The 107,011-nt window shown below is 43.7% G+C and overlaps 1 protein-coding gene and 1 non-coding gene across 3 annotated transcripts; both read right to left on the bottom strand.

Moving 5' to 3' along the window:
• Positions 1 to 23,883: 23,883 nt before the first annotated feature.
• Positions 23,884 to 77,247, bottom strand: PIGQ (phosphatidylinositol glycan anchor biosynthesis class Q). 2 transcript variants are annotated; one of them, XM_070954871.1, is made up of 11 exons: positions 77,163 to 77,247; positions 66,382 to 67,069; positions 54,554 to 54,685; positions 51,936 to 52,056; positions 45,901 to 46,027; positions 42,791 to 42,944; positions 36,254 to 36,365; positions 32,573 to 32,653; positions 30,010 to 30,124; positions 29,374 to 29,435; positions 23,884 to 25,995 (listed from the first exon to the last, which is right to left on the bottom strand). In XM_070954871.1, exons 2-11 carry the CDS (start codon positions 67,056 to 67,058, stop codon positions 25,843 to 25,845), a joined length of 1,734 nt encoding a protein of 577 aa, XP_070810972.1. In that variant the 5' UTR covers positions 67,059 to 67,069; positions 77,163 to 77,247; the 3' UTR covers positions 23,884 to 25,842. The 2 variants fall into 2 exon arrangements, with proteins under 2 accessions (XP_070810972.1, XP_070810973.1); XM_070954872.1 differs by lacking the exon at positions 77,163 to 77,247 and adding an exon at positions 74,858 to 74,933.
• LOC139325544 (U6 spliceosomal RNA) lies at positions 58,465 to 58,570 on the bottom strand. The gene has a single exon (XR_011601102.1). It is a non-coding gene; the product is annotated as a U6 spliceosomal RNA (small nuclear RNA).
• Positions 77,248 to 107,011: the final 29,764 nt, after the last annotated feature.

Genomic DNA, 107,011 nt, shown 5'->3' with positions numbered 1-107,011 from the left:
AAGAGAAGAGAAGAGAAGAGAATTCTTTATTGGCCAAGAGTGATTGGACACACAAGGAATTTGTCTTTGGTGCATACGCTCTCAGTGTACATAAAAAGACAAGATACAAGATAAAGTGAGATTTGATATTAACATACTGGATATAAATGTAAATAATGATCCTGCGAACAAAACAGTTAATTATGAATATTTAAAAATAAAGAGAATCAAATCATGTAAAATGAGGACCCAGATTGTTGGGGGCAAGAGGCTGACTCTGTAAACCGCTTAGAGAAGGCTGTAAAGCACTGTGAAGCGGTATATAAGTCTGAGTGCTATTGCTATTAGGACACCAGGGAAGATTGCCAGGCGTACGGGTGCCAGAGATGGTCCTGATGTCAAAAGAAAGTCAAAAGAATGAAGAAGCCATTTATTATGGCTTCTCCCAATTGAGGAGGATCTAAGGACAGGATCTGTGTTCCATGTGGTGTGAAGCTTGATTAAAGTTTTGTTTAGGTAGAAAATTTCTACCTAGGCTTACATACGGAGATTACATACTTTTCTCTACAGCAATTGGTTCTCAGTCTTGGCGATTTTTTAAGTTGTGCAGACTTCAGCATCCTCTGAATTCCCCAGCCCAGCCAACATTGGTGAAATTCAACTCCCAGAATTCCCTGCTTGCTGGGGAATTCTGGGAGTTAAGTCCACACATTGCTTAAAATTGCCAAAGGGGAGCATTGCTCAACACATGGATTCCTGCCCTAAACAAACATCCATACATCTACAGTACATAGATGGACAAAATATGTAAACATTTTATTTATTTATTTAATTTATATAGCCATCTCTCATCAAGTGACTCTTACAAGCAGTATACTAATTAAAACCATACCACAGTGGTGAAATCCAATTTTTTTTTACTACCGGTTCTGTGGGTGTGACTTGGTGGGCATGGCCAGGGAAGGATACTGCAAAATCTCCATTCCCACCCCACTCCAGGGGAAGGATACTGCAAAATCTCCATTCCCACCCCGCTCTGGGGCCAGCCAGAGGTGGTATTTGCTGGTTCTCTGAACTACTCAAAATTTCCGCTACCGGTTCTCCAGAACCTGCTGGATTTCATCAAATATAAATAACAACAAATACCAAATGTAAAAGAACATCAAGGTAGGAATACAACCATCACTTAATAGATTAGATTATATATCAAAGCATAATACATACATAAATAGAAGTATTTCATCTATCTATCTATCTATCTATCTATCTATCTATCTATCTATCTATCCAATACTGGCTATACATTTTTATAAATATCTACCATGCACCGATAGACAGAATATACAAAATATATTACATCTACCAAACATAAATAGAATTGTATACTGTAGATTAAAATTATATTAAGAGCATTAAGGGAATCGGAGAGATAATTTTCTTCTGTTTGTGCCAGCCTAGATCATTCATTTATGTGAGCCTATCCTGCCGCCCACTTACTCACCGAGTACACGATGTTACAATGAGGTTTGACTCTGCATCATTTGTGACTAGATAAATACAGGTTTTTGAAAAGAAAAAAAAAAGGAATACCTCTATTAACATCACCATCTGTGACCTGCTAGGCTACAAATCACTTTGGAAAATATATTCGATATAATACACATATTTGATATTAGATACAATATGTAAATATTAGATTATATGCGTTCTCAGAGCATTTTGCATATCGTGTGAACTGAGCCATCTCATTAAACTCTACTCTGATTCATTTCTTTGGAGGTGAGAGGCTGTACAAACGTAGCAGTTGTATTTTGCTTATGGGTTTGTGCTAAATCTGCACAAATATACCTAAAGGTCAGGGGGGAAATCCAGCAGGTTCTGACAGGTTCTGGAGAACCGGTAGCAGAAATTTTGAGTAGTTCGGAGAACCGGCAGATACCACTTCTGGCTGGCCCCAGAATGGGGTGGGCATGGGGATTTTGCAGTATCCTTCCCCTGGAGCAGGGTAAAAATGGAGATTTTGCAGTATCCTTCCCCTGCCACGCTCACCAAGCCACGCCCACCGAGCCACACCACGCTCACCGAGCCACGCCCACAGAACCGGTAGTAAAAAAAATAGCATTTCACCACTGCTAAAAGTATGCTAGGCTTTGCCATCATTCTTCGTCCATTAAAATCTAAATGGGAGCAGAGAAAAAAACCCCCAAATCAGGAGGAGTCGAGTAGCAAATTAGAAGTCTTTCCTGACTTAACTAATTTTAGGGAAAGGCTTTCATGAGTTGGAGCTGAAGTTATCAGATGTACTGAGTCAAGAATAGGCTAGAACCGTGATGGCGAACCTATGGCACGCGTGCCAGAAGTGGCACGCAGAGCCATCTCTCTGTGCATGTGAGCCATTGCCTGTTGCTCTTCCAGGTTCCGTTGCACTGGCCAGCTGGTCTTCATGTCCATGGGGCTCCCCTTGAGGTGCACTCGGAGGCTCCAACTGGTGCAGAGTGCGGCCGCGCGGGTGGTTATGGGAGCGACGTGGAGCTCCCATGTAACACGTCTCCTGCGTGAGCTGCACTGGCTCCCGGTGGTCTTCTGAGTGTGCTTCAAGGTTCTGGTTACCACCTTTAAAGCGCTCCATGGCTTAGGACCTGGTTACCTACGGGACCGCCTGCTACCACCAATAGCCTCCCACCGGCCAGTACGCTCCCATAGAGAGGGGCTCCTCCGGGTGCCGTCGGCCAAACAATGTCGACTGGCGGCCCCCAGGGGGAGAGCCTTCTCTGTGGGGGCACCTACGATCTGGAACGAGCTCCCCCCGGAGATACGGAGGATCCCGGATCTGCGCACCTTCCATCGCGCGCTTAAAACGTTTTTATTTCATCAAGCTGGCCTGGCCTAAATCTTCTCCCCTTTTTAAATATAAATTTTAAATATAAATTTTAAATACAAATTTTAATCCGTTTAAATTATGGGGTATTTTAAATTCAGCCAAATTATTTAATTTGTTTTTAATCTATTTTAAATTTTTGTATCTCTGTGTTTTATCTTCTGGCTGTTCACCGCCCTGAGTCCTTCGGGAGAAGGGCGGTATAGAAATTTAATAAAATAAAATAAAATAAATGTCCGTGGGAACGCCGGAAACTGGAAAAGAAGCCGCCCGGTGTGCATGTGCATGCCTGGCAGCTGCTCTTCCAATTTCCGGGGCACCGGCCACCTGTTCTTCCATTTTCTGGCATGCATGCATGCATGAAGACCAGCTAGCTGGTGCACATGTGCACGCTGGAAACCAGAAGATCATCTTCCAGGCGTGCGCATGCACACCAGGCGGCTGCTCTTCCGGTTCCTGGCATGCGCACCAGCCAGCTGGTCTTCGCACACGCATGTGCACCAGAAACCGGAAGACTAGGTGGCTGGTGTGCATGCATGCCAGAAACTGGAATATCATCTTCCAGGCACGCGCAGGCACACCAGGTGGCTGCTCTTCCAGTTCCTGGCATTGTTCTCTCACATTTGCAAACAGGTAGGGAAGGTAAGTGAATCCCATGTCTGATCCAGGTCATGGTTGTCCCAAAAGGCAACTGAACTTCCTTGTTTTTGTTTTTTTTCCTTGAAAAACGTTTCACTTCTCATCCAACCTGCTTCTTCAGTTCTTCAGTTCTGTTCAGTTCAGTTCAGAACTGAAGAAGCTTCTTGGATGAGAAGCAAAACGTTTCCAAGGAGAAAAAAAACCCCAAGAAAGTCCAGTTGCCTTTCTGGGGGGGAAAAAGCCAAAATTTTGATAATAGATAATATTTATCTCTAATATCCAAATATTATATGGGTGCCTGCAAGCAGAATAGTGACTCAAATCATCCAAGAGCCCCCAAAGTTTTACCCCAGAAGAAACCAAATAAAATTCAACACCCAAGCTGGTCTCTGAGATGGGATGACTTGGCTTGCTTGATGAATGGACTGCGATGAATGGTTTAAACCTCCATACCGGAGAAACGCCGGCCGGAGCAGACAAAACTTCCTGTTCCCAGCAGTGAAGCAGCTCAATTGCTTTCTGGGTCTTGGCCTTCATTTCCATCTCAATATCCAGGCAGTTGTTTCGCCATCCAAGAATCTCACAGGAAGGCTGTTGTTTCCGTGGCGGTGGGAAGGTCTCTCCATCTGTTGAATGCTGAGAAGGCCTGCATTGTCTCGGCTTGGCAAGGCCCGGCTAGAATTCAGGTCGTGATCGGCTGTAACCTGAAGCTGCCCAGAAATCCATGGAGGGTTGTCTGGATGTTTGGAGACGGGGACCACACAGCAGCTTACAGAGACCGTATCCCTCCGGATTGAGGTGATGAAACACCAAACAGTGCTCCTTGTTTTGGTTGTTGTTCAATGGAAGGTCCTTCCTCAGTGATGAAATCCTCCCCGGTTTGCCACCGCTTTGCTGCCCACGCATGTGCGGTGCGCACCAAATGCATGGTGCGCATCAAATGCACGCTGCGCATCAAATGCATGCTGTATGTGCACATATGCGCACTGTGCACCAAACACATGCTGCATGCGTATGTGCAGTATGCACCAAATGCACGCTGCATGCGCACATGCACAGTACACACCAAACATGTGCTTCGCGCAGAAAAAGGAGGCGTAGGAAGGTAAGTAGAACAGTAAGGGGGGGAACAGCTGTTTTGCGCGATTTAGATTCGCTAGAAAGCAGGATTTCCTGCTTTGTAGCGAATTTAAAATTGTGCGGCACAGCTGATCATCGGAAATACCAGTTCGGATGAACCGATAGCTTTTTTTATCACTACCGGTTCGCACGAACCCGTGTGAACTAGTAGCAGAGGTGGGTTTCAGCAGGTTCCGACCAGTTCTGCAGAACCGGTAGCGGAAATTTTGAGTAGTTCGGAGAACCGGTAGGAAAAATAGATGGGGACCCTACCCCCATCTATTCTCTGCCTGTCCAGTCCCAGCTGATCAGGAGGAAATGGGGATTTTGCAGTAACCTTCCCCTGGATTGGGGAGGGAATGGAGATTTTACAGTATTCTTCCGCTGCCACACCCACCAAACCATGCCACGCCCACCAAGACACGCCCACAGAACCGATAGTAAAAAAATTTGAAACCCACCACTGACCGGTAGCATTTCACCGCTGTCCTTCCACCTCATCACCATGCCTTTCAAGGCCTACTGCAGCTTTTCCCCCCAGCCTGACAATCTTCAGGGGGGCAAGATGACAAGCCCCATAACTCCCAGCCTGCATTGGTTATTGTCGTGGCCCAATAGGGACGGTGGTAGACCAGACTGAATAGACGTTTTCTTTGTCGTTTTGTTTTCAAAGCAAACGCCAGTGGCTTGGCATGGGAAGTTTCCAAAAAGAGCTGAAGATGTGCCAGGCGGAAATTTGGAACAACAGCTGTAAGTCAATGTTAACAATACGGAGTTTGTCTGGTGTGAGTTACAAGAAGCAGCCAGTTGGGTGGCACTTTTTCAGAGGGACACATTTTACTAAAGGCACAAGGTTTTGTGAGTTACTTTTGATTTGGGGCTGACATAGTTTAACCCACTTCTTCTCCTATGTATCTACTATCTCTCCTGCTCTCCCTTCCTCCCTCCCTCCCTCCCATTCCTATCCATCTTATCTATCTATCTATCTATCTATCTATCTATCTATCTATCTATCTATCTATCTATCTATCCCATGTATGTGTGTATAATACAAAGATGTCCTAGACATTGGTATTTGAACATAGATCTTTTTAAAATTTATATTTTATTATGTTCTACTAATCTAGATGAAATATTAGTATATATTGTTAGTCCATGTATGATATGCCATATGCTAAATAGATCTATCTACCTACTTACTTACCTACCTGTCACAAGGATAGTTGTCCTGAGGAGAACCTCAGGACAACTCACAAGATAAAGTGTTGCAATAAATTGAAATAGTCTTAAAAAGACATGACTTGTGATTTAGTACAAGCCAATCATATCATGGTTACTAGCTGGATACCCGTGCTCCGCTACAATACTATGTGATCCAGCTTGATAAATTGACACTTACAGTTTGAAAATTAATGAGTAGTTACAATCGGCCACTCCTCTCCCCACCTCTCCCTCAGTCTTGCCCCACAGAAACATCTCCTATCCTATTCCCTTCTGTTCCTCAGGCTTGCCCCACAGAAACATCTCCTATCCTCTCCCCTCCTCTCCCTCAGTCTTGCCCCACAGAAACATCTCCTATCCTAATCCGTTCTCTCCCTCAGCCTTGCCACATAGAAGCCTCCCCTATCCTCTCCCCTTCTCTCTTTCAGCCTTGCCCCACAGAAACGGGCCCAAAGAGCCACATGTGGCTCCGGAGCCGCAGGTTGCTGACCCCTGCCCTAACCCTAACCAGAGGAAATGGCGGGGACCGGCTGCGCATGCAGTTAAATATTTTCGGGGGAGGTCTTATTATCTGGGGAGGGTTTAATTTTGAGTAAACACAGTATTTCGGTCAACTTTTTGTGTAACCGAGGAACTGTTAGCTATCAAGGAAGGCTCGCAGGCATTCTCAAATTTGACGCAGGTGATTCGTTCAGAAATGCAGAGCGTTCGCGTCTAAAGCCTGTCTCCAAAATTGCTCTGATATGAAGTCAGTGTCCGTTTTTAAATATATTCTTCCCGCGTGGGATGCACGCAGAGAGGGTTGGCGAAAAAGCCAAGGTTCACCCCTGTTCCTCAGATGGTCCAAGAAGAGTGGCTGGGCTGGGATAATCAATTTAAAACTGGGTCAGAACCCAGCTGGGCTGTTTCCGCCCTCCTCCCAACACTGCAGCACTCCGTAATATGAAAAAATCTGCAGTCTGGTGTCTGGAGCCAAAATGCAAGGACGCCGTCAGTGCAAGACATCTGCATGGCACAATTTATTTTTCACTGCAGCAGGACACAAACTGGGCCCACCCTTCACACCAGTGTCCATAGCATCGCGGCTTACTGAAACAAAACACATACATATGGCAATGCTCCATCCTTCAGCCGGGATCGGGATAAAATTGAACTGAATACTTTATTTGGCCAAGTGTGATTAGACACGCAAGGAATTTGTCTCCGGTGCAGAAGTACTCGGTGTACATGCTGTTGGAAGAAATATCCATCTGGGTTCAGTTCCAGGAGGGGAGAATGACACTGGAAACATGGAGGCTGATTGGAAAGATGGTTTAATGGTGGACAGGATCACATGGTTTTGAGGTTTTGGGCAAAAAGGCACATGGGTGAGAGAGAGAGAGAGAGATTTATACCCTCTGTTGGGCTTTGAATTTGAGCTTGTGTTCTGATTGGTTGTCAGACTCCCATGGGGCCATGCAGGGGTAACTTTGTAGGTTGTCTTTTGAGTCCCAGGCTTGGTTGATTCTTGCTGGGTGATGATGTAATGAAAGGGCTTTGGGCAATTCCTACTATGGCTCTGCTTGAAGGAGGTAGATCTTTGTTATGTAGAATAAGCTGGCCCAGGCCTTAATGGCCCATTGACAAAGGTGGGGAGGGGGCTGAGCTTCTGCCTCCCTTTTAGGGGAAACATTCTTCCCTTTTAATATTTCCTAGAATATCTCATTTTCCTGTTTCTGGCCTTCCTGAACTTCTGGTAGGCCCGTTTTTCACCCTCCCCAAGCCTCCGTGCGCGCCCTGCATTTACCTGCATCCAAAACGGGCGGCGTGAGGACTCCTGGGAGGGGTGGGGTGGATGGGGCCAGCCAGGAGTGGGATTTGGAGGTTCTCCGAACTGTACAGAATCTTAGCTAGAGGTTCTCCCGAATTCTTAATTTAACACTCCCTCACTTTCAAGGGATGCCTGCTTCTTTGTTCTCATAGTCCTCCCAGTGACCCTCAAATTCTCCAAGGCAAGTGTGTCCCCACAACACACACACAAACAGAGAGAGAGAGAGACAGACATACAGAGAAAGATAGAGATAGAGAGGGAGGGAAAGGGGGGAGGGGGAGAGAGAGAGAGAGAGGGAGAGAGAGATTTCACATCCTTTGAGTTTGGCCTCCTTGAATAATTCAACCCCCTTGAGCTTTTCAGCTCTAAGGCTTTTGCTGGAAGATGGCAGCCCCCATTGGCGTTGAGAATGCCAAGGGAAATATGATCAAACGGGCACCGGGGGTTTCGGGGAAGAATTTCCTGTGTGGCGGAGAAGGGAGAGAAGCTAAATTGATCTTCCTGGGTTAGCAATTCTTGCCTTGAGGTCTCCATCGAAGATGGAAAGGTAGAGATCAGGGAAATGAGCAAAAAAATAGAGATCAGCTTTCCCTCAGCAAGAGAGGGTGATGCTAACTTTAATCTCTATGTTTTGGTCCCTCCTTTAGGAACTCTGGAGATCTGCTGTCCTACTTTTGCCTATGTCTGTCTGTCTCTTTAGTATCTATCCATCTATCTATCCATTATCTATCTATCTATCTATCTATCTATCTATCTATCTATCTATCTATCATCTATCCATCCATATCTGTCTGTCTCTCTCTTTCTCTGTCTCTATCGTATATCTGTCTGTCTGTCTGTCTCTCTTTCTACACTGTCTGTCTTTCTATCATCTGCCTGCCTGCCTGCCTGCCTCTCTCTATCTATCTATCTATCTATCTATCTATCTATCTATCTATATCTATCTATCTATATCTTCTATCTATCATTTATCTGTCATAGATGATACGTGACAGATAAAAGGCAGATAAATCTGTCTGTCAAATATCTATCTATTATCTATCTATCTATCTATCTATCTATCTATCTATCTATCTATCTATATCTATCTATCTATATCTTCTATCTATCATTTATCTGTCATAGACGATACGTGACAGATAAAAGGCAGATAAATCTGTCTGTCTAATATCTATCTATCTATCTATCTCTATCTATCTCTATCTTCTATCTATCATTTATTTGTCATAGATGATACGTGACAGATAAAAGGCCGATAAATCTGTCAAATCTCTCTCTCTCCCTCTCTCTCTCTCTCTCTCTCTATCTATCTCTATCTTCTATCTATCATTTATTTGTCATAGATGATTCGTGACAGATAAAAGGCCGATAAATCTGTCTATCAAATTATCTATCTATCTATCTATCTATCTATCTATCTATCTATCTATCTATCTATCTAGGGCACGATAAGGAAGGGGAAGGGAGGAAGAATATTGCCAATGTATGTAAAAAGAATAAAAGAGTAAAATAAAAAGGTTAACTAAATAAACACGCTATCTAAAGCATCATGGTGTTTACAGTGTCTGAACGTGCCATTACAGTAGTTACTTGTGATAGTAGAACAACTACAAATCACCACTGACTTTTAAACTAAGGATGCTTTAACACAGTATAAATCACAAACTCAAACTGCACGTGTATCTCTTATGCCCTTAGTTAAAACGGTGACACCCAACCCTATTCTGTCTAGCGGCTCTTTTACTCATTGGGGGGGGGGGGTGTTTCTAAAATCCTACCTTGATGGCATCATTGGCCCCAAAGGTTTCATGGGGGCAGCACATTGTGCTGAAATGAATGTTCTTCTGCCACAAGCTTCCTTTTATTTATATTTTTCTTTTTTAAAATCGCTGTGATAATTGTTTTAATTGCTGGTTGTATGCCGCCCAGGTCATGTTCGGAGAGATAGGTGGTCACATTACTTACAGAGAGGGAAATGATAGATAGATAGATAGATAGATAGATAGATAGATAGATAGGTAGATAGATGAGATGATAGAAAGACAGACAGACAAACAGACAGATGATAGATGATAGAAAGACAGACACACATAGAGTGTAAAGAGACAGACAGACAGAGGTATACAATAGAGACACACACACACACAGAGAATCGACAGAGATAGATAGATATAGAGATAGATGATAGAAAGACAGATGGACAGACATAGATAGAATGTAAAGAGATAGACAGATAGACAGACAGACAGATGATAGATGATAGAAAGACAGACAGACAGTGTAAAGAGACAGATAGACAGAGGTATATGATAGAGACACACAGAGAGAGAATAGACAGAGAGAGAGAGAGAGAGAGAGGGGGGGAGAGAGAGACAGGCAGACAGATAGATGGTAGATGGTAGAACGACAGGCAGGCATAGAGTGTAAAGAGATGGACAGACAGGGGTATATGACAGAGAGAGAGAATCAACAGAGATAGATAGATAGATAGATAGATAGATAGATAGATAGATAGAGATGATAGAAAGACAGATGGACAGACATAGATAGCGTGTAAAGAGACAGACAGACAGAGGTAAACAATAGAGACACACAGAGAGAGAATAGACAGAGAGAAAGAGGGGGAGAGGGAGACAGACAGACAAACAGACACAGACAGATAGACAGATGATAGATGATAGAAAGACAGATACACACACAGAGAAAATCGATAGACATACAGATAGATATTGGCAGATAGGTAATAGAAAGACAGACAGACAGATATAGATAGACAGAGTGTAGGAAGAGAGGATAGGTGATAGAGAGATAGACAGACTATATATATGTGTGTGTATTTATATGTGTGTGTGTGTGTTTGTGTGTCTATGTGTGTCTATGTGTATATATACACATATATACTCTCTTTATATATACATACACACATACACACACTATATAGATGACATCTGTGTGTGTGTGTGTGGGTGGAGAAAGAAATGATCGATAGAGATACCAATTGAGAAATTGTCACAATAATTTGAATATATTTCAGCACAAAGGGAAGACTGGTGACTCAAATGCCTTCTCCAGGCTGTCCACTCTTGATGGATGATTTCAAAGGGCTTCTTCTTAATTAAACAACAGCTGCCACCAGCCACATTAATTCACCTCTGACAGAACTTGTGGGAATTTAGATCTGCAGGGTTATTGTTTGTTGGCAGAGGAGGAAGAAATGTTCCAGCTTTCTTGAAGGAAGCACATCATTTTCTACACTCCGGCAACCAGGATGTGAGTAGAACTGTAATGACATCCTTTATTTGGCCAATTCCAGATTTCTAAAGCGAGACTTGTCCTAAAGAATTCGGGATAAGCAAGTGGGAGGGATGTCTGTGGAGATTCTCCATCATCCAGGTCACGGTTGTCCCAAAGATGCTTTTTTGAAAAGGCCCCTGGACTTTGTTTTTCCTTGAAGACATTTTGCTTCTCATCCAAGAAGCTTCTTCCGTTCCCAATGTCAGGGTGACAATTAATCCCATTCTGCTTTTGGGTAATCGCACCTTGATTTAGAGAATGAATCGAGGCTTTTCCTTGAAGTATACTTAAGAAAATAAACCCGAAGATATGTTTTCTAAGAAAAACTCATTTATTTGTTATAAAGAAAATAAAACATCTCACTAGTCTAATTAGTTACATCTTGGCATCTTCTGGCCGGACCTCTTGGCAGGAGAAGAAAGAAAAAAAAAGAAAAGGTGAAGGAATGTAGACATGCGCAGTTAGCTTACTGATAAGAACTTGGCAAGCTACCGTAAGTCTGAAAGTCCAAAAATAAGAGCTCATCTGGTAAATACAAAAATGCAGTGACACCCAAGTCAGAAGCTTCTTGGATGAGAAGCAGGGGTGAAATGCTCCTGATCTGGTAGCAATGGAGACGGGTGGTTCAGAGAACCAGTAGCAAAAATCCCTGCGCCCCCCCCCCCCATGCCCAGCTGAGCCGTGCACTCATCAGAGGCTGTTTTTTTTACTTTTAAAAGCATTTTTTCTACAACCTCTTCGGCCGAAAAAATGCTTTTAAAACTAAAAAAAAAAAAGCCTCTGATGATCGCGTGGTTTAGCTGGGATCGTCAGAGGCTTTTAAAAGCATTTTTTTCTGCAACCTCTTTGGCCGAAGAGGTTGTAGAAAAAATGCTTTTAAAAGTAAAAAAAAGAAAAAAAGTTGGCCACGCCCACCCAGTCACATTACCCCCCCTCCCACCAAGCCACGCCCACAGAACCGGTAGTAACAAATTTTAGATTTCACTCCTGATGAGAAGCGAAACGTCTTCAAAGAAAAACCAGGTCCAAGGGCCTTTGCAAGAAAGCACCTTTGGAACAAGCAGGAGGAATCCAAAAATTTCTTTTTTTTTTTTAAATGATCTTTATTAGTTATTTACAAATAAAAAAACATATACTAGAATGATCAAATCAATATAAGTTATATATATATAGACAACACAACACATAAAGACAACTACAAGGAAGGACTAACCGGGAATCGTAACGATCCCCCAGATATCTATTCTTAGTTACATCCCGGTAAATCTTTTTGTTCAGATAACATTGACTGTTTTAAATACCAAACGCTATCTAATTATAAACAAATATATATTTAATACTATATTATTTACTCTATATTTGTCCTTTTCTTTAGCCATATATACCAGCGTTCCCAGTTACTGTAGTATATGGATTTTTTTTTCTCTCTTAGGATATATGTTAGTTTGTCCAATTCGGCACAATTCAATATCTTATTTATTATAAGTTGATCTGATGGTGTATTTGCATTTTTCCATTGCTGGGCAAGTGCCATCCTTGCTGCTGTTGTAATATGGATGAATAAGTGCCAATCTTGTTTGTCCATGTCTAATTCCAGATTCTTACTTACTTGGAATTAAACTATAGGAATCCAAACATTTCTTGAGTGGAGGAATTGCTGAACGGAGAAGTGTCTTTTTACCTTTTATCGGTTTTATTTTGATTTGTTCGATTGTCGTGAGCCAGCCAGGGTCATTTCTTTCATCATTAGACGCAAAGAATTTATCTCATCCAAAGCTACTAAGTGGTGGCCGTTAGAAATCCAAATATTCTCTCTGTTCCTCCTTGCAAATTATGAAAGATGGTGAAACATTACTGACAGTAACAGTAACAGAGTTGGAAGGGACCTTGTAGGACATCTAGTCCAACCCCCTGCTCACGCAGGAGACCTATACTAGGGATTCGAACCGCCGAACTGCCAACCTTTCTGATCGACGAGCTCAACGTCTTAGCCACTGAGCCACCTACCCAGGCTAACCGTTCATCGTTTTCTTCCCTTTTCACCCTCTAAAATACAGGTAGTCCCGGGCTTACGACCACAATTGAGCCCAGAATTTTCTGTTGCTAAGCAAGACAGTTGGGTCCATTTCGCTCCTTTTTATCACCTTTCTTGCCATGGTTGTCAAGGGCAACAAGCTGCAGTCGTTAAGTTAGTCACACCATAGTTAAATGAATCTGGAATCCCCCCATTGACTTTTCCTTGTCAGACGTTCGCAAAAGGAGGTCATGTAAATATAAACCAGATTTTGGCCAACTTTTGATCACATGACCACGGGGAATGCCACAATGGTTGTAAGTGTGAAAAACTTACTGGAGACTAAAACATACGATGAACGGTTGCAGGAACTGGGCATGGCTAGACTAGTGAAGAGAAGGACAGGAGAGACATGATAACAGTCTTCCAATATTTGAGGGGCTGCCCCAGAGAGGAGGGGGTCAAGCTATTTTCCAAGGCATCCGAAGGCCAGATAAGGAAAACTGATCAAGGAGAGATTCAACCTGGAAATAAGGAGGAATTTTCTGACAGTGAGAGCAATCAACCCATGGAACAGAAGTTGCCTTTGGAAGTTGTGGGAGCTTCATCACTGGAGGCTTTGAAGAAGCGACTGGACTGCCATCTGTCAGAAATGGTGTAGGGTCTCCTGCTTGGGTGTGGGATTGGACTAGATCAGTGGTGGGATGCTCCCGCTTCGCACCGGTTCACAAGAACCGGTAGTAAAAATTTGTAGTAGTTCGGAGAACTGGTAATAACATTGGCTGGCCACGCCCCTGAACCGGTCTCTGGCCCGGTCGCTGCTCACTTACCCCGCCCATCTCATCAGAGGCTTTTTTTTTTTAACTTTTAAAAGCATTTTTTCTACAACCTCTTCAGCCGAAAAAATGCTTTTAAAAGTTAAAAAAAAACAACCTGTTGATCGCGCGGCTCAGCTGGGATTGTCACAGGCTTCTAAAAGCATTTTTTTTCTGCAACCTCTTCAGCCGAAGAGGTTGTAGAAAAAAAAAAAAGCCTTTAAAAGCCTCTGATGATCCCAGCTGAGTTGCCTGATCGTCAGAGGCTTCTAAAAGCATTTTTTTCTGCAACCTTTTAAGGTTGTAGAAAAAATGCTTTTAAAAGTATTTTTTTTAAAAAAAGTTGGCCACGTCCACCCAGTCACATTACCCCCCAGCCCCCACCAAGCCATGCCCATAAAATAAGCCATGCCCACAGAACCCGTAGTAAAAAAATTTAGAACCCACCCCTGGACTAGATGACCTGCAAGGTCCCTTCCAACTCTGTTAATCTAATCTAAATGGTGATAGGTCACTTTTATCAGTGTCATTGCAACTTCAAATGGTCACTAACTGAATGGCTGTAAGTCAAGGACTACCTGTGGCCAGTTAGCTAATGATCTTTCCCATCAATATATTTGTCTCTCCCTACCCCCTCCAGTGGTTGGGGGGGAGGGGAAATCCCCTAGAGAAATTGGCTGTAGTATTTATGAACATAGGCAATGAAATATTGATATTTGCTTTTAAGTTCTCTTTTAATTTGAATGTAAGAGACTGAAAGTCACTTGAACCCCACCTCATTTTGGTAGCTTGCTTCATTTTGGGAGGGGAAAAAAAGCAAAAACAATCAGGTTAAGTCCTCTTCTAGGTTTATTATGTACCGAAATGCTTCCTTTCTCTCCCCCCAAAGTGCCACCCTATCAAAGCATTGCCAAAATGTATAGCTTGATCACTCGGGCAGAAGTCAACTTATCAAAAGCTTCGCTCTCTGCAGATTCTGGAGATTAGGTTCTGCCATTCTCTGAACTGCAAAAAAACATCCACGAGGGAAGAAAAAGTACGACACGCATCCGGAAACTATTATATTGGTATGTTTATGGAGAACAAGGATTATCCATAGTTCTGTTTTGGGCTCAGATATGATAACATGTGAGGAATGCTCTGTGTTTGGGATGTTATATCCATTGTTGGTGGAAAGAATCCCACGAAGACATGCTAAGAATGCTGGAAGATGCTTCTGCCAAATTTATGCTGCTCCACATAAGCCAGGGGCCCAAATTATCTTGCCCTAAAACAACATCAGATCGTGGTGGTATTGACAAAAGAAAAATGAAAAGAGCAGCTGTCTGGCTGGGATCATCTTCTTTCACCATTTCCCTCTGCCCGGCCTTCTCCTTCTTGCCAAAAGCTTTTCTGAAGACAGCAATGGGATTGTAGAAGAAAAGGCTGCAACGGATAATGCTCTCAGTGATGTAAGGCAGAAGGGAGCAGGGGAGAGCAAGAAGCCCAAAGAATGCAGAAAAGAGAAAGGGTGGGGGAGAGAGAGACAGGCAGAGAGAGACAGAGAGAGACAGAGAGACAGAGAGAGAGTAGAGAGAAAGAAAGAAAAGAGAAAGAAGAGGGAGACGGAGACAGAGAGAGAAAGAAAGAAGAGAGACAGGAGAGAGAGAAAGAAAAGAGAAAGAAAGAACACACACACAGAGAGAGAAACAGAGACAGAGAAAGAGACAGACAGACAGAGAGAAGAAAGGGAGAGAAAGAAAGAAGAGAGAGAAAGAGAAAGAAAGAAAAGAGAAAGAAGGGAGACAGAGAGGAGAGAGAGACAGAAAGAAAAGAGAAAGAAAGAACACACACAGAGAGAAACAAAGACAGAGAAAGAGACAGACAGAGAGAAGAAAGGGAGAGAAAGAAATAATAGAGAGTGAGAGAGAAACAGAGACAGAGAGACAGAGAGAGAGAAGAAAGGGAGAGAAAGAAAGGAGAGAGAGAGAGAAAGAAAGAAAGAAAGAAAGAAAGAAAGAAAGAAAGAAAGAAAGAAAGGAGAGTGAGAGACAGAGAGACAGAAGGGAGAGAAAGAAAGAAAGAGAGAGAAAGAAGAGAGAGACAGACAGAGAGAGAAAGAAAAGAAAGGACAGAGAGAGAGTGTGTGAGACAGAGAGACACACACACACACACACACACAGAGACAGAAACAGAGAGAGAAGAGCTGAGAAAAGCAATGGAAAAAGAAGGGGGTTAAAAGGAGAGGCTTTAATTCATCCAGTTTAAAGCAGACCCCTTCCCATCCACCTCCCAATCTTACGATAGAGAGCTGACAGTAAAAGGGGAATGGGAAGACTTTGATCAGGCTTGTAAGATTTCATCTCTCTTAAGGGATATTGAGACATTCGGTGTGCAAAGAATGGGGATAGAATTTTTACGAGGACAAAGGGAACGTCTCCGTTTTCAGGCGAGTTGAAGTTGCAAATTTAATGTGTGCCGAAACAAGGTGTGGCTGTGTTCCTATCACATATGGACTGAATAATAAGCCATAATCGATTGAGTTCACACCACATGGGACACTGGTGGAAGAGGAGGAGGAGGAGGAGGAGTGAAATTCCTGACAGTGACGACGATTAATCGGTGGCACATCTTGCCTCCAGAAGTTGTGGGTGCTTCAACACTAGAGGTTTTTAAGAAGAGATTGGACAACCATTTGTCTGGAATTGTATAGGGCCTTCTGCTTGAGCAGTGAGTTGGATGAGAAGACCTCCAATGTCCTTTCCATCTCTGTTACTCTGTATTCTGATATCAAGACGAGCAGTGTCACATGTATTATGTCTTCACAGGAACTATCACAGGAACTGGGCACGGCTAGTCTAGTGAAGAGAAGGACCAGGGGAGACAGGATAGCAGTCTTCCAATATTTGAGGGGCTGCCACAGAGAGGAGGGGGTCAAGCTATTTTCCAAGACACCCGAAGGCCAGACAAGGAATAATGGATGGAAACTGATCAAGGAGAGATTCAACCTGGAAATAAGGAGAAATTTTCTGACAGTGAGAGCAACCAACCCATGGAACAGAAGTTGCCTTCGGAAGTTGTGGGAGCTCCATCACTTGAGACTTTCAAGAAGAGACTGGGCTGCTATCTGTCAGAAACGGTGTACATAAAGTGGCACGGAGGTTCTAACGCAAGGGGTCTCCAAATCTGGCAACTTGTAAGACTCGTGGACTTCAAACTGCCCAGCCTGAGTGTCTGGGGAATTCTGGGAGCTGAAATTCTCAAATCTTAAAAGTTGCCAAGTTTGGAGACCCTTGTTCAAACACAGGAGGTCACCATGGCTTCTGACACTCATCCCCTATAGCATGCCGTAGTCCATCCATTTGCTTTGTTTCTCTTCCTGTCCTGACTAGCCTGAAATCTTTGGAGAAGGGGATGTTTTCACATCCCCTGCCCAGGACAGCCTTTTCCCAGAAGAAGCCAAGGCTTGGTTGGGCCTGCATGCGAAGCACGTATCCTGCCCTTCTTTCTCTTCTTAGAGACCATTTCTGAGTAATGGAAGGGACAAACGGAAGACCAATGCCATTTCCCCCCCAAACAGTATTCAAAGTAGCCAAGGGATGGAGCAAACTCAACGGTGAAAAACTGGATCCATATTTGATCCAAGCAAGGAATTCTTTGCCAGAAATGCTCTTGGTAGCCCTAAACAACCCAAGGTGTCACTAGGTTGGAGAAATCGGAAAAACATTTAAAAATGCAGCTAGAACCAGGAGGGAAGGGAGAGGGAGGTGAATGGATGGGGAAGGGGAGGGAAGAAGAGGAAGAGGGAGAAGAAGGTGAATAGAGGGAAGGGGAGGAAAAGGGAGGGGAGGGGAGGAGGGAGAGGGAGGTGAATGGATGGAGAAGGGGACGGGAGGGAAGGTGGGTAAGGGAGAGGAGAGGTGGGGAGGGAGGGAGAGGGACATGAATGGATGGAGAAGGGGAGGGGAGGGAAGAGAAAAGAAGGTGAATAGAGGGAATGGAATGGAAGGGAAGGGAAGGGAAAGGAAGGGAAGGGAAGGGAAGGGAAGGGAAGGGAAGGGAAGGGAAGGGAAGGGAAGGGAAGGGAAGGGAAGGGAAGGGAAGGGAAGGGGGGCATCGTTTGTAAAAAAAAAATAATCCACCCCTTTACAAAAATAAAGACACTCATTGGGAAGATGCCGGATAGATGTTTTCCATGCCCAGCTGAGAAGTTCCAATCTCTCTAACTCTGGACAGTTCCAGCAGTTCCCCCCCACCCGCCCCCCTAGCTAGCTCCCATTGTTATCTTACGGGCAACGCTAATTTTCTCAGCCCTCTTCCTCTCTCTAGCTAGCAGTTGCTAGAAAAACATCAGGACAATGAACTCCAAATTTGTCAGTCAAGACGGAATAGCTCAGCGAACTGTGAAAAGCCAAGTAACAGTTTAAACCCGCCCTGCCTGCCTGGGAAGAAAGCCTCCTCTTCCTCTGGCACAGGAGTGACATTTTTTTAAAAAAAGAACACAAACTCCTTTTCACGCCTTTTCATGGAAGTCTTTAGCTTAAGCCCCGGCAGCTCAGCAGCCATTGAGTTGATCATCGGATGTCACGTTGACTGAAGAACGTCCAAAAAGGGCTCCATTGACAGGGTGGGGGTGGAGTGGGGAGACCTGCCCTTGAGAGACCCAAGGACCGCAGAAGAATGAAGGAAGGATGACGTTGCCATCTCTATTTTTTCTCTTAAATGGGGACAGTAGGACAGGGACGGAAGGCACGCTGGTGCTCTTATGCACGCCCCTTACAGGCCTCTTAGGAATGGGGGTGAGGTCAACAGTAGACAGTTTAAGGTTAAAGTTTTGGGGGTTTGGGGAAGAAACCACAGAGTCAGGTAGTGCATTCCAGGTATCGACCACTCTGTTGCTGAAGTCGTATTTTCTGCAATCGAGTTTGGAGCGGTTTACCTTGAGTTTGTATCTATTGTGTGCTCGTGTAATATTGCAGTTGAAGCTGAAGAAGTCATTGACATGGCTAAGGCAGAACTAGAATTCCCCATCTCCTGGTGATTGGTCCTAAGCTGGCTTTTATGGCCACAGGCAGAACTAGAATTCCGCATCTCCTGGTGATTGGTCCTAAGACACCCAGTTGGCTTTCATGGCCACAGGCAGAACTAGAATTCACCATCTCCTGGTGATTGGTCCTAAGACACCCAACTGGCTTTCATGGCTAAAGCAGAGCTAGAATTCCCCATCTCCTGGTGATTGGTCCTAAGACACCCAACTGACTTTCATGGCTAAGGCAGAACTAGAATTCCCCATCTCCTGGTGATTGGCCCAAAGGGCAGAAACTAGAATTCCCAATCTCCCTGTTTGTAGCCTGGTGGCTTAACCACTAGACGAAACTGGCAGATAACTAGATAACCAGATAACTCGAAGGTATCCAGCCTGCAAGAACTACTTTAGGTTTACTAGATACTCAAAGGGGACCAAATAAATGTGGTTTAACATGGCGGATGCCAGGGGAAAGAAGATGAAAAAAGCCGGTTAATGACTTGGAACCAATTACGGACTGCAAAACATTAAGTGGCAGCCTTTAATGGCCTCGATAGATCAGTTCCACAGATAATGGTGACGGGGAGGAACTCCACCACATGCCAAGCGCCAAGTGTGGTCAGCCAGTTTGTGACTCACAAGTCCTGTGTCGCCTCGCTGGATGAATTAAATTGGGTTAATTTAATAAAGCTCCATTCAGTTAATTACGCATCAGTGCATTAGGGTTTTAACAGATTAATAGAGTTGGAAGGGACCTTGTAGGTCATCTAGTCCAACCCCCCGCCCAAGCAGGAGACCCTACACCATTTCTGTCAGATGGCAGTCCAGTCTCTTCTTGAAAGCTTCCGGTGATGAAGCTCCCACAACTTCTGAAGGCAACTTCTGTTCCACTGGTTGATTGCTCTCACTGTCAGAAAATGTCTCTTTATTTCTAGGTTGAATCTCTCCTTGATCGGTTTCCATCCATTATTCCTTGTCTGGCCTTCGGGTGCTTTGGAGAAGAGGTTGACCACCTCCTCTCTGTGGCAGCCCCTCAAATATTGGAAGACTGCTATCCTGTCTCCCCTGGTCCATCTCTTCACTAGACTAGCCAGGCCCAGTTCCTGCAACCGTTCATTGTATGTTTTAGCCTCCAATTCCCTCATCATCCTGGTTGCTCTTCTCTGCACTCTTTCTAGAGTCTCAACATCTTTTTTATAGTGTGGTGACCAAAACTGGATGCAGTATTGCAGGTGTGGCTGGCATTACTCAACGACAAAGGTGCATGGAACACTGTTTACCTTCCCACCAAAGGTGGTCCCTATTTTTCTACTTGCATTTTTTACGTGCTTTCGAACTGCTAGGTTGGCAGAAGCTGGGACAAGTAACGGGAGCTCACCCCGTTATGCGGCACTAGGGATTCGAACCGCTAAACTGCCAACCTTTCAATCGACAAGCTCAGCGTCTTAGCCACTGAACCATCAGCGTCCCTCTGAGCTACAGATTATGTTCTCCATAAGAATGGGACTCGAGAGACAGACAGGACACTTGGGGTCAAGAAGATCTGAATGCCAAATTGATAAAAAAAAAAAGTTTGCAAACGGAGGATTCAGTAGAAGTGCTGCAAATCTTCTTGGGCAGCCCAACGTCTACACCCAAAAACAGCTGACATACATGCATTAAGCACATGGAAACCTCACGAGGTCAGGTGGTTGGTCCACCCAACTCAACAGTTGGCTGAAGTAGCCTGGATCCAATCCAGATTCAAAATAACTTTGGGAAAGGAAGGGAGAGGAAATATATTTTATTTTCCGGTTCTGCAGACTCTCTGGAATTATCTAATCCTGTTCCGCCCCACCCGGCCTGCAACAATAATAGAATAATAGATTAGAATTCTTTATTGGCCAAGTGTGATTGGACACACAAGGAATTTGTCTTTGGTGCATACGCTCTCGGTGTATAGCAAAAGACAAGATACATTCGTCAAGAATCATAGAATCATAAATTAGAATAGAATGAAATGAAATGGAATGGAATGGAATGGAATGGAATAGAATAGAATAGAATAGAATAGAATAGAATAGAATAGAATAGAATAGAATAGAATAGAATAGAATAGAATAGAATTCTTTATTGGCCAAATGTGATTGGACACACAAGGAATTTGTCTTTGGTGCATATGCTCTCAGTGTACATAAAAAGACAAGATACATTCATCAAGAATCATAGAATCATAAATTAGAATGGAATGGAATGGAATAAGAATAGAATAGAATAGAATAGAATAGAATAGAATAGAATAGAATAGAATTCTTTATTGGCCAAATGTGATTGGACACACAAGGAATTTGTCTTTGGTGCATAGGCTCTCAGTGTACATAAAAAGACAAGATACATTCATCAAGAATCATAGAATAGAATAGAATAGAATAGAATAGAATAGAATAGAATAGAATAGAATAGAATAGAATAGAATAGAATTCTTTATTGGCCAAGTGTGATTGGACACACAAGGAATTTGTCTTTGGTACATATGCTCTCAGTGTACATAAAAAGACAAGATACACTCGTCAAGAATCAAGTGTGATATTAACAAGAAAGATGTCGAAGTTCCCAGTTCATACCACTGTATAAAATTTGGGACACGTCCCAGGTCTCAGAAGAAAAGTTCTTGTAAATAAAGACGGAAGGAAAAGCAGCCTGGGGCTGGGATTTGCCCGAAGATGATTCCACAATGGGCAATCGGCAGGCAGAGTGGCCGAACGGCGAGTTTGCTGCCTCTTTCAATTCTGCAGAGCGAGCGCCTCGAAGGTGCTGTGCTCAGAATGAAAATTAAAGTTGGGAAAACAACGTTGGCAGGAGCAAAGCATCGGTCACGCCTCCAAACGCTTTGTCAGGGTGTGTGTGTGTGGCTCGCCCACAATACGACTTTGTGCACTGGAAAAGATGCTGCATTGTACCACCCTGGCCCTGACGGAGCCATTTCCTCCAGGCCCTTCCCCTTCCTCCCTTCCCCAGGAGAGAAACATGATGGCTCAAAGAAAGAGGATAATCGTCCAATTCACTGTCCAGAAGACTGAGGGTCTCCTCCATCCAGTATTACTGTATTTTTCGGAATATATGACGCTCCGGACTATAAGATGCACCTACCTTTTTTGGTGAGGAAAACATGAAAAAGAAATCTGCCTCTGCCTTTGCCTCCCAGCAATTTTGTCTCATTGCAGCAAACAGCCTGCTTTACTTTCATTTTCGTTTTCAGCATAGCTTGATTAGCATAAGAAAAAAAAAAATCTGCTCCCAACAATTTACCTCCTTGCAGCAAGCAGCAGAGGCCCGCGCAGCAATAGGCAATGGCAATCCCTGCAGCCTGAAACAGCTGAGTCGGGAGGACAGACAATAAACTTGTGCTAATTAGGCTGTGCTGAAGGTGAAATGGGCTGTTTCTTCTTGCTCTTGCTTGCAAGGAGATAAATTGCTGGGAGGCAGAAGCCAAAGGGTGGGGGCCAGTGGGTGGGCGGGGCTACATTCAACGTATAAGACGCACCCAAATTTTCACCCCTTTTAGGGGGGGAAAAGGTGCATCTTAAACTCCAAAAAATACGGAAGTGCTTTTAGGAAGGGAGTGTGCTGTTACAATTCACATGGAATCAACCCAATTACTTTCCACAGAGATTTTTCTAGAGTTTATTCTAAAGCAGATGTTCTTAACTCAGGAGCCTTGTGCATGCTAGAACTACGAATGTCTAGCTATTCTAACCACAGGGCATCAGATGCAGACTTCAGACCCTTAAAACTAGAAACCTTTTTTCCTCCATGCCCAGGTGCCCATTAGTGCAATGGTGTGATAAAACTAATTATGATTGCCACATTAAGCAAAGACACCAAATTCAGATCCGTCCTCTCCCCCCACCCCCCCAATCAGGAAGCTGCCAGGAGAGGTTCAAAGGAAATGTGCATCTTATCTATGGCATATAATTAACGGATGGGCTGGCTTAAAACCGGCTTTTAAATAAACACCCGATGCACAATTGGGCTGTGAATTCTAGTCTTCGTCAAGGAAAGTTTGAAGATGATAAATAGCTAAGAATCTTTTGGGAGTCTTACTCCTGGCCTGGACCACCGACATGGCTTTTACAAGCAGGGAATTCATATTTTCCAACCTGAAGGTCATCCTTCTTTGCTTAGGTTCAATACACTTGGAGGGCATCCAATTAGCCAAAATAAAGGTAAAGGTTCCTCTCGCACATGAGTGCTAGTTGTTCCCGACTCTAGGGGGCGGTGCTCATCTCCGTTTCAAAGCCGAAAAACCAGCGCTGTCCGAAGACGTCTCCGTGGTCATGTGGCCGGCATGACTCAATGCCAAAGGCGCACAGAACGCTGTTACCTTCCCACCAAAGGTGGTCCCTATTTTTCTACTTGCATTTTTTATTACCTGCTTTCGAACTGCTAGGTTGGCAGAAGCTGCGACAAGTCACGGGAGCTCACCCCATTATGCGGCACTAGGGATTCGAACTACTGAACTGCCGACCTTTCAATCGTCTTAGCCACTGAGTCACGGCGTCCCTTATATCATCATATATTATTACAAGAGCCTTGGTAGTACAGGGGTTTAAGGCACCCTGTTATTAAGCTGGTTATTAAAGACCAGCTGCCTGCAATTACTGCAGGGTTCGAATCTCGCCAAGGCTCAAGGTTGACTCAGCCTTCCATCCTTTCTAAGGTAGGTGAAATGAGGACACAGTTGTGGGGGCAATAAGCTGACTTTGTATAAATATACAAAAGGATGAAGGCTATTGCTGAGCACATTGTAAGCCGCCCTGAGTCTTTGGAGAAGGGCGGCATATAAATCAAATTAAAAAAAATAAAATAAAATAAAAAATAGTCCTTGCTTAAAAAAGAAAAAAGGACCTCAGTCATCACTCTGGAGTCCCTTGGTGCCCACAAGAGATCTAAGTCCAGCCCACCATGAATTCCGTTGACTCTTATCTACTGCCAGTTTACCTTGACTGTTAGTAGTTCATATTCTTGTAGACAGCACAAGCTTGCAATAAACCTTAATATTCATTTGAGCTGCCCAGACACTTGATTTCCTGTGCTTGACCATTATTCAGGGTGCCTTTATTTTTTTTAAAAAAATCTTCCTTCACCTATGATTTGCATTTTTGGGTTCTGACAATATTTATTAATATGGTTTTTATATTTGCATTTCTCTGTTTTTATTTATCGTTGTGGGCCACTTAGGGCTGCCTTCAGAGGGAGGGGCGGCTGTATACATTTGACTAATATGGTAAATAGAATAAACACGGGGAAGGAAGGAAGGAAGGAAGGAAGGAAGGAAGGAAGGAAGGAAGGAAGGAAGGAAGATGGGAATGAGAGAAGAAAGGAAGAAAAGAGGGAAGGACATGGGAATGAGAGAAGGAAGGAAGGAGAAGGAAGTAAAGAGATGGGAACAAGAAAAGGAAAGAAGGAAAGAGATGGGAATGAGAGAAGGAAGGAAGAAGGAAGGAAAGAAGGAAGGAAGGAGATGGAAATGAGAAAAGGAAGGAAGGAAGATGGGAATGAGAGAAGGAAGGAAGGGGAAGGAAGGAGATGGGAATGAGAAAAGGAAGGAGGGAAGAAATAGAATGAGAGACGGAAGGAAGGGGAAGGAAGGAAGGAAGGAGATGGGAATGAGGGAGGGAGGGAGGGAGGGAGGGAGGGAGGGCAGGCTTCCTCACACAGGCAAAAGTGCTGATGCAACTTATCTTGTTTCTGGCCCCTCCTGCTGGTTATTGCAATAGAAAAATCCTCTACAGTACGTAGGAGAAGCATGTCAGATTCTGGGTCTAGATTTCCCCAAGTTCTGCAAAAGTTCAGAGCCCAGCTGAAAAGATTGGTCTCCATCGTCCAGGATCCTGCTACCAATAATGGACAGGAGCTGCTTCCCCCTTCAGTCCTTTCCAATGGGGAATGCAGTCAAAGATGGGTGGGAAGCACTGGGTATCTGACTGAAGATCCTAGAATTCCAGCACTCTCTGGAACGGTGTTTCTCAAACCTTGGCAAGTTTAAGACGGATGGACTTCAACTCCCAGAATTCCCCAGCCAGCATGCTGTTTTTCGGACTTACCAGATGTCTCTATAAGTAATAAGCAATCAAGTGGAATACAGGAGATAGGCAAGACACCGAAAAATTTGAGAGTCCGTTTCTGAACCCTGCAGCCATTCAGTCTTGGGGGCTGCAAGGATGCAAAAGAATTGGCTATTTGTGACTTCCCCTAGAATAGGAGGGGGGGGCTTGGCGAATTGGCGGAGGGAGAAGGGATGGTTCTGTATGATTGGCATGTGGGCACGCGAGCGTGTACAGCTCCACGCGTGTGCCTCCTGCTCACACAAGTGGAACTACCCATTCCTTGTGAGGCCCTGTTTCGAATGGGCCGCAGATCAGTAGTGAGCCGTGGCCTGGGGGTTGGGGACCCCTGCCCTAGGACCTTGCCACAAGCAGTTTCTGTGTCAGTGATGGCAAACACCCAGTTTTTTTCTCCCAAGCGTTAACGTCCAAGCCTTGCACAGAGTGGCCCCCCAAAATGCCAATGTATTTTTTTTCTCAACCTGGCTGGCTGGGGAATTCTGGGCGTTGAAGTCCACCCGTCTTTCAACTCGCCGACATTGAGAAACACGGCTCTAGACGTGCAGCTACAACTTTACAGAAGGAGCTGCAGAAAACGACATGTCAGCGACAGGGCAGGTGGAGAAACGGAAACTGCGCGCTGGATACCACATGGGGTTAGGCGAGTAGGTGGGTGGGTGGGTATCTGCTTCGTGGAATCACCACAGGCCCCCCCCAAACTTCGAAAGGCACAGCCGGCGAGTTCCGTACCCCGATGTTTCCAGAGGAGCAATCCCAACGGCAGGTTACATCAGACGATCAGAAAAGGACAGCTGGTGGAGGCAGCCGAGCGAGGAATTCATTGACTCCGTAGGAACTTCTTGCCCTCAAGTTCTTGACGGTGGAAGTTGGAACAAGGTACGGTTCTGGCAAAAGACCTGCTCCCAACCCTGATAGGTTCTCCAAGATGTCTTTGGGAGTTCCTCCTGGGTTGTCCCCCCCATCAGTCTTGCTTCTCCTCCTTGTGCTTCCAAGGGTAAATGAGCTCTCCGACAAACAACTTCCTGCACAGAGAAGCCCAGGAGTCCTTGGGGTAACAGCTGTAGGTTGGAAGCCTATAGATCTGGACCACGCGGCCGTAAGGGAGAGGGTTGATCTGGCAGGTTGAGAAGACATTCAGAGTGAGTAAATCAGGAGCAGGCCAAAACGGTGTACAGGTAGTCCTCGACTTACAACAGTCCATTTAGCGAACTGTTCACTGTTGGGCCACAGTCCAACTTCAGTGTCATTGGAAGTTACAACGGCACTGAACGAAAGTGACTTGTGATCGTTTTTCACACTTAATGACGGTTTGCAGCATCCCCGTGGATCAGAATTCAGGCATTTGGGAACCGACTCGTATTTATGACGGTCGCCGTGTCCCGGGGTCATGCAATCCCCCTATTGCTATTTTCTGACCAGAAAAGTCAATGGGGAAGCCAGATTCATTTAACGACCGTGTCACTCGCTTAACAACTGCAGGGATTCACTTAAACCACCGAGGCAAGAAAAAGATCGCCAAATGGGGGCAAAATTCACCAAACCGATGTCTCACTTAGCAGCAGAAATTTTGGGCTGAACTGCGGTCGTAAGTCGAGGACTGCTGGTACAACAAAAATCACAATGCAGCTTGTGCAGCTCGATCAAGAGGCGTGGTTGTGGTTTTATATATATATATAAGAATATATATATATAGAAATATATATATATATATATACAAGAAATATATATATATATATACAATTCCTATATATATATTTTTTATATATTTCCAAGCCAGTTTTTAAATGAAGACGTTTCTTAACCGTTCGATGATTCATCTTCCCACTCTTAGAAACAAGAAGCCCAAATGAAGTCACAATACCAAACGCACAAATAAAAAATAGTAACCCAAGTAAATCTCGTATTAGAACTCCACAACAGAGGTGGATTTCAGCAGGTTCTGACCAGTTCTGGAGAACCGGTAGCGGAAATTTTGAGTAGTTCAGAGAACCGGTAGTAAAAATTCTGACTGGCCCCACCCCCATCTATTCTCTGGCTCCCAAGTCCCAGCTGATCGGGAGGAAATGGGAATTTTGCAGTATCCTTCCCCTGGAGTGGGGAGGGAATGGAGATTTTACAGTATCCTTCCCCTGCCACGCCCACCAATCCACACCCGCCAAGCCATTCCACACCCACCAACCCACACCCACAGAACCGGTAGTAAAAAAATTTGAAACCCATCACTGCTCCACAGGGAAGAAACTCTATGTGTGTCGGAGATAAGACCTTGGTTTTTAATAGACGGGGGAATTTACTAAAACCAGCTTGAAGAGTCTTTCTTTTTGAGGACATGGCACGGAGCAGGTTAATATTTCTACACAACCGAAATGTTTACTCCATATGTAGCTCCATCCCTCCCTCTTCCCCCCCCCCCCCCAAATATGGTATATTTTCTGGCCCCGATCCAGCAAACCACTTCCATATAAGCTTGGCTCAGCATTTAAGAGAATTGAACTGTACTCAAATTGAACGCAATCCAAAACTAAATGCAGCCAGACCTGTTTTTTCTTGCCTTTCCCAGCGCGTGTAAACCTAATAATTTGCCGGAGGAAGTGGCTTTCCACTGGCACTCTGGTCAAACGGCCCAGAAATCTTTGGAAATGGCTTCCGTGCGATTTCACAGAAGGCCACTGGATCCCCAATAAAATATCTCCTCTTTGTCTCTGAAATAATGAAACATTTGTGCACGCGTAGCTTCTTCTTCTTTTTTTTTTTAAAGACGTTAGGTTTGAAAACCAATGGAGGTTTTTTTTTTGTACGTTTATTTTCCGGCTGATTTCAGATCAGAAAACAAGGTGGGAATATTTTTCGAGGAAATATCTGTTCAACTTGATAGGGCTACCTACCGTGTAGACATCCTAATTAATGTGATACCCTCCGTGTAAAACAGGTAAGAGGAGAAATATCTGTATTGGCTTTAGTAACGTACACTACTTAATTAAATGTTTAATTAAACATTATACCATCTATTGATACAATGTCTTGAGATTAAGGCAATGCTTCTCATCCTTGGCAAATTTAAGTCATGGGGTGGACTTCAACTCCCAGAATTCTCCACAATTGCTGGCTCTTTGCTTCCACCTAAGGATCCAGCAAATTCTTACAGTCCAATTGTGATAGCTCTACTCAAGGGGTCAGCAACCTGCGGCTCTGGAGCCGCATGTGGCTCTTTCAACCCTCTGCTGTGGCTCCCTGTCATCCAAAATATGCATCACAACTGCCAATGTGTGACATCTGCTGGCACGTGATTTATTGAGCTTTTCAACCCCCGGTAGGCCAACCATGGATAAATCCAAGAAAAGAAAAGTTTCAGAAGAAAACATAACGTTTAATTCAACTACATATGCTAGTTTTGTGGCCGCTCAGGAAATAGTCAGGCCCGGGAAGGGTTTTGTGGCTCCCGGTGTTTTCTTTTCTGTGGGAAACGGGTCCAAATGGCTCTTTGAGTGTTTTAAGGTTGCAGACCCCTGCTCTACTCAATGGAAACAACACAACCGTCCTTCCATGATTATTCCATCGGACCTCAGAAGGATAGAAATAGCAGTAGCATTTAAGACATATATACCGCTTCACAGTGCTTTACAGCCCTGAGTGGTTTAAGAGTCAGCATAGGGCCCTCAAACCATCTGTGTCCTCATTTTACCAGCCTCGGAAGGATGGCAGGCTGAGTCAACTTTGAGCCGGTCAGAATCGAACTGCTGGCAGTCGGCAGAGTTAGCCTGCAATACTGCATTTTAATCACTGGGCCACCAGGGTGTTCTGACCTAGGCTTCCCAAGAGCATGAAGCAGATTCCTTGTCCTGACAAAACCCCCTTTTTATTAAGTTACTCTGAATTCCTCTCATTCGCATCCAGCAAAGTCTTTCAAGGGAGAATTTACAGTCGCAGAACTTATCTGGCTTGGAGAGCTGCCAGACCGATATCTTCAAAATTTGTCAAGGAGTCACGAACCAATTAAGCGAACTAATTGTCTCCCGCAAACTCCACTTCCCTTTCGCTCCTCTTTTATTCCCTAAGGGAGGGGCCATTCACCGTCCACCTGTGGCTTTACTCCTGAGTCGACCCTTGTTCTTTAGCTATTCCCTTCTCCTGGCAGCTCTGTGCATGCGCACACTGGGAACAGGCTCCAGATGTTCTTCTGCCTCACTGATGTCCGACTCTGAAGGCAGCTGACAACTGGCAGATGGCCATGGCCTCCTCTCTGCCTCCGACGCAGAGCACTCATCAGAGCCTTCCCCAGACTCCAGGACTGGTCCATGTTTCTCCCCAATCTCTTCACTGTCTGAATCTGCTGCCAGATCCGCTGGCAGGCCACAACACAGGGCTCATATTACTAGGATATTAGTAATAGTAAATGAAGCATGAGTATATGCCGATGGTAGAACAGAATTGCAAGGCCTTCTGAATATGAGCACATTCTCCAAAGAAATCAAGAAAAAGGACGAGGATTTACCTGCATCAGAAGTCGAAGAGGGATGCCAGTTTCCTGCTCTAGAACTCTGAATTTGACACCAGCTGAAAACACACAAAAATAAAAGCAGGTGTAGGAAGGAAAAAGGCTTAATTGACAAACCATGGCAATGAGCTGGAGGAATTTTGCAAAAGGCCAAATCTGGTTTTTAAAAACAGAGAATAACATGGAGATAAAAATCTTGCTTTACCTGCAGGAAGTTTAAACGCAACCAGGTTTGTTCCTAGAAGTTTATGTTCCAAATGTTGGTTATGTGCTACATTATTGTCGGTGAAACTCATTTTATAGGTAGCCCAATTACGACTAACAATGGAGTCTCAAATTTCCATGGCCAACTGTGGCAAGAAAGGTCGTAATAGAGGGAAAAACACAACTGTCTTGCTTAGCAACAGAAATGTCAGGCTCAATTGTGGCTGTAAGTCGAGGACTACCTGTAGTGAGTTGGAATTTACAGGACTTGACCTGTCAGCCGGTAGCAAGTTAATTCTCTGTCCAATGTAGTGTATATCTATTTGTGTGCCACCGATTCCTGATTTTAAGCGTGTATGACCAACATAAACGGGACTCTGGGCAAAATGTTCAACCCCCCAATTTACAATATGGATTTATAGAGCTTACAGGCGAGTCTGTAGCCTCGGCAGAGTCGAAGGACGATGGCATAAAGGGGTAGAGAGTTGATGAGGTCCACCAGCAGATGGATTAGGCCTTGCACAAGGACTACCAGGAGACGAAGCTAAAAGGAAAGATTTGTTTCTGTTAGTTTTTGGTGTTGACATTTACTGGCCCAACTCCTGGCAAGTTTCACAGCCAGGCAACAGTATAAAAGTTTCCATCTTAACTGCATCACTGTTTGGTTTGGTTTGGTGGCAGCAGTGCCTCAGATAGAAAGTCCCTACAGAGAGTGGTGAGGACAGCAGAGAAGACTATAGGAAGCTCACTTCCCTTTATTCAGGATACTGCTCATAAGCGCTATGTGCTTAGAGCTCAAAGCATTGTTAGAGACCCCACACACCCACTTCAGGGCCTGTTTTTGTTGCTCCCCTCTGGGAGGAGGTTTCAAAGTATTTCTAGCGGGACTTCAGGATTCTGTAACAACTTTGTTCCCTATGCCATCTGTCTGGTAAACTCGCAAGATTAGGTTTTTTCTTGCCATGCACATGTATACATCCGAACTAGACTGAGTTGTTTCTTTGTGTCATATAATATATGTGGGTATATACATAATTTTGTATTTATTTGTTTGTTTGTTTGTTTGTTTATCTTGTCATGTTTATATAGCGTGAAATTAGAGGTGGTGACCCTTTAAGAGCTACATGCAACTAAATTTCATTTTTACCGTATGCCAATTTGTGTACATTCAAAGTGACAATAAAAGTTTTCTATTCTATTCTATTCTATTCTTCTATTCAGCTGTTCTGTGCTTCTTCTTCTTCCGTGTCTAGATCAAACTTTCACGAAGCCACCTTCTTGGCTTTGCCGTTGGCCAAAAATAAGTCATTATCGGTACGTGTTTCTGGTAGTAGCCGACATAGCAGCAGACGAGCTGGGCTCTGTGTCTCTCCACATTCACACAGCGTGTTGCTATCCACTAAGAGCCTCCCCTTGAGCATTAAGATTAAGAGTTGGAAGGGACCTTGTATGTCATCTAGTCCAACTCCCCATCCAGCAGACCCTACACCATTTCTGACAGATGGCAGTCCAGTCTCTTCTTGAAAGCTTCCAGTGATGAAGCTCCCACAATTTCTGAAGGCAACTTCTGTTCCATGGGTTGATTGTTCTCACTGTCAGAAAGTTCCTCCTTATTTCTAGGTTTAATCTCTCCTTGGTCAATTTCCATCCATTATTCCTTATCTGCCCTTCAGGTGCTTTGGAAAATAGCTTGACCCCCTCCTCTCTGTGGCAGCCCCTCAAGTATTGGAAGACTGCTATCCTGTCTCCCCTGGTCCTTCTCTTCACTAGACTAGCCGTGCCCAGTTCCTGCAACCTTAGCATATTGGTGTAAATGTAAAGTAAATGTAAAATGTAAATGTAAAATGTAAATGTAAAATCAAGCATATTGGTTTTATATTTAGGCACTCCAACCCTCAACCTATTCAGAGTCCTCCAAGTAGTATACTTCTGTACTGCCAATCTAGGTCACTACCTATCAGCCAGAGCAATGGTGAAACCCAATTTTTTTTACTACTGTGGGCATAGCTTGGTGGGCGTGGTGTGGCTTGGTGGGCGTGGCAGGGGAAGGATAATGTAAAATCCCCATTCCCACTCCACTCCAGGGGAAGGATACTGCAAAATCCCCATTCCCACCCCACTCCTGGGGGAAGGATACTGCAAAACACCCATTCCCTCCCCACTCTGGGGCCAGCCAGAGGTGGTATTTGCCGGTTCTCTGAACTGCTCAAAATTTCCACTACCGGTTCTCAAGAACCTGTCAGAACCTGCTGGATTTCACCCCGAGCCAGAGTTTTCTCTTGCACCCTTAAATTTTGCCTCCTATCATCCAAACAGATGCTGTTGGTAAAAGCTGAGTGAGTTAGGGATTGGAATCTGTTTGCAGCTAAACATCACCTCAACACTACAGGACATACTAGATTTGAAGAAGAGGATGTCTAACAAGATTGTGTGACTATTTGGAAAAAACTTAAAAGGTCCTTTTGGTGGCACATGATGGACAGAAAGCACGGGTCTGCAAGTCTTTAAATCAAAGAAGCAACTTAGAATGGAGGAGAAATTTCCTGACAGTGAGAACAATTAACCAGTGGAACAACTTGCCTCCAGAAGTTGTGAATGCTCCAACACTGGAAGTTTTTAAGAAGATGTTGGATAACCATTTGTCTGAAGTGGTGGAGGGCTTCCTGCCTAAGCAGGGGGTTGGACTAGAAGACCTCCAAGGTCCCTTCCAACTCTGTTATTCTATTCTAAATCCATTTTTTCCTGGGGTGCGCAGGCCAGTCACGCAAGCCTAGAAAAAAAGGCCATTTCTAAAAGGAGACGCAGCCACACGGCAAACGAAGCATCCTTTTGGCTTTGAATTCAAGGCCTGCCCGCCTCTGTTAATCATCTGAACTGGCTATTTAATTCTCTTTGACGTTCTCTAGCGTTTTAACAGTCCTTCCAACTTTTCACATTGCTTTGAATGCAAACCCTCTCAATTGTGCATTAATTCCAGAAAAGGCAGACTCACCAAAGTAAACACCAAGTAATACAATGCAGTTGTGGGCAGCAGAAACAGCAAGATGGTAAACAGCAAAGTACCAATGAATAGCTGGAAAAAGAAAAGACAAGTAGAATTAGCAGAGATTATCAGTGGGTAAGACGCTGAGCATGTTGATCGAAAGGTCGGCAGTTCAGCAGTTCGAATCCCTAGCGCCGCGTAACAGGATGAGCTCCCGTTACTTGTCCCAGCTTCTGCCAACCTAGCAGTTCGAAAGCAGGTAAAAAATGCAAGTAGAAAAATAGGAACCACCTTTGGTGGGAAGGTAACAGCATTCCGTGCGCCTTTGGCGTTGAGTCATGCCGGCCACATGACCACGGAGACGTCTTCGGACAGCGCTGGCTCTTCGGCTTTGAAACGGAGATGAGCACCGCCCCCTAGAGTCGGGAACGACTAGCACATATGTGCAAGGGAAACCTTTACCTTTATGGGTAGGGAAAACCTGGAAGCTTTCAGATTCGGGTTTTCCCTGATGTGCCAATATGACATCTCTCATAAAATGGAACCTTGAGGAACTTCTAGCCTCGGAGTTTTCTTTCGTTGGGGGGTGTTACTTGGAACCCTGGCACCAGGTTCTTCAAGTAGCTTCAGGGAGATCAAAGCAAATGTTTGACAGCTGGAAAACATGTTCTGAAGTCTTTCTAGGAAGAATGAATGTAACTCTGGTGACACTGCTCCTGCCCCTTGGTCAGGGGAATATCTCTCAGAGAAGAGCAACCAAAACCCCTTGAAAGAGTTTGTAGCAACAGGGGAGAGAAGCAGGAGGAGCCCAGATTCCATCTGCCCCACCTGCTCTTCTTGTGATCTCTGTCTATAGGGTGACCAAAAGAACAGATCCCTTGGGCTTGGGGAGATTTTTTTTCAAGACTTTGCTCTCTCTCCTTTTCTTTCAAGAAACTTAACGGTGTCGGGAGCCCTGTGTTGCTGGTGGCAGACTCAAACAGTGAGGAGGTTGGGGAGGAACATGGGCCAGTCCTGGAGTCTGGGGAGGGCTCTGATGAGTGCTCTGCGTCGGAGGCAGAGATGGGGCCAGGGCCGTCTGACAGTTATCAGCTGCCTTCGTAGTCAGACATCAGTGAGGCAGACGAATAGCTGGATCTTGTTCCCAGTGTGCGCATGCGCAGAGCTGCCAGGAGAAGTGAACAGCTAAAGAACAAGGGTCGACTCAGGAGTAAGGCCACAGGTGGACAGTGAATGGCCTCTCCCATGAGGAATAAAAGAGGAGCGAAAGGGGAGTGGAGTTTGCAGAAGACAATTAGTTCGCTTAATTGGTTTGTGACTCTCTGAGACTCCTTGCCAAGTTTTGAAGATATCGGCCTGGCAGCTCTTCAAGCCAGATAAGGTCTGTGACTGTAAAGTCTCCCTTGAAAGACTTTGCCGGATGTGAATGAGAGGAATTCACAGTCATTTAATAAAAAGGGTTTTTTGTCGGGACAAGGAGTCTGCTTCATGCGCTTGGGAAGCCTAGATCAGAACTCCCTGCTGCTGATCAGGCTGTTGCCTTGACGTCTTAACATGTGGGTGGAAAAAAGCAAAGACTTTGTCGCAAATAAATTCCACCCTCCCTACCATCCTGTTGGAAATACGTGGGCCCAGCTCCCTTCCAAAAAGCCCGTGGAACGGGTGTTTTTTTTTAATAGAAACACAAATCGGCAGGTAACTATGGCAACGCTGTTGGCTACGGCTGTAATTATTTGGTGTCTTTGATTGAAATCGCTTCCTTCCCTACCGCCAACCCATTATCACACCCGGGCTGTGACTTATGTGGCACAGGGCACCTGCGGCAAAGGGTCTCTTAAGACTAAGCCCCCTTCTGCTATAATTGTCTGAAAATGGGCCAGGGGAGAACAGTGACGTTCAGGGCTTGGTAATAAACAGGCTGCATCAGGGTAAAGAGTGGGCCTGAATTGGCGCATTCGGCAGTTCGATTCTAACCGGCTCAAGGTTGACGCAGCCTTCCATCCTTCCGAGGTTGGTAAAATGAGGACACCAGATTGTCAGGGGAAAGAGGCTGATTCTGTAAACTGCTTAGAGAGGGCTGGAAAGCACCGTGATGGATATATATACGTACAGTACTTTTCAGACTCCCCCCCCCCCCAAAAAAAGAGGATGGAAATGTTGGTGCATCTTATAAACCAAATACAGCCATTTTTGGGCTCCCAAAACCCCCATGCATCGTGTTTTTGCCTTCCCCAGCCCCCAGGAGCACTCTGCAGGCCTCCCAAACTCTCTGCGGGCCCTGTTTTTGTGAAAATGGCTCCGTTTTTGGCCTCCCACACATCGTGGTTTTGCCCTCCCCAGCCTCCAGGAGCACTCTGCAGGCCTCCCAAACCCTCTACGCATCCCGTTTTTCGCAAAAACAGGATGCACAGAGGGTTTGGGAGGCCTGCAGAGTGCTCCTGGGGGCTGGGGAGGGCAAAAAAAAAATTTTTTTTCTTGTTTACCTCTTCAAAATCTTAGTGCGTCTTATACTCCGGTGCATCTTATAAGTCTGAAAAATATGGTATATAAGTCTATAAGGTATATACTGTAAATCTAAGTGCTATTGCTATTCCTGACATTCACAACGCCTAAGATGTTTGACGGTTTCCTATGACGCACGGAGATCGTACAGGTAGACCTTGACTTACAATCACAACGGAGCCCCAAATTTCCATTGCTAAGTGAGGCATCCGTTAACTGAGTTTCGCCCCATTGTACAACCTTTCTTGCCAAAGTTGTTGAAGTGAACCGCTGCAGTTGTAAAAGTAGTAACATGGTTGTTACATGAATCTGGCTGCCCCCTTGAATTTGCGGGTTGGAAGGTCATGAAAGAGGATCGCGTGACATCCCCCGCCCCCCACGAGATTGCAAATGTCATGAATGTGAACCAGTTGCCAAGAGTCTGAACTTGGATCCTGTGAATGTGGGGATGCTGCAACAGTCATAAGTGTGAAAAATGGTCATAAATCACTTTTGAAAAATCACTAAATGAACTTCTTATAAGTCAAGGACTACCTGTATAGAGACCGTAATTGTGGCTATTCCCCCCACCCCCGGAGACATCTACAGATTCTCAGATTCGGACAGTGAGGAGATTGGGGAGGAACATGGGTCAGTCCTGGAGTCTGGGGAAGGCTCTGATGAGGGCTCTGTGTCGGAGGCAGAGAGGGGGCCAGGGCTGTCTGACAGTTATCAGCTGCCTTCGGAGTCAAACATCAGTGAGGCAGATGAACAGCTGGAGCCTGTTCCCAGTGTGCGCATGTGCAGAGCTGCCAGGAGAAGGGAACAGCTAAAGAACAAGGGTCGGCTCAGGAGTAAGGCCACAGGTGGACGGTGAATGGCCCCTCCCATGAGGAATAAAAGAGGAGAGAAAAAGGAGGGGAGTTTGCAGGAGACAATTAGTTTGCTTAATTGGTTTGTGACTCTCCGAGACTCCTTGCCAAGTTTTGAAGATATCAGCCTGGCAGCTCCCCAAGCCAGATAAGGTCTGTGACTGTAAATTCTCCCTTGAAAGACTTTGCTGGATGTGAATAAAAAGGGTTTTTTTGTCGGGACAAGGAGTCTGCTTCATGCTCTTGGAAAGCCTAGGTCAGAACAAATGTACCCGGAAGTGTATTTGTGATCGCACCATGATTGTCCACCAACTGGTGCCCCCCTGAGAGCCCTTACCTGGTCTAAGTCATAGGAGCAGGAATCGACGCGTTGCCTCAAGACGTTCCATTTCTTCCCTCGGAACAAGCGCCACAGAGAGGACAAGCCGTAAATCTTGAAGCAATAAAGCCTAAGTCCAGAGGAGGAAAAGAGAAAGTTCAGGATGGCCCTGAAATAAAACCCCCAGACTTCTATCCAAGACTCGGTTCTAGTGGGGTCCATTCAAATAACAAAGGCTGTGTCGGGGACAAGCAAGTAGAACAGCTACCAGAAAGGGTCAAATAAGTTCCTTGATTGTTGATGACCAGTTTACAAGAATCTCACGGGTGTTTGGCTTTCTCTTGAGAAACAGCAGATGTATTAAAGTTATATATGCCTCCATCCATTAGTCCAGAATTTTAGCTTTAAGAAATAGTTCATTGAATACTTGCAGCATCACATTGCTTAGTACGTCTTGTAGAGTTTTATATACCTCTGCTGGTAATCCATCTGGACCTGGGGTCTTCCCATTTTTCTAAGATAATTAGAAAACCGGGGCTGCTCGAATACCACTTTAGATTGAACTGAAAAGGGAAACGACAGGAGAGAGGGTGTTGTGGCTCCGTTGCATGAGCCTGGGCTATCGACAGATGCAGACTCTGAGAGTGAGGGAGAGGAGTTGGCAAGGCCTCCCTCTCCAGGAGCCTCCTCTCTGGCAATGCCTCCGGAGGACACCGAAGGCCAAACGATAGGCTCAGAGCCAAGCACGTCCCCGCAGCCACAGGTGGACAGCGACGAAGAAGATAAGTGCTGGCTGGACCCGCAACAGAAGCGCAGGGAGAAGCGTGCACTGCAGAGGGGAAGGCGTGCCAGAGATTAGCTGAGTCACTGGACCACACCCCACAGGGTATAAATGTGGGTGTGGTGGCCGGTTCAGTTTGTGACGAGCAAAAACTGGAAATACTCCATGATCTCTGCGTTACTGGACTTTGCCTGCTTTATTGGACTGCATTTGGATTAATCCTTGTATTGTTGACACTCTGCCTGTTTTATCGGAATGCTTGCAGTCTAATCTTTGTTTTGTGTGAGTAAAATCTGAATTGGCAGCTAGCCACTGGGTTGCTGCCAGCTTTATCTTCAAAGAGTTTTGTCGTGTGGCTTATTAACTCCGGGCCGTCTGTGGGGGTGAGTGTGTGGTACAGGGACAGAACAGAGGGGAAGGAGTAGAGAGAGAGGAAGGGAGAAGAGAGGGGAGGAGAGAAGAGGAGAAAGAAGAAAGGAAAAAGGAGAGGAAGAAAAGGGAGGGGAAAGAGGAGTAGAGGAGAAGGTTAGAAGGGGGGAAGAAGAAAGGAGTGGGGGAAGAGAAGGGGAAATAGGAAAGAGAAGGAGAGAAAGAACGAAGGAAGTAGGAGAAGAGAGAGGAAGGAAGAGAAGGGGAGGAGAAGAAGAAAGGTTGGAGTAAAGGTAAAGGGTAAAAGAGCAGTCCCAAAAAAGTAAAAATTAAAAATGGAAGTTAAAAGAAAAGATGAATGAAAAATGATGGAAATGACTGTGCATGTAAATGTGTTTATGAGAAATAAAAATATTTTTTTTTAAAAAAAAAGAGAAACAGCAGATGTAGATCTAAAGATCAAAGGTTTCCTCCCCCAAGTGGGCTCCCAACAAAACACCCCCAATAAAAGAAGACTCCAAGGCTCAAAGTTCCCCAAAGTTCCATTTTATTAGAGATGTCATATTGGCACATCTGGGAAAACTCGAATCTGAAAGCTTCCAGGTTTTCCCCACCTATAAAGGTAAAGGTTCCTCTCGCACATATGTGCTAGTCATTCCCAACTTTAGGGGGTGGTGCTCATCTCCGTTTCAAAGCCAAAGAGCCAGCGCTGTCCGAAGACGTCTCCATGGTCATGTGACCGGCATGACTCAACGCCAAAGGTGCATGGAATGCTGTTACCTTCCCACCAAAGGTGGCCCTTATTTTTCTACTTGCATTTTTTACCTGCTTTCAAACTGCTAGGTTGGCAGAAGCTGGGACAAATAACGGGAGCTCACCCCGTTACGTGGCACTAGGGATTCGAACCGCTGAACTACCAACCTTTTGATCGACAAACTCAGAGTCTTAGCCACTGAGCCACCGCATCCCCACCCAGAAGAAAGTCCAAATCCCTGCCCAACACCCACATGTCCATCACAAGTTCCAATCAAAGCACTGTCCCAACTGGAGATGCCTCCCAGTCACCGGGCAAGATGTCCTTGACTCCCAGAGAAAGGAATGTTATTATGACTATATATCTCCCCTGCTCCATACAATCCCCACTCCCAGTTTCCCACAGCAATAAATGTGGCAGGCCTGAAGGCCCAAAGAAAAAGATGGCTTCCAGGCCTGGCAGGTTCCACTACAGGCTAAGAGCTTCTCCTTCACATTCCTGCAAAGCATTAAGTCCTTGAATTAAGACCACAATTGAACCCAAAATTTCTGTGGCTAACCGAAAAGAGTTGTTAAGTGAATTTTGCCTCATTTTACGACCTTTCCTGGCACAGTTTGTTAAGCGAATCACCGCAAGTTGTGAAGTTAGTTCACCCGGTTCGTAAGTGAATCTGGCTTTCCCCGTTGATTTGGCTTGTCAGACAATCGCAAAAGGGGATCGCATGACCCTGGGACAATGCAAGCGTCAGAAATACGAGCCAGTTGCCAATTTTAATCACGTGACCATGGGGATGCTACAACAGTTGTAACAGTGACAACTGTTTTTGCAACAGTGACCTTGTTGCAAAAAAAGGTCGTCACTTTTGTCAGTGCCACTGTAACTTTGAACAGTCGCCAAACGAAATGTTGTAACTTGAGGACTACCTGTATACAGTTGCAAGAAAAAGTATGTGAACCCCTTGGGATTACGTGGATTTTTGCATGAATTGGTCATAAAATGTGCTCTGAACTTCATCTAAGTCATAACAATAAAAAAACACAGTCTGCTTAAAATAATACTACACAAACATTAGATGTTGCCATGGTTTAATTGAACATAACATGTAAACATTCACAGTGCAGGGAGGAAAAAGTATGTGAACCTTTGGACTTAATAACTGGTTGACCCTCCTTTGGCAGCAATAACCTCAACCAAATGGCAACATCTAATGTTTGTGTTTCTTGGAACTGTATATGAGGCTGCTCTACGCTGAAATTTCAATTAGTGCAAGATATTGCAACAAGCTTAGAAAGGAACCTGGGTGATAAGAGCATCTGACATTAGCCTAATACAGGTAGTCCGACAACCTAATGGAACATGGAATTTCCATCGTAAGTCACAACGGACTTAAGTCGAGGCACCGACATGACCAACTGGATCTTACTAACTTTTTTTGCAGTGGTCATAAAACAAATGTGGCAGTCAGTCATAAAGCGAGTGAATGCATTCCTATGAGTGCTTTTTGTCAGAAATTGGCCAGAAGGGCGTGAAACTGGCAAAAAGTCATAAATACAACTATGTGTCTGCAGAAGTCAGAAATTGTGGGTGCTCCATCACTGGAGATTTTCAAGAAGGAGATTTTGGACAACCATTTGTCTGGAATGGTAGAGAGTTTCCTGGCTGAGCAGGGGGTTGGACTAGAAGACCTCCAAGGTCCCTTCTAACTCTGTTAATTCTGATCACTGCAAACACCATAAAGGCGAGGCAGTTGTCAAGTGTTCAAAATGCAGTCATGTGACCAGAGGGGGATACCACTATTGTAACTCCAGAATTGGGACATAAATATCTTTTGGGGGATGGAATCTGTTGTAACTTTGAATGGTTACCAAGCAAGGATTACTTGTACTCTGGTTTGGTCCCCAGATGTTGGCTGCGGAATTTAGGTTATGTTCTGGATGCTGCCACATGGGTGATCAGGTTTAGGATTGCTCACCTCTTGTAAGAGGTGCTTGGGTGGGACAGTACTTGTAAGAGGAATTTCAGCTGTGAGACCCAGCCACAATCTGAATTTTGTTGTTAATTGCAAAGTCGTGTCCGACCCATTGCGACTCCATGGACAACGTTCCTCCAGGCCTTCCTGTCCTCTACCATCCTCTGGAGTCCATTTAAGCTCACGCCGATTGCTTTGGTGACTCCATCCAGCCACCTCGTTCTCTGCCGTCCCCTTCTTCTTTTGCCCTCCATCGTTCCCAGCATTCGGCTCTTCTCCAGGGAGTCCTTCCTTCTCATTAGGTGGCCAAAGTATCTGAGTTTCCTCTTCAGGATCCGGCCTTCTAAAGTGCAGGATTGATCTCCTCTAGGATTGATCGGTTTGATCGCCTTGCAATCCAAGAGATTCACAGGAGTTTTCTCCAGCACCAGAGTTCAAAGGCCTCAATTCTTTGGCGCTCAGCCTTCCTTATGGTCCAACTTTCACAGCCAGACATTGCAACTGGGAAAATGATAGCCTTGTCTATACGCACTTTTGTTGGCAGGGTGATGTCTCTGCTTTTTAGTAAGCTGTCTAGATTTGTCATAGCTTTTCTCCGCAGGAGCAAGTGTCTTAGCAATAACCTTTCTTGCACTTATATATATGGAAAATGGAAAATTGTGTGGATTGGCTGCTGGGCTTTGCAAGGGTAATATGAGATCCTGAGGTCAGGGCAATGGGGAAAAAGACAGCCTGAGAACTGACTGCCATGCGAGAAAATTCCCACATGTAAAAGTGGCCTAACAATGTGATTCCCACGACTTCCTGCGCTTTCCCAAAGGGAGAGGGTTGGGGTTTTATTTTGGTTTTGACTACTTAAAAAGAAAAGCCTCTTCAAATGGAAATCAATCCATAAACACGGGCTTGCTTAATGAAGGGATCGGGAATGGAACGCACTGGCAACTTCTTAGCTTGTTTCTTTGCTGCTGACGCTAATATTGGCATTTTTGTATTTTGGGAAGCGTAAGCCAGCCGGAAGGCACTCAGTGTTTGGGACATTTTCAGTTCTGCTTGAAGGCATCTAGGAAATATAATATCCAGATCTGGTTTCGTTTGTCTGCTTTGGGTTTAGCCATAAGTTAAAGGTGCTATCTTTAGAATAGAATAGAATAACAGAGTTGGAAGGGACCTTGGAGGTCTTGTAGTCCAACCTCCTGTTTAGGCAGGAAATCCTACACCACTTCAGACAAATGGTTATCCAACATCTTCTTTAAAACTTCCAGTGTTGGAGCATCCACAACTTCTGGAGGCAAGTTGTTCCACTTATTAATTGTTCCAACTGTCGGGAAGTTTCTCCTTAGTTCTAAGTTGCTTCTCTCCTTGATTAGTTTCCACCCGTTGCTTCTTGTCCTGCCTTCAGGTGCTTTGGAGAATAGCTTGACCCCCTCTTCTTTGTGGCAGCCCCTGAGATATTAGAAGAGTGCTATCATGTCTCCCCTAGTCCTTTTTTTCACTAAACCCAGTTCCTGCAACCGTTCTTTATATATTTTAGCCTCCAGTCCCCTAATCCTCTTTGTTGCTCTTCTCTGCACTCTTTAATCTGTACTATCCTCTTCATTCATTATCTGTCTGCCCATCTCCCTTTTAATTTCTTTCTGACCTGCTTTCCAGAATAAGACATGGTTTTTCCAATCTCTGATGATTTATTTTGTGCAAGTTTGTTTTTTTAAAAAAGGAAACCAGGTTTTGGTTCCTTTCTCTCACATTTACGTTCGAAATACAATTTTCCGGATCAGAAGTCAAGTGGTTTAATCAAACTGAGACGATTAATAACACAATAACAGAATTGGAAGGGATCTTGGAGTCCAAACACCTGCGCAGGCAGCAAACCCTACACCATTTCAGACAAATGGCTGTCCAATCTCTTCTTAATTCTATTCTTAAGGTAAAGGTAAAGGTTCTCCTCTCACATATGTGCTAGTCGTTCCTGACTCTAGGGGGCGGTGCTCATCTCTGTTTGAAAGCCGAAGAGCCAGCGCTGTCCGAAGACGTCTCCGTGGTCATGTGGCCGGCATGACTCAACGCCAAAGGCGCACAGAACGCTGTTCCCTCCCACCAAAGGTGGTCCCTATTTTTCTACTTGCATTTTTTACCTGCTTTCGAACTGCTAGGTTGGCAGAAGCTGGTACAAGTCACGGGAGCTCACCCTGTTACGCAGCACTAGGGATTCGAACCGCTGAACTGCCAACCTTTCAATTGACAAGCTCAGCGTCTTAGCCCCTGAGTCCCTAATTCTATTCTTAATAGACTATTAATAGAATTCTTAATTCTATTGAATTAAGGCACAGGAGCAGAAGGAGCAGTAGTCCTCTCCTGGTCTGAGAACCTTTCATGGATGAGCCTGGGAGGATTTTTTAGGCACGCCAATGTCTTGTTTTTGTCCACTGTTACAAAACACAATTGCTCCCCATTTAATAGTAGATGAGCAGAAGGTGAGGAGAACTTCTTTAACAGAATAGCAGAGTTGGAAGGAACCTTGGAAGTCTTGTACTCCAAGCAGGAGACCCTATACAATTCCAGACAAATGGTTGTCTAATCCCTTCTTAAAAATCTCCAGTGATGGAGCACCCACAGCTTCTGGAGGAAAGTCGTTCCACTAATGAATTGCTTGCCTGGTAACCCCCGTGAACCTAGCACACCTACCTGGCTCCATAGACATAAAAACAGTAGATGTGGAACGTCAGGAGGGCAATGATGTCGGAGAGGATGGAAAGGGCCACCGTCAAGCCAAGGCAAGCGGACAAGCCAACGTACCACAAGATCTTCTCAATGAATGGAGACATCAGATGGATGTAGCCTGAACATGGAAACAGCAGCGCTTAAAAAAGAGCAACTATCTCTCTTCGATGAGAGTTATCACCAATAACAGAACAGAATAACAGAATTGGAAGGGACTTTGGAGGTCTTCTAGTCCAACCCCCTGCTCAAGTAGAAGACCTATACCAGGGGTCAGCAACCCGCGGCTCTGGAGCCGCATGTGGCTCTTTCATCCCTCTGCTGCGGCTCCTTGTCGCCAGTCGGCTCCACAATTGATAGGGCTTTCGGTTAGGACAGGTAGAGGAAAAAGGACGCCACGCTAGGAGGAGACACTATGGTGGGGGAACTGGACTTCTGGTTGGCTCCAGAATTGAACGGGGGGCTTTCTGTTAGGACTTTTGTGGCTCTTTGAGTGTTTAAGGTTGCCGACCCCTGACTTATACCATTCCAGACATGTGGCTGTCCAGTCTATTCTAAAAAAGCCTCCAGAATGGAGCACCCACAACTTCTGAAGGCAAGGCTGGTTAATTGTTCTCACCGTCAGGAGATTTCTCCTTAGTTCTAGGTTGCTTCTCTCCTTGGTTAGTTTCCACCCATGGCTTCTTGTCCTGCCTTCAGGTGCTTTGGAGAATAGCCTTGACTCCCTCTTCTTTGGGGCAGCCCCTCAAATACTATCATGTCACCCCTAGTTCTTTTCACTAGACTAGACAAACCTGCAACCATTTCTGCAAATAGCCCTTTTAAAACATTCTATCTCCATCAAGATAGCCCTAGTTACCTCCCGTATGGACTACTGTAATGCTCTCTACATGGGGCTCCCCTTGAAAAGCACCCAGAGGCTCCAACTGGTCCAGAACGTAGCCGCGCGGGTGATTATGGGCGCAGCTCGTTACGCCCATGTAACACCTCTCCTACGCGAGCTGCACTGGCTCCTGGTGGACTTCCGGGTGCGATTCAAGGTGTTAGTTATCACCTTTAAAGCGCTCCATGGCTTAGGACCTGGGTACCTACGAGACCGTCTTTTGCCACCAATAGCCTCCCACCGACCAGTTCGTTCTCATAGGGAGGGACTACTCAGGGTACCGTCAGTCAAATTATGCCAACTGGCGACTCCCAGAGAAGGGGGAGGGCCTTCTCTGTGGGGGCTCCAACCCTTTGGAATGAACTGCCCCTGGAGATACGGAATATCCCTGATCTCCGTGCTTTCCGCCGTGCCCTCAAGACCCTGATGTTCCAACAGGCGGGGCTAAACATACGAACATGTGAATGATTTTTTAAATGTTATCTAATTCTGGGTTTTATTTAATTGACCAAACTAAGTAATAATTTTAATTAGCAATTTTATGATGTTTGTGTGTCTATATTTTTCTTGACTGTACACCGCCTTGAGTCCTACGGGAGAAAGGCGGTATAGAAATATAATAAATAAATAAATAAATAAGATAAAGGTCAAATCTCTTACAAAACAATAGTGGAAAGGATAACCATAAAGATTATAGCTTGTTGAGAAACAAATGAAATCTGATATCTGAATTCTAGTGTTCAGGTGTTGTAACACCAGGATGCTTACTGCAAGTCCTAAACGTGAAGCTAAAACTTAGCAGTTTTAGGTGCATCAAACCAAGGAAAGTGTCAATGGAGAAGATTCCCAATGCTTAGAAACAACAAACGGAAAAAAGAGACTGAAAGAAAAGATGGTTAGATACCACCACTGTTGACCCAAGTCTGAGCCTATAACACTCTAAAGGAACAGTCAATGCAATCCTGATGAAACAATGGCCATCAGGTCATCAAGGGTTTGGAATTACTGAACAATGACAACAACAAATAAAACAGAGCCTAAAATGACAACAGCTTTGTATCTCACCAACAGTCCAAAGAACAAACAAGCATGACCTTTGTAAGAAAACAGAGCAGAGTAGAGTAGAGTAGAAGTAGAGCAGGAATAGAGTAGAGTAGCAGTAGAGTAGCAATAGAGTAGCAATAGAGTCGGAATAGAGTAGAGTAGAATAGGAGTAGAGTAGAGTAGAATAGAATAGGAGTAGAATAGGAGTAGGAGTAGAGTAGAATAGGAGTAGAGTAGAATAGAACAGAATAGAAGTAGAGTAGGAGTGAGTAGAGTAGCAGTAGAATAGGAATAGAGTAGGAATAGAGTAAGTAGGAGTAGAGTAGCAGTAGAGTAGCAATATAGTAGGAATAGAGTAGAATAGGAGTAGAGTAGCAATAGAGTTGGAATAGAGTAGAGTAGAGTAGAATACAATAGAAGTAGAGTAGAGTAGAGTAGTAGAATAGGAGAAGAGTAGAGTAGAAGAGAATAGGAATAGAGTAGGAGTGGAGTGGAGTGGAGTGGAGGGGAGTGGAGTGGAGTGGAACGGGACGGAACGGAACGGAACGGAATGGAACGGAACGGAACAGAACGGAACGGAACAGAACAGAACAGATTTATTGGCCAAGTGTGATTGTCTTTGGTGCAGAAGCTCTCAGTCTACATAAAAATACATTAATCAAGTATCATATTATAATAAAGCAATCAACATAAATTATATCAGGAAATAACTAAATAAAACAATATAGATCATGAAGACACAAGCAACAAGGTTATAATCATAAGCAGAAGGAGATAGGTAATAGCTAATTTATAAATCTATAAATTTATAATCTATCTATTTATGTGCTTGTTGGGTATCAAAGAGAGTTGCAGAGCAACTTAAGAGAAGAATGGGACACGCAACTCTACGGTGTCCTGTCCTATTCTCAAATCTTAGGTCACCAGTTCCAGAGCACGGCTTCTAGAACCTCTACAAGAGATTCGTCATTCAACAACACATTCAGATGTGGGCAGTTCTTGCTTTCTCCAGCCTGGTGCCTGCCAGCCAGCAAAATCAAGGATGATAGGATTTGTAGTCTAAACGATCAGATGGCATCAGTTGGTGTTCCTCGAGTGGCACAAAGGAGTTTGTCACATGTCACAGACAAAGGAAGAGAAGGGCACTTACTAAGCCAGAGGTGGATGTGGTAAAGGAAAAAGCGGCCCAGCACTTGATCCAAAGCTCTGTTCATTTTTAGACCGGCTGGCACACCCATCAGCCACTGCAGGAGGTTCTGGAGCTGTTGGGCGATATGCTGTCGAAAGAGGAAGACAGCATCAGCAGCATCAGTGGAAAACAGCTCGAAAAGAACAAAGAGTGATTTTCAAAAAAGCTAAAATATCCTGATGTCAAGTTTCGAGGTCGTCTCAAATAAATTGCCATTTCAAACAAAGTCTTTGAAGAAAAACTCCTATTTATTAAGCACGGCATTCTAAACCCGACTCCATCGAAGCCAATACTGACTTCCAGCCTCAAAACCCTCCCTTTCCGTTCCCCACTCCCCTGCACTCATTGGCCATCTTCCAAGTCATTCTACCCCTAATCTACTCCAGCGCAAAGGAATTTCCCCCATCCCATCTCCTAGGGGATATTATCTCCAGGGAAAATAAGTAGGTGAAAAGTCAAACGTCCCTTTCCAGATGCCTCCGCTTCTCCTTCTTATGTCAGCTCTAGAGTAACTGCAGCTTGAAGTGCTGACACCTAAACGGTTTTATTCCCTTTTTTACTCACGGAAAGAAAATGCATTGGAAGCATCAAAATACAGTGTTTCTCAACCATGGCAATAGGTGGATTTCAACTCCCAGAATTCCCCAGCCAGCCATATCTTAAAGTTGCTAAGTTTAAGAAACACTGATCAATATATCATTCTATATCAATATATCACTCTAGAAAAAGTGCAGAGAAGAGCAACCAACATACTGAGGGGATTGGAGGCTAAAACATACGATGAAGGGTTGCAGGAACTGGGCACGGCTAGTCTAGTGAAGAGAAGGACCAGGGGAGACAGGATAGCAGTCTTCCAATATTTGAGGGGCTGCCACAGAGAGGAGGGGGTCAAGCTATTCTCCAAAGCCCCCGAAGGCCAGACAAGGAATAATGGATGGAAACTGATCAAGGAGAGATTCAACCTAGAAATAAGGAGACATTTTCTGACAGTGAGAGCAATCAACCCATGGAACAGAAGTTGCCTTCAGAAGTTGTGGGAGCTTCATCATTGGAACCTTTCGAGAAGAGATTGGACTGCCATCTGTCAGAAATGGTGTAGGGCAGTGGTGAATTCCAATTTTTTTTACTACCGGTTCTATGGGCGTGGCTTGCTGGGCATGGCAGGGGAAGGATACTGCAAAATTCCCATTCCCACCCCACTCTGGGTCCAGCCAGAGGTGGTATTTGCCGGTTCTCTGAACTACTCAAAATTTCCGCTACCGGTTCTCCAAAATCTGTCAGAACCTGCTGGATTTCACCTCTGGTGTAGGGTCTCCTGCTTTGGGGGGGGGGGTTCGACTAGATGACCTACAAGGTCCCTTCCAACTCTGTTAATCTGTACATATTTAAATGCCACTGGGAACCTTGCTGGCCAGATTTTGTTTTCTGCATATGGGTTGCTAGCCGCAATTAAACCACGATAGCAAATTAAGATGCTATTTCTTAGTCTGGATGGGGGGGGGGAAAGAATGACTTTGATGACGCCCAGTGACTTGGGGCTAAGGACTGTTAATGGGAATGGAAACCAGAGAGGCAGGAGGAAGGAGAGCGAAGGAATGCAATTTTACACGAGGGATGTAATTTTTTTATCAGTATTTTATTTATTTATTTTATTTATTTTATTGAATTTATATACCGCCCTACTCCCGAAGGACTCAGGGCGGTGAACAGCCATAGAATAAAACATATAAATACAAAATTTAAAATAAAATAAAACGAATTAAATAATTTGGCTGAACAAATTTAAAACCCCAATAATTTAAAACCAAATTTAAAATTTCCATTTAAAAAGGGGAAAGACTCAGGCCAGCTTGATGAAATAAGAAAGTCTTGAGCGGTGATGGATCACAAGTTCTTTTGATTTATGGACGGAAAGGTCTTGTATGTATTTGCCACGGGGCTTTTTAGCAGTCAAAAGCCGCAAGAATTCATCCTGGGAAAAACAACCACAGCCACCACCACAAATCTTCCTCTCTCTCTGGCTGGGCTCTTAAGTCCATTCAACTTGCATCAGAGAGAAAGAGATTTCGCTTAAAATGGTTTAGCGGCGATGCTTTTATAAAACAATGAACAATGTCAAGTGAAGCATTTTTGTGGTAGGAACACGCTAACCTTTCCGATGGCTGCGGCTCTGCGTGTTAGTCCACAGTGACATTGTGGTCACTGGAGCCTTTGGATGGGATCCAGGAGAAATACTTGATCCTGGACCAGAGGGAAAGGAATCTGAAGTAGCCCAGGCCTTTATTTGCAATTATTAAGCTAAGCATCTGATGTCAAAATAGGAGGACAGAGATGGAAACTCAATGGAAGTCTCAGCTAATATGGGACAAGCTATTCAAAATGTCCACGTTCCACTGAAGAGAAGGGGGGCGGGGGGGAGGGGAGTGCTTATACAGTAGTGGCCAAAATTGTAGAAACCTTTTGGGAAAAGTATATTTTTGAGGTTTGATGGCTAATAACACCACTTTTTTTTTTTGGAGTTTCAAGATAATCCTATTCCATTACTGGAATGGCCTGGGAATAGCCCAGATCTTAACCCCATTGAATTTTTTTTAAAAAAATAATTTTATTAACATGCATAAATCATAATATGTAATATATAACAATATACACAATACAAACAATCAATGAGTGCTCCCCCACTCCTTGGGATCATTCCTGCTTCCAAAACCTTAAAGCTTCTTCTGGTGGTGGTATCCCTCTTCCTCCAGAAAACACATATATTAGGAACTGTTTCCAGATTCCATTGAATTCATTTACTTTCACTGTGCCCCTCCTTACTTTAATATTACAAGTCAGTTTATCATTTATGGCAATATCCCATACTTCCTTATACCATTCCTCCACACAATAATCACCTCGTGTCTTCCAGTTCCTAGAAATCATTAACCTTGCTGCGGTCAACAAATTTGTTATCAACTCTTTAGTCTCTTTTTTACACTTTACATCTTCCAATAGTGAGAGTAATGCTACCTTTGGTGCCTCTTCTACCTTTATTCCTCTATTCCTAAAACCCAGTTAATAGAAGCAATCCTTCAATCTTGGTTTCACATTAGAACCGCTGCAGAACTCAAAGACTTGGTTCACTCCATGGGAAGACGTTGTAAGGCCGCTATTCATGTTGAAGGTTACCCAACTAAGTATTAACTGACATGGTGATAATTTTTGTATATCTCATTTTTTTCTACGTGTTTCTTTTAATAATAATAATAATAATAATAGTAATAATAATAATAATAATAATAATAATAATAATAATAATAATAATAATAATTTTATTTCTATACCACCCTTCTCCCGAAGGTCTCATGGCGGTGTACAGCCAATTTAAAAACACAAGACACAGCAATAATTAAAAATTAAAATAATTAAATAGATTTGGCCGATTTAAAACCGTAAAATTAAAATACCCCAATTTAGAATTATTATATTGACAGCCCTGCTGTCTTTCTTCTTTCTACTGTAATGGCTATTCTAAAAGCAAATCCTTCATAAAAGTTATTGCATTGAATGTAATGCAATGTTGATTCAATTATCTTTCCATCGATATATAATTTTATGGTACTACTCAAAAAAAAATAAAAGTGGAGTTATTAGCTAGTTTTAGAAAATACACTTTCCCCAAAAGGTTTCCACAATTTTGGCCACTACTGTATTTTTAAACCAACATCTAAGTCACGATTGCTAGATAAGAAAGCTGGTTTGCTCTCTACTGCTTTGCAGTTCTTCCAAAAAGGGTAATTGGAAGGCAGCAGAGACTGGGAATTTGAGTGACTCACCACCATACCCATCTGCAGTGGACACTAACTGCATGCACACATGTCTGTAGAGATTCTGTCACTCTACAGGCTTTCTTGTCTTTTTTCTTTTGAAGACGTTTCGCTTCTCATCCAAGAATCTTCTTCCGTTCTGACAGCCTTCCATTCCCCACTATCCTGTCAGAGCGGAAGAAGCTCCTTGGATGAGAAGCGAGACGTCTTCAAAAGAAAAAAAATAAATAAGAAAGTCCAATTGCCTCCTGAAAAAAAGCATCTTTGGGATTACACATGCACACATGTTAAGCCAGGGAGAATTTAAATCAACGTTTGCTAGACAAGCTGCAGGGGTCTAGTTCAGGGCAGTGGTGAAATCCAAATTTTTTTTACTACCGGTTCTGTGGACGTGGCTTGGTGGGTGCGGCAGGGGAAGGATACAGCAAAAACCCCATTCCCTCCCCACTCCTGGGGGAAGGATATTGCAAAATCCACATTCCCTCCCCACTCCTGTGGCCAGCCAGAGGTGGTATTTGCCGGTTCTCCGAACTGCTCAAAATTTCCGCTACCGGTTCTCCAGAACCTGTCAGAACCTGCTGGATTGATTGATTGATTGATTGATTGATTGATTGATTATTTATTTATTTATTTATTTATTTATTTATTTATTTTATTATATTATTATTTTATTTTATTTTATTTTATTTTATTTTATTATTTTATTTTATTTTATTTTATTTTATTTTATTTTATTTTATTTTATTTTATTTTATTTTATTTTATTTTATTTTATTTTATTATTTTATTTTATTTTATTTTATTTTATTTTATTTTATTTTATTTTATTTTATTATTTTATTTTATATACCGCCCTTCTCCAGCAGGACTCAGGGCGGTGAACAGCCACGGTAAAACACAACATATAAAATTTAAAAGCAGTTTAAAAAACATTAAATAATTTTGGCCATCAATTTAAAATAACCCAGTTAAAACCAATTATAAATTTAAAACCACAAGCATGGGGTCAAGCCAGCCCGGCTAGATGAAACAGATGTGTTTTCAGGGCCCGACGAAAAGTCCGGAGGTCTGGTATCGTGCGTATCTCTGGGGGTAGGTCGTTCCAGAGGGCAGGTGCCACCACAGAGAAGGCTCTCCCCCTGGGGGTCGCCAGCCGACATTGTCTGGCCGACGGCACCCTGAGGAGGCCCTCTCTGTGCGAGCGTACTGGCCGGTGGGAGGCTATTGGCGGCAGAAGGCGGTCTCGTAGATCCCCCGGCCCTAAGCCATGGAGCGCTTTAAAGGTGGTCACCAATACCTTGAAGCGCACCCGGAAGACCACCGGGAGCCAGTGCAGCTCGCGCAGGAGAGGTGTCACATGAGAGCACCCCATCGCTCCCATAATCCCCCGCGCGGCCACATTCTGGACCAACTGGAGCCTCTGGGTGCACTCCAAGGGGAGCCCCATGTAGTTTCACCCTTGGTTCAGGGGTCTCCCAACCTGTGGGCTGTGAGGGGTTTGCAACTGAGCTGTGGGAATGGCCGGTGAGCGTGCACGCAAGCTCACACATCCTCATTTACACAATGAAGCTGTGCATGCTTGCCAATTGTTTGCGCAAACCATCCCCTATCCTACCCACCACTCCACAAAGCCAAAAACGATGGGGAACCTGATCTAGTTCCTAGTGTCAGACTTATAACCAAGCTGCACGATGATTCGCTGAATGTGTGAGCCAGGCTGTTGCTTCGTTTTGAACAGACTTCCCGAAATACAGGTAGTCCTCGATTTACAACCGTTCGTTTAGCGACCGTTCAAAGTTACAACGGCACTTGAAAAAAGTGACTTATGACCATTGTTCACATTTACATTACAGCATCTCCGCGATCACCTTGATCAACATTCAGACACTAGCCTGTATTTATGATGGTTGCATAAATCACGTGATCTTTTGCGACCGTCTGACAAGGAAAACCAACAGGGAAAGCCAGATTCGCTTAATGATTACATTACTAACTTAACAACTGCAGCGATTCCCTTTAACAGCTGTGTGGCCAGAAAGGTCGTAGAATGCATCAAAACTCAACAATGGTCTCGCTCAACAACAAACAATTTTGGGGCTCAATTGTGGTCGTAAGTCGAGGAGTACCTGTACACTACTACCAGGCTGAGTTAAACTTTGGTGTAGGATGTGCACAAAGAAAACTTACGTCAGCCACTGGGACGAGGCCACTGGCAAGATAACCGATCCAGTTCATTTGATACAACCAGGACATGAGAAGGATACCCAGAGCCACGTCGATGAAGAGAGAGATAAAGATGTTGGCTTTCCTGTGTTGGGAAAAAAAACATGGTTTGCCATGTCAGGTAGAGTTAAACATTTGTTGTGGCCCGCCAGCAGAGCAGGCAGCAGATTCGGACAGTGAGGAGGTTGGGGAGGAACGTGAGCCAGTTCTGGAGTCTGGGGGAGGCTCTGATGAGGGCTCTGCGTCTGAGGCAGAGAAGGGGCCAGGGCCGTCTGACAGGTATCAGCTGCCTTCGGAGTCAGACATCAGTGAGGCAGACAAACAGCTGGAGCCTGTTCCCAGTATGCGCATGTGAAGAATTGCCAGACGAAGGGAACAGCTAAAGAACAAGGGTCGACTCAGGAGTAATGCCATAGGTGGATGATGAATGACCCTTCCCAGAGGGAATAAAAGAGGAGCAAAAGCAGAGTGGAGTTTGCAGGAGACAATTAGTTCGCCTAATTGGTTCGTGACTCTCTGAGACTCCTGGCCAAGTTTTGAAGATATCGGCCTGGCAGCTCTCCAAGCCAGATAAGGTCTGTGACTGTAAAGTCTCCCTTGAAAGACTTTGCCAGATGTGAATGAAAGGAATTCAACTGTTTGTTTAATAAAAGGGGTTTTGTCGGGGCCAGGATTCTGCTTTGTGCTTTTTGGGGAAGCCTAAGTCAGAACGACGTTCCTCAAAATTCAGACACATTCAAGCTTTTCTTTTAGGATGAGAACCAAGTTTATATGCTGCACCAGGGGAATTAGGAGATCCAGGCAGTTCAATTGTAGGTAAAGACTGATTGCAAACTCGAGCTCTCTACAAGAATCTGAACTACTAGCGATCAAAGGAAAACGAGCGGGGGATAAGAATAGAAAGGAATTCAAGGTGGACTAAAACTTGGATCTCTTGTGGGTGCTCAGGGACTCATGACTGATAACACCTTTGACTCTTCCCTTGGGCTCAGCCTTGTCGTCTCCTACAATAAGACGCCATCGGCTAGATTTTCCAAACATGCTACTACGTCACAACGGTGGGGATGTTGTGACGGTCATAACTGCGAGGAACGGTTGCAAGTCATCTTTTTCAGTGCTGCTGTAACTCTGAACGGTCACTAAATGAATGGTGGTAAGGCGAGGACTACGTGTAAAGGGAAAAGTAGAATCCAGGAGTTCTGCAAAGGCATTTGAGGTTTCTGCAACCACGCAGAGGCAGGTGCTGTACAGATATTTCCTACAGCTGTGCCAGGGTTGGCATGCCAGCCTCTGTTTCCTGGGCAACTCTCTCATTTGCTGGATAGAAATGGAAGTTGTGTGGGCAGTGGTACGGGGGCAGCAGCAGGGGAAAGGGAAAAAAACAGCCCAAAATGTTCAGTCCAATGTGATTGTCTCAGGTGCAGCACCACAAAATATAAACACAATGGAACCGAATGTTTCCAGAAACAATGAGAAGCCTGCCCACACGCACAACTATATTTGGGGAAACAGAATGTTCTATCCTCACTTATAAAAAAAAACCCTTCTCACTCTCACACACACAAACACACACACACACACACAAAGACAATACCACAATATTAAGAGTCCCTTTTTTTCCGCCCCAGGGAGCTCTTTGCATATAAACCTATTGGGACACTAAAAGGAAGGGAGAGAGGGAGGGAGGGAGGGAGGGAGGGAAAGAAAAGAGAAAAAGAAAGAGAGAGAGAGAGAGAGAGAGAGAGAGAGAGGGAGGGAGGGAGGGAGGGAGGGAGGGAGGGAGGGAAGGAAGGAAGGAAGGAAGGAAGGAAGGAAGGAAGGAAGGAAGGAAGAAAGAAAGAAAGAAAGAAAGAAAGAAAGAAAGAAAGAAAGAAAGAAAGAAAGGTTATCATCCTAATCATGAAGTTGCCATTTTTTTTCTTTTTTTCTTTCTTTTTCTTTCTTTCTTTCTCTTTCTCTTTTTCTTTCTTTCTTTCTTTTTTCTTTCTTTCTTTCTTTCTTTCTCTTTCTACCTTTTCTCTCCCTCTCTTTACCTCTCTCTCCCTTCCTTCCTTTTCTCTCTCTCTCTTTCTCCCTTCCTCCCTCCCTCCCTCCCTCCCTCCCTCCCTCCCTCCCTCCTTTCTTTCTTTCTTTCTTTCTTTCTTTCTTTCTTTCTTTCTTTCTTTCTTCTTTCTTTCTTTCTTTTTCTTCTTCTTTCTTTCTTTCTTTCTTTCTTTCTTCTTCTTTCTTTCTTTCTTTCTTTCTTTTTCTTCCTTCCTTCCTTCCTTTCTTCTTTCTTTCTTTCTTTCTCTCTTTCTCTCTCTCTCTTTCTTTCTCTTTCTCTTTTCTTTCTCTCCCTCCCTCCCCCCCCCTCCCTGGGTTGGTTGAGGGTCATTGCTGTCTCTGGTTAGCTGTGTGGCTGATTTGGATTCTGAGGCATTCATAGACTGATTGTAGGTCAATGTGTCTGTTGATGCCACTTTTTTCAGCGATGTTGTAACTCTGAATGGTCACTAAATGAACTCTTGTAAGTCAACCTTACTGTCGTATCTTTGGATATCGGTCATGGAGCCTATCAGGATTTCGTGCAGCGGAATTCTTACCTCATCGCTTGGGCCTGATCTGAAGCTGCCTTCTCACTGCTGATGACTTGGAGATGTTGGAATCGATGCCTCAACTGCTCATAGGTGGAAAGTTTGCTCCAGACGAAGGACAGGGGCCAAAATGTCAGAGCCCTGGAGAAAAAAACAACAACAGACGTCCACCCCAATGAAACCAACATTGCTAATGAAAAATTCCCCCTTTCTGAAAACTTCCTTCTCAGAAAGCAACATAGTAGTATTCCTTTAGGTGTTGGGCAAAGGCATTCTATAGGTAGTCCTCAACTTACAACATTCAGTCCAAGTGGACAACCGTTTAAATAGGAGCCAGCCGTGTGCTGCAGCTGCCAAAAAAGCCCACACAGTTCTAGGCTGCATAAACAGAGGGATAGAATCAAGATCACGTGAAGTGTTAATACCACTTTATAAGGCCTTGGTAAGGCCACTCTTGCAATACGGCATCCAGTTTTGGTCGTCACGATGTAAAAAAGATGCGGAGACTAGAAAGAGTGCAGAGAAGAGCAACAAAATGATTAGGGGACTGGAGGTAAAACATATGAAGAACGGTTGCAGGAACTGGGTATGTCTAGTTAAATGAAAAGAAGGACTAGGGGAGACATGATAGCAGTCTTCCGATATCTCAGGGGCTGCCACAAAGAAGAGGGAGTCAAGCTATTCTCCAAAGCACCTGAGGGCAGGACAAGAAGCAACGGGTGGAAACTCATCAAGGAGAGAAGCAACCTAGAACTAAGGAGAAAATTCCTGACAGTTAGAGCAATGAATCAGTGAAACAGCTTGCTTTCAGATGTTGTGGATGCTCCAACACTGGAAGTTTTTTAAGACGATGTTGGACAGCATTTGTCCGAAGTGGTGTAGGGTTTCCTGCCTAAGCAGGCGGTTGGACTAGATCAGTGTTTCTCAACCTTGGTAGCTTGAAGATGGGTGGACTTCAACTCCTAGAATCCCCCAGCCAGCAGCGCTGGCTGGGGGTTTCTGGGAGTTGAAGTCCACCCATCTTCAAGCTTCCAAGGTTGAGAAACACTGGACTAGATGACCTCCAAGGTCCCTTCCAACTCTGTTTTTCTATTCTATTTTAAGATTTAGCGACCGTTCAAAGTTACAACGGCACTGAAAAAACTGACTGAGGAGCGTTTTTCACTTACAAACGTTGCGGCATCCTCGTGATCATGCGATCGGAGTTCAGAGGCTTGGCAACTGGTTCATCCTTATGACGGTCGCAGTGCCCCAGGGTCATGCGGCCACTTTTTGTGACTTTCCCACAAGCAGAGTCAGTGGGGGAAGCCGGATTCACATTAAGAACCGGGTTACTAATTTAACAAATGCAGTGACTCGCTTAACAACTGTGGCAAGAAAGGTTGTAAAAATGGGGCAAAGCTCATTGAACAAATGTCTCCCTTAGCAGCAAAAATCTGGGCCTCGATTGGGGTCGTAAGTTGAGGATTGCCTGTAGCTGACAGTAACAAACGAATGCCTAAATCAAAACTTTACTCCCTGACATCCTAGCTTTCCACAGGGCTGGGAATTTTGCCCTGGAAGTTTGATTAAAATATGTCATTGCTCACTTGGACAATAAACTGGCATAGTTCTGATAGTTCAATTCCGTATGACATTTCAGAATTAATGATGCACTTTTAGAGGCATCGTGGTGTCATCTCCTGAAGGCTAATTACAAGGGGTTATTTCCTCCCAATGCCTTCTAATAAATTACGTCCACAAGTGTGATAAAGAGCAACTGCTGGAGCTAAAAAAAAAAAAAAATCAGCGCTTGGAAGTGACAAGGGCAGTCTCTTCATTAACGTGTTTTCAAAGATCGAGCATTTAATATCTGGGGAGGAGATTCAAGATAAAACGCTGCCCTCCCTAAGGTCGAATTACGCAAGAGATATACAAAAGAGTTAGAAGATGCACTTCCTCCCAAGAACTGAAATGGATTGCTGCAGGATATGCAGTATATTTGCAATAAATACATTTGTAAGCTTTACATGCAATGGTATCGCTGTTCAATCCGCCCTCCATCTTCTTCAATCCAATTTCTAAGAACAAGAATCGCAACAGTTCTGAAGTTCAGATATTGCCACTGGGATTTAGATTTGGGATTTAGTGTAGAAAAGAGCAACGAAGATGATTAGGGGGCTGGAAGGTAAAACATATGAAGAACGGTTGCAGGAATTGAGTATGTCTGGTCTAGGACTAGACTAGACTAGACTAGACTAGACTAGACTAGACTAGACTAGACTAGACTAGACTAGACTAGACTAACAGTTGGAAGATTCCTTGGAGGTCTTGTAGTCCAGGGGTCTGCAACCTTAAAGAGCCATTTCGACCCGTTTCCCACAGAAAAGAAAACACCGGGAGCCACAAAACCTTCCCGTGCCTGACTATTTCTTGAGCGGCCACAAAACTAGCACACGTAGTTGAATTAAACATTCTTTTTCCTTCTGAAACGTTTCTTTTCTTGAATTTATCCATGGTTGGCCTACCGGGGGTTGAAAAGCTCAATAAATTGCGTGCCAACAGGTGTCACACATTGGCGGTTGTGATGCATATTTTGGGTGACAGGGAGCCGCAGCAGAGGGGTGAAAGAGCCACATGCGGCTCCAGAGCCGCAGGTTGCTGACCCCTGTTCTAGTCCAACCCCCTGCTTAGGCAGGAAACCCTATACCATTTTAGACAAATGGTTATCCAATTGTCTCACTAAGGGTGACATTATGGCAATGTTCCAATATTTGCCACAAAGAAGAGGGGGTCAAGCTATTTTCCAAAGCATCAGAAGGCAAGACAAGAAGCAATGGATGGAAATCAATCAAAGAGAGATCCAACCTAGAACTAAAGAGAAATTTCCTGACACTGAGAACAATTGACCAGTGGAACAACTTGCCTTCAGAGGTTGTGGATGCTCCATCAATGGAGGCTTTTAAGAAGAGACTGGACAGCTACTTGTCTGGAATGATACATGGCTTCTGCTTGCACAGACGGTTGGACAAGAAGACCCCCAAGGTCCCTTCCAACTCTGTTATTCTGTTATCTCTTTTGTTACTATATTATCTAACATTTAGCCTACAAAGCCAGAAGCCTCCAGATCAGGGATCTCCAACCTTGGCAACTTTAAGACTTGTCTTAAAGTCAGGATAGCCACTCCCTCAAATTTCCCAGGTATATCTGTAAGAGTGAGAGCAATACAGATTTAATCCGGCAAGATGCTGTCTGTTGGGCGTAACCAAATAAAGAACTGAATTCTGGCTGAATTTCTCTTTGTTGTTCTTGGGCTTAGCCTGACAAATAACAACAATTTCCTGACTTGTTCCACACAGGACTTTGAAACAAACTCAAATATAGTAACATGTTTGCAAATTCTAATGTGATATTTCCTATGGCTCATTGTTGGCCTATGGAGCCTGACTTTTGATACACCCTATGTACCTATAGGGTGTATCAAAAAAACAAAAAAAGGGGGGGATGCGGTGGCCCAGTGGCTAAGTTGCTGAGCTTGTTGATCGAAAGGTCGGCAGTTCAGCAGTTCGAATCCCTGGTGCCGCGTAATGAGCGGGTGAGCTCCCGTGACTTGTCCCAGTTTCTGCCAACCTAGCAGTTCGAAAGCAGGTAAAAAATGCAAATAGAAAAACAGGGACCACCTTTGGTGGGAAGGGAACAGCGTTCCGTGCTCCTTTGGCGTTGAGTCATGCTGGCCACATGACCACGGAGACGTCTTCGGACAGCGCTGGCTCTTCGGCTTTGAAACGAAGATGAGCACCGCCCCCTAGAGTCAGGAACGACTAGCACATATGTGCGAGGGGAACCTTTACCTTTAATGTACATATATGTATATACACAGTACATATACATACATATTACAGACTAGTGTCTACTTCATGCCACTTTTTAATTTTTTAATTTTTGTTTTATAACGCTTCACGAATTTGCGTGTCATCCCTGCACAGGGGCCATGCTAATCTTCTCTCATCGTTCCAATTTTAGTATATGTGCTGCCGAAGCGAGCACTACTTCATGCCACTTGAAGATACGGTAATAATGAAGTAGTAGGAAGCTGACAGGTAAAAAAGAAGCGGTAAATGGGCCGCAGTGAATAAACATGATCCTTCAAATGTGGGCATTATCTAGCTACCAAGTACAACCTCCCCAGATAGAATCCCTTGGAAATTGGCGGAAGGAATAAAAAACAAGTTAATTTTGAGGAATGGTTGTTTATGCGCAATGCGTGACCTCAGGTTCATGTGGCTTGCATTTCCCTCTTCAGCTTGATGGGATTTCATTTCCTCTTATTATTCCATTTATGGGTTAGAATACGAGCATTCCAAACGCAAAGGCAGGATATACAGTAAATTAACACAGGCTGAAATGGCTCCATATTCCATTGAACTTGACACACGCTGCTTATATAAAATATACCCGCTCCAGATTATAGCTGTACTGACTATTTTTTTTTTCTGTTCCATTTGTCAGGATCATTCAGTTTTTAATCTCCCTGTCCCAGGCCTTGCTACTAGGGAAGGAGCAGTGAAGGAATGTAATGGATCAGATAATATTTTCAGGGTTTTATTTATGGTATGCTTCCAAGCTTATGAATCAGCAAAAAGCAAGCAACCTTATGCCCAAACTATTTTTTTTTTTTAAAAAAAACAATAACTAGCATTTGTTGGAACCATTTGTTTCTTTGAATGGCTAATTCCAATTTCCATAGATGTCAACTATTTTTTTATGAGAGAATATATCACTCCTATATTAATGGGTGAAAGCCTGCAGTATGAAGTCAGAAAACTCTCTATAAGGTTGGAATAATTATTTTGGCTTAGACTCGGGGATGGGATTCAGCACCAGGTGCTAATTTTAATCTGGTTCGCCAAACTGGTACTTGCAAGGACTGGCTGACCCTGGCCACCCCTCCCCTCCCCAAAGTCTCCATGCGGCCCATTTTGGATGCCAGGTAAGTGCAGGGCGCACGTGGAGGCTCTGGGAGCGCGAAAAATGGGCCTACTGGAAGTTCCGGAAGTCTAGAAATGGGGCCGTTTCTGGCCTCTGGAGGGCCTCTGGGGCCTGGGGAAGGCTGTTTTTGTCCTGTCAGAGGCTCAAGGAAAGCCTCTGGAGCCTGGGGAGGGCAAAAAAACAGGCCTACCGCAAGTACCCAAAATCCAAAAATGGGCCCGTTTCCGGCCTCCAGAGAGCCTTCGGAGCCCAGGGGAGGCCGTTTTCACCCTCCTGGAGGCTCAAGGAAAACCTCCAGAGTCTGGGGAGGGTGAAAACGCCCCCCTCATGGTGCAGGAGGCCGAGTAGGCCATGCCCACCATGGTCCCACCCACCCAGCAACCGGACAGAAAACCAGTTGCTAAAATTTCTGAATCCCACCCCTGCTTTGACTGTCAGATAAATGACAAGCCTTTCTCTTTAATAAAGCACTACCGTGGTTTTCTAGAGCTTATACTTGAATTACTTTGTCGACTTTCTGTAGAACTGTATGAAATTTTCCCATTCAAAGATTGTTAAGTGAGCATTACCTGTGTGTTCTTAGGAAGTAGTCATTTCATATTTTTAACTGTTGAATGAAAATGAACAAATTAACTACAAACTCATTCCCCAAATAGAGACCATTATGTACCTAAAATGCACAATCCAGAGGGTTTAGATTTTAGAGAGCCTGAGGGATTTCAGAAATATAACAAAATTTCTACACAAGTAACCATTAAAGAGAGAAATGGGCTCAAACGTGAATTAACAAGAATTCTGATAAACATCGGAAAGAACGCAAATCGAATAAAAAAGTGCTGGAAAACAAAGCAGTTCCCAGTTAGGACGTTAAGCGTAACATCCTGTTGCAGATTTTGTCTATCCAAAAATAGTTTTATGGTGTGACTGCTCATATCCCTGTACAATTGTGTTTATCCTATCATGCTCATTTCAAGCAATTTCTGATCCACAAGATGAATGTAAGATTAGCAATGCGATGCTATCATGTTTGATGACACTTACAAAAAAACGTTAAAAGGACGAATGGTTTAAAACATGACTTTGGAGAAGCCAGACTGGTCTCTCCCGTCAGCTTGTTCCAGAGTTTATATTTGTCTGCGTTGAAAAGGAACGTATTGAATTATTTCGCGATTCTTCTCGCCTCATTTCTTATAAATAATACATTTCTTATTGCTTATAAATTTAATTATTCCGCGATTCTCCTCCTCCTCCTAGCCTGACTAGGTGGCTCAGTGGATAAGACACTGAGCTTGTCAATCAGAAAGGTCGGCAGTTCGGCGGTTCGAATCCTTAGTACATGTCTCCTGCGTGAGCAGGGGGCCGGATTAGATGACCTCCAAGGTCCCTTCCAACTCTGTTACTGTTACCTTGAATACTTTTGGTTGAACTTTCCTGTGTAAAGACCCCCCACTGCCCAGCTTCTAAAAATAAAGTTCACAAGCAGTTTTTTGCACCTTTCACAATTTGTGTTATCTTTTTTTCAGCACCACACCCAAAGAATGAGCGGCATAGTGACATCCTTTTAATGCACATCCTGATAGTCTTATTTGGCACAAGACAGGTCTGTGAGTGCTCAGGAGGGAAGATCGCGAGTAAACGCGCTGTCCCAAAAGTGCTTTTTTTCAAGAGGCAACTGGGCTTTCTGGTTTTTTTCTTTGAAGACGTTTCACTTCTCATCTAAGAAGCTTCTTCAGTCTCTTGAAAAACGCACCTTTGGGACAACCATGACCTGGATGACTGAGAATCTCCATAGACGAGAAAACTGGCGCTTTTAAAAAGGTTAAAGTAATCCTTTCTAACCAAGAGATGGCGCTAAAGAGCAACCAAAGAAACTTCTCTCTTCCTTAAATGTACAATGAAGGTAACCGCCTCTCTTCACATCCATATCAATCTTTGTAGCCTGCATGATAAAACTTAACACTTCCCCCCCCCCCCTCTTTGGTTCCATCGTGTCTGATTCTTGGAGATTGTCCGGACAAGTCCCTGCAGTTTTCTTGGCCAGGTTTTTCAGAAGTGGTTTGCCATTCATTAAGGGAATCCGGCCTCCCCACATTGACTTTGCTTTTCGGAAGTTGGCTGGGAAAGTCGCAAGGGCCATCACATGACACTACAACAATTGTAAACGCGCACCAACTGCCCAAATTTTGATTATGTGACTGTGGAGAATTCTGTGAAGGTTGTAAGTCCGAATCATAAGTCAAAATAGCCTTGGTGGCGCAGCAGACTAAAGTGCTGTTAAGTAACACCAGCTGCCTGCAATTACTGCAAGTTCAAATCTCACCAGGCTCAAGGTTGACTCAGCCTTCCATCCTTCCGAGGTAGGTAAAATGAGGACCTGGATTGTGGGGGCAATAAGCTGACTTTGTATAAAAAAAGAACACCGCTTAGGGGGGCCCGAAAGCCCTACTAAGCAGGTATATACAAAAGTATGAAGGCTATTGCTTAATGCATTGTAAGCCGCCCTGAGTCTCCGGAGAATGGCGGCATATAAATCGAACCAATAAATAAATGCATTTTTTTCAGTTAAACAAATGATTGTAAGTCAAGGACTCCCTGTAACTTGGGCTTGTTTGGTATTTTTGGCTGTGCTAGATTTGAACAGCAGTCTTCCAGTATTTGAGGGGCTGCCACAAAGAAGAGGGGGGTCAACTTATTCTCCAAAGCACCAGAAGGCAGGACAAGAAACAATGGATGGAAACTAATTAAGGAAAGAAGCAATCTGGAATTCAGGAGAAACTTCCTCACAGTGAGGACAATCAACCAGTGGAACAGAAGTTGCCTTCAGAAGTTGTGGGTGCCTCATCACTGGAAATTTTTAAGAAGAGACTGGACAGCCGCTTGTCTCAAATTGTATAGGTTCTCCTGCTTGAACAGGGGGCTGGACTAGAAGACCTCCAAGGTCCCTTCCAGGTCTATTCTGATTGATCAATTGAATTCCCCTCTTCCTAGGGCTCAGAGAAAGCGACCGGCCAAAGATCAGATAGATGTTTCATGCCAAAGACAGAGCTAGAACTGATGGCCTCCCAGTTTCTAGGGTGATTCTCCTAACCCCGTCAAAATGACTTTCAAAACATACAGCATTTGAAATATAAACTGACCTCCATTTGCAAGTGCTCGTTCTTCTAATTTTATTGGCAAAACTCAATTACCTCCCATAGAAAAAGTGGTAGGATGCAGCTTTGATTACAGAACGAAGGTATCTTGTGTAGACAGCACAGAACTGGCTTACTGTGGGTTACAGAATTTGACACACACACACACACAGAGAGAGAGAGAGAGAGAGAGAGAGAGAGAGAGAGAGAGAGAGAGAGAGAGAGAGAGAGAAGCTAGTGTGTTTCAACTTCAACCACTTTAAAATGTGTGGACCTCACCTTCAACATGCTAACTGGGAAACTCTGGGAGTTGAAGTCCACACCTTTAAAGTTGACTGGGGTATTCTGGGAGTGCAGGAAATGCTGGCTGGGGAATTCTGGGAGTTGAAGTCCATGCCTTTAAACTTGACTGGGGAATTTTAGGAGTGCAGGGAGAATGCTGGTTAAGGAATTCTGGGAGTTGAAGTCCACACAGTTTGTCTATCCTAGTATGTTTTCCTGACTTCATCTCAGGAAAAAGGCCACTAGTTCCCATCATGCATTAGATTAGAATATGGTCCAAGATTCCCTGTGTGGCAGCAAGAATCCTGAAGACGTGAACAGCATTCAGCCCATCTCTTTAGCCGTTCTACAAGCCAACTTTCCACGAATGCTTCATGAATAACCATTGATTAGCTCAATGAGCTCAAACCAGGCTGATGTTAGTCATCTGTATGCTCAAGGACTGTAGTTTGTCCAAAGGCCTTCAGTTCCCCCACAGGCATTTCAAATACATGTGAAAGCTAATAGGCTTCTACTTCTAACAGATAGTATGAATACCTTAGCTGTAATCTTTTACGACAGTATTACTCAGTTGGAAACCTGCCTATGGTTTCTGTTTTCGTAGCCCGAGGCTGCACTTGCTAAGGTTTTGAACGGCTGAGAAGCTGCTATCCAAATGGAATTAAATTAAACTGCCCTTTGCCAGCTTGGAAACAAAACTTCAATTCCCTTTTCCCTTTTGGCAGTACAACGAGATCCCCTCCGACGGCCTACTCCGCTCTAAAGTATAAGCTTACCCCCAAAAGCTTTTTGATTTCACACACCCACTCAGAATTACAGGTGGGAGGTTTGCATTTTGGGGCTCTTCCAGGGTTTTCCATTCAAAACACTGGGAGGATTTAGCCTGGATGGAAAATCGGCAACATGGGGCCTTGAAGCAACTAAACTCCCACTTCTGAGTCAACAGAAGTTAACTTCTGAGAGCCAGTGTGTCTAGTGGTGAAGGCACTAGGCTATAAATTAGTGAGTTCTAGTCCTGCCTTAGGCATGAAAGCTGGCTAGGTGACTTTGGGTCAATCACTAGGAGACAGTGAGTTCTAGTTCTGCTTTAGGCATGAAAGCTGGTTAGGTGACTTTGGGTCAACCACTAGGAGACAGTGAGTTCTAGTTCTGCTTTAGTCATGAAAGCTGGTTAGGTGACTTTGGGTCAACCACTAGGAGACAGTGAGTTCTAGTTCTGCTTTAGGCATGAAAGCTGGTTAGGTGACTTTGGGTCAACCACTAGGAGACAGTGAGTTCTAGTTCTGCTTTAGGCATGAAAGCTGGTTAGGTGACTTTGGATCAACCACTAGGAGACAATGAGTTCTAGTTCTGCTTTAGGCATGAAAGCTGGTTAGGTGACTTTGGGTCAACCACTAGGAGACAGTGAGTTCTAGTTCTGCTTTAGGCATGAAAGCTGGTTAGGTGACTTTGGGTCAACCACTAGGAGACAGTGAGTTCTAGTTCTGCTTTAGGCATGAAAGCTGGTTAGGTGACTTTGGATCAACCACTAGGAGACAATGAGTTCTAGTTCTGCTTTAGGCATGAAAGCTGGTTAGGTGACTTTGGATCAACCACTAGGAGACAGTGAATTCTAATCCTGTCTTAGGCATGAAAGCTGGCTAGGTGACTTTGGATCAACCACTAGGAGACAGTGAGTTCTAGTTCTGCTTTAGGCATGAAAACTGGTTAGGTGATTTTGGGTCAACCACTAGGAGACAGTGAATTCTAGTCCTGTCTTAGGCATGAAAGCTGGCTGGGTGACTTTGGGCCAGTCATTCTTTCTCAGCCCAAGTCATCTCACAGGGTGGTTGTTGCGGGGGAATTAAGAGGAGGGAGGAGTTTTTGTGTATTCGCCACCTTGAGTTATTTATAAAAATAATAAAGGTGGGATATAAACAAACAATCAATCCATTTTATTGCAAAAGTCTATTTCGCACCTGGGATTTCTGTCCTCCAGGAAAGAAGTGATCAGACATGATTTGAAGAGCACTGTTTTAAGTCACCCATTAATACGAAAGAATCGAGAATTAGGTTGGTGACAAGATCTACCTCTTTGTTTTCCTTTCACACATTTGCTACTGGAAACGCCAATGTTTCAACAGCAAGTGAATAGGTAGAGTCTACTCCCTTCTACTAAAGGTGAGCTCTCTAGGAAAAAGTTCCCAATTCCCCCCCCCCCATGTCCATCTTTTTATTTTTTTGGAAAAATTTCTGACATTACAGAACTTAAACTGAAATGTATTAATTCTACTCTTGCCTTTCATGACGTAACAGAAAAACGTCATGAGCCAAGAAAAGGGGAAGAAGCTTAAACTAAAATACGAACCAGCATTTTAACCACTGAACAAGAGAAAAGGAATTAAAATGCTGCAATTTAAAAAAAAATAAAAATCACGAATGGATGGATGGGAAAAGCATGTAGAACTGAAAATTTACAAACTAACCTTTTTCCCCTGAAAATAAGACCCAACTGGAAAATAAGCCCTAGCATGATTTTTCAGGATGCTCATAATATAAGCCCTACCTGCAAAATAAGCCCGAGTTAAGATTGTCAGCCAGATGGGTGCATTTAGTATCGTATTTCCCCCAATCCAAGACCTCAGTGCCTTCCGCCGTGCCCTTAAAACCCACTTTTTCCAGCAAGCCGGGCTGGCTTAGGAAGAAATTTTTTAAATTTTTTAAATGTTTAATTGGTTTGTGGTTTTTTAAATTTTTGGGCCAAATTTATATAGATTTTAATTGTTTTTAATATTTGTATTTCATGTTTTTAATTCTGGCTGTGCACCGCCCTGAGTCCTCAGGGAGAAGGGCAGTATATAAATTGAAAATAAATAAATAAATAAATAAATAAATAAATAAATAAATCAATAAATCAATAAATCAATAAATCAATAAATCAATAAATCAATAAATCAATAAATCAATAAATCAATAAATCAATAAATAAAAATAAGACCTAACCAGAAAATAAGCTCTAATGCATCTTTTGGAGCAAAAATTAATATAAGACCCAGTCTTATTTTCGGGGAAACACTGTAGTTAAAGTCTGGAATTGCTGACTGCTCAAAAACTAGCCCCCGATTTTTGAATCCTATGATTTCCTATCCTTTCTTCCCATTCAACCAGTGGTGAAATCCAAATTTTTTTAGTACCGGTTCTGTGGGCGTGGCTTGGTGGGCATGATGTGGCTTGGTGGGTTTGACAGGGGGAAGGATACTGCAAAATCTCCATTCCCTCCCCACTCCTGGGTGAAAGATATTGCAAAATCTCCATTCCCACCCCACTCTGGGGCCACCCAGAGATGGTATTTGCCAGTTCTCCAAACTACTCAAAATTTCCGCTACCGGATCGCCGAACTGCTCAAAATTTCTGCTACCGGTTCTCCAGAACCTGTCAGAACCTGCTGGATTTTACCCCTGCGTTCAACCCACCTACCTGCTTTTACAGATGCCAGCTACGAAGGAGAGGAGGAGCGTTATTAGCACACATGCAGGGACTGACACCTGTTTCAACAGTTCTACGATAATGCTGGCCTCCACCCCTTCAGACTGCCAGTGGGTGAGCCTGATGGGTCCCTCGTCATACCGGTCCTTCATGAACAGCAATTTGCTTTTTGCCACAGTGTCAAACACGGCAGCTAGCTTGGAAGCATCGGCCACCTTCTGATCAGAAGCAACCCCGTGATTGTTAGGAGGATGAAGCTGCGACAGCATCACTTTACGCTGGTCGTAATAGATCACGATGATTTCTTCGACGACGCTGCTGTTGCTGCTGCTGGATTCCTTCCAGGTAGCCAAACAGTTCCAAAACTTTCTGTCTTTTTGCCTGCCAAGTTGGATCCAGGGCCCCTGGGAAAAAATGGTGCCCAGATCTTCCAGGAACCTTTGCAAACTCTGCTTCTCTTGGCTGTTGGTCCAAGAACCCAATACGGACAGTTGGACTCGGGTGGCGTGTTGCATTTTGGAGAGATACTGCTTCACCTGACCCGGGATCAAAGGGAAATGGATCACAGCCAGGATAACAATGGAGTTCTGTTCTGGAATCCACCGTCCAATCAGAAGGCCACTTTCGGCCGAAGCGCAGCAAAGAGGGAAAAAGACCTTAAACGCCATGATGTGGAAATCTGAAACGGATAAGGGAACAGGGGGAAAAAAAAGGAAATAAACAAGCTGCTTTCCGAATCCATGCACTGGAGCAAATTAAAAAGAGTTTAAGCCTTCCACTAACTTAAGGAAGTACGTTTGTTGCTGTTGCTATGGACCGTATGTGACAGGAGAACAGCTGGATTATTCAAAAACTGGGAGGATTAGGAAAGATCAAAAGAAAACAATCCTAAACTCTTATCGAGGACAGCTGAAAGATTTGGCATGCTAGAAGACACAGTAACAACTCTAAAAATATAAATGGCCAACACACAGAAGTTGGGGCAGAGTTTTTGATTGCTCCGAAGCTCAAAATTCTGTCTGGAAAATTAAGACAGAATTGGACTAGAAGATCTTCAAGGTCCCTTCCAACTATTCTATTCTATTCTGTTCTGTTCTGTTCTGTTCTGTTCTATTTTCTTACTCTATTCCTATTCCTGTTCTGTTCTGTTCTGTTCTACTCTACTCTATTCTACTCTACTCTGTTTTTTATCTATTCTACTCTACTCTACTCTACTCTACTCTACTCTACTCTACTCTACTCTACTCTACTCTACTCTACTCTACTCTACTCCACTCCACTCCACTCCACTCCACTCCACTCCACTCCACTCCACTCCACTCTACTCTACCCTACCCTACCCTACCCTACCCTACTCTTATTCTATTCTATTCCTATTCCTATTCCTATTCTGTTCTACTCTATTCTACTCTACTCTACTCTACTCTACTCTACTCTACTCTACTCTATACTCTACTCTACTCTCATTCTATTCTATTCCTATTCCTATTCCGTTCTACTCTACTTTACTCTACTCTACTCTATTTTCTTATTCTATTCCTACTCCTATTTCATTCTGAAACTTTCTAAGAAAAAGAGCTCATTGAATGTGAAATATATTGCTGGCTGCCCAGGTGGGCTCTTCTGTACTAGGTATGAGTGGTCCTCAACTTACAGCAGTTCATTTAGTGACCATTCAAAGTTACAGCGGCACTGAAAAAAGTGACTTATGACCAATTTTCACACTTACGACCACTGCAGCACCCCCAGGGTCACATGATCAAAAATCGGCAACTGGTTCATGTTTATGACGGTTGCAGTGTCCCCGTGTCACGTCATCCCCTTTGGTGAGTAGCGAAGCCAACGGGAAAATCAGATTCCCTTAACAATCACGTTACTAACTTAACTACTGCCGAGATTCCCTTAACAACTGTGGCAAGAAAAGGCGTAAAATGGGACAAAGTTCATGTAAGACTGTCTCGCTTAGCAACATAAATTTCGAGCTTAGAAAAACCAGCCGGGGATTTTGGGTCAGCCCCTCTCTCTCTCTCTCTCTCTCTCAAAATTCAACCTACTTTACAGCAGTGGTAGGTTGCTACCGGTTCTCCCCGGTTCTTGTGAACCGGTAGTGGAAATTTTGAGTAGTTTGGAGAACCGGTAAATACCATCTCTGCCTGGTCCCGCCCCCATCTATTCACTGCCTCCGGAGTCCCAGCTGATCGGCTAGAAGGAAAAAATCAGGGCTCACTTGACAGTGAGAGAGAGAGAAAAAAAACAAGACACTGTAGCTTTAAATTGAGAAGTCAAGAAGCCTCCCAACTGATCGGCTAGAACCGATCCGCTCCTTGTAAACCGCTCAATGGTGGTAGTTTGGCAATTGAGGCCAAGCTGCCTGAAAGCAGTTTCCGATGCTCTCGGTGGTGGCAGAGCGGCAAAAAACTGTTTAAACTCTTGCTGCGGCGCTTCAAAGGGCCGCCCTACAGCTGATCAGCGGTAAAAGGCAGTTTGGTGGTAGACCGGTGCCTCCAAAAACAAATGAGTAGACGGGTGCCTGCAAAAATAAATGGATAGACCAGTGCCTGCAAAAATACATGAGTAGACCAGTGCCTGCAAAAATAAATGGGTAGACCAGTGCTTGCAAAAATAAATGGGTAGACCGGTACAGCTCTGCAAGCAGTTAAAAGCCTGGTAGACCAGTACCTCTGCTAAATCCTAAAGAATTGTTTGTCACATATACCATCAAACCACGCCCACAAAATAAGCCACGCCCACAGAACCAGTAGTAAAAAATTTTAGAACCCACCCCTGCTTTACGGGGTTGTTTTGTGAGAAAAAGAGGAGACGGGAACATTATGTATGTTTTCTTGAGTTGTACAACGATGGAATATAAATATAACAGAATAAATATGTTAGACAACCATCTCTCAGATAATCGCTTATTACAGGACAAAGGGGAGCCAAAGGGTCTCCAATTGTTATTATTTTCCAACAACGAAGTGTGGATAAAGTGGCATTTCTTTGTACAGCTGCCACGGGGACAATTAAGTTAATTAATCAGATGATTAAACTAACAAGCCCAAGGACTGCCACGGCAGATGAGATTAATGAATCGGCTCAAAAGCCGGTTGCAATTTAATAGGTTCGGAAAATGGGATTCTCTTGAAAGAGAGAACTGGGTGGTCTAATTAAAAGCAAGCATTTCATCGGAGATATTAAGTCAAATGCTGGGGGTTTTTTTATTCCAAAGGCATTTAAAGTCACGATGCTAATGCCGCCCTCAGAAACAAGAAATACAGGACTCCTTTCTAAACCGCAGCACACATGGGGCATTACGTACCCGCATTTTTGCAGTTAAAAAAAAAAATTAAGTTCTTAATGGGAAGTTTCTATAGAGAGCCCAGCTGGAGTACCCAGCATTTAATAGTAGAAGGCTCCAATGTCTTTAGCAATAGCCTGGCTGCCCTCCACCCTCAAAAAATACTACCTTAAGCTTTTTCATTATCAGCAGCTTATTTTCACCAGTACAATCCTACAGAGAAGGCACAAGTCATAAAAGTTCTCAAGGCCAGCTTTTGTACTTTCCCAGTTACTGTACTTTTTAGCAGCCATCCAGTATTTTCCAAATTCCTTCTGCTTTCTTCTTGCTGGGGGATCCTGGTGAGATCCAGCAGCCGGAAAATAGAGACTATTTAGCCGTGACAAGGTCGCGTTGCCTGGGGTGTCCCACGAGGCGGCCAGTCTACATGGCACCCGCTACACGACACAGGCTGAGCCACCCCATGAATAACTGCTCATACATAATTTAATTTTATGCGCAATTGTATCCGTCACCCATGCTGTGCGTTTCTTTTAAAAAAACAATTCAACTGCTCTGATGTTTTATATTTTGATAGGGTTTTTTTGTGAATCTATGCTGTGTTGTGACGCCATACAAAATAAATAATAAATAAATAATACGTGATCCAACCGGTCAGTCCTAGAGGAGATCAACCCTGACTGCTCTTTAGAAGGCCAGATCCTGAAGAGGAAACTCAAATGCTTTGGCCACCTAATGAGAAGAAAGGACTCCCTGGAGAAGAACCGAATGCTGGGAACGATGGAGGGCAAAAGAAGAAGGAGGCGGCAGAGAAGGAGGTGGCTGGATGGAATCACTGACACAGTCGGTGTGAGTTTAAATGGACTCCAGGGGATGATGGAGGACAGGAAGGCCTGGAGGAACGTTGTTCATGGGGTCGTGATAGGTCGGACACGAATTCGCAACTAACAACAACAACAAAATAAGCAAGCAGCAATCCAACACCAGCGCGCTTAACAAATGACATTGGTCCCACCACTTACCTCCCTTCTAACAAAAGATTTGCCTTTTAGGTTCCTGCATCAGAAGAACAAGGAGAGAGAAGAAGTTTTTAAAAAAAAAAAAGCTAGCGATTTTGCCTGTGGCATGTAGGAGGTTTTATGAAGGACTGCAGGATCTCCTAGGTGGAAGGCACAAAAGAGGTCTATGTATCACCTTATCTGAATTCTCTGCCCCAATCAATCACTCTGTTTTCACTCTAAAATCCAAGGTGACATCAAAACACGTGACCTTGGAACGGACGAATTCTTATCTTTTTAAATAACTTAAATATCAAAACATAAACATTACAGTCCATAAGATCAGTTTACAGTATCCAGCCGTTTGCTGTCCTTCAGCACCATTCCAAGGTTGTCATGCAGAAAAAGAAAAAAAAACCCACCAACCCTTGGGCTGTTTTTATAGGTCCAATCAGCATAATGGAAATGTTGGTTTTTACAGCAGGTAGATTGGAAATCATATATGCAGAAAAGGAAGTTGTTGCCGACTTCCTTTCTGTTAAAATAAAAGTACAGCTGATCTCTGACATTTTGCCCTGGAAAAGGGACAATTCATTTGCCTTGAAAATGCCTTGACTTATCCAGGGGGGAAAAAAAAGAAATATCAGCCTGTCAAATGGTGTCGCAGGAGGCAGTGTCTGTTTATGGATGAATTCCCAGTCTCTTGAGGCAGAAAAGAGGTGTCTGGTTGATACATGGTCTTTACCATGTATGTGGAGTTTATAAGAAGAGAAGGACTACAGTTTCTGGGAAGGGGCTATTTCCTCTTCAGCCCCATTCACTTAGGAATGTGGGGCAGCTGTCAGTGTGGGTAAATATTGGAGAGTCAATTGATCTCCAGACTCAGGAGGAAGGAACTGGAATAAGAGTCACAGTGCGGTAACACTCCCACCAGCAAATTTTAGGAGTAGCAAGCATTGAAAACACCTTAGACATACCATTGCTTAGCTGAAGAGATCAACTGCCAGGAAAATAAGACATTGGGGGGTGGGGGGAATAAATATTAGACAAATTTACAGATGAGACCAAGCTGGCAGGAATAGCCAACACTCCAGAAGATAGGCTTAAGATACAGAAGAATCTTGACAGACTTGAACATTGGACACTATCTAACAAAATGAAATTCAATGGTGAAAAAAGTAAGGTTCTACATTTAGGCAAGAAAAAATGCACAGATACAGTATATGTGGTACCTTGCTCAATAGTAGTAACTTTGAGAGGGAGTCCTAGTGGACAACCATTTAAATATAAGCCAGCCGTGTGCAGCAGCTGCCAAAAAAGCCAACACAGTTCTAGGGTGCATAAACAGAGGGATAGAATCAAGATCACGTGAAGTGTTAATACCACTTTATAAGGCCTTGGTAAGGCCACACTTGGAATCCTGCATCCAGTTTTGGTTGCCACGATATAAAAAAGATGTTGAGACTCTAGAAAGAGTGCAGAGAAGAACAACAAAGAGGATTAGGGGACTGGAGGCTAAAACATAGGAAGAATGGTTGCAGGAACTGGCTATGTCTAGTTTAATGAAAAGAAGGACTATGGGACACATGAGGGCAGTGTTCCCATATCTCAGGAGCTGCCACAAAGAAGATGGAGTCAAGCTGTTCTCCACAGCACCTGAAGGCAGGACAAGAAGCAATGGGTGGAAACTAATCAAGGAGAGAAGCAACCTAGAACTAAGGAGAAATTTCCTGACAGTGAGAACAATTAATCAGTGGAACAACTTGCCTCCATAAGTTGTGAATGCTCCAACACTGGGAGTTTAAGAAGATGTTGGATAACCATTTGTCTGAAGTGGTGTAGGGTTTCCTGCCTAAGCAGGGGGTTGGACTAGAAGACCTCCAAGGTCCCTTCCAACTCTGTTTATTCTATTCTATTCTATTCTATTCTATTCTATTCTATTCTATTCTATTCTATTCTATTCTATTCTTATTCTTATTCTTATTCTATTCTATTCAATTCTATTAATTTGTGCTTTGCAAAATTGTTTCCTGCCAAGTATGCAACAGGGCTATTTTCCTGTAAAATATTGGTACTTAAAGCATGTGAGCACTAATACTCGTGCTTCATTTTACTCAAGCCTACCCTGTATATATTACAACCGAATCCCCTAGTCTGCTTTTTTCACAGCCACAACATATTTGCCAGGGAAAACCTTGCACAACGAAAGTGAACATCGGAAAATGTAGAAATCACACTGTAGGTAAAAAATCTTACTGTAGAAATGCTTCTATTATGCCTTATTAGGAAAATCTGGCTATGCTGGCTGGAGAATTCTAGGAGTTCAAGTCCACAAGTCTTAAAGCTGCCAAGTTTGAAGACCTCTGTTTAACACCATCAAACAACAACATTTGCCTTTTTCAGGTCTTTGAGAAAGACTCAATAGGTGGATAAAAATACTAAATCTAGTCTAAACATCTGGCTGAACCATAATAAGTGAAGTTTTTTAAAAGTTAAAGTTTTTTTTTTTTAAAGGGACGTTCAGCAGTTCTAAAGGGTAACATTTTACTTAGTAGTTGAAGAATGAACATTTGTTAAGAGTCCATTTGCCCAAGCTTCATAGAGGGAAGGCATTAATAAATAAAAATCTGGCTTGGAGGACCTCAAGGAGTGGTAGATGTTGGTGGGACATGTGGTTTACTGAATTTGCCACTTTGCTTTGCTTTTCCAGATTCTATTTATTGTAACACAAACCACCCAGGGTGTCGCCTAATTAAAAAACAAAAACAAAAAGCAAATATCTGAAATGTCTCCTGAGCCTTAAAAAACAAAAACCAAACAAACCCTGAATTGCATCATAAGCTGTCATAGACTTTAATGCCTCCATTTCAGCCTGGGTTTATTACCTTCCCTTTAAGCAAGTGACTAAGCCCTTAACTGGGCAGGTGCATATAACTCCCTGTGTCATCATTCATGTTCAGGCTTCCTTGCAGGAGCTGGTCTCCCCCTAAAGACCCCACCCCATACAACTTACCCCAAAGATCCCACTTCATACATCAAACCAGCCCAAAGATCCTTTTCTAAAGACTCCAATATCTAAAGACTCTAAAGACTCTAAAATATCTTTTCCAAAGACTCCAACCCAAAGATCCTCCTCAAAGACTCTATGCCAAGTACTTGCTCCTCAAGAGCCCACCCCAAACATCTCCCCCCAAAGATCCTCCCCCCCAAAAAACCAGTTCAAAGATCCACCCCAAAGATTCCCCACAAACATTGTCTTTCAAGGTCCTAGACCTAGGGCAAAAATCCCACCCCAAATATATTTTCCAAAGACTCCAACCCAAAGATCCTCCCCAAAGACTCCATGCCAAGGACTGTCTCCTCAAGAGCTCACTCCAAACATCTCCCAGTATTCTTCCCCCAGGAGTGGAGAGGGAATGGGGATTTTGCAGTATCCTTCCCCTGGAGTGGGGTGGGATGGGAATGGAGATTCTGCAGTATCTTTCCCCAGAAGTGGCGTGGGAATGGAGATTTTGCAGTATGCTTCCCCTGGAGTGGGTTGGGAATGGAGATTTTGCAGTATCCTTCCCCCTGGAGTGGGGTGGGATGGGAATGGAGATTCTGCAGTATCTTTCCCCAGAAGTGGCGTGGGAATGGAGATTTTGCAGTATGCTTCCCCTGGAGTGGGTTGGGAATGGAGATTTTGCAGTATCCTTCCCCTGGAGTGGGGAGGGAATGGAGATTTTGCAGTATCCTTTCCCTGCCCCTCCCACCAAGCCACGCCCACAGAACCGATAGTAACAAAATTTGAATTTCACCACTGTCCCCAGCCAGTTGGCTGGCGAATTCTGGGAGTTGAAGTTCAGCAGGCTTAAAGTTGCCAAGGTTGGAGACCCCTGAACTAGGGAACCCTTAGTGGCCCAATTCACACAGCCCACCCACCACTTTCCCTGGGTTTGATTCCTGCATCAGGCGACCCCATCACCCACACCCACGGGGATTCTACGCCGGTGAAAAGCCCAGCATCCCAAGAGAGAGACCCACCCATCCCCATGGTGGTTTATTCAACAAACTCAGTTTAAGCATGCCTATGCTTCGACAGGTGCTGCAGTGATCCAAGGCCCCCAAAAAGGGGGGGGCTACCGCTATTTCCCCCTTTTCAGTGGAGAGCCCCCCATTTGTCCCCCAAACTTACCCCCCCTCGCTTTTGCTGCCCCCCAAAACGCGGAAGAGGGAGAAAAGAACTGTCGCCGCTTGACATTCAACCCACTTCCGGGTGCTTCTGGATGGTTTCTAGGAGACGCGGTCCGTCGCTCAAAAACGTCCGTCCGGGCGGTCCTTGCCTAATAGACTTCCGGCGACCTCCTGCGTCCGCCTATATTGAGTTCCGCCTCATCGAGCTTCCCTTTTGCGGAAAGAAATGAGGCGTTCCCCATGGCCCTGTATTTTTTTTTTTTTTTTGAAATTGATCCAGCTGTTTATTTTAGATTTTTTTTACTACTCCTTTCTTCGCCCTCACCAGCAGTTCGACCCATTTTTATGGCAAAAATAAAAAAAAGCTGCTCTTTTAGTTTTGCTCCGTGAGGTTTTTTTCCCCACCCACCGTTATTGTTACTGATGGACAATATCAATAATAATAAAGTTAATAACCAATAATAAAATGTTAAACATTAACAATAAAGGCGGATCGCTATCTTGATAATGCTGAGCTTTCCACACATTGCCGCTCAGAAACACATCTACTGAAAGCAAATGAAGAAGTGGAAGTTTGTCCCTTTTGGAGACATTCAAAAGCAGCGTTTCTCAAATTTGGCGGATGTGTGGGCTACAACCCGGTGAAATCCAGCAGGTTCTGACAGGTTCTGGAGAACCGGTAGCGGAAATTTTGAGTAGTTCAGAGAACCGGCAAATACCACCTCTACCTGGCCCCAAAGTGGGGAGGAAATGGGGATTTTGCAGTATCCTTTCCCTGGAGTGGGGTGGGAATGGAGATTTTGCAGCATCCTTTCCCTGGAGTGGGGTGGGAATGGAGATTTTGCAATATCCTTCCCCTGCCACACCTACCAAGCCATTCCCACCAAGCCACGCGCACAGAATCAGTAGTAAAAAAAGTTGGATTTCACCACTGACTACAACTTCCCAAATTCCCCAGCCAGCTGGCCTGGGAATTCTGGGAGTTCAAGACCAAATGTCAAGTTTCAGAAAGACTGAAATAAAAAAATAATATAAAAGTCACACTACATTAGTCAAATTGGTTAAAAAAATCTTTCTGAAAATTCTCAAAAGATGTTTTCTTCCATCCTACAAATACAGAACCACCTGAACTGTTAAAATGTTTACTTTACATTTCTTACCATAGTGAAAATAAGGAAACAAACTACAGTATGACTTTATTCTTAAGCAACTTGGTTTTGGCTTGAATGACCTTTTGTAGCAATATAGCAATATAGCAATAGCAGTAGACTTATATACCTCTTCACAGTGCTTTACAGCCCTATCTAAGCAATTTACAGAGTCAGCATAATTACCCCCAACAATATTAAATTCATATGCAGATTAATTACACCCATGCGTACAACCATAGAACAGAACTTGCACATTTACCCAGGTGCAGCATATAATTTGATGCCACAATACAGACACTACAGTCACGAAAGCTCACTAACAATCTACACACGTATGAAACGTGATTTCCTTACATCAGGCATGAATTTGGCTTCTGTTTAGAATTTAGAACTCTTTATCATTTAGAATAAACAGAGTTGGAAGGGACCTTGGAGGTCTTCTAGTCCAACCCCACTGCTTCGGCAAGAAACCCTACACCACTTCAGACAAATGGTTATCCAACATCTTCTTAAAAACTTCAGTGTTGGAGCATTCACAACTTCTAGAGGCAAGTTGTTCCACTGATTCATTGTTCTGTCAGGAAATTCCTCCTTAGTTCTAAGTTGCTTCTCTCCTTGATGAGTTTCCACCCATTGCTTCTTGTCCTGCCCTCAGGTGCTTTGGAGAATAGTTTGACTCCCTCTTCTTTGTGGCAGCCCCTGAGATATTGGAAGACCGCTATCATGTCTCCCTTAGTCCTTCTTTTCATTAAACTAGACATACCCAATTACAGCAACCATGTTTTAGCCTCCAGTCCCCTAATCATCTTTGTTACTTTTCCCTGCACTCTTTCTAGAGTCTCAACATCTTTTTTTTACATCGTGGAGACCAACATTGGATGCAGGCTTCCAAATGTGGCTTTACCAAAGCCTTATAAAGTGGTATTAACACTTCACGTGATCTTGATTCTATCCCTCTGTTTATGCAGCCCAGAACTGTGTTGGCTTTTTTGGCAGCTGCAGCACACGGCTGGCTCATATCTAAATGGTTGTCCACTAGGACTCCCAAGATCCCTCTCACAGTTACAGCTATTGAGCAAGTTTTCACATACACTGTACCTGTGCATTTTGGTTTTTCTTGCCTGAATGTAGAATCTTATATAGTTTCATACTGACCTGATTAAATGTGCAGTAATGAAGGAAGTGGAAGCTCTGGTAGCGGCCTTTCAGATTGCCAAATGCTCTCTCCTTACTGCACTAAGAGCCTTTGCTCTGCAAAGCGAAATTAACCGTTGCTGTCCACACCCTGGGCAGAACACATAGCTTCCTTTCAAAGCCAGGTCTGCATCTTCCAATTTCCTGATAAGCTTCATGCCATCTCAACTGTTATCTCTATGAGGATTAGCCTTGTCTGCCTCCAAAATGTTTTGTTGGAAGCTGATAACTCTACAGAATGGCTCAGAATCTCCCCCCTACGCAATTTCCCTCTTTAATATCTGTCTTTGGTACCATGACAGCGTGTCTTTTATTATAAAAGGCAGTATTTTATTACAGAAAGTTATCCTTTATATTTATTTATTTATTTATTTATTTATTTATTTATTTATTTATTTATTTATTTATTTATTTATTTATTTTTATTTTCAGAAACTCACTTTTGTCCTTTCTTATGATGATCATTTTACTGGACAAATGGTACAGTCTGGGCTGTAGAAATCCTTTTTAATCCTTGCTCCTTATAACTTCATAGCTTTTAAAGTGTTTTGGATATTAGAATACACATTTTTATAAAGGTTTTGCTCTTGAATTTTTCTTTGTTAAGCAAAGTTATAAACAAACATTGCTTTTATGTTTATTAAGGTGACCAATCATCCTCCTTTAGGGAGGACAGTCCTTCTTTTGTAAGTTCTGCCCTCTCTCGAACAGTGTCCTCCTACATGTCCTCCTTTTCGATATTTGAAGACTAATCTGTAAATCTCCGTATTTGATCAATGCCGATCCGATCCGATCCGATCCGTTGCGTGTGATGTGACATATTTGTATTTGACATGACGATTTGTCAAGGTTCGGTACAGTGTGGCGGGACGCAATTATGAGATGCATGCGCTCCTCACAGGAGAATTGTTTTGAGAGTGCGCCGTGCACAAGTGGCTTTGTTTACTTCTTACCGAAACACAACACGGCACACATGCACACGTTTTTCTTCAATTTATTTGTGTCCTCCTTCTCATTGTAAAAAAGTTGGTCACCTTATATTTATGTACCTCTTTCAGATTTGCTCCTTCATCAGGTCTGTCCTTACTTTTCTTTGCAAGAAATTATGCTCACTATACTTTTGGGAGAAAACAAAATGTTAACATTTTTTTATCAAAACGTTGCTGGGGATAAGCATTAAATCTTTGGGACGAAAGGAAAAAAACCATTTTCTCTATATTGCCTAGTTTCATATGATATCAACTGTTGTTTGTGTGTTTAAGTTTAAATTTATACAGCTGCCATCTCATTTGTGAGATTCTAGGCAGTTTACAAGTTGAAAACAGCAAAAAATAAACTGGCATGAATAAAATGAAAAACAATTAAAAACAACAGATCAGCAGATAATAACACAGAAGAGTAATCTTACAAATTTACAAACAATACAGCCACTTTCAGGCTTACTATATTTATTTATGCTTCGATGCTGGCTTAGTCAAACAAGTGGCTTACAAATACAACTCTGCAATATTTGTTTTAAACAACAAAATACAGGTATGATGCAAATCAGATTCATGGCTGGCTGAGGAATTCTGGGGGTTGAAGTCCACTCATCTGAAAACTGTCAAGGCTGAGAAACATTGTCCTAGGATTGCTATCCTGATCTGGGGGTGGGGGTGTGTGTGGCTAAAAGGCTCATTTCAAAGAGGGGAACTCATCATCCTTGCCCAGCCAGGTTTCAAATAATACCTGGAGATTGAGATTCTTTTCTGGTCAGAAGAAGGGATGCCTTAAATTTTCAATTGCCCGTTCTATAATCTGCCAGTTCCTCCCATCATACTAGTTTACATGTCTAGTTTAATGAAAAGAAGGAGTAGGGGAGACATGATTGCAGTGTTCCAATATCTCAGGAGCTGCCCCAAAGAAGAGGGAGTCAAGCTATTCTCCAAAGCACCTGAAGGCAGGACAAGAAGCAATGGGTGGAAACTCATCAAAGAGAGAAGCAATTTAGAACTAAGGAGAAATCTCCTGACAGTTAGAACAATTGTTCAGCGGAACAACTTGCCTCCAGAAGTTGTGAATGCTCCAAACACTGGAAGTTTTTAAGAAGAGGTTGGATAATCATTTGTCTGAAGTGGTGTAGGGTTTCCTGCCTAAGCAGGGGGTTGGACTAAAAGACACCCAAGGTCCCTTCCAACTCTGTTATTCTATTCTATACCTCCCTTTGCCCATCACTCTCTCTTTCTAAAAATCCTCTATATACTACCATTCAGAATCCTCCCAGAGACCAAGTGCCAACATGCTGGCTGGGGACTTCTGGGAGTTGAAATCCACAGGTCTTAAGGTCTTAAGGTTGGACACCCCTGTCATAAACCTTGCTTGCTTTGTCCACATTCTCTGCAGATGCCCTGGTAGGGACACAGTCCTCAATTAGATTCACTCTTTAACCTTCTCTTGTCTCTACCTTTAAAATCAGTCTCCTTTCTCTTCCATTCCATGCTTCCTAATCACCACCTTAGAGCCATATCACCAATCACCATCGTCTTCAATTCCCAGTAAGATCCTCCTGAGCAAAATCATCCTAAAAGCTAAAAATTGGGCATCGTCTCTCTTTCCAGATCAAAATACTCTCATCGGTGCCATGTTAAAAAAATAAAAAGTAAATAAAGTCCACTTCTCATCCAACCTCCTTCTCCCACGGTCCCAACTGACATTTTTCTCCCTACAAAAAAAGTCCATTAAGGAAGAAAAAGTTAATTATTGGACAAGCTGTCCATTTAGCACCAGTTTTAGGTTCTCTCCTTTCGGGTGTCATTTGTTGAGGTTCTTTTTTTTTTCTTTGGGGTAGGTCTTCTCCATGAATCACTGAAAAATTATAGCTCCTCTCCAGAATAGGTTGACCTACTGTTGATTGAACAAGTGAATGCAGATTTGATGAGATAATGTGGCAAAGAAATGGATGCATTTGTAAAAGTAATACAGGTACTTCTCAAACTTACAACCATTTGTTGGTTCAAAGTTACGACGGCACTGACAAAAAGTGACGCGTGGCCATTTTTCACACTTATGCCATTTGCCGCATCCCCAGGGTCACGAGATCAAAATTCGGGTGCATGTCAACTGCTTCATATTTATGATGGTTGCAGTGTCCCAGGGTTACGTAATCCCCTTTTGCGACCTTCGGACAAGCAAAGTCAGTTGGGGGAGCCAGATTCACTTCAACAACCGTGTGGCTAACTGAACGGCTGCAGTGATTCACTTAACAACGGCGGCAAGAAAGGTCGCAAAATAGGGTATAAAGCTCACTTAACAGCTCTCTTGCTTAACAACGGATATTTCAGGCTCGGTTGCGGTTGTAAGTCGAGGACTACCCCTAGAAGACGGTAGAGGATCCTATCCTGCTTTCCCTCGAGGTGAATAACTTGGATTGTCACCAGGTATAACGTCGGGATGGTAATGGGGCCTCACGCGATATTTGAAGACTTTGACATTGTTGTCCCCACTGTCGGTGACAAAAAGGGAGCTGTCAGTGGCACAGGCGACGCCGGTTGGTCTCAGAAGACCTTTAGAAACTAGACAGATTGGAGATCCGTTCCTAGGAAACAGGTGCACTTTCTGTCGCTGTTCGTCCGCCACTATAATATTGTCTTCCTTATCGGCGCAGATGCCAGCAGGGTTGCCAAAACGGTGGCCATATTTGCTGCTGACGGAAGAGACCAGCTTGTGGCTGCTGTCGAAGAGTTTGACGTCCCCACATTCTTCGCTCACCGCAAACCCCCCGTCGGGGATGTTGCAGACGTAGCGTGGCCCGCTTAAGTTCGAGACAGAATGAGCATTCTGCATCTTGAAAGCACGGTCCAGGGCAAAGATGTGGACTTTTCCTTCGGTGTAGTCAGCCACCAGTATCCTTCCTGATGCGTCAACGGCAATCCCTCTGGGGGAGTGGAACTTCCCAATTCTGAGCCATTCCCCCTTGGAGAATTTGGAGCGGTCGTTGAAGACATGGACGGTTCCGTTCAGCATGTCTGTGACAGCCACCATCCCAGTTCTGGTGATGGCCACGTCCTCGGGTAAAAAAACCTCCTTCTTCCATTCCACGCAGGGGATGGACCGAAACACCTGGCCAGAGCGATTAAGAACGTCCACTCTGGGCGCGTTCTCCGTAGTGATGTACACCACCCCATCTGGGGAGCAGTGAATTCCACCCACTGCTCCGTAGTGGTTCCGGTTGGGATTTGAGATCCTCCGGACGAGATCATCTTGCCGATAGTAAAGGTGGTTTTTGATATTGTCGAGGTCATGGCAGATGACCCTGGCTTTCTCCACCAGTTGGTGGACTTGGTGGTCAGTCACCATGCCCATGCCTGGATGGTTGGTCAGGAGAGGGCTAGCCTTCTGAAAAGTGGAGTCTGATTTGACCTGCAGGGTATAAACCGTCTTTAAAAGCTTTTCCTTGCGTTGCGTGTCTTCCAAGGTATAATCCATCCTTTCAAAAAAAAAAAAAAACAACAGCCCATCAACATAGTGCTTATAAATCATCATACAGTCTGGGAAAGGTTTCGGGGAGGTGGGGAGATAGTTCTGAAGACTACATTGGGAGTGGGTAAAGGCCACAGTTTTAGATGCAGAAGATTCCAAGTGAAATGAAATTTTCCACTCAGATGGAATGTACTTAAAACTGAGGGGTCAGAGTAGAGGAGAAAGAGTAGAAGAGAAAGAGAGGAGGAGGAGGTGGTGGAGGAAAAGGAAATATTGGTGCTCTCTGAGCTTGGTTATTTCCTTGCAGATCTTTCATTACCCAACTAGTTAACATCAGTGGTGGGTTCCTCCCGGTTCGGCCCAGTTCGGCTGAGCTGGTAGCAGTGACGATATGACACCACCAAACTGGTTCCCCCCCCCCACCCCCCGCGTTCTTCTTACCTTTTATTTGGGCCCACCCCCCAATCTATTGCTGCCTCCTGAGTCCCAGCTGATGGGCTATATGGAAAAAAAACTGTTTAAACTCTTGCCGCGGGGCTTCAAAGGGCCACCCTACAGCTGATCAGTGGTAAAAGGCAGTTTCGTGGTAGACCGGTGCCTCCAAAAACAAATGAGTAGACGGGTGCCTGCAAAAATACATGAGTAGACCGGTGCCTGCAAAAATAAATGGGTAGACCGGTACAGCTCTGCAAGCAGTTAAAAGCCTGGTAGACCAGTACCTATGCTAAATCCTGAAGAATTGTCACACGACCATCAAGCCACGCCCATAAAATAAGCCACACCCACAGAACCGGTAGTAAAAAAAAGTAGAACCCACCCCTGGGTAACATCATCAGTGCTAGAAAGGGGAGGGGTTTACAGAGTAGAGAAAGAGAAGAGGAGGGGGGGAATGTTGGTGCTCTTTGACCCTGATCGCCAAGGCTCAAGGTTGACTCAGCCTTCCATCCTTTCTAAGGTAGGTAAATTGAGGACCCAGTTGTGGGGGCAATAAGCTGACTTTGTATAAATATACAAAAGGATGAAGGCTATTGCTGGGCACATTGTAAGCCGCCCTGAGTCTCCAGAGAAGGGGGGCATATAAATCAATTTTTTTTAAAAAAAAATGTCGACTGGCGGCCCCTAGGGGGAGAGCCTTCTCTGTGGGGGCACCTAAGATCTGGAATGAGCTCCCCCTGGAGATACGGAGGATCCCGGATCTACGCGCCTTCCGTCGCGTGCTTAAGACTTTTTTATTTCATCAAGCTGGCCTGGCCTAAATCTTCTCCCCTTTTTTTTAAATGTAAATTTTAATTTGTTTTTAAATTATGGGGTATTTTAAATTCAGCCAAATTATTTAATTCGTTTTTATGCTATTTTAAATTTTTGTATTTATGTGTTTTATCCTCTGGCTGTTCACCGCCCTGAGTCCTTCGGGAGGAGGGCGGTACAGAAATTTAAATAAATAAAATAAAATAAAATAAAATAAAATAATTCCCCTCTATAATTACTTAAAACCAGTGGTGAAATCCTCTGCGGATCGCCACCGGTTCGTTGCCTGTCCATGCGCAGCATGTGCCAAAAGGATGCTGCACACACACATGCGCAGTGCACACCAAATGCGCGCTTCATGCAGAAAAAGAAGACTTCACTAGGTGAATTGAACAGTGAGGGGCAGGAACAGCTGTGGTGCACGATTTAGCTTCGTTAGAAAGCAGGATTTCCTGCTTTCTAGCTAATACAAACCGTGCGGCACAGCTGATCGTCAGAAATACCGGTTTAGATGAACCGGTACTATTTTTTAACTACTGGTTTTTTATCACTACCAATTTTCCTGAACCAGATCGAACCGGTAGCATTCCACTCCTAATTAAAACGAAGCCATCATTTCCCCACCACCACCTTCCCATCCTTGATCTTTCCTTGCTAGATAGAATCTGAAGAAACCTATATTAGCATAGAGGTAGTCCTTTGACTTACAATTCTCTGTATAGCGACTGTTCAAAGTTACTATGATGCTGGGGGGGGGGGAATGACTTAAAAATGGTCTTTGCACTTATGACTGTCACACGGTCACAATTCAGGTGTTTGGCAACACTTTTACGAAAGTTGCCGCATGCAGCAATCACACGATCCCCCTTTTGGATCTACTCAGGAGACATCTGACATGCAAAACTCCGTGGGGAAGCCGGCGGGGAGGGTCACAAGTCATGATCGTGTGATGATGCTTCGCTTAACGACTGCACCACTTAACAACAAAATTCCCAGTGCTTATCACAGTCATAAAGGCAAGGATTACCTGGAGGATTGCCTTAAAATCTAAGTGATTCTCACACTGGCAAACAGCCTTTTTTCACCACCCTTTCACCACCTGCAAAACACCTGTTTCAGGATGATTTTACACAAACGGGCTTCACACCAAACAATACAGTTGTGTATGTGATCAGCCCAGCTGCCCACCTCTTCCAGCAAGAATTTCACAAAGCAAATGGCCCAATTTTAACCAAGCGAGCATTCCCGGTTTTATGTACCTGTGGTCCAAGTTGAATAAATAATGTTCTGCTCTTTACCTGAACACAACAGCAGGTTAGAAGGATCTGTTTCTTGTGATACATTGCTGAAATTAGTCACCAAGGACTTTGTTGTTAGTGACAGGAATTTCCTTTGCAAACCAATACTTGTGTCAATAGGATAGTTTCACCCTGTAAACACAAAGACACTCGTATTAAATACACGACAGAAGGATCCTTTATTGCATTGAGGCCACGGAAAGCGAAAATTGTAAATGAAACGACATTAGCAACCGAATATCAATTTAATATTCTGTGCCAGTTCTTTGAAACTGGGTTCACACTTTATGATTCGTCTTTTAAGCGTATTGGGTGAGCTCAGCTCTTGGGGCTCATAAATCAAGTCTTTTGCCTTAGTGTGATATAAGATCAGATAGAGGTGATAGATAGACAGAAAGACAGAAGGATGGATGGATGATAGGTAGGTAGGTAGATACATATAAGATAGATAGATATAAGATAGAAAGATAGATAGATAGATAGATAGATGATAGATAGGTAGATAGGTAGATAGGTAGATAGGTAGATAGGTAGATAGATAGATAGGTAGATAGATAGATAGATAGATAGATAGATAGATAGATAGGTAGATAGGTAGATAGGTAGATAGGTAGATAGGTAGATATAAGATAGATAGATGATAGATAGATAGATAGATGGTAGATATAGAGATAGATAGATAGATAGATAGATGGTAGATATAGAGATAGATAGATAGATAGATAGATAGATAGATAGATAGATAGATAGATAGATTGATAGGTAGATAGGTAGATAGGTAGATAGGTAGATAGGTAGATAGATAGATATAAGATAGATAGATGATAGATAGATAGATAGATAGATAGATAGATAGATAGATAGTAGATATAGAGATAGATAGATAGATAGATAGATAGATAGATAGATAGGTAGATATAAGACAGAGAGAGAGAGAGATGATAGATGATAGATATAGATGATAGATATAGATAGAGAGATAGAGATAGCGATATAGAGATATAGAGATCTAGAGATATAGCGATCTAGAGATCTAGATCTAAATCAGGGGTGGGATTCAGCCGGTTCAGATTGGTTCAGGTGAACCGGTAGTTGTGACCTGGGGTTGGGCCTGCCCATCTGACCCGGCACTATGCCGTCCTATTTAGCTGCATTTTTTAGCTGCATGCATGCGTGCAAGCTGCGTGCCTGAGAGCAAAGCGCATGCGCAGAAGGCCACACACATGCGCACAAATTCACATTTTCAGTGCTGGGCGAACCGGTTGTTAAATTATGTGAAGCCCACTTCTGATATAGATATAGCCACCCCACTCCTGGGGGAAGGATATTGCAAAATCTCCATTCCCACCCCACTCCAGGGGAAGGATACTGCAAAATCCCCATTCCCTCCCAACTCCAGGGGAAGGATACTGCAAAATCCCCATTTCCACCACACTCCTGGGGAAGGATACTGCAAAATCCCCATTCCCTCCCCACTGCTGTGGCAAGGATATTGCAAAATCTCCATTCCCACCCCACTCCTGGGGAAGGATACTGCAAAATCCCCATTCCCTCCCCACTCCTGGGGGAAGGATACTGCAAAATCTCCATTTCCACCACACTCCTGGGGAAGGATACTGCAAAATCTCCATTCCCACCCCACTCCAGGGGAAGGATACTGCAAAATCCCCATTCCCTCCCCACTCCTGGGGGAAGGATATTGCAAAATCTCCATTCCCACCCCACTCCAGGGGAAGGATACTGCAAAATCCCCATTCCCTCCCCACTCCAGGGGAAGGATACTGCAAAATCCCCATTCCCTCTCCACTCCTGGGGGAAGGATACTGCAAAATCCCCATTCCCTCTCCACTCTGGGGCCAGCCAGAGGTTGTATTTGCCAGTTCTCCAAACTGCTCAAAATTTCCACTACCGGTTCTCCAGAACCTGTCAGAACCTGCTGGATTTCACCCCTGCCCCTTCTTCTTCGTGACAGCTTCTCAAGTTACTGGAAGACTGCTATCATATCACCTCTAGTCCTTCTCTTCATTAGACTAGACCTACCTAGTAGCTTGATGGGATCCAAGAAACTTTGATTCAAGTTCTTTCCATTATTATAAACTTCAGTAGCTGCCTTGGGCCACCTTCTCCCTTAACGTAGCTTGGCAGCAAGGGCCACGTGGTCAAGAAAAACCAGGATTGTGGTCCAGATGGATGGATGGAGACTTTAACAATGAGAAAGTGAATTAATAAGTGATAATTTGATCTCTGCTGCCTGGTAGGTCATAACTCAGGAACCGGCAGAAAGCCAAATTGGGACCTTTTGGACATTCAGAAAGAAATGGGCTTTAGAGGGGCCATTAGTGACTTTTGGTGGCTTCTAAACAGGCTGTGACAAGTCTTCATCTTTGGAAAGGTGAAGGAATGCCTGAGGCCTCCTTGATATGTTTACCTCCATGATTAAAGCCACAACAGCTCCACAAAAGGTCGGAGTTGGTTGCCGAGTGCCATTGTTTTCATAAAACAAGGAGGAAGCAAACATAGAAACACAGCTCTCCACCTGCTTCCTGGCTCTCCAGCTGAGACTACGCAGCTTACCTGTTGGGTCGAGTTTTTGAATTCTCACAATAAAACTAGTTTCGGACGGACGCATTCAGCTCCGTGCCCAGCGGTGAAAATCCAGTTCTGAGATAGAACTTCACATATCACTTTAAGCCATCATAATATGGTTTTGGTTGCACTGCACTTTTTTTGCATCTTGCAAATCCTGGTTGATGGATTAGCGGGTATGAGAAATGAGGCTAGGAATGTTTATTAATATTAATTTATGAATATGAATGGTTCAACCAGCCATGCGTTGGCACCATGCCATCTTTTAAAGTCAGCGTCTCTCAACCTGGGCTTTCCTGCTGCCTTCGGACGGCATCTTCGATAATTTTCTGCAATTTTGGCCATGCTTGATGGGAATTCTTGGTATTGTACCCTGTTTTCCCCAAAATAAGACATCCCCTGATAACAAGCGCAAAGGGACTTTTGAGTGCATGCCAATAAGGCCAAGCGCTTATTTCAGGGTTCAAAAAAAATATAAGACAGGGTCTTATTTTCAGGGAAACATGGTATCTATCTATCTGTCTATCTGTCTATCTATCTATCTATCTATCTATCTATCTATCTATCTATCTATCTATCCATCTATCTACATTATCTATCTACCCTGTTTCCCCCAAAATAAGACATCCCGATAATAAGCTCAAAAGGGCTTTTGAGTGCATGCCAATAAGGCCAAGCGCTTATTTCAGGGTTCAAAAAAATGTAAGGCAGGGTCTTATTTTCTGGGAAACACAGTATCTATCATCTATCTATCTATCTATCTATCTATCTGTCTGTCTGTCTATCTATCTATCTATCTATCTATCTATCTATCTATCTATCTACAGTTTCTATCTATCTATCTATCTATCTATCTATCTATCTATCTATCTATCTATCTATCTACATTATCTATCTACCCTGTTTTCCCCAAAATAAGACATCCCCTGATAATAAGCTCAAAAGGGCTTTTGCGTGCATGCCAATAAGGCCAAGCGCTTATTTCAGGGTTCAAAAAAATGTAAGGCAGGGTCTTATTTTCTGGGAAACACAGTATCTATCATCTATCTATCTATCTATCTGTCTGTCTGTCTGTCTATCTGTCTGTCTATCTATCTATCTATCTATCTATCTATCTATCTATCTATCTATCTATCTATCTACAGTTTCTATCTATCTATCTATCTATCTATCTATCTATCTATCTATCTATCTATCTATCTATCTATCTATCTATCCATCCATCTATCTACATTATCTATCTACCCTGTTTTCCCCAAAATAAGACATCCCCTGATAATAAGCTCAAAAGGGCTTTTGAACGCATGCCAATAAGGCCAAGCACTTATTTCAGGGTTCAAAAAATATATAAGGCAGGGTCTTATTTTCGGGGAAACACTTTAGTCCAAAACTCATGTGGGAAGATGTCTTTTTGAAATGTATTTATTTATTTTCAAGAATTATTTTTAATGTGTAACTGGGTGCCTTAGAGGACCTGGTTCAACAAGGCTTCAGGTAATTCATAATGCTTTACAAACTATCTGGATTGTAGCTAGACCAAACCACAAATAAACAAATCTTGTTTTGGGCAAAACATACTACGCAAAGTCCAGATGCATGCTTTGTTACAGTTTCATCGGATGAGCACTAGGTGGGGCTGTCCAGCCAAACAATCAAAGAGAAATAGGTAATTGGCCTAAATATTCTTCTCCAGGATGAGTATTTCTGGAACAAAAACAACTTCTTTGTCATTTGTATTTTAAAATTAGAAAGCTTGCACAAAGCTGAGTGGCTATTAAGCATGCCAGGCATGAAACAGGTTAATTTGGAAACAAGGAGGAAACAGCTGCCTCCCAAGATAGGATAATCAATAATCCAACAAATGGGTTAAAGAAGTATGCCTGCTGGAGGCCATTGTTGAGAAGGACCTTAACCCTAACCCTAATCCAATCAATCAATCAATCAATCAAATACACCTGGAATACTGCAACCAATTTTGGTCACCGTACTACAAAAAAGATGTTGAGACTTTGGAAAAAGTTCAGAGAAGAGCAACTAAAATGATCAAAGACTTGGAGACTGAAGCATATGACGAATGGCTGCAGGATTTGGGTTTGGCTCATCTAGAGAAAAGAAGAATTAGGGGTGACATGATAGCAGTCTTCCGATATCTCAGGGGCTGCCACAAAGAAGAGGGAGACAAGCTATTCTCCAAAGCACCTGAGGGCAGGGCAAGAAGCAATGGGTGGAAACTAAGTAAAGGGAGAAGCAACCTGGAATTAAGGAGAAACTTCCTAACATGGAGGACAATTAACCAGTGGAACAGCTTGCCACCAGAAGTTGTGGGCGCTCCGTCACTGGAGGTTTTTCAGAAGAGATTGGATAGTTACTTGTCTGGGATGGTATAGATGTCAGCACTCCAAACTACATTTGTTCCAGTGCTGACATAAGGGGGTGAAGAGGGGGCACCTGGCAAGAGGACGCTTGACTTTTCACCTATTTATTTTCCCTGAAGATAATATCCCCTAGGAGATGGGATGGGAGGGGGGACATTCCTGGGAGCTGAAGTAATAGATATGGGGAGAGTGATTTGGAAGATGGCCAATGAGACGCAGAGAATTGGGGAACGGAAAGGGAAGGTTTGGGGTCAGGAAGTCAGTGTTGGCTACGACGTAGTCGGGAACAGATTGTCGTGCTTAATAAATGAAAGATTTCATCAAAGACTATTTGTTTGGAAATGCAATTTATTTGAGACGACACCAAAACCTGACAATAGGTTCTCCTGCTTGAGCAGGGGGCTGGACTAGAAGACCTCCAATGTCCCTTCCAAATTCTATTCTATTCTATTCTATTCTATTCTATTCTATTCTATTCTATTCTATTCTATTCTATTCTATTCTATTCTATTCTATTCTATTCCATTCCATTCCATTCCATTCCACTCTACTCTCTTTTCTCTTCTCTACTCTTCTCTACTCTATTTTCTCCCCTCCTCTCCTCTCCTCTCCTCTCCTCTCCTCTCCTCTCTAAAATTAAGCAAAAGGGTCATTTCCAAACATACACCAAATCCATTGGTCAATGTTTCTTAAACCTTGGCAAACCTTTCAGATGAATGAACTTCAACTCCCAGAGTTCCCTAGCTTGTTGGCTAGGCAATTCTGGGAGTTGAAGTCCACATATATTTTCAGGTTGTCAAAGGTTTTACAAAGCTTTTCTCACCTCCATGCTAAGTCAACACACGTTGTTAAACTGCAATGGGGTTTGCGTGAATGTCCGTACACCATGCGCAAAACATGATTGATGGGGAAGCCGGATTCATTTAATGACACGATTAACTTAATAACTATAGTGATTTGCTTAACAACCATGGCCAAAAAAAAAAAAGGTTTTAAAATTAGGCATGCCTCTGAGCTGGCATCGGGTGGCTCTCTGAAGTTCTGCAGTTCTTGGTGAAGTAGGACCTGCAGAGTTTTGAAATCAGAGTTTGATTCCCTTCTTCACCACAGACTTTACGCTGGATCATATTGGCTGAAGAGCCGTGGTGGCACAGTGGATGGAATGCAGTATTGCAGGCTAATTCTGCGACTGCCAGCAGTTCAATCCTAACCGGCTCAAGGTTGATTCAGCCTTCCATCCTTCCGAGGTCGGTAAAATGAGGACCCAGATTGTTGGGGAACAAGAGGCCGACTCTGTAAACCGCTTAGAAAGGGCCGTAAAAGCACCGTGAAGTGGTATATAAGTCTAAGTGCTACTGCTATTGCTGTAGCTGATTGGATGTTGCATTAGGAGCCCTGGTGGCGCAGTGGTTAGAATGCAGTACTGCAGGCTACTTCTGCTGCCTGCCGGCTGCCTGCAATTTGGCAGTTTGAATCTCACTAGGCTCAAGGTTGACTCAGCCTTCCCTCCTTCCGAGGTGGGTAAAACGAGGACCCAGATTGTTGGGGATGAGAAGCTGACTATTGTAAACCGCTTAGAGAGGGCTGTAAAAGCACCACGAAGCGGTGTATAAGTCTCATTGCCAAGTGCTATTGCTGCAGAATCTGAGAACAAGAGTTTTCTCAGCAGCACAAGGTGGCTTCCACGGATGAAGGCCTGTGAGGTGACTTTCCTTGCTGCCTTAGGTCGGAGCAAAGCGGGCTTTCCATCTTCGCTCACCTGAGACAAACCCAGATGCCTATCAACAACCCTCCAGAAGGGCTGGCTATCAAATGCCTTTAGGTGGATCAAATCACCGTGTAATGGGCTGGCGCTGGAGAGAGCTGGGTGCCCGCAGGGCCTGATGAGAGCCAAGATAAGGCCAGCGAGTTCTTCGACCCCGATTCAATTATTGAAACGTAAAGCTAAACGCCTTTGCCTTTTGAACTTGGGAGTCAGGTTGGCCTCGTTTACTCTCCACCCTCCACCCTCAGCCCGTAGCGTCACAAAAATTCTCTCCCTTTCGCCTCATTTTTAACTCCCTGCCAGCTATGTTCTTATTGTTCTCTGTAGCTTTTTGTGTCCTTTCGTTCCAGTTAAGAACCAGCGCGACAAACCCGGACACAATGTGCTTAAAGCCATTGACCTTGGCTGTGTTGTCTGGAGTCGGAGTCCAGAATATAGAACAAAATATGTGGTGGCTCAGTGGCTAAGACGCTGGGCTTGTCGATCGAAAGGTCGGCAGTTCAGCGGTTCGAATCCCTAGTGCCGCGTAATGGGGTGAGCTCCCGTGACTTGTCCCAGCTTCTGCCAACCTAGCAGTTCAAAAGCAGGTAAAAAATGCACGTAGAAAAATAGGGACCACCTTTGGTGGGAAGGAAACAGCGTTCCGTGCACCTTTGGCGTTGAGTCATGCTGGCCACATGACCACGGAGACGTCTTCGGACAGCGCTGGCTCTTCGGCTTTGAAACGGAGATGAGCACTGCCCCCTAGAGTCAAGAACGACTTACACATATGTGCAAGGGGAACCTTTACCTTTATCTTTTACAGGTAGTGCTCAACTTACAACAGTTCATTTAGTGACCGAAGTAACGACAGCCCTGAAAAAAGTGACTTGTGATCGTTTTTGCACACTTACGACTGTGGCATCATCCCCATGGTTATGTCATCAGGATTCAAATGCTTGTAATTGTCCTGGGATCACGGGATCACCTTTTGTGACCTTCTGAGAGAGCAAAGCCAACAGGGAAGCCAGGTTCACTTCACAATTTTGTTACTCATTTAACAACTGTCGTGATTCGCTTAAGGGCAGTATTTCAGAATTTGAGGGACTGCCACAAAGAAGAGCGAGGGGGGGGTGTCAAATTATTCTCCAAAGCACCAGAGGTCAGGACATGGTTGGAAACTAATCAAGAAGAGAAGCAACCTGGAATTAAGGAGAAACTTCCTAACAGTGAGGACAATTAATCAGTGGAACGACTTGACTCCCAGAAGTTGTAGGTGCTTCATCACTGGAGGGGTTTAAGAAGAGACTGGACAGTCCCTTGCCTGAGATTGTATAGGTTCTCCTGCTTGAGCAGGGGGCTGGACTAGAAGACCTCCAAGTTCCCTTTCAGCTCATTCTATTCTATTCTATTCTATTCTATTCTATTCTATTCTATTCTATTCTATTCTATTCTATTCTATTCTATTCTATTCTATTCTATTCTATTCTATTTTTCATTCCAATATTCTATTCTATTCTATTCTATTCTATTCTATTCTATTCTATTCTATTCTATTTTACATTCCAATATTCTATTCTACTCTACTCTACTCTACTCTACTCTACTCTATTCTTCATTCCAATATTCTATATTATTCTATTCTATTCTATTCTACATTCCAATATTCTATTCTACTCTACTCTTCATTCCAATATTCTATTCTACTCTATTCTACTCTACTCTACTCTATTCTTCATTCCAATATTCTATTCTATTCTATTCTATTCTATTCTATTCTATTCTATTCTATTCTATTCTATTCTATTCTATTCTATTCTATTCTATTCTACATTCCAATATTCTATTCTATTCTATTCTACTCTACTCTACTCTACTCTACTCTACTCTACTCTACTCTACTCTTAATTCCAATATTCTACTCTACTCTACTCTACTCTACTCTACTCTACTCTACTCTACTCTACTCTACTCTACTCTACTCTACTCTACTCTACTCTATTCTTCATTCCAATATTCTATTCTGTTCTGTTCTGTTCTGTTCTGTTCTGTTCTGTTCTATTCTATTCTATTCGAATGACTGTGGCATGAAAGATCATGGGGCCAATGTTTATACTTGGATTAAGGACTATCAGAATATTATAGGGCGGTAGATTACATTGAGAAATCAGGACAAAGAAGACAATGGCCACAACTTCTAAATTGTTATTATTGTTAATAACAACTATTTACCCTCAACCAATGTGGCCTTGTCTGTGAAGTCATCAAGATTTAGATCTTCCTGGAAGAAGACTTTAATTTAAATAGAAATGCAATTAAAGTAAAGTCATTTCTCTAAATGGGAACAAAAGTATGTATGCTCTATAAGGGTATACAGTAGCATAAAGTGGCATCAGGGGGCTTCCTGCTTTCCGTCCAAGAGTCCTTCCATGTTGGCTATTTTGAAGCTCACCCAAGCCCAGCTGAGCCTTCATCAACTCCACCCCCAGAAAAAAGAACGAGGCGTAAATTAAATAAATGCAACTTACTTGCGTACAAAGCAGATCTCTTGGTCGATTGCAAAACCTCTTGCGATAAGATCGTGTGATCCAGAGAAAACCATAGCTGGAACAGTCAAGCGCTATTGCTACTGGAATTCCTCCAGGTACTTACTAACGCATGAGGAGAGAAAAGGCTGTTGCTATCACTAGTAAGCAAAATTCACCTTCGATAGCGTTTGTCAACCTGGGTTCATTATTATGTGACTTGCTCGTTTGAACTGATGCTACTTCTCCATAGCTGATTGTCAACTCATCTGGGTGGATTGGTTGAGTGACTGTTCTAGGGGACTCTGATAAAGGTTGTTATGGGGTACCTGACGCTCTCTAAGTTTGATTGTTTTCTTGCAGATGTTTCATTACCCATCTTGGTAGCATCGCTACCAAGGGAGGGAGGTTTGTTCTCTGTTTACATATAAGTGCCGGTGGGAGTGTTCTTGGTAGATCCTGAATTTGGCTGTTGTTTACTGTTAGATTGCTTGTCTGGATTGGTTGTTACCAGTCGTGGGTTTCAAATCCTGGCGCAACTTATTCGCTATCGAACTGGTAGCCTCCCGCCCCTGCCGCTACCAGTTTGCCTGAACCGGAGCAAACTGGGAACAACCCACCACTGGTTGTTACCTAATTGGAATATTGCTTCCCGCTTGATTTCCAATGATGTGAGTTGCTATCGAGTCCTCATGAGTGCACTCCTTGCATTAAAATAAAATACTGAGGTAAATTTTCCCTTAAATTATATCAATTGGCTTTAAAGGTACTTGTGTACCATTTAAAGGGCTATAAAATACAGAGAAGATGAAAGGCTGGGAGATTTGAGAGCAAGGATATTTAGGGCAGAGTTGGGGAACTGGAGATAAATGCAAGGCAGAACTGAAATCATAACATACACTGGAGAATGCCTTATGTGGGTGGATCTGCGCAATAAAAATAGTAGGTTTCGATGCAACAATTCCCATCACATATGCTCATCTGCTACATATGTTCAGCTTCATTAAATGTTCCCCAAATGTTCATTTCTTTTTGCTAAAGGAAATGGACATGAGGAAGATTTAGATCAAGATTCTCCAAAGACAATATATCGACCCCCAAGGACCGATGACTATCCACGATTGTTTTTGACGCTAATATTATTCGTAGTACAATTAAAGTGGTGTTTATTAAATTGGTTTCATATAATGAATATTTGGAGGTCAATGAACAATCTGAAACATCACGAAGGGGTTCATGAGCTGAAGTGTTTGAGGACCACTAATTTAGATGAATTTGAGAAGAATAGTGCTCCTGTGACATTATCTTCTAATAAAACAGAATCTGTATTACATCATCACAGAACAGAACAGAACCAGAACAGAATTACAAAGTTGGAAAGGACTTTGGAGGTCTTCTAGTCCAACCCTCAAGCAGGAGACCCCGTACCATTTCAGACAAATGGTTGTCCAATCTCTTCTTAAAAACTTCCAGTGTTTGGAGCATTCACAACTTCTGGAGGCAAGTTGTTCCGCTGATCAATTGTTCTAACTGTCAGGAAATTTCTCCTTAGTTCTAAACTGCTTCTCTCCTTAATTAGTTTCCATCTGTTGCTTCTTGTCCTGCCTTCAGGTGCTTTGGAGAATAATTTTACCCTTTCTTCTTTGTGGCAGCCCCTCAAATATTGGAACACTCCTAGCATGTCACCCTCAGTCCTTCTTTTCATTAAACTAGACATACACAATTCCTGCAACTCTTCTTTATTTTGAATCTCCAATCCCCTAATCATCTTGGTCGCTCTTCTCTGCACTCTTTCTAGAGTCTCAACACCTTTTTTATATTGTGGTGACCAAAACTGGAATATTTCAAGTGTGATATTACCCACCCAGGCATTATAAAGTGGTACTTCACAGGAAAATCTCCCCCATTCAAAATGAGCAAAGAGGCTTGGACATTACGTTCCAATTGTTTTTAATTGAATTGTCTATATTTTTGTACATATTTCCAACAGTGGACAATAAATAACCCGTGAATGCTGGCTCCCACCCTTTCCCTCTCTCCTCAGAACACCATTCCACATTATAAATAAATAACTTTAGGACACATGTTTTCCCCCAGTGATTGTCAGTGGTTGACACACAACAAGTGCAGTGGAAATTTGTCCCAGCATTGACTGAAGGGTTACATTTCAGAGATGGTTAGAAAGCAAGGAGCGATGGGTATATCATTGGGGCATCACATAATTCAGTCTGATGACGCTGAACCATTATGAAAGCAAAAGAATACTGCAGTGGCAAATGCTTTATTTTGTCCCTAATTTTGGTGTGCAGTAGTACTCAACTTCAGAAGCGTATTACTGCATTCTCAGCAAAGGCGTTGAGTTCTGTGCTGATGAAGGTTAGTTTTGGGTCTCCCCCCCGTCGCTATTTAGCCGCTATTTCCACGCCGGGATAGTTTTAATAATTTAAATATTTGAAGTTCTTTTTATTGCCTATGAGTGGCCAATCACTCACCCAGGACCAACACTCTGTCCAAATCTTTCTTCCTGCATATCGCTTGCTCCAGAGGCTCCAGCTTCATGGCGATTCACCCTGATCACCGCCCCCGCCCCCAGAGCTGGCAGCAGAGTCTGACAGTGAGGAGGTTGGGGAGGAACGTGGGCCAGTCCTGGGGGCTGAGGAAAGCTTGGACAAGGGCTCTGCAACAGAGGCAGAGAAGGGGCCAAGGCCATCTGATAGTCATGTGCAGCCTCTAGAGTCTGACCTCAGTGAGGCAGAAGAACAGCGGGACCCTGTTCCCGGTGTGCGCATGTGCAGAGCTGCCAGATGACAAGAACAATTAAGAAAACAGGGTCAACTTGGGAGTAAGGCTTGGAGATGATTGGCCCCTCCCATAGGACATAAAAGCTCTCTGGCAGCGTTCCACGTGAGATAGGTGGGTATTGATAACCTTCCTCTGAAAGACTGTTTATCAAGCCTTGCCGGACTGTAAATGAAAGTAATTTACAGTGGTATAAATAAAAGAGGTTTTGTGGGACTAAGACTTTGCTTCATGCTTTCTAAGGAAGCCTAGGTCAGAACAGCTTCTAGCAAGGAAATATTTTGCAATGTTTGCTATTTTGCAATATCAAAGAGCACAGGGAACCCGTGATTTCAGGAAATGGTTTTACCATCGCCTAGCTAGAAAGCTAGCAGGTCAACCAGTTCCCCAATAGTCTCTGAGAAACCTTTGCTTCCTTTTCTGTAATCATCTTTTCTTAGAGAAGATGAAACGTGTGACGAGGTCCCATTTAATTGTCCTCTCAAACTTTTGAGAAGTCTACTCTAATTTGAGGGCAGAGGTTTTCCTTGGAATAGGTCTAACTCCACCGTGAAAAGGCCAGCACAATTGTGCCTGGAGGCAGGGATGATTAAATCAATCTGCAATGTCCAGAAGATGACCTCTCACGTAAAAAGCTTGTCAGGAAGGAGAAAAGTCTTCGTATTTGCTCAGAAGTGTGCTCTGCTAGCCTCAACAAAGCTTCAGGCAAAAAAATAAAAATGGTTTCCCCATCACTGTTCGCTACGGAGACAATTTTGTACGGTGAAAATTCTGGAGGAAGGATTTCAATCAAAAGAAGAATTTAAACTCAAGCAGGAGCTAGGAAGGGGATCCCTTTAGAAGAATCTGGACAACCGTTCAGGAACATAGTGGGTTCTGGAAAAAAAAACGTGATTTCTCATGCATGTTCTTTATTTGTTTTCTGCTGAATTATCTTGCAGCTGTTTTTATTTGGGTCAGAGGGACTATCGTCGACACTGGATTCTTGGGAAAAGGAAAGATATCCAGAAACAACTCTGCTTGATCCCAAAGAGATCAGACAATGCATCTTTCTCAAAGGGTGGTGCGGTAGCCTAGAGGTGGAGCTCTCGCCTCACAATCAGGAGGCTGTGAGTTCGATCCTAGGTGGAGGCAGATATTTCTCTCTCTGGGCACACTGAGAATATATCTGCTGAACAAAACTCCGCATTGGTGACAGGAAGAGCATCCGGCCATTCAAACACTCTGCTAGCTCCATGCAGTTGCCCAAACTCCACCCCGCCAGGGATTATGGGGTCATTAAAAGATGATGATGAATGCATCAACTGGCCAGGGAAGATTGGATTTGATCTTCTAAAATGCAAAGGCACCTGTCCTTCTGAAAAAAACAATGTCCCCTCTCCCTTACTCTCTCTTCCCACCCAGCTCACCTTGTCCTGGTCTGCAGACTGGGGAGGCAATCAGAAATGTTAATGGAGAAACAGACATTGCCGAATTGCACGTCATTCATAAAACGGTGGATGAGAAATGCTTTACAAACCCATCTGGGTCCTCAAAGTTCCAAACACAATAGTGACAGACCAGAAGGATTTCCAGATTTGAACTGTCTCGTTTCTTTGGGCTCAAAGGGCAAGCGTGAAGTTTTGGACTTTACACCTCACCGGTCTCACTGGTCAAATTGCAGGACAAAGAACATGGAATTGCCCGGCATCCTAGTGGAGTTTCTTCAGTCATGGAAAGTGGTGGGGCTTGGTTGCCACTGGACCTTCCATCGTTGCAGAGCAGGACACTGGAATCTGCCTCACATTTGGTAGTGTGACTGTAGTAAGGTTCCATGACGTGCCTGAATTCTAGTGGGACGTTGAGGGGAAGCACTTCAGCTTTGATTACAGCTCCCAGGTGGGTCTCGGAAGAGGAATTTTGGATGTTCTTGGAATGGCTCATCTTGATCAGCAGGTCAATGGTTTTGTTCTGTGTCTCAAGGAAACAATCAGATACCTTTTCTAGATCAGCTTCACTCACCTCCAAACATTTTTTGATGGAACCCAGGTCTTTGCCTTGGACTTTCTCTCCCTGGATGCCAACCTTGGACTCTTTCTTGTCTTGGTGTCCTTTCTCTGGATTCTTTGAAGATCTTTTCACCGAGAGATCCAAAGGACCTTCACTGAATTTGTTTGCCTTCTCTAATGCCTGGTGGATATGGAAAAGTTCCTGCCGGATTTTGACCAACTGGTCTCTAAGTTGCTTCTGGGCGGGAGTATCCTCTTTTGCCAAATGTGAGAGCTTCTTCTCCACCTCCTGGTACTCTTCTAAGGTTTTTGACAAGTCCTCAATGAGCACTGTCGTCATCTCTTGGTCCCTTCGACCAACAGTTATGGCTTGATCATTGCTTGGCTTTAAAAAGGGCTGGTCTGAAGCTGTAATTATCTCAGAGCTCCCAGTTTTCTCCTGGCCTTCAGAGAGGTAGTCATGAAGTTCTACCTGCCAGTGGTCCATGGTCTTTGAAGCTCGCATCGGTGTAACTTGCAAACCACTACTGGGAGAAGGGAAAAAAAGCAGGAAACTATTAATAAAAATCTCCATTCCCACCCCACTCCAGGGGAAGGATACTGTAAAATCCACATTTCCTCCCGATCAGCTGGGACTTGGGAGGGAGAGAAGAGATGAGGGCGAGGCCAATCAGAATTTTTACTATCGGTTCTTCGAACTACTCAAAATTTCCGCTACTGGTTCTCCAGAACTGGTCACAACCTGCTGAAACCCACCTCTGGACCTGAGGGACAAAGGGGGTGGGTGGGGAGGTCTTATTCTTTTGCATGGGAATAATTTAGATGTCAAGCCTGAATTTGATTGGGATGTGGGATTGTTTGTATCCTTGGGCATTTTGGCATGAATTCAGTTTGACACAGTTTGGAGCTGGAAGGGGATGGAGCCTTCAGTCAAAACATCATTCCTAGCTGATGAGTCATCCACAGTCCAACGTCTGGGTGACCGGAGGAGGAGAAGGAGGAGAGATGTCACTGAGCAACCAGCTCCCATCTCGGTTGGACAATGTGACCAATTGTTTTGAAAACTTATATTGGAGTGAAAAGCCCGGAAACTTTAGTACTGGCTTTTCACCAGTAGTGCCAAGATGTTGTATCTAAATAAATTTGTTTTTTGAGGAAAAGCCATGCCTTGGAGTTTGATTTGTGATGGGTGCATTACTTGGAAACTGACATTAGAGCTAGCTTCACCTTTCTAAGTGCCGATATGATGTACTCAGTAAAGGATCTCTTGAACCTAAACAAAGTGTCAGAGTCCTGGCTCCCTGAATTCACTACTGGGAATGATGACAAAGAGAGGACTCGTTGGAGAAGATCCTCATGTTGGGGAAGATGGAAGGCAAAAGGAGAAGGGGACAGCAGTGGATGAGATGCTTAGATAGTGTCAGGGGTGCTGGGGGTTTGCAGAGGTTCAGGAGAACCTCTAGCTAAGATTCTGTGCAGTTCGGAGAACCCCCAAATCCCACTCCTGGCTGGCCCCATCCACCTCTCCCATCCCAGGAGTCCCCATGCGGCCTGTTTTGGATGCAGGTAAGTGCAGGGTGCGTATGGAGGTTTGGGGAGGGCGAAAAACGGGCCTACCGAAAGTTCAGGAAGGTAGGAAATGGGCCTGTTTCTGGCCTCCAGGGGGCCTTCCGAACCATTTTTGCCCTCCCGGAGGCTCGAAAAAAGCCTCCAGAGCCCAGGGAGGGCAAAAACGCTGCCCCCCATGGTGCAGGAGGCCAACTAGGCCATGCCCACCATGGCCACGCCCACCCAGCAACCAGGCAGAGAACCCCTTGCTAAAATTTTTGAAGCCCACCCCTGGATAGTGTCATCAACACAACGAACATAAGTTTGGGCAAACTTTGGGAGACAGGGGCAGACAGGTGGGCTTGGTTTGTTATGATCCATGGGGGTCATGAAAAGTCAGACACAACTCTTAGCAACTGAACAGCAACAAATGAATGGAGAAACAGGGCACCTCATACCTGGGTGGATAGGTCTCTTTTTCTGATATTGTCATATCGGGGCTTGTCAAGTCAAGGGCGCTCTTTGCAAACTTCCTCTTCAGGTTACTTGGGGTGACCCCACCATTGTCCAAACCAGCAGCTCCATGGATCTCTGTTTTTTTGAGGCTGTTGGGGTGAACAGCAGCCCCCTCTTTGATGCCCAGCAGATCTTGGTAAGCCTCAGGAGATGACTTCCTGCAGAGATGGCCAGCGGCCAGCAAGGAATAGCTTTCCCTTTCATGGATCAGCCATTTCTTCTCTTCCTCCTGCAGTAGCAATCTTTTGTGGCCCTGCTCAGGAAGAGGCTCTTCACGGAAACCTTTTGCCCAAGGAAGGCCAGTCTTCAGCACCGGGACTTTCAACACACCTCCCTTTGAGGGGTCCGTGGGAGTCTGGGGCTGGAGGGGAGCAGGTACGGCTGTGGCAGGCAGTTGTTGAGTATCTGGCTTGGCAGCGGCCATCTTGTTTTCTGCTGAAGTGAAGGAATGCTCGAAAAGCAGAGGGTAGTAGAAGCGTGGGAGGAAAGTGGACCTCTCGGGGGTCTGCAAGGGTTGTAAATGAGCCGAATGGGGATGCATCAGCTGGGCAGTGGAGGCCAGGAAAGGGAATTGGGCCAAGTGGGAATGGGAAGCGGCCCCACTGGTCACTGAAGGGCTGAAATAGGAGAACAGGTTGGGAGCCAGCGGGTAGTTGATCCCCAGCAGAGAGAAGTTGAGGCCTTGTGATTCGTGGAAGTCCCCGTAAGCTGGAGGAGGGTAACAAGGGATGACGTTGCTGTCAGTGCATGGAGTCAGAACCCCAGTGGTGCTTCTCCGTTGCCCATTGGCCACCAGCTTCCATTGCTCCATGAAGACCCCGCCGCTTCCTGAACATTTGGAGGGCATTTTGCAATGCTTTGGTTTGGGGTCCAGCTCCATGGAGGGGATCTCCTTTCCTTTGGCCATGTGTTTCTTCAAGGAGAAAACATCTGTGATGATGAAGTCAGGAGTGGGGTCTTTAGAGGCCTTGTCCTGCTTGTTTTTCAGCTGAAAAAGAAGGGTGTTGACATCGGGTTCGGTGGTTTCTCCGGCGGAGAGGGTCCCCTTGACCATCTCCTTCTTCTCAGCTGTGTCTACCTCCTGTAAGAACCTAGATAACTCTTCTTCTTCCACCTCCTCTTCCTCTTCCTCCTCCTCTTCTTCTTGGAACTGGTTGGTTTCTTCGCTCATCCTTTCCAAGGCGGCCGTGTCTTCTGTCGTCTTGCCTTCTCCACCATCTCGGTCTGTTTCATGTTTGGAGTGAGTGGCCTCCATCCCCATCGTGTCGTAGGTCTCAGATTCCTCCTGCCTCCCTCGGATCCGAGAGGTCTCTGTGGCTTGCAAGAGCCGGAGTTCTGGATGGAGGAGGCCCCCTTTCTTGTAAGGCCAATCCGATTCGATTAGCAGCGACAAGGAATTCTTACAGAGGCTGTACTTCATGTGGTTGTAGAGATGCGATTTCTCCATGCAAGTGAATGGGCACTGGAAGCACTTGTAATTATATGGTTTCCCCCAGGGACGGGGGATATAATGGGGCTTCTTAGGTTTGCGCTCCTTGTGCTTGTAGACTGGAGCCAGTTTACAGCCTGCTTCATCCTTTGACATGGCTGCTTTCAACCGACCCAAACACCAAGGGGATCCGTTGCTGGGCACCAGGCATTCACCGCTTCTCCCCAGTTTGCTCTGATCTTTTCCACTTACTCTGAAAAGAGAGAAATCGAAAGGGTGCATTTAAAGCAGGATAAATGCATTTGCTCCAAACTGCAGGCATCTCTTTTTTTTATATATATATATAATTTTTATTAATATATTCTATACACTAATACACAAATAAAATATACAATCCTGCCACCATGGTATAATATGATTACATTGTCCATAAGTATAAAATCATTCCTTTATACATACATATTTGCCATCATATATATACATCATCATATATCTATTCTATCCCACCTTTTCTGGACCCAATCGTATCATACTTTCCAACTGTTATAAAATTCTGAATCTTTTTTACCATTGATCAATCTAGTTAGTCTATCTGATTCCGCACACTCATTAATTTTATATATTATTTTCAAATCTATCGGTAAGTATTGATTTTTCCACTCCTGCGCATACGCTAATCTTGCTGCAGTGATAATGTGAATCAACAAGAACCATATATCTGACTTAACATTCAAAGGTTTTGCCCCCAATAGGAAAATCTCAGGTCTTAATTCCAAATTAATCTGTGTAATTTCCAAAATCCATTGCCGTATTTTTTTCCAATATTTAACCGCCTGCGGGCAGGTCCACCATTGATGAAAATAGGTTCCATTGCTGTAACCACACTTCCAACAGCAGGCAGATGTCCCGGGAAACATTTTAGCTAATCTCGCCGGGGGTAGATGCCACCGGTAGATCATTTTATATATGTTTTCTTTATATGAGGAGGCCATGGTTAATTTCATATTTTTCAACCAAATCTGTTCCCATTGCTGGAAGTCAAGGGGATATCCAAAATTTCGCCCCCATGCTATCATACAATCCTTCACTACATCCTGTCCTATCTGCAGAGACAATAAATATGCATAACATTTAGATAATATCCCTTTCCCTCCTTCTAATAAGATCTTATCCAATTCTTGTCTTTTACGGTAGATTCCTTCACTATGTAAATCTTTTTTATACCTGGAGTACACTTGCGAATAAGACCACCAGTCTATCTTATATCCTTGAAGAGTTAATAATTCTCGTGACTTTGGATTACCCTGAACATCCAAGAAACCTTCATACGTCAAGGTTTTCTCCCCTTTATACAATGTCGGGTAAACCTGAGCTTCCTGCGCCGAAAAAAGAACCCCAATGGAGGAAGAACTAATAGATAAGATCTTAAAACGCGCTGAGAGGGACAGATTAACAAAAGAAATTAAGGAAAAAGAAGAGACAGAATATTATAGAATATGGAATAAATGGTATAATTGGTTTAAGACTAACAATAAAGAACAATAACTATTAGGAGAGAAAAAAAGAAGTACAAAATAGAGATGTATCATATGTGCGGACTGGAATAAAAATGTATATAATAGGAAGGTAGAAATGTATAATAGTAAAGAGATAACTAAAATGTATAGTTCTCTATAGAGGAAAAAGGAAAAGGGGAGGAAGAAGATGGAGTAATAGATTAAGACAAAGGGGAAGAAGAATAAAGTAATAACTGGAAGACCACTATGAAACAATGCTTAAATATGAAAAGTTATTTATACGTTGTATGTTGTGTAAATGTCCAATATGCTCTATATAAATCTAAATGCTATTGCTATTTTCTTTCCTTCCTTCCTTCCTTCCTTCCTTCCTTCCTTCCTTCCTTCCTTCCTTCCGCTCTTATTCCCTTTCTCCTTCTCCCTCCTGGTGGCGCAGTGGTTAGAATGCAGTATTGCAGTGTAACTCTGCCAACTGCCAGAGGCTCAATCATGTCAGGCTCAAAGTTGATTCAGCCTTCCATCCTTCCGAGGTCAGTAAAATGAGGATCCAGATGGTTGGGGGGGCAATAGGTTGACTCTGTAAACCGCTTAGAGAGGGCTGTAAAGCCCTGTGAAGTGCTATATAAGTGCTATTACTATTGCCCTTCCTTCCTTCCTTCCTTCCTTCCTTCCTTCCTTCCTTCCTTCCTTCCTTCCTTCCTTCCTTCCTTCCTTCCTTCCTTCCTTCCTCTTATTCCCTTTCTCCTTCTCCTTCACTTACTGTATGACTGTAACCTTGTTGCTGGCATCCTTGAGATTTATACTGACTGTTTCCTAATATGATTTGATTGCTTATTTGTACCCTATGACTATCATTAAGTGTTGTGCCTTAGGATTCTTGACGAATGCATCTTGTCTTTCACGTACACTGAGACTACATGCACCAAAGACAAATTCCTTGTGTGTCCAATCACACTTGGCCAATAAAGAATTCTATTCTATTCTATTCTATTCTATTCTATTCTATTCTATTCTATTCTATTCTATTCTATTCTATTCCATTCTATTTTTTTTAAAAAAAATTGATTTATATGCCGCCCTTCTCTGGAGACTCAGGGTGGCTTACAATGTACTAAGCAATATTCTATTCTATTCTATTCTATTCTATTCTATTCTATTCTATTCTATTCTATTCTATTCTATTCTATTCTATTCTATTCTATTCTATTCTATTCTATTCTATTCTTCATTTCAATATTCCAATTCTATTCTATCCCACTCTATATTCTATTCTATTCTATTCTATTCTATTCTATTCTATTCTATTCTATTCTATTCTATTCTATTCTATTCTATTCTATTCTATTCTATTCTATTCTATTCTTCCTGGTGGCGCAGTGGTTAGAATGCAGTATCGCAGTCTAACTCTGCCGACTGCCAGAGGTTCGATCATGTCGGGCTCAAGGTTGATTCAGTCTCCCATCTTTCCGAGGTCGGTAAAACAAGGACCCAGATGGTTGGGGGTGGGGGGTGATAGTCTGACATTGTAAACTGCCCAGAGAATTGTGTAAAGCATTATGGGATGGTATATATAACATCTAAATGCTCATTGCTAGTATGTGACCGTTCCTTAACCCAGCCAAACCAACGTCTTTAAGCAAGCAGCATCTGATCTTCCTCTTTCTCTCCCGCGTTCCCTTCCTTTTCTACTCGTGCAGCTCCCTTTTTATTGTAACCCTCGAAGGCAGGAGCTTGCTTGTTCTAGGGGAAGCCGCCCCGGGCATCCTTTGAATTAAACAGCAGGGTTAAAGGCCATTAAGCACAACAAAGGAATTGAAAAAAACGCCCATTAAAGGTAACAAAAGAATGAAGAATAAACTTTCCTCCACAGACAGGGAAGGTGAATGGGGGCTCGCTTGGGCTTATCTCGGACACTTGCTCAATGTCTACGAGGCAAGCGCCTGGCTGGGGAAAAATCTCTCTGTCCACCATGTCAATTTCAATCAGCTTTTCCTTTGGGTAAGGCTGTTGAACTCGGTTTGTCAAAGGCAAGCATTGTGTAAAGAAAGAAAGAAAGAAAGAGAGAAAGAAAGAAAGAAGGAAAGGAAGGAAGGAAGGAAGAAAGAAAGAAAGAAAAAGAGAGAGAGAGAAAGAAAGAAAAGAAAAGAAAAGAAAAGAAAAGAAAAGAAAAGAAAAGAAAAGAAAAGAAAAGAAAAGAAAAGAAAAGAAAAGAAATAGGTATCTATCAAATTTACAGCACATTTTTCTAAACTTTTTACAGAAACTGTTCGGCTAACGTCATCTTTTCAAACGGGTTCCTGCATTCCAGATATGCTTTTCTATGAATGGACAGCTCGCGTTTCCTACCAAGGTTTGCAGTGCTAATAATAGCGGGCATTTGTCTAATGTTTGTAAAAATCTCCTTTGAGCCAAGTTCATCCCCTGTGACTTTGTGGATTTTCTTGGCAGAGCATGGAAAAGGTGCACCACCTATTCTCCCAACCCCTCAACTTTTCGTCTAACCTACAATGTTGGGAGTCCCTCATGGTCTCTCCAGGCAAGTTCAGCTTTTGGTCAACCAGATGCACAATTTGCACACCACCCAATTTCAAAAGTATGGATTTCCCGTGACAATTATTTTTTTTGGTTTATGACTTGCCTGGGACCAACAGAATTACAGTAGCTAAGTTTAGTGTTGCCAGGTGTCCACTATTTGAGCGGACAGTCCGCTTTTTTCACATTATGTTCACTATTTTTTTTCACAAAATAGTGGACATTTTTTGTATTCAAAAGCTTTATGATGAAATTAAAATGTAATTTAATATTTTACATATTATTATAATATATTTGATGTTTTGAATTTTAAGTAAAGTTTTGAAGTGATTATTTTAATATGTGTTAAAATGTTTGTAAGAAAATATATAACTTAATTGTAATTTTTTTTAATATTTTTTTACTATTAACCCCCCCCCCCCCGCTTGTCCGCTATTTTTTGGAAGCAGACCTGGCAATCCTATACTCAACTCTGGAGTTCAACCCTGACTGCTCTTTAGAAGGCCGGATCCTGAAGAGGAAATTCAAATACTTTGGCCACCTAATGAGAAGGAAGGACTCCCTGGAGAAGAGCCTCATGCTGGGAAAGATGGAGGGCAAAAGAAGAAGGGGACGACAGGGAACGAGGTGGCTGGATGGAGTCACTGAAGTAGTCGGTGTGAGCTTCAATGGACTCCAGAGGATGGTAGAGGACAGGAAGGCCTGGAGGAACGTTGTCCACGTGGTCACGATGGGTCAGACATGACTTCGCAACTAACAACAAATACTCAACTCCAAATTAATGCACAGATGGTCCTCAACATACGACAGTAATTGAGCCTGGCGATTATGGTCGTCAGTCATGATGGTTGTGTAAAGCAAGTCATCATGTGACCGACCAGATTTTATAACCTTTTTGGGGAAACATTTGTTATGCAAACACTGCACTTGTAAAGCCAAGCCCGTTGTTTGCTTAAGGGCTGGATTTTGCTGGAAAACTGGAGGCAAAAATGTCATGAATTAAATGCTGCAAATGGCTGTCAATGTAGACCGGTTGCCCAGCACCCAAAATGCAGTCACATGACTGCATTGTGTGTGTGTGTTTCTGTCAGCCTTCAAAACTTCGGAATCAGATCATCAGTAGCTTCTGAAGGGTCTGTTACTTTGAACGGGCTGTTTCCGGCCTCCAGAGGGCCTCCGGAGGGGGGGGGATGTTTTCGTCCTCCCCAGGCTCCTAGAAAGGCTCTGGAGACTGGGGAGAGCAAAGA

This window comes from Pituophis catenifer, unplaced genomic scaffold (genome assembly GCF_029215685.1).
Source record: "Pituophis catenifer annectens isolate HBS135680 unplaced genomic scaffold, rPitCat1.0.hap2 SCAF_16, whole genome shotgun sequence".
Taxonomy (NCBI): domain Eukaryota; kingdom Metazoa; phylum Chordata; class Lepidosauria; order Squamata; family Colubridae; genus Pituophis; species Pituophis catenifer.
The sequence above is the reverse complement of the archived record's forward strand: the minus strand, read 5'-3'. Positions and strand labels throughout refer to the sequence as shown.

Bases quoted from the DNA above. Each gene is read 5' to 3' on its own strand.
- PIGQ (XM_070954871.1), bottom strand. From the start codon at position 67,058: ATGGCGTTTAAGGTCTTTTTCCCTCTTTGCTGCGCTTCGGCCGAAAGT. The intron at 52,057-54,553 runs GTAAGAATTCCG...TTCCCAACACAG, and splicing joins GATCAGGCCCAAGCGATGAG to GAAAGCCAACATCTTTATCT. The intron at 29,436-30,009 runs GTAAGCTCTATA...GTGTGTTTTCAG, and splicing joins CCGAGGCTACAGACTCGCCT to CTGGTGTCAAATTCAGAGTT.